Source organism: Astatotilapia calliptera, chromosome 9 (assembly GCF_900246225.1).
Source record: "Astatotilapia calliptera chromosome 9, fAstCal1.2, whole genome shotgun sequence".
NCBI lineage: Eukaryota > Metazoa > Chordata > Actinopteri > Cichliformes > Cichlidae > Astatotilapia > Astatotilapia calliptera.
In genome coordinates, this window is record NC_039310.1 from 10,130,556 (window position 1) to 10,274,734 (window position 144,179).

At 40.7% G+C, this 144,179-nt stretch overlaps 2 protein-coding genes across 8 annotated transcripts; both read right to left on the reverse strand.

Moving 5' to 3' along the window:
- Positions 1–1,015: 1,015 nt before the first annotated feature.
- ntng1a (netrin g1a) lies at positions 1,016–121,130 on the reverse strand. 7 transcript variants are annotated; one of them, XM_026179210.1, is made up of 8 exons: positions 120,003–121,130; positions 108,065–108,736; positions 62,575–63,218; positions 36,240–36,412; positions 21,607–21,633; positions 14,543–14,710; positions 10,884–11,018; positions 1,016–2,791 (listed from the first exon to the last, which is right to left on the reverse strand). In XM_026179210.1, the coding sequence occupies exons 2-8, from the start codon at positions 108,314–108,316 to the stop codon at positions 2,535–2,537; spliced, it is 1,656 nt and encodes a 551-aa protein (XP_026034995.1). In that variant the 5' UTR covers positions 108,317–108,736; positions 120,003–121,130; the 3' UTR covers positions 1,016–2,534. The 7 variants fall into 7 exon arrangements, with proteins under 7 accessions (XP_026034995.1, XP_026034998.1, XP_026034997.1 ...); XM_026179213.1 differs by lacking the exons at positions 10,884–11,018; positions 14,543–14,710 and adding exons at positions 16,301–16,357; positions 17,321–17,365 and having other exon boundaries at positions 120,003–121,128; XM_026179212.1 differs by lacking the exons at positions 10,884–11,018; positions 14,543–14,710 and adding exons at positions 16,301–16,360; positions 17,321–17,365 and having other exon boundaries at positions 120,003–121,128.
- A 12,003-nt stretch (positions 121,131–133,133) lies between these two features.
- Positions 133,134–135,341, reverse strand: prmt6 (protein arginine methyltransferase 6). Its single transcript, XM_026180811.1, has one exon. The coding sequence runs from the start codon at positions 135,015–135,017 to the stop codon at positions 133,962–133,964; it is 1,056 nt and encodes a 351-aa protein (XP_026036596.1). The 5' UTR covers positions 135,018–135,341; the 3' UTR covers positions 133,134–133,961.
- Positions 135,342–144,179: the final 8,838 nt, after the last annotated feature.

Below are 144,179 nucleotides of genomic sequence, written 5' to 3' on the forward strand. Positions count from 1 at the left end.
GCTCTCCGGGACACATCGATAGTTGTAAATATTTAATTTGGTGCCTCCGACAATGCATGCCCACTGAAACAAATCTTTACCAGATTGAATTCAAGATAAATAGCACGGAAATATCGCAAAAGCTGATACACAGACTTTTATGCTATCATTTTGTCAGGTTTGCCTCTTTGGGGCTTTCGCTTCACGTATCGCATATTAATTTATTTGAAGTGTCAGCAATTTTAAGAAGTAACAGAAGCTGCGTGCCCCTTTATACTGCGTGTGCAGTTCTAATTAAGATGGGAATGCATTCATGGACATCATAAACACATATTTCTAGTGGTTAAGTTTGACTTTAAAAAAGGCAGATTAGTGCGAGACTGTGAATGCATGGATTATAAAAGCAGCCATTATAAAGTACATGAAAGCTTTAAGTGAAAGGCATGATCTATTGTCATGATATCTTTTTGGATTATAAGGCATTTGTGCATGAATAGGTTCTAATCGAACAGCTGCTTTTGTGAAAAAGCAGAACTACACAATATTACTATGTATGCTATATGTACACATCCACACAAACATGTCTCTGTGCAGATTATTATACAGTTATTCTATGCAGGCTGTGCTCTCTTGCAGTCTGGACTGAAATGACTTTACTGCATTTTATTGAAATGTTAATGTAGTCTCAGTATGATTTTTCCAGCTATAATAGAAATTGTGTTTTCTAAAGACCTTCTTTTTAATATATACAGACATCATTTATAGCGAAAAAATAAGAAAACTTGCATATTCCATTTGTCACTTTGATAAAGTCATTAAAGCTAAAATTGTTGTGTTTGTTTGCCGATATTTCTACAATGTGGTTAATTGTCATTATTTCAATTTCCAAACAGCTACTAAATTTGAATGGATGATTTCTGCAGCGATGCTCTTATGATGTGGAAAAAAACAGCGATCGCATCTTTTCTTTCTTAGCATGAACAAAAGATCAACACGGGCTTAATTTTTTAACCTTTTATTCATTTAAATTCTCAAGTGTTAAAGCAAGAACAAAACATTTATAATGTCCTTTGGTGGGATTTTATTACACTTTATTAATACTGTATATGTAAACTGATATTCTTTGATGCCAGCACGTTGCCAATACAAAGGAAAATCAACTGCACAACGAAAAGTAATAAACAGAAAAGGTGAAAAAGGAAGTGAAAATAAAAGAGAAAGAGAGAGAAAAAACAACCCAACTGCTTCTGCATTTGAATGACTTAAATAGATACAGGTTGCCTTTTTTTCAATCACAGTTCGGCAAAGATACAAAAGGACTACATGACTCTCTTTTTTTGTTGTTTTTTTGTTGTTTTGTTTGATCTGTCGAGAAAAGAACTTGCAAATACACTGATGGTTTTCTATGCACTTCTCGTCTGCTCAGGTGAATACTATCCCCTGACCATGACAGTAGGGAGAGTGGTGGCTCTAAGATAGAAAAAGAATCAGACAGCTTCACTGGAGTATCTTTTCGGAAGAGAGGAAAGGGGGACGAGGGATGGGACGGGGGATTCTTACATGTGCATCACTAACATTGGACAAAAGAATCTTTCAACCAACAAGGGTTTTACAGAGTAACGTTCACGAAAGCACAGGTCAGTGGCGGCGTCTGGGGGTGGAACTAGGATCGGAGGGAAGGGAGGGGGATGAACGAGAGGATGAGGCCGAGCTCGAAGGAGAGACAGAAAGATAGAGACAGAGAGGGATCAACGTGGGCAAGGTTTTGTGTCACAATGTGGCAGTCCGGACAGATTTCCTTCTATCCACAATGCACTGACAGCAAAGAATGCGTCCTGGGGTTTTTCACCTCTTTCTGTTTGTTATCACGCTGAAGTGTAACGGGTTTGTTTCTGAGGCCAGTCTTTGCCATTCAGCGGGGACAAGTTTGCTTTTTTTTGTTGTTGTTGTTTGTTTTTTTTTCTTCGGCATCAGTCCAGCCAACATTAACAACGCACAGAAGCATCCCAAAGGGGTCGGCGGCCACCGTCGGCTTGTGCGAGAGCTGATTGGTCGCAGCTGTTGTTGCCGTGGCAATATGAGAAGAAGTGAACGAGTCTGTCATCTTTAGTTATCTCCTCTCAAAATCGAAGGGGGCTCGTGTACTGTACCTGGTATGGCTTTTGGGGGGAGGGAGAGAGGTAGGGTAGGGGTCGGGGTGGGACTCACCATTCTCTGCTCATTTTACTTTTGTTAGGCAAACCCTCAGTTACTCATATTTCTAATAATATCTGTATTTTTTTTTAGAAGTATAGTTTTTCTTTTTAATTATTTCTATATATTCTTTGAAATTAAATGAAAAGCTTCTGCACTCATTTGACTGGCACATTCCCTTTATTGTCAGTGCGAGTGTCCATTGAGTCTGGAGGCGGAGAAGCTCAGAACATTACAGTCCAGAAAGCTCATGGTTGTTCTTTTTTAAATGGTTGTTGATTATCTGAAAGGGGAGGGGGATGAGCTTGGGTTAAGGTGGAGAAGGTGGGAAGTGTGCGACTCCCACCAGGTAATGGGTCACTTTAGAGCACAGCGGGCCAGCAGGAGACCCCTCTCAGCAGAACCGAGCCTAGCAGCAGGAGCAGCAGCAGCCTGGAGGTGGATGGAGGTGTCAGGTGAGCCTGGCCTGAATCTGGGCCCCCACAGCCTCCCAGCTCTGACTCGCAGCGGCGCTTCTCACACAGCAAACCCGTATAGCCCGTTGGACAGTTGCAGCGGACGTTGCTGATACACGTCCCACCATTTTGGCAGCGCAGGAGTTCGTTGTCACACACCCGGGCTGCGGTGGAAGCAATGTAAAGACAGGAAAGACGTGTGAGAATTTAACACACAAACACGTGTTTGGGTGACACTTTACTTGAAGTGTGTTCTGGTGCATGAAGGAGATTCTCTTCTCATTAGCTCCCATTATCAAACATCACAGCAGAAGCTTTAAAGATGGCCAATTATGGAATCAAAGACTGACAAAAAGTGTTCTTCAAGTAAAGCGTTGCCACATTTTATTCCATTTTTGATGTCTATGAAATCTTAAATTTGAAAATATGCTTATTTATGGTCTTGATAGTTACAGTACAGTAAATATGGAGACAAGGCTTAGCCCAAAGACTGGGAATTGGGTTATACTGTCCTAATTGTGTAGTCTATAATTTCATGGGTGGTTATTTGCCCATAATCTATACACCAACACATGCTGCCATTAAATTACAGTAAAGTAAATGTAGTTAGATTCGGTAGCCTAAAACCATTAATCTTCCATGTAGCTAGCGTGATCTACAACAGTGTACCTATATGAAACTGCATTCCTCATGAGGGGCTTGGTCTTTATAGCCTCACATATCTAACCCACATTTAAGTTCTTGTTTTATACGGGAACGCTGCCGTATTAAGCATTTTGAGAACCATGCTAGCTGCTGTGCTGGTGGCTACTGCACGGCTAAAACTCATCACTGTTCTTGACAACAAAAACAAGTCTAAAAGCAACCTAACAGAATTTACAATCAGTACACTGCTGAATTAATCACTAACTCATCAACATCCCCTCAAGTCTTTGCATAAGAGAAACTACTGACAATCTGTGCAACCAAATAGTTTTTAAGCTAACTGCGTACTAAATGAAGTAGGGCAACATAACTTCCCTTAATGAATTGTGGGTCGACTCAAGCAAAAGAGTCAGATTTCTTCCACTATGGCCACTCAGACACTAAACATCTCTCACAATGGCCTCCATCTACATTTGCATGTACCAAATCCTGACACTACATGACCCCACACTGGCAAAGCGTGTAGTTTTAGGGAAATGGCTTCTATAACAACTGAAATGCATAATAATTTTAAGTTGTAACATCACCCCTTAATAAGTAAGTTTCATGGGTGCTGGTGGGCAATGCTCTTTGTCTTTGAAACCTTTGAGCACATTCAGATTAGCTGGCACAGCCTGGTTTTGATCTATTTAATGTGCAGAGGCTTAGATCTCTTAATAAACTCAAGAAATCAAATAAGCATATTTTCCAACATGTTCAAGTATTGCTTCAACATTTGGCACATTTTGGATTGTAAAATGCATGAAATATAGATTATATGTCATATCTAATAATTAAATCTAGTAAAATTATAAAATTAAATTAAAGTATTAAATGAAATTGACTATTTTATATAGGAAAAAAATTAAATGTGATGTAAAATTTGAACAAAACACGTTTGTAAGACAGCGAAAATGTTGTGTAATGTTGTTGCTTCGAGCTGTGGTAAAGATGTACTGTACACAGAGGCTGAGATTAATCTTAGGCGCTATACAAGTGCTATTAAACTCTAATGAATATATACACATGTAATTAAAAGGTGGTGAACACTGGCTTTATCTTTTAATCACCTCTTAAAGAGTATAATGCCACTCGAAATTAATTTCACAGTCTTTTTTCATCATTATTACTTAAATGACTCTGAAACATTTCATATATTCCCCATCAGTTTAACTTTACAGCCTCTAATCTTTAAATAACACCAAATTTCAGATTTCAGGACATTTTTTCAGCATCTAAAAAGACGCGTCTATTTGTTTAATACCAAAACCTTATTCAAGCCCCATCAAATCAGCTACGTTACAGCACAGAAATCCACACTTTCCTCAAAGCCTGCGAGGCTTTCCCCAAACACCACTGACTTTAGACAAACTGAACGTCAGGTGAAAATTGGTGTATATTTAGAGCTGGGACACCGAGGCCACTCTATTCCCAGCGGAGGCAAGCTGTCAAACAAGCTGGAGGCAAACAAAGCTGCGCTGCACAAACTAATAAACCAACAGAGACAAATAAACACTGATAAACACAGGGGCCACTTCTGCCCATTTCAGTCCTTTATAGGAGTGGAAAACAATGCGGTGAGCAATCTATGAACTCTATGGGACATAAATATCACAAACAAATATAAGACCTCTCTCCTAATAATCAGGATTGGATGCATGCTGTCTCACAGGAATAGCCAAATAGAGCTTTGATGGGAGCCTTGTTAAGAAACATTGACTGTGCGAATCCTATTTGTGTTTCGTGGGAGAAAAGAGAGCTGCTGTTTGGCTCAGTAAGTTTCGCTCCAGGCCACAGCTCACCAATTACCATGCACAACTACATCCAAATAAGACATCTGAACTCTATCTTTGTTCCCCCTGTTTTGTTTTTTTCATCTGACATATCAATTGCATGACCACCTCAACCACTCAGGAGAAACTACAGTAATGAGTCAATATGAGACTGCAAAACAGACTCTATGGAAAGCCTTTGTTCACTTTGATTGCTCTCTGTGATGAGGCAGCGGCTAAACTTGGTAATTAGATTGTCTCCTCGAGATGACAAGGAAGAGCGATCAAATGTATTAATTAAAGAATCATGAGGCCTTGATATGATCAGTACACAGGAGAGACTCCTTTAATTAGACAATAACCTTTCGTCTCGTCTATCTTATCCTTCCTTGCTGTCACAATAGAATGATAACGTGAATTTCTAAGAATATTCAGACTGGCTTTTATTCAGAATGTGCTCTAAATTGATTAGAAAAATAATTGGAAAAAAGACGTCGGACACGGTTGTGAATGCCCACTTTTTTGGACTAAAAATCTCAAACTATCCTAGTCTGATAAGATATGATCACATCTTTAAAAAGGCACATCTTTAAGGCCAAATCAGACTTGCTATTTGATATAAGCAACGTCGGATTTAGTCTATGTTCAGGAAAGTAATCCATACTTACAGACAACCACTTCCTAACTTGTTGATTAAAGCTTGGAACATTTTGAAGGTGAGATTCGATTAATTTGTCTAAATTTGAGGTAAAAACTACATTTTCAGCAATTTGATTGGTTGTTGATAGGTTAGGCTTCAGTCACACTGGACTTTAGACTAGTCAGTGACCCCCATTGGAAAAATGTGTATCCCTGCTCCAATCAACATGTTTGAAAACATACAGCGTTTACTTACTAAGACAAATAGTCTCTGATTTCACTGTTTCAATTCAGTGTAATTCAGTTGTATTTTTATAGCTTCAAATCACAACAGCAGTTACCTCAAGGTGCTTTATATTGTAAGGAAAAGACCCTATCACCATATAGAGAAAGCCCCCAAAATCAGATGATCGCCCATGAGCAAGGTGACAGTGGGAAGGAAACATTCCCAGGCTCAAGGATGGGAAGTCATCTGCAGCTGCCAGCTGGGGGTGAATGGAAAGGAGGACAGCAGAAAGACTGCTTAGCAAGAAGCTGGCAAGTGTTTGCAGACACCTTTCTCACTCATGTGTTAATAGACCTCTCTGCATTGAATTGTACTTGTTATTAATCTCTGGCTCTCTTCCACAGCTTGTCTTTATCCTGTCTCATGTCTTCCTTCTCTCACCCCAACCGGTTGCGGCAGATGGCCCCACCCCTTCCTGAGCCTGGTTCTTCTGGAGGTTTCTTCCTGTTAAAAGGGAGTTTTTCCTTCCCACTGTCGCCAAAGTGCTTGCTCATAGGGGGTCATGTGATTGGATTGTTGTTTTTTTCTCTGGATGCATTATTGTAGATTCTACCTTACAATATAAAGCGCTTTGAGGCGACTGTTGTTGTGATTGAAAAATTGAATCCAAAACTGAAAATATCATATAGAAGTGCAGCACTGTATACCTCTTTGTGACTGATTTGCGACAGCCAGCAACCTCCCTCACCAACAGGCTGACAAATACATATTGTTGCCTAGCAACCAGCTGGGTACAGAGGGGGAGGCCTGCCTGAATGGGGTTTTTTACAGCAACTACCACCAACCTCCAGCAACCACAAATTTCTCCATAGTGACTGGTGGTTGCTAAGTGTTTTTTTTCTTATTTTCAGAATAATCCCATTAAAATAATTTTAAGAATCTTTCTGTTCAAAGGAAATTTTAGTTCATTCTAAAGGAAATTTTAGGTCATGGCTATTCCCTGGAAGCAGAGTGATTCATCAGCTGAAGGGACTATAAAGACAAATAGATAGTGATGACTTAAAAAAAAAACAAAAAAAGGAAAAAAGATCAATAAAATCATCAAGATATAAAAAAAATAATGACAAACAAGAACGATCACGTTCAGTGTTGTAAGATTGAAAACACAGCAGAAGTAGGAACTTCTTGTCCCGCACCTTTATCTGATTTCATTTTCTCACATTAACCATTTTGCATTACTGCACATAAACAGAGCCGGCACAGGCAGTAAAAGACAAGATTTGTTGTGTTTGCTTTTGATATGAGTGATAATATTTAGAGAAGGGGCCGCTGAACTAGGTGTGCCTGTCTGGGAAAGTGATGTGTTTGACGAGAGATTTAAGTTTTAATTGCATTTTTTCCCCCGCTCTGCATGCAGACAGCGTCTCGTCAACGCACAGAACTCCTGCAGCAGCAGCGGGGATGCAGAAGAAGGTCGAGTTTTCCCATTTCAGCCATAGAATCACTCAGTGGTTTTGGACTGACATTATTCTGGGGGTTTCTCGTTCTCTTTCCTACTTTAGAGGACATTTTGTGAAGTGAAAGCACTGCTATGGGTGCTTTTGTGGCTCATTTGTTGTTGGGGCGATGAATCAAACTCCAGTGAAAAACTTCACATTTGTGTTACTGCCAGAGCAGCAGAGCCTGGAATTTTTTTCAGTGACCAAACAAACAAACAAACAAACAAACAAACAAACAAACAAACAAACAAACAAACAAACAAACAAACAAACAAACAAACAAACAAACAAACAAACAAACAACCCAAAAAAGAAGAAGAAGAAAAATCAATCTCTAGGGGAAAAAATCTGTAGTCAGGAATATAGCAATACTATGCTATTCTTTTTCTCGATATGAGCATACTAATACAGCCTCTATGACATTTACAGCTAAAAGATCCCCCTTCTTTGGATGTTGCATTCTTTGAAATGCCACCAATACTTTGATCAATGTAGAAAAGTCAGTGCACAAGCAGTAAATTACAACCTCAATACAAAGGAACCTCTTTGCCTTTTATTTGTAGGTAAAAGATATTAAAGCAATCAAAGTATGTTTGTGCTGAAAACATTGAGATATTTGACCTTTTCGGAGACTGTCTTCAAATTCATGTGATGAGAATGTCTCTGAGCTGTTGTTTGAGTGATGTAGGAGAAATTTTATACCAAGTAGTTAAATCTTAAAGACCAAAAAATATTTACATGTTAAGACATTCTGGATTTTTTTGTGTTACTATTTTAATCAGGGAGAAGGTGTAGATGTAATTGAACTTCTTTTCAGACCCACATTACTATGCAAATCCCAGTATTATACCTTTCATCGTGTCTGGAGCGGATCTTTAACTTTAGCAGCTTTTTAAGTGAAGTATTACTCAGACCTCTTGGATATAGAGTTTGAAGTTTTGAGAGCATACAAACACTTCAAACAGTAATGTTTGTGGATTTTCTGATCACTGCTTCATCTGACAAATACAAACTGATCTGCTCCGTGCTCACTCCCGCTGTGTGTGGCTTCCCATCTGTTTACCTTGGCGCCGCCTCTCTACGAAAAACATTCTTTCGCCGTTTTAAACATTTTCACGTTAATTGCTTTTTTCTGCTTTTGTACCACTCAGCGTTCTCGGTACATCATTAGGTTCGGGTTGTGCGCCTCACGTTGCAGGTCATGCTAGGACGCCTGTCTCTCACCTTTTGTTTGAAGCAGATTTTTTCATGCTGACAGTGCCTTTGCGCTGTACACACAGAATATATTAGTACAGTCACAAAAAACAGCGAATTTTAATGAATGTCTTTCTGTGTCGAGAACTACTAAAAAAAGCAAGTGACTCATTTTACACTGAATTTAAATCACAATGCAGCAGACTTTAAAGCATTCGTTTTCTTAAGTTGGACGCTAACAAACACAGTATAAGCAGCGGGGGTGTCGCTAATTCGCTGTATACTCAATGGGAAACGCTTCTATCTGCTCGTGTTGTATTGATACAGTTCGCATAATGAAATCGTGAAACTTAGTGCATCTCAGAAAGTCGTGACGAGTGCTGTAAGTGGCTCCTTCGGTGAAGCCCTTTACTTTAACCAATCTCATCTCCGTCCACAGCACCACAGATAAAACAGAACATACTGAGCGCACATTGCCTGCCTTGCATGTTGAGTTTGCTGTTGTGAAAAAAGTGATACTTTTCCTTATATGGAATCGATTTTTCTCTGTGCTGTTTCAGTTACTCTAACAATATTGTAGGGTCTTTACTTTACAATATGAAGCACCTTGAGGTAACTGTTGTTGTAATGTGAATATTAAGCCATGTGTTTAAAACATGTTCACAATGATATACCTTCTTTTGTTTTTTCACAAAGTTTACACTGTTTATTTATTGGGTGTTTCCCAATAAATTCACTAATTGATAACACGAGATTACACTCTACTTATGCCGATGATCACTTAATATCCACATGAAGAAGCACAGGAATCAGCTTCAGGTCATAAATGTTTTTTTTCTCTGCACTTTAATGTTTTAGAATGATATATATTCAGAGATTGACACTTAAACTTTCTAAAATAGTGAAACTATAGTTTCTTATATTTTTCTCTCCAGTCAGTAAAACTCAGACATCAGCCAATCCTAGTCCAAATATTTCGGATACACGAGAATGATGTTGAAACCTGAAGCAAACAGTGGCAATGTAATTCACAGAATTAATATCTAGCGATCAAACTTGTCTAAAAAAGAAAGCTAGAATAAATTACACTACCAAAAATTAATTCTTTAAATTAAAATTTTCCCTTTTTTTGGCTTTTCTGTAGGATGTAATAAAAGTGTGGAGTCGCTGTTTAATCTCAAAATCACGTCCTCGTACTCTATTGAAGTGCCTCGTTTAGGACGCCTTTGTTAGTCGGGACAGAGATTAATGTTGAGCTGCAGGAGGCGGGCAAATAGATGTCACTGTCGTGTTGAAAAGGCCTATTAATCTGAGGTAACTTGATACAAAGATGGGTCGCGGTGGGTGAGCGCCAAATAGAAGCAATTATCACCTGTTCTGACAAAAAAAATTGACGCGAGCCTTTTTAAACCAGCGCTCGACTAGTCAGATAGATCCAAAGAGGCCTAGTAATGCGTGCCTGGAGCATAAACAGTGTTAGCAATGATGTTTTCAGTCTTTAAAGTTCTTTGTCAGAGAGTTAAAATCCATCATCCTGAAGTGTTTACTCTATTTTGTCTACCTCTTGCAGGTTTGTCACTGAGATTTGACTTGAAGGAAACTATGAAAAATTGGTGACATTTGAAAAAAAATAAAAATACATAGGGCATGCACTGCAAAATGAGCAGGGGAAATATAAAGTGTAGACAGTAATAAATGGGCTGGAACTCAAAACGACCTGCATTCCCCTTTAAAAGAAAATGTTGATGTTGGATGACATTGTCCTGTTGTGGACTGTGAAGGGGTGATGGCTACTCAAACAGATCACAGGCAGCCTGTCAAGCAGTCAATATTGACTCAGCTGTTGTGTTGCTGGTGTGCGACACGCCTGAATAACTGAGTTACCGAGCAGCATGCATCCCGTCATTCCACTGCTTTCTCTCTATTTGAGCCATAAACGGCGCCTGCTGATTCGACGCTGGTAATGCAGCCACAGCGAGTGTGAAATGCAGGTACAGGCTATGAAAGGAATGGCTTCGTATATATCGGGTTAGGTGGTGTTATGTGTTAGCTCTGTGTTTGTCAAGGCAGCTGGGCAGTCTTGCACGTGTGCAGTGTTTTTTTTTTTGTTTCTTTTTCTTCCAGCCAAAGCTTCAGGAATCACGCAGAGAGAAAAGACATCAGAGAGAGAATAGAAGAGAAAGACACAGCTGAGGGGGAGAACAGTCAGGAGCTGCACGGGGAGGGTTACGGTTCTACTTACATTTGCAGCCATTGTCCCACAAATAGCCGGGCAGACACTCCTGACACTTGGGCCCTGTAGTGCCCTCCTTACATATACAAAATCCTGTGCCATTACAGCGATCATTGACTGAGCCATAGGGATTACAATTACATTCTGGAAAAACAAAACACACATACACACACAGGCTGGAGAAAAAAAGGGTAGTGCTTTGACTTCCCAGCACAAGTCTAGGATTTTCACAGCGTGGTCTGCGGTCCTCGAGCTCTAGCTTAAGAAGGTGCTTGATTATTATAACTGGTAAAAGAATGGGAATAGATTTAAAGACTCATACAGGGAAAAATGCTACCATTTCAACTGTAATGGAGACAGAATGAGTGAGAATGAAGCTGGCTCTAGATACATGAACATTTTCTATTCATTACAACATACTTGTAATTAATATAGCATTAATTTGGCTGTTTTAAAGAACACAGCGTGCAATGAGCAGATATGCAAAGCACTATCAGTAGCTTTGATTTTTTCTTTTTAGATGGACAAAGTGAGCCTATCTGAACATGCTCTTCCAAAATCTGAGTCATTCAAACAGGTAGAGGTAGCAAAAGATGGCAAGAGAAGACAGGAAATGTGATGAGAAGGTAGAGATGGATAATGATATGAAACAAAGATAAAGACTGAATGTTCCAGAGGAATGAGAGAGTACATTGAAATGGGCATTGTAGTAATATGTTCTTTAATTCCCTCTAATTTTTAAATGGCTCTGTAGACTTATTGTTATCCTTTGATAAGAATTTGGCTTCATCTTTAATTGCCTATTACAAACAGAAGACAGCGGTGCTCTGGCTGCAATTTGAACATAAAGCGCTTCATGAAAGCAACACGCCCAGTCTCTAGTGCCTCACACTCAACTGACCTTCCCACTTTTCAGAGCACCTGGAACACTCTGCAGTCAAAGTGACACTTATTTTGACAGTCCCTGACCATCACATTGCACCTTCTGTGTCTGTGCTGGCTGCACGCGGCTGCGCCTGAGTGACATCCAAGGGTCAGGCAAGAGGAGAGAGGTGACAGCAAGTGACAAAGTGGGGGGTCAGCGAGAGAGAGGCAGGGTGACGGCGAGTTTGGCACGCAGTAACGCCTCGGCGACTTTTAATGCCTTGTGACAGGTTTCAGCTGCTGCTCCTGAGGCCATTTCATGTATATGACATATGCACTTGTGTGGCACCTCTGACTGGTGGTGTGACTTCGCTGCAACATTTCTCTCAGAACTCTTGTTGCTTGTCAGAATCCCCCCTCAGGACTCACAAATGCACCTGGCACTGAGCGCTGTGAATTCACACTACATGTGCTAGCTAAAAAATTCAACGGGGAACCGAGATACTGCCCTAGGAACCGTAGGAAACGCAATTTTTACACATAGACAAAGTAGATAATGCATTTTATGAATGCCTGCGTAAAAGTCATGAACAAAATAACAGGAACACCAAGTGGAAATGGCCTTTTACCTCAGACATAACCATAAAGGTGGCATTTGCTTCACCAGCAAGTATTTTGGCAATACTGAATACATTTGCTTGTAAGTTCCACCACCAATTTTATGTAGCCTACAGTACTGTGCGAAAGTCACAAGTCACCTCCAAATTTTTTTAATATTTTGCTAGGAAAATGGAGAATAGGTGCAGTGATTATTCAAACATGTAATCATACATGGGAATGAGTATATGGTATAACCATCTTTATTCTTCAACACAGCCTGAACTCTGTTCAGCAATAGTTCTCCAGACTTCCTGAAGGAAATTCAAAGCTCTTCTTTGGAAGTTTGCTAACTTCTATTTCCTTCTCTGTCAAGATGATCCCACGCTGCTTCAATAATGTTGACGTCCGGGGAGGCCAATCCATGACTGATAGCCTCCCACTGCGTGCTTTTTCTATCCAGGCATGCTGTCAGTGTGTTTGGGATCATTGTCATGCTGGAAATTCTTTCTTTCCAGATGCTATTGCATGATGGATCAAAATCTGCTGGAACTTTTCTGCAATTTTTTCAAGATCCCAAACACCACTGGCTGAAATGCAGCTCCAAACCACGACAGAGCTTCTACCATGTTCACAGATGGCTGTAGACATTCAATTTTGTACCACACTCCTGGCCTCCTTCATACATATTGATGATGTCCAAAATTTTTAATTTGGATTCAAGACTGCATCCAACCTGTAGCCACTGATTTTCCGTCCAGTTCTTGTATAATTTGGCAGAACCTCAGCTCCCCCCTTATTATTTACCTTGCTTGATAATGACTTGTTGACAGCCACTTTTCGACTAAGACAAGTTGCGGGTTTGGTCATCAGCAGATCAACTAAAGAGCCAAATCTATCTCTCAGGTCCTGTGTCAGGTGTTTGCTGGAATTGTTTCTTATTTCCTAAGGACATGACTTTCAGATACTGTTCATCTGCTGCAAATAGTTTTTTTGTAAGTTCTGCCGCTTCTTATATTGTCCTGCTTTCCTAAGATTTTATAAGGGTACACATGATGCACAGACATGCCAAGCTTTTAGCTAATAGCTCTTTGAGAATCTACCTGTTGGTGCAAAAATACTATTTGATATCTGTTAAATTATGTTGTCCTTGGCATTTTATTTTATTTTTTTGTAGATTCCACAACTGGCATCTACTAAGAAAGTGCCTAAAACACAATTTAAATTTGGTTCTTTCCCATTTGTCTGTAATGTTGGACACAACAGTGATTCATCCCGTAGGTTAGGTGCCTTTGAGTGATTCACATGTGTTAAGTGGCTTAACAAAAAAACACTCCTGTGTTTTGCTCACTATTGCTCAAGACCACTTTAAACATAAGAAAATCTGACTCCTGGGAAGCAAAATATTAAAAAATGAGGGGTCACTCAACACTTTGTGGTCTATATGTCATGTCATACAAGGTTTCGAAGGTTACCTTTGGACAAAGCAAGACTAAATGTTATCCTTAATCTATAATGTCCTAAGCTAAGGCAACATGCTTCTGTCTGTACCTTAATAATAAACATAAAGACATAACAGTGCTCTCAGTTTTCTTATCTAACTCAGCTATATCCTAACATTTGAACTGTTTCTCCTTAATGACAGAATTTGTACAGAAAATTGTGACAAGGCACAAACCTGCTAACGTTTCAGATGTAGCTGTTGTGACCATTTCACACTAACCAATTTCTAATCACCATGCAGCTATTCAGGAGGACATTTATTCCTCAAATTATAGTTTTCTCACCTCGCCCACATGCTAAACCTTGAGAATAGGATCATTTTGGCTTCAATATACACCTTTCAAATAAAACCTAGCTAGCAGCAAGAGATTACAATAAAACACAATATATGAGAGCTAGTAGGTAAAAATAAAGGTATATTTAATAAATGGTAAACTGCTAATTTTAATATGATGCTAAAGACTCCCTTAAGCATCACCTGCTAACACCCAGGCTAACAAGGAGATTTATGAGCAACAACCTTGTGTGAAAGCAGAAGAAGCAAAAGAGGAAGATGACTGGACATGGAAACAGGAGAGTGTATGAGTGATGACGTGTTGGGGATGAAACTGACAATTTCTCTAATGAGGAGTCAGAGACAGGAGGTGAGGTGAAGAGAGTGTGAAAGCGTGGTGGTGGTGAAGGGGCCCGGATGGGGGACTGACCTATGCACACATTTTCATCGTCCAGTTCTGCTGAGGCATTGCGGTAGTAGCCCAGCTTGCATAGCTGGCAGTGCTGGCCCCTAGTGTTGTGCTTACAGCTCACGCAAATGACGGTGTTTAGCAGCTCGATATAGCTGCATCGGTTGGAGTGGCCGAAGCATTCGCAGTCTTGCAAAGAGAGAGCAAGTGTGAAGTGAGGAGAGGGGAGGAGGAGAGAAAAGAAGGAGAAAGAGACGCGGGCGAGAGCGTTGGAATTGTTGCTTTTGCAGCGAGTGCTACGGCGGTGGGGTTAGCAAGTCTGATGGAGGCTCCGTGGCATGCGAGGTTAAAAATGGAGATGGTTTGAGGAGAAGATGTTGGGGGGAATGACAGGTAAGGTTGGTCGTGATTAGTCTCGCATGGGCATGGCCAGAGTTAGAAAAAAACAGAAGTTTCACATAAAACACCACGGCGTTAGTAGAGAGGTCACATCACTTCAAGCACACCACAGCACGAGGCGACAAAGGCTCTGAAATGACAGCACAGAGACACGATCACATCAGGAGCACCGCGCAGCATGAGGCAGGTCAAACCATGAATGAAATGGATGTCTCAGCCGCTGAGAATGGCGTGTGAGGGAATTTAGAGGTTTTTGTGTAAGTCTTAATGTCAGCGGTTATCTGGTCTGAAGAGAGGATGAGATGAAACCTTTGTGTTTTCTTTTAAAACCCTTTGCAATGACTGATGTATTACTTATCTTTAAAACCCTTAATTCATCCAACAAACATTTCTTTAGTTGTTTTTTAGTCCGACCCAACTGAGTTTTCAACAAGCAATCAGCGAGGCAAGTGAGTGTGTGGTGAATTGTAGCTGGGTGGGAAAGTGACATTGCCTACTATGCAGTCATGCTTAATTAGATAAAGCTATATTGAGTCGAAGCTGCTACAATCCATGATACTCACTGGCAGTCCTGCCCTAAGGCTTGCAGGATGGGGCGTGTCCGGCCCCAGCTCTGTTCCAGTGAGGATCAGCCCATCACTCCGAGTGACCACTGACACCATGTGTCACAGCACAGACAGATGTGACCCTTAAGCCACACTGGCAGCTGCTTGGACAGAATGCCCACTCACAGCTCCACGATAAAGTGGTTAGTGCAGGAGGCTTTCGTCCAAGGGATTGTGTTTATTAAGAATCTGTATTGAGGTCAGTTCTCTCTGTCCAGACACTAATAAACTCGGCACGTCTCGGAAACGAAGGTACAGCAAGTCCAGTTCACACTACCTTTCACCTAAATCAGCAAGTCTTATCCAAATGTAAGCTAAGGTCCTCTACGTTAGATGCCTCCCTCTTGCAGGCATACTCTCAGAAGACAAATAATCTCTCCTTTCTAGAAATAGGCTAAGGTTATAAATCATGCACGGCGCGCACAGGGAATAAAAAGTCTCAGGTACATGTTCCCCCCCAAAATAGTTGTGGCCTCAAACACCCACTTTATTTTCAGTGAAAAAAGAAATGATTCCAAGGGACTTTTATAGTGTTTAGAATACGATTCCATAGATGAATGAGTCGTCCAGTGAAAGCCATCAGTCTAGCTCTGAGCTGGAGATACGGATACAGAGTGCTCTAGCACTGGGGTAGTGTCACAAGGGTTGGGGAGGGTTGGCGGGGGGGGGGGGGGGTAGCTCACAGGTTAACAGAAACATCAGTTCATACAGGAAGAAGGCTTTGGGTGTCATCTGGGATTGGGTGGGGACAATGTGGGAATTCCAGAGCTCCTACCTCGCTTGCTGTTTGCAACGTGGACAGAAGGGGCAGTGGACAATGCAACTTGAGGAGCTACTAGACAAATTAAAAGAAACAAACAAACAAACAAACAAAAAAAACCCCATGATATTGCAATTCAACATAACACATGTAATGCCAGAGAATTAAGGATACCAAGCATCACGCCTAATAAAAATATAACAATAAAAAAAAAGAAAAGAAAGGAAACATACGCAATAAAGATGAATGATGGCATTGAGAAATAAGGAGTGACATTGCCAAGTGAAGCTGGCTGCGTGTAGCAGCATCTGTTACAAATGCCTTCGATTCAACAATTCAAATATTATGGACCCTCTTTTACGCTTCATTTCATTAACAAGTGCTTAGTATAATTCAAAACTGTCTGTGTATGTTTCCCCAGACAGAAACTATACCCTGACAAACTACTCTCCACCTCGGTGGAGGCCAGCCAAGAATTTTCACACTATAAATTTGTGCACAGCTGCGTGGGTAAGGAAACTGGCTAGCAGTGAACACATCAATCCCTCCATTCTTTTACGGCTATAAAGCAAACAGTGGGGAAAAGGAAATAATGGGCCCGGCCTCTGCCATTGTACCAGGTGACATAAGCCCTTGCCACATACATTGTGAGCGCTTGGCTGCAGTCATGGAAACACAGAGCTGAGCGGTTGTGCGCTAGTTGTGAGGTGGATTAAGCTAAGTTGAGCCCAACACTTTCAAAAAAAGACAAAAGTGAAACCTCTCCTGCTTTTCTATCTAATGAGCTAACACGGTGCTGAGAGCTGAGCACCTAACTGAAACAGTGTTAATGTATAAATCAGAGCTGCAGCAACCTCTTGAGCCTCCAGGGTGCGACAGGCTGACTTATAATGTTTTTGGGCTTTTCAAGAAGCCAGGAAAAAGGGAAGGATAGTTTGGGCTACCAAAGAGTCATTTTTGACAACTATACAAACACCTGAAGTAAATGAATCTGCAAAACAAAAACATAATTGTTGCATAATCTTAGATGCCTACCTTCTTTTCGGTTAGCGACACCTAGGGATGACACATTCGGCCGAACTGCGTGCAATTGAGAGAAATCAGGAGTTAATGATGTGTCCTCGTGGGATGCACTTTACAGATCATCTAAAGAGGGGAGACTATGTGGTAGTGGACACAGACAACTGGAGATATGAACATGTCCAGCATGACTCAGATCTGTAAATCAGGAAACAGCACGATGGGGCAGGGCTGACATGGACGGGCAGAGAATGCATCCAAAGAGCCATTAAAAGGACGTCGGAGAGACGTTGTATGTAATTTGTGTGACGTCCATTACCTTGCTGTGCAACTGTATGTTTATGGCAATGGCAATGATGAGTGGGAAAAAAAACTGAAGACAAAAGATCAAGAAAAAAACCCAAACTCAGTTAAACTTAGTATTTAGCTCATGATTTATGCAAGGGACTCTATGTATAGCAAATGAAGACGTTAGGGGGCATTTTGTTTAATTCATCACATTGACTGAGTAATCAATATCTAATTACAGTGTATTTCTGGTGGAGGAATAACAATGAATAAATAATGGCAGGTGTTGGGACTTGGAATGACGGACTGCTGTGGGTAGCATAACCTCATAATTACATACAAGTCAGTATTTCCGTGTCAGGGAAATACTTTGCGGTTGGAAATGGAGAGGACTCAAGCAAAGGGAGGAATACGGATAAGTTTCCTCATCGTGCCCCTTCATCTCTTCACTTGATCTTTCTGTCCTTTCGCTATTGACTCCATGAATCATGCAATCTTGGGTAATTAACATCCAGCGGTGTCTTGGCAAGAAGCCACTTACTCTAACTATGTGTGAATAGAGAACATGACTGCTGTTCACCAAGTGCAATCTTTTAAATAATGACTTTTTTCCCTTGTGAAATAATGGTTTCGAATCTTTTTTCTTTTTTTTTGTAAGTGGGCTGGATTTCAATAAAACATTAGTTTTGAGGTTTGTATGTCTTTACAGAGTGACAGTCGCTTTAAATACCCTCAGTGCTGATTTCAAAACTGCTCGAACAAAAGAAGAATTTGATTCTTCGTGGGGATTCTGGCATCGGTGATGACTTTGACGTCTCCGCTGGGTCTGAGTCACACGAGTCACAGAATGAAATGCTGTTTGAAAATGAGATATTAACAAATAAAGAGCTTTTAAAAAAAAGCTCTTTTTTGAAATCTACTTTGAAATACTTTGTTCGTGTGATAATCACTTAGCAGTGAAACCGTTTGGTCAAAACAGCTGCAAAAAAAAGGCTCTGCCAGGAACATTTGGAGGGGAAAAAAGGTGAGAACGCTGCACTGTCTAGATCTGTCGAACAGCTGATCTAATTGCTAAAGTATGATGATATTTAATCACAACCTGTTTCCAAAAAAGTTGTGGTGCTGTGTGAAATGTGTTTCAACATAAAGCACAATCCTTGTCAAATCGTTTACCTGAAAACGGCACAAAGACATTAAAAAAAAATCCAGGTTTGATCATTTTAAATTTGCTGCCAGCATCAAGTAAAGAAGGCTGAGTAAACAAAAGCCTGGAACCTGTGTAGCATCAAAAATAAAACAAAGTAAGACAAAAATATTAAACAACTGTTGAAACATCTCCTAACTAATTGGTTATATTAGCATAAGGTCAGTAACACGACCGATTATCAAAAAGAGCAAGAAAGCCTCTCAGAGGTAGCGATGGAGAGGCGTCTGCTCCTCTGTGTATTACTGGGTGTGCAAACAGTTCAACAACGATTCTCTGTGCTAAATTTGAAAGGGATTTAATAATACACGGTACATAATATCATCAGTAGATTCAGAGAATATTGAGACATCTCTTTACATAATGAACAAGGCTGCGATCTTCTTGGGCCTTCGAACGGCACATTTGGTTCTGGAAATCACTGCATGAGCTCAGGAACACTCAGCAAACACAGTTCAAAGCTGCAAATACAAAAGAGCCACGCTAAAGGAGAAGACAACAAGAAGTAAAGAAAACTGCCCTTTTCTGAACCTGAGCTCATTTAAGATGAGCTGCGGTCAGGCATTTAATGTTATCTGTGCACAGTCCAAAATCCAGCCTTCATGCTGGTAAATGGCTGCTTTGGTGTACACTGGGTACTTTGCAAATTTATAAAGTAATGCTATAAATGTTAAACAATACATATAGGTTCTTAAGCAACAATGCTGGCATTTTTTTTTCTTTAGAGAAGGTTTTGCTCATTTCATGAAGGTAATACAGCTGCAGAAAGTCTCAATGTATTGTCTTTGTACCACTTTCAGTGAAATACAGTTTCAAATCATAACAATAATTTTATTTTCATTTTACACATTTCCCAAACTTGCATTCTTTTGGAAACAGGGTTTCTGTGTTGGCAACTGATGGGATGTAATGCACATCTAGGTTCCATTAATTATTTTGTTATGGGGAATATTCAGGAGTGAAATGAGTGGTGACGGATTTTAATCAATGCCATACTTATAATGAAATGCAATCTTGCAGAGCCAGAATTGTTTTTTAAAATATTAATTTCACTTTAATGGTCTGCATTAGGCAATTCTGCCTGGCTTAATAAACTTGAAATAGAATTGAGGAAAGTCAATAAGGAATTCAATTACCTTCAAAAAACAACATAAAAAGTGCAGGGCTTTGTTTTTTCTCCCCCAAACAGTAGCTTTGTTTCCAATCCTTAAAAAAACAAACCTCAAGGACATCATAACCTTTTCCCCCCTTAGCCTGTTCTTACTTTATTAATAATGCGACTTAACGTTGGTTTGTGTTTGCGCTGAAAATGGCCTCATCCTCTTCAGTGTGCTTAAAAAATAAGACAGTCAGCATGTTTCATTTTTTTGTGTTTTGTTGGTTCTGTGGAAGGCTGCTGCAACAAGACAGCCACTCGTGAGAAATCTAAATCCCCGTGGGCCAATCTGGATGAGAAACGAAGACTTTGGTTTGTCAGAGTGTCCTTTCTACATCGCCCATCCTCCCTCCCCAAAACACACACACGTACACACACACGCACTTATCAGCATGCACACCCGCCCTGTAAAGGATTTGAGGACAGCCGTTGGACATGGTCTGGCCTGGCATTTTGGAAGGGACGGAGAGGATGGATGTGCAGCAGTGAATATGTACGTGTACACAGCATGTATGAAGAGCATGCCCACACACACTAAGCACTAATAATGCCGTGCATGAAGACGAAGCACAATTCGGAGGCAAGCAGTGGAAGACTGTAGTTGGGTTAGGGGGGGGGTGAAATTGGTCGTCTTGGCCACATGTCCATTTCTGACTCATGACGTCATAGCATCAGACTTTATAACAAGTGTTCACTTACTGAGTAAGCTACCACACTAAAGCCTGATTAATAACCACCCGGGAACAATCCCTACGTCGCTCGCAGCACGTTTTAGGAAACTTGCCCAGAAGTCGTCTTAGCCTTTAAATGATAAAAACAAGACAAGCATGCATGTGTCCTTTGGGGAACCTTGGGTTGGCTTGAGCACACAATTGGATATTAAATGAAAACAATTTACTACTGAGCTTAAAAAGAGCTCACAAATAATTGGAAATATTGAAAAATGCTGTTGATCTTAATTTAACAGGTAACTTCATCAGGAGGAAGCAATTTATTAATCGATCCACTGCCCCGGGAATAGAGGATACTCATGAAGAACAGGGCGATGGGGAAAAAAAAGAAAAAAGATTAAGGCGAACTGAGCCAGGCTGTGAATGCACTTTGACTTGTTCAATACAGTCCTATGTTTCCTGCATCACACAGCCTTCCAGGCAGCGGTAACTTGAGACATGGCACCTCTCTTCCTCCTCCTCCTCCTCCTGAGGGGCTACTGTTTGACGAAGATAATACCAGCCGAGGCGCTTGCGGCTTATATTAAAATGACCTCCTGTGACATTACACTGTCAGAGAGGTCTTGGCACTTTAATAAAGTCTAGATGCCATTTATTTATAATGCATGGGAGAGAAGGAGGGGGGAAAAAAAACAAATGACATTTGCCATGCAGAGCCAGGCAAGTATTATCTGGTCGAGTTGAATCAGGATAAAGTAAATTAATATGCCCACATTATGACAATATAGCCCCCAGCTATGGCTTATCCCTCCCCCTAACCAAAAAAAAAAGGTTAGTCGACAATTGCTGAGTGATTTTTCATAAGATTGGAATCAGAAATGAACACCTGGCAATGGGTTTAGGGGTGTACGGTGAAGAGTGGGACAGTAGGCAAAGCAAAGCATCAAGCAGTCATATTGTTTACTTGTAACTGTTTACTTACTAACTGGACCAATGTTACTAGGAATACCTGCAAGAGAGGAAGAGAAAACAACAATGAATATTAAGGCACATAACACAGACATTAGAAAAAGTTACTTTTGCCATCCGTCCTCACGGGGGACTGACTTCCAGCAGCAACATCCGTGATTCATGCTGCTGAACTCTACCCCTGAAACCACGACATCTAAAGCAATGCCAGCAGTGTGCACCGTGATTTAACGGCATTGCCCGTACCCGTTTATCCTTACGTCTGCTTGGTGTCTCGTGGTTTTCCTCTGTTATTTGTCTTTTGATGTCTTCTGCTGTTGGCAGTGTCAGATAAGGTCACTGCTGCCCTCTCCCACAGCTAAAGGTGCACACCCCTAAATGTCACAAAAATCACTGGAAAACTCATGTCAGGCTCATGACAGTCATGGGATACTTTTGTGATTAGTGAACAGTGCCTGTTTTCATGAGAATTAAGTTGTCAGCACGTATTCCAACACACGCAAATATCAAATGGCATCAACTCAGTCTCTGACACCAAAGGAGGACATATCTTATCCTGTTGCCTAACCGCCCATCCCTCCGCCGAGCAATCTCTTGAGCCAGGCGGCCGCTGAGCAGATAATACAGTCTGTCTCATGCCCACGGTGACCAGATCTCTCCCACACCAGGACACTGGCTGGCTGTGGATCTGAGCACGCTAAGACGTTCACAGGCTTCTTCCGCCGAACCAGCCGCTATCATCTTGGTTTGGGTTTTAATTAGGACCTCAGGACCGAGTGACGCACATTTGTGGCCGCATCAGACAGCACGAAGCAAAGATGATGTCAGACAAAGTGCCGAGGACTCTGCCACGTTTCTCAGTTTGCATCGGTATTCCTCAAAGGCACGTGAATGCACCGGCTGTGTATTTTTGGTCAGCGTTTGTCTTCAGAGGAATTTGCTCTCAACTCTACTTTTTCTAATCATCCCTTTAAGGCGAGGCCCTCCCTCCCATTCGCTCTACCCCCTGCCCTCATTAAGGCAGTCTACCCACCAAAACAAACAACCTGCTCGCCATGAAAAGAGAAGCATGCTGTGCAAGAGTACCCATACTTCTTCTAAACAGTAGAAACAGAAATGAAATAAGAAGAGATCTCACTCTCCCTCCAGCTCACATCTCTCCTATCATTCGCTCGCTATCACACCTGCTGCTGAAGAAGCTGAGAAGGCACATGTGCAGGATTTTTGGTGGGGTCTTTCATCTAATGGAGCCGTCACGAAATATCTCCAAGTACTCAGGGGAAACGAGGGTTTCCCGAGTGTGTGTGTTTGTGTTCGTGCACTTTGATCAAACTGCTGTCATTCAATCACTCTTCCTCTGATCTCTGCCTGCCGGTTGTATTTAGGAGCCAAAGCTATGACCTGCTTGATAACCGTGAAGTACAAAAGTCTATGCTGACACATGGAGACAGAGTGTAATGGGTGTCAGACCTCAAGGGGGTGGACAGATGCTAACCCTGAGACAGGAAGGATGAGGCAGAAACCATCAGGATCCCAGTCATTTTCATTGTCACACTCGGATTTGGGAAGTTGGGCTGGATATAATCATTTGCAAATGAAAGCTGCCACCTCACAAAACACAGTGCAACAGAAAAAAATAGTTTTTTTTTGTTTTTGTTTTTGTTTTTCCTAAATAGAGGCCAACAAGTTTGAAAAAATTGTTGGGAGACGGGCATGCCAGAGGCAGTGTTTCATTAGTCTTCTTTTCACACAGGTCCTGGTTGATCGCTAATCAAAGCCACAGAGAGCAACAGATATGCTGCACATATGTTCATGTTAAATACCTAATGTGCAGTGCATGAACAGAGAGCATCACAATGAAGTTATCATATTTTTTTGTACATAGAGATATCCATTAAAATCCACTGCCCCTGTGAAATAAATGTGCATGTAATGAAACCGGATATTCACGAAGAATTTTAGGTCCTTAACTGAACTGTAAAAAAAAAAAAAAAGGGGGGGGGGGGGGGCTGGTTAAGTAGCTGACAGAGCAATAATACACAAACGTTATCTGCATCTAGTGTGAAAGATTAGCAGGGGGACCCACTATGTTTAATGGAAAAGGATATAAATAAAGAAGCAGAGCTGGTGTGTGTGTGTGTGTGTGTGTGTGTGTGTGTGTGTGTGTGTGTGTGTGTGTGTGTGTGTGTGTGTGTGTGTGTGTGTGAGAGAGAGATCACTAGGTCTTGTTATTACTGTACAGACTTTCATTAGAGTGCACCACAGAAAGTTTACAATTTAAGTAGAGATATTCTTCATAACAGAGAAAATATTCACTATGAGCTCCACTGTACCAGCTACACAAATGCCAAACAGATCACAGTGGTCTAAAAGCCATGTGTTCATTATGCAGCGTGGTCTGTCCTCCACCCATCCTCAGGTTAAATGTATCTATAAAAACTGTATAAATCATGTTTCGTACAAAGACGTGGTTCACAGTGATCACTCATTTGACAAATTACACTTTGCCACTTCACTGGGCTCAAGGCCATAGAACTTTTTCTCTCAGGTCATAATCTCAGACACCAGTGGCCCGTCATTACAACTATTCAGTGCTTTAGGCACAGCCTGTGGGGTCCTAGCAGATCCATGGATCTGAAGTCAGGTCACTGAAATGATTTTTAACCGCCATCGTTTCCAATTCCCCTTCACCTGCCCGGCCTCGCCATTATGGGCCACTGGCTCCAATCTAATTTTGTCTTATCGCACAGGAAGAGCATTAGGAGCCGCATTTGTTGACTCCATTGATTTTTATGTGTTGCGCAGAGATCGCAGTTCTGAGCTGCTAGGCTGGTGAACATGATCTCCTCGGGCCGTGTGATTCACCGCACATTTGGGGTCAGCACATATGACGCATGTGCAGATCGGTGCATTACAATACAGTGCAGGCCGACTCATGTGGGGCATCAACCGATTTGCAACAAATCTCACTTCACAGTGTGGTTAGAAGTCTCATTGCTTGATGTTTACTCTATCGGATGGTTTCCAGCTATGCTGTCAAGCATCCAAGATCTCACTAATGGATTATCAGAAACCCATAATAAAATGTTCTCCCATGGATATTCAGCCTTTAAATCTTTGGCATGCATTCTGTTGCATCACTGAACTGGCTCGTCTGTCATTTATTCAGTGTGTCTGCACATGTGCAGAAAGGGCACTCATCTTAGGAAAATTTCTGCATGCTTTCTAGATTTTACTGTCAAGAGCGTTCGTTAGCATGGGGCTCAGCTGGTGTGTGCTTGTGCGTGTATGACCGTGCGTGTCGCTGTGTTGTTTCTGTCTGTATCACTTCTGTTCTGACCTTCAATGTGTCTCACCTGTTTGCTTTGGCAATACCTGGACTTCCCTGGAAAGGCGCTTATCAGCTGAATTTCCACCGCAGGCAAAGTTGGTAATTACTTTCCGAGGCTGCCATCGTTTTATAGCAATCCATCATCATCTAGAGCTCTTTGGCTATATAGAGCTCAGTGGTGGTGACAGGCATTGCTAACTGGTTAGCAGCGGAAAGACTGCCAAAACACAAGCATACAGCATGCAAGCTGATTGAATTCTTCAGGAGCAAAATTACGTCTTGCTCGGCTTCCCTGCTACGTCTTAAAGCCTTGAAGTCCCCAAGAGCCAAGATGGACAAAGCACAGTTAAGATTTCAGGGATGGAACGAGGTGTGCATCAGTGGCAGCACGAAAAGTGAGAAGGAGGGGGGGAAATCTGGAGATGGAAGAAACAAATATTTGAAAGAAAGATTACCGTCACAGCTGCACAGAGCCGAGATGTGGAAAAGACAGAGTAAACAAGCTTGGTCTCTGGGGTGGTTGGGGGTGTTGTGGGGGAGAAAAAGAAAGAGAGGGAGAAAGACAGAGTGAGCATGAAACAAAAGAAAGAGATGGAGCGAGCACAGGCAGAGGCAAGAAGAAGAAGGAGGAGAGAAAAAGGTAGCGGGGAAGATGGGCAGCAGGAGAAGCAGAATGACAGGATGCAAAACAACAGCCAATAAGTTTTATAGAGAACAAAGAAGGAGAATGGGGGTAAAATGAAAATTCAAATGAGTGGGTGTTATACATGAGAGCAAAGCTCCTGAATGAATGTGTGTAGATGCATAAACATATGACACTAATTGAAATCACAGTAGAGCTCAGAGATGATGAAAAACCCACATTTAAAACATTTATTGGACCTCACTTAAATTCAAAAGGAAATGACAGACCTTCCTTTTTATCGAGCCACGAAGCTAAACAAAAGAAGAAAACACTAAGCGCTAATTTTCTTTAAATGATATCTTTAACCAATGTACTGTGTGGATTGGTTAGTAAAGCACAGTCTTACTACTGCAGTTGGTAAAACATCACACAGGATTCATTTTAATGCTTTTTGCAAAAGAACCATTTTTTAAGACGGGTGTTTATATCTGCCCAAATCTGCCCAAGTACAGTAATTGTAAGAAAGAGTGAGCTTTATTCCACGGTGGCACCATCAGTTCCTGAGGGATTTGGTCTTGCTGCTGAAACACATAAATCTCACAAAAGGAGGAAGATCGATCAGGCAACCTAAATATGTGTGTGCGCGTGTGTGTGTTTGTTCACATTCCTATGATCAGCTCCCTCAAGTTGGCACTCATTATAGAAAAACCACACAAGGAAAAAATTAACATGCTATGTGTAAGTCCAATGAAATAATACTTGATATTGTCATTGCCGGCTCCAGATATCACAGCGCTTCTCATCATGCTAATGTGGAACGTGGGAGAGGCAAGGTGTTCTGCGTGAGTGGGATGCTGAGGGTTGGGGGTGGATCTTCTCTTCCAGCTGGGGGTGGGGAATGAATCCTGCTGGAGAAATCCACTGCATGTTCGCGCCTTTCACTGCTTTGATCAAAGGGGATCCATAAACTCCGAGGCTGGCTTTAGCTAAATCTGAACAAGTGCCTCTTAATCCTTCTCTGATAAGCCAATCTATTCATTTTATCAAGATGCAGAATGAACAAATCGGGACTTAATTAATCTGAACGTTAGGCGTCGTTGGATGAAAATGACATTCTCTGAGTGCAAGGAAGTTGCAAAAGTTTAAAAGAAAAGAAGAAAAACTATATCATTTCCTCCTTAATACGGCCATTAAAATGTCTAGACACTCGCACCAAAGACTTTCAATTAGCAGTGTCAGTCAAACACATCACACGATGAAAAACCTGCACGCCGGCCCCTCGATAAACCAAAGCATACATGTGTGCCGTGCAACAGTGTGATCGTCATAAAAAGGTAATAGCTACAGGTGACTGGTAGGATATGTTATTATGGCTGCCATAACAGCTATCATCAAACTCAATGACTGAACTTTTACAAGGCTGTCACAGTGCAGCAGAGCCATGCTCCCCTCATAACTTCACTGCTTACATCCCCGTGCTGACACTGGTCACAACCTTCAAAAGCCTTTCTCTTTCCTGTCCCACCAGCTTGTCTTTCACTGGTGATGTTCATCGTTTCTTCCATCTGCATTCGATGAAGACAGAATACACCTATACATGCATGAGTGCATATACTGTAAGGAGATATGAAAGCAATTTGAAATGGATTTGAAGGCAGTGTGAGTAGTGACGCACAAGTACAAAGCTGGTCTTATTTTAAATCTTAAGGAAATTCATATTTGTTTGTGCGACTTCACAGACTACCCGCTTCCTATTGTTCTACTTCCCCATGCTGTCTGCAACAGCTCATTCACTGCTGAACATGTAGCAGCTAAGGATGTATGCTTTTATTTTTAAAAGTGGTTTAGTAATATCCTAAAACAGGTCAGCACTGCAGCCTATCCCAGCTCGTATGTTGTTTCTCTCCAAGTTAAAACTGAGATTAAAACATCTCTTTTTCCAAGCGTGACCTGACCAAGAGAGCAGAAAATATTTTTTTACAGATACAGACACAAACAATATAAGGAGACAAATACAAAACTCACAGCTGCCAGAACTTCCTTCCTGTTAAAAGGGAGTTTTTCCTTCCCACATTCACCATGTGCTTGCTCATAGAGGGTCGTGTTACTGTTGGGGCTTTAACTTAGAATAGAAAATTTGGCGCTATATAAATAAAAATGAATTGAACTGATTTGGAGTATAAATGAGTGTTTAGGTGTTAGTTTAGCTACTGAGAAGAAAATATTGATCACTAAACATATTAACTCAGTTTCTCTTAACTTTCTTTTCACACATGCACAGCTTTGTTTTAATCTAACAACATATATGGATATGTGAGCTTCATGTTAGTTACTTTTAAAAAGTCAGGTCAACAAGCAGTCTTACTAGGTTGGACCTACAGCATGCAGAGTGCACCCAGCCCCATTAGGGTAGACAGAAGGTGACTACTGCACATTTCTCTCATGTGTCTTTGTGAGTTGCTTAGCTCACCGAAAGGGACGGATGTACTGAAGAAATTGCTCAATTATGCATTTTTGCAAATGAGATCGCTCCTTCTCTCCCACTTTGTGCCTATGTGTGATGGGTGGGGGCAGCTGTCTTTCTCACCGTGCAGCACACTTGCACACAGAGAAGCCGTGCTCTTAGCGACATCGGTAGAGTGAACTAAATGTTCAAAAGTGCGATTACACTTCGCTAAAGCTGACGTGCAAGAAGTGCTTTACACATATGGTAAAAGTCACATGTGCACCATGGATCTCTCCATCACTGCTGTGGGTGCGTCTGAATGAAGTGCTGAGGAGCATTAACTGAAAAGTGAGTTACATCAGAATAACAGACTGCTGCCACTTTAACAGACTGATGAAGTCAGGAATGTTACCTACAGATGACCCTGAAACCCTGAAAGTATTTTTTAAACAGAGCAAGGCATTTTCAACATAGAAGTTCTAAACATGCCAATTTCCTTTAGAGATCATAAATCATATCATAAAATTCGCACACAATAACAGAATAATAAAAAAAATTGACCAGGTTCGATGTTATTAGCCTACTGAAAACAGATCTTTTTGTAGACCGATAGCACAAACCAGTGCTGTGAAAACATGTGTTTTAACTTTGTAATGCTTGAAGCTGGTAAAACTGAGGGTTATCTTCCCATTTACATACAGTACAAAAACTTAAGCAGGGGTTTGAGCTGACACTGTCACTGAGAAAGCATTATGCCAATAACTAAAGTTGGGAATTGTAGTCTCATAGAAGACAGTCACTGGGACCCTGCACGGGAATGAACTGCGAGGTTGCAGACCAAGAAAAACTTCACCTCTGCAGAAAAGTTGCCTTCAAGCCAGACTCAAGCAAGCTAATGACAACCTGCAGACAGATTATGCATACTGAGATGAAACCGTTTGGAGAAAGAAGGGAGAGGCATACAACCCAAAGAACAACATACCCACAGTGAAGCATGGTGGTGGGAGTATTTTGCTGTGGGGATGCTTCAGTATATCTGGAACTGGGAATCATCAAGACCGAAGAAATTACAAAAAAGAATATGTGAAGATTTTGAAAGGAAACCTCAAGCACTCAACAGCAAAATGGTTCTGTCTCATCACTTCCAATGCGACAGCGACCCAAAACATAGATCGGTCCTGGCAAAGTACTACCTTCAGAAGACCAAAGCAAACATTATTGACTGGCCTCCCAAAACCCTGACTTGAATCACAATGAAAATCTTTGGGGTGAACTGTAGGCCAAGATCCAAGCCAGAAGACCATCAAATCTGAGGGAGATTAAGAGATTTGCCAGAGAAGAAAGGGCTGAGGTTGCTCAGGAGACGTGTGTGAGACTTACCGAAGTCTGCAACAATGACTGCAGGCTGCTATCCAGCAAACAGGATACACAGTTTACTATTAACATCAGGGAGGCTAATAATTCTATCCATCTGTATTCCATGTGTGAAAAGAAGTTATCAGGTTTATGTGTTTCTTTCAAAAAAAATTCGAAAAACTTGTATTTTTGACTTCTCAAGTTTATCTTAGATGCATGTACTTTCTCACTGTTTCCCAATATTGTACATACTCTGTATCATACGTTCTCTAAATCAAGAGATCCAGTCTGTAAAGTGACAACAAAATGTGAAGTTTTGAAGAAGATGATGCTTCATGAGCATAGAACCATATCACCCCATGAGAGCACTTCGCTCTCACATGCACTAAAGCATATAGTTAGGGCTGGATCAGGTGACCCTGAATCCTCCCTTAGTTATGCTGCAATAGGTGTAGGCTGCTGGGCGATTGCCATGATGCATTGAGTTTTTCCTTTTCAGTCACCTTTCTCACTCACTATGTGTTAATAGACCTCTGCACTGAATCACACGCTCTCTTCCACAGCATGTGTTTATCCTGTCTTCCTTCTCAAACCCCAGCCAGTCTTGGCAGATGGCCCCGTCCCTTCCTGATCCTGGTTCTGCCGGAGGTTTCTTCCTGTTTAAAGAGAGCTTTTCCTTCCCACTGTTGCCAAAGTGCTTCCTCATAGGGGGGTCATGTGATTGTTGGGTTTTTCTCTGTATGTATTATTGTAGGCTCTACCTTACAATATAAAGCGCTCTGAGGCAACTGTTGTTGTGATTTGGCGCTGTATCATTTTTTTTTATTGAACCGAATTGAAATTGAATGAATGGATCTTTGCATACTGACATCATACACATGCAGTACTTGAACTAACTCATTTCTTTAGCACACAAACTGCACAGAGAAACATGGGTTCTCTAAATCAAGTCATCCATTTGAAGTGCATACACAGATTCTGGGTTTAATATAACACAGAGGATATATTTTTACAATCTGAATTCAACTTTTCAGAGGCCACCAGTTTTCTGCCCCCTCCACCGCCAGCTTCTATTTCCCTCAGTGTCCTCAGCCCTACAGTGAAATGAACTGCCATGGTTAATTCTCCAACTGATCTCTCTCCTTCTGTCTCCACAGAGGAAGGAAGCAAGAATGAGTGAGGATGAGAGAAGCATGGGTGGGGTGGCTGGGTGGGTGGGTGTGTGTGAGGGGCTGAGGGGGTGAGAGACGCAGATGAAAAGAGCGAGAAAGACAGAGCCACCCCAGAAGGCTGAGTTAGCTGTGACAGAGAGCGATGCCCACTTCCCCTCCTTCTATCCTTGCCATTCCTTTTTTCATCACTTTCTAAATCCCGCTCTTCTTCTGCGCTCTCAACACAGAGCCATTGTAAGACGACATATCAACGACCCCCCAACCCCACCACCCACACACACACTGCACCCCTTCCCACACCCAGACTCCACACCCTCTCTGAATGATGATTCATCGAGCTCCTTATCGCATCAGACTACTTGATGGGCATAGTAAAAAGAAATTAAATCTTAATTAAATTTTCATCTTTGACAAATTTGTCTCTGCAGAGCTGCCATATGCTCGCTGGGTTTGGGGGAAAACATTGAGAGGGAAGGAGACTTTTGGAATTGGTGTTGAATGGGCTTGAAAATTACAAAACAGCACAAGGTGCATTTTTCTGTCAGCCTTGAGCATTTTCTTTTCTATTCAGGAGGGATAACCTTGCATTCCTATAGATTTTTCACAGCGTTATTACATTATGGATTTTTCTTCCTCCAAGACAAAGTATAATAACGCACTTTATACTCGGACTGTTTTTCATCACTTGCAGGGCAAAGGGAGCATGTGTGCGTGAGTGTGTCCTTGTGTAGTTATGAATGTGTGTATGTTTGTGTGCATGCAGGCCTGGATGATCACCTGTGTGTGTGTGAGTGTCACCTTTTTTAATAATGTGCTGTCAATCTGGGCTCTGGGAATGGGCATTTCACTAACCCTCCCTAAGTCTCATAACGTGGATCCTCTGGGAGGTAGAATAAGTCATCAGTGGCCGGCGGCCGGGAGCCCTCGAGCGCCGCAGAGAAAGGCAGAAATCACAGCGGATGCAATAAGGAGACAGGGTGGAATAAAAGTTGGGCTTTCATATTAATGCCACGGCACTCAAAGTTATAGCCCTGCTGCTCATCACTCTTTCTGGAAATGATGTAAGGGAGTAGTAGTGGCTGCTCTGGAGCCTGTGTTCACGAGGGGCAGTTGATACTCACTGTTTTTGTGCTAATTGTTTTGTTAAATACACTCACAGATCCATCGCCTATTTACACACTGAAGTCTGCTAACAGCAGAAAGTCTAAAGGTGAGACGCAGTACCCGGATCATCTCCCAGCCCCTCATTTCAATGACACTAAACTGCTGTATGAACAGAGTACTTCCCATATTGTGTGTGTACCCCAGGAAGAACACACATTCCTGCCTTTCAGTTTAGGAACAAAATAAACAGCGAGCAGTAAAAGTCTGGGGGGAAAGAGGCCATGAAATGATAATATATTCCATATTTCTCAAGCTCATAGACTGCTGTATTTCTCCTTCTTGGCAAGGGAAGTTTTACTGTAAATTCCAATATTACAAACAGTTGCCTTCATGCAGTTGTATACTTCTTTCCCTGAGGTTTGCTCAGGGCTGCAAGTGAGATTCAACAAACTTTCTTAAACTCACATTTTTAAAATCAATTAATTATGATTAATGTGATGAAGGTGATGATGATCATTTGGCTGCTGGGGGGCAGCGGGAGCAAGCTGAGAACAAAGCATTTTCATTTCATCACCTTACACAGCAAGGAGAGCTTTCAAATGAAGTCATGACTCTGGCCACCTGGTGAACCCAGGACTCATTTTCACTCCTCATTGTTATTTTGTTCCCTTGTCTGCACTGTGGTTTGTTACCAACTGCCGAGGTTTGATGTCAGTTCACTAGTTGAACTCTCTCTGCTTGGTTCATCCACAAAACTGCATTTGAAAAGCAAAACAAAAAGTATTCAAAAGTGTAAAACAAAGAATTCCTTGTTGTCCTTGCATTAAGTCAGATATAAAACATGGGTCCACACCAGCAAATGTTCTTCAGGCTCTGTGAGAAGAAGATGTGATGTGACGTCATGCCAACGCATTAGACAAAAGGAGGTTGGCCCACTTACTTCAGCTCGAGCAGGAGTAATTGCCTCTGTTCTACATTAGCATCGCAGCTGCAGCTTAACAACATTATTTATTAACTGTAATCTGTGTTGTTTATTAGTGGAAAGCTCGAGCCCACTTCAAAATATAACAATATGAGATTATGCAGTCTGGATGCACAATTTCCCCATTGGCGACATTTGTTAGCATTCTACTTTTTAATTGTGACATTCCTTTGTGTTTCCGAAAACACCTCGGGATCAAAAGTAGAGAAGCCTTCTGCTAAATGCGCATTTCAAAATCGCAGAGAGCCGCCCCAACCTTCGTCCCCCTGACCAACGCCTCCAGCGCTTCCGGTGGATAGCGAGGTTTTCCCAACCCGTTTGAGAGTCACAGTCTCTCCAGCGTATCCTCAGTCTGCTCAAAACATCTCACCTTTGAGACGCCCAGGAGGCATCCCTAGCGAGACGCATTAAAAGTAGCCAGTGGCTACCCCATTGGCTACTTTTAATGCAGAGCAGCAGCGGCTTTACTCTGAGCTCCCCATGAATGACTAAGCTCCTCATCCAATCTCCAAAAATTCCTACCTTACAATGGTGAAGAGGTCTGTATGCCTGAGTGATCCCAGGAGCTGTGCTGTCAGGTCCAACTGGGCCCTACAGTCCTGGTTAAAGGGCCAAACTAATGCGGTCCTACTGACCACTATGAACTCCTTGCATCTTTTGAGCAGGACTGAACAACACAATGCAGCCAAGATGTAATTTTTCAAAAGCATGAAAAAGTAAAGGAGCACACGTGTGTGTTGGTTTGTATTTAGCCTAACGTTACATAACTTTGTAAGCAGCCTGTTCTATTGCAACTTCTCGAAATTCCTGTTTAGTAGAAATAAAAGTTTATAACTAATAAAGTTGTAATGCAGTTTAGAATTTTAAGCAAAATAATCATGTGGTTGCTGAACCTCCCACAGGTTTATATAATCAAGAAAAATCAATTTTGCCTGAAGGATGGAAAGAAGTATGAAAAAGGGCACACACTGTTAACGGGAAAACTACAGGCCCGTAAGTCTGACATCTACAGAGGCGATGCAAAACCTCATCAGTACCTTTATTGTTGACAATGCGCCACGTAGAATTTCATCAGCGAGCAGGTGCATTTAGTTTCTTAGGTACACCTGTTTACCTGACAGTAAATCTCTAATTAGCCAATCACATGGTAGCGATTGAGTGCAAGCAGACATGGTCAAATATCAAACTGAGCGTTGGGAATATTGAAGAAAGGTGATTTAAGTGTCTCTGAAAGTGACAGGTTTTTTACTTACCGCCCTGGGCTGGTTGCTAGTTTAGTTTCGTTCTTAAATTAAAGCAAAAAAAGTGATAGAAAACGAGTTTACACAAGAGCTACTAAACTAATCCAAGTGTCAAAGGGCTGTCACCTGTGGACAGGTTAAGAAAGGTTCACAGATACCAGATGATACCACAGTTAAACCTGTGATCCTCTTTTGGAACAACATAGAAGATTTAACATCCTTTAAATAAATTCCACTAATGTTGTCCAGTAGTACTTAATAATATGGCCCACGACTAAGAGTGCTGTAATTACATGAAATTTCAATGTATTTTATTGGAAATTACATTGTAATTAATTTACGCGTGGATAGTTAAAGGTAGGCACACTAGAATAAGGAGATAATAAGAAATAATTGCACTGTTAATATTTTATTAGTAATTTTAGGTAGTGCATGAGTAGTTTTAAGTACTGGAACTTCAAGTTTTTTGGGGGGGTTGTTTTTTTGTTTTGTTTTGTTTTTGTTTTTGTTTTTTACAAAAAAGGAGACACAAATTACTCTATAAGTAATTTTAAGTGCTGCATAATTTGTTTGGAGTGACTTAACTTTGCTTAAACTTCCAGGTATTTTACAGGAAAGCAGACAATACTTCCCTCAACACTGCTTTTCAAAGTTATGCTTGGACAGTGATGATAAAAGACAACAAAGTTGACTCCATCATTTAAAGATCACACAGTCCTGCAAAGTCTGTTTGTTGTTGCTTTCTTTTTCTTGTAAGTTAGTAAGGGAAAACGGCCCTTATCACATTTATGTGGTAAAATACAAGTTAAATAATAGAGCACCATCATGCATAATGAATATTATATAAAGATGTATACATATTCAAAAAACATACTTGTTAAGTGTTGAGTGTGCTTGCAATATAAGCTGGAGAAATACTGTTTGTTTCTCTGCAAAATTACCAAGAAACTACACAGTACTTCAATTTACTTAAGCAGTAGTTAAACAGTATTATTTGTGTCTCCTGTGAAGCTGGCAGAATTATTGGAACAAGTCTGCCAGAGATCAGTAATATCTTCCCCACTCGCTGTCTGAGGAGGGTGCACAGTATCCTGCGGGACCAACATCACCCTGCGCGCCACCTTTTCCATCTGCTGCCCTCAGGGAGAAGGTACAGGTCTATACAGGCCAGAACATCCAGACTGGCCAACAGCCTGTATCCACAGGCTGTGAGGCTCCTGAACTCTCTGCCCCCCTCTCACGGACAATAACCATATCCAACTTCTTAATAGCAATGAACTGGTCTGCATTGGTGCATCATATCTTTATTCTCTTCCCCCTCCTGCCCCCCCCCCCCCCTTTCTTAAATAGATAACTATCATATCTGATATCATATCTCACAGTACAATAATATTGAATGGGTTGCATTGTTGTATTTTGTCATGTTTCTCAGGTCTTTGTCTGAATTTCTACGAACATTATTGCTAAGGATTGTCTTATTGCATTGGAGTCACACTGGGTTAAATATGTACACTTGGGTTTTAAGGGGTATTTATTATTTTCTTCTTTTTTTTGGGTTGTATGGAAGCCCCAAACGCAATTTCATTGTTCTTGACAATGACAATAAATAAATAAATACTTAAATACTTAAATACTCCTTTCCTGTAAAATACCTAAAGTTACACACTACTTATATTTACCTACAGTATAATTATTTCTTTGTTTCCTGTAAAAACCTGACTTATTATTCCCTTGTTCTAATGTACCTAGCTTTAAATATCTGTAGGCAACTAAAATTACATTGTAATTTCAAGTGTTAATTACAGGGGACTTACACTAGTTTGCTAAAGTGCTACCCACGTTTCTCTAAAAAAAGGGAGAAAAATGATTCTTTTTTTGCACAGGCTGCATCAGCGTATAACGAGCTTCCAGAGGACGTAGTGCAGGTTCTTTCACTTCACTCTAATTAGAGTGGTCGAGAAAAGGACATTTTCTAGAATACAGAGCTGTAGAAGAGAGAACAACATCCTATTTACACTGTGGTCTTTTAACTAGACTGCACTCTGGTCTGGAAACATTTGCTTCAACATAACATCACTAATCATACACACATCTTTTTTGCATGCTGTTAATTGCTTCACTTTGCTTTGAAACGCCACAGCTCAGCATCTCTGAATGCAACAACCGTCTGAACTCTCTAAAAGGACACACAGGATACTGATAATTAGGACTGGACTTTTATCACTTGTCGCTGTAGATGCATTTTTTTTAAAAACAAATTCAACAAATTTTCCATTATTTTGTTGAGATCTATAAGACCTCCTGAAAGTCCTACACTGCCATGTCATCCATCTTTTTAATTAGCCAACACGTCAGAGGTGTGCTTGTGTTCGAGTGTGCGTGTACTCACAGATATTTGCGGTGCCCTTGGGTATGGGCAGGTATGAGCCAGCACTCCACGCTCGCCCCTGGTAGTTCCTCTTACAGCGGCCGCAGTCGGGCCCAGTGGTGTTGTGTTCACACTCACAGCTCAACTTCTCTTTGTCATATACGCAGCTGTTGGCGTGAAGATTGCACTTGCACCTGTCAAAGCAGAGGAGGGGCAGGGTTGAAAGAGGACAGGCACGTCAACATGAGTGAATTTTCCGGTGCTGAATAGAGAACAGACGGCTTTTATTTTGTTGGACAATGCTGCTGAAGGGCAGCGTGTCCTTGAATAGCAGTGGCACTGGAACACAGGCAGAGCTGCTAAAACAGTCGCCTTCTCAACTTCAAGAACTGCTAGTTCAAAGAAGGCAGGCGACTGCACGAATGAATCCGGCATCATTATTTCCTCCGCTTTTTTTCTCCCCCTCTCCACTCGGGAAGGTAGCTCGGTTTTAATTGTCCCACTGGAGGATGCGTAATTGTTGTAAGGTCACAGCTGATGGACACGAGAAGATCGAGAGGGAGAGGGGGACAAAGAGGTGCAGGGAGGGCCGAGGAAAACAAGCTAAGTTAAACTGCGAAACAAGCACTTGGAGATTGAAGACGTCGAAAGGCTCACAGCTCCGAAAGATGACGAATACCGAGGAGTTAGCCAGAGGGCGGCGTGGAGCAACAGTATGACTACCTTCTCCATGACAAATTAATATGAGATGAGATCTCAGAAGCACATTTTCAGTTTGGAAAGAGGGACTCCCTCAAGGTGCACTAAATCCTCACTCACATCCTGCTCACTAGAACATCCATTTAACAATAAACTCAGCAGATTCATTTTCTGCTGTGGCTAGATGAGTATTGGGGGGGGGGGGGGGGGGGGGTGTATCTGTTAATTTAATTTATGAGCTTCAGTCAAGCACTTTGAATTTTTAGACCTTTGCTGCAGACAACAACATGACTGAATGTTTCCACATTTCTCAGAGATGAGCTGTGAAAATTTGGTGACAATGCATTCTAACATAGTCTGATTTAAACATGAAGTAGGAGTAGGAGAATATTCCCTGCCCACAAGTAGATTACAGGATTAAAAAAAATCTTTTATACTCAATGGCTGTCTACATTTCTACTTTCAGGTTCCGCCAGTGTTATGTCGGTTGTTTTGTTATTTTGTCCATTTTCTTTATAGAATCACTACTTTTATTTTGACAGCTAATGCTGAAAAAGGTGGCGCGACACACTCCCCAAAATCATCACCGTCAAGCATAACCGTGTTGTTTTTAAAGAGTACCTGCCATGATCCCGAGCCACTGCCTGCACTGGCTGAAACAGGCATGACTCACCATAGATTAATGGTGTTGTATTTGTTTAGTTTGAGAGAGGAGGAAAAATGCTGAGAGTCAGGTAAAATGCCACTGTTCAAGCCTGTCTCAATCATTTTAAAGTGCAGTTTCATTCAGCATACTGGGAGTGCCTTACAAATGTCTTTTCTTTCTTCTTAAATCAAAGGAAATGTACACAAAAAGAAAGAAAATTTGTGTTTGGTCGATTATTCCTTTGTTGTAAGAACGCTTCTTGGTAATCAATCTTTTACTGTTGGAAAGCCTATTTATTGCTGTGAATGACCACAGCAGACCCGGTGACATCAACATGCTTTGCAGCATTCTTTATTAGCACACACGGTTGCTGTTCACAATGCACACAGTGCTGCAGCTCTCCCGCTGCTCAACATTACCACAACAACCCCAACCACAGGAGACAGTACAATATTTAAGTCGACGGGGCGTGATTGCAGATGCCGTACAGGTGCGTCCGCCTTCCCTGCACGGTACCGCAGGCCCTGCCCGACACAATTGCACTTTACATGTTATCACATTTGTAAGGAAAATGCATTTGTGGGTTGAGCAACAGAGTTGAGTCGATGAGTTGTACCCATGAAAAACTTGCAAAATCTTCTCTGTCAATGCCAAACAACTTATTCTGATGTAGATGCTTGTTTGGTGTCATTTATTGGATGTCTGGATGATTGAAAGCTGATGAAACAGAGTGGCAGTTTAACAGCTTACTCATTTAATAAAGAGGGGCCTCAGTAACATGTGGAAGAACCACTAAATGCCCACAACAGCCTGGCGCCTCCTCTGCATGCTGGTCACACATTGCTGTGCGGTGGCCAGTGTTGGGAAGGTTACTTTTAAAATGTATTCCATTACAGATTACAGAATATATGCCCCAAAATGTATTCTGTAACGTATTCCGTTACGTTACTCAATGACAGTAACGTATTCTGAATACTTTGGATTACTTAATATATTATCATGCTTTTTACAACAACGTGAATGTACTATTGCTGTGATTTATTAGTATTACTGAAGGTCCGCGACTCCGAACTGTAGTAAAGGGACCTCTGACTAATACGGCGGGGTCCCTGTCGGCTCGTAGTCGAAAAATAGCTTTACTTTGTTGTGTGGGTCAACTTTTCTTGCGAGAGACAGAGAGAGGCGTTGAAAGGCTGCTCCAACGGAACTTATTGTTTTCGGAGGAAAACACGAACACGGTGTACAGTCGAGTTTTAATAGCTTACTTACAACTGGGCTCGTCAGGCTCTCTTCTTGGCTGCAGTGGTTATTATTATATTTACATGCTTCCAGCTCCCGTTTTTCCTCGATGACAACTCGTACCTTTCCACTCCACTCCACCTTTTTAAATGGTAACTGTAACGGAATACAGTTATTCATATTTTGTATTTTAAATACATAACGGCGGTACATGTATTCTGTTACTCCCCAACACTGGCGGTGGCATTACATTCTTCAACCAGCATTTGTTGCAAGTGATGTGGTTGTGTTGGTCACACAATAAGCTGTTTGGCATTGGCAGAGAAGATCTAGCATGTTTTTTAATGGGTACCACTCATCGACTCAACTCTGCTGCTCAACATACTAAAACATTTTCCTTACAAATGTGGCAAAATTTAAGGGGAAATAAACTGGCCTTTTATCTGTTAGTGAGAAACGTCAGTACCAGCTGGCCTCTCTCACCCTGCCCATCCTGCTTTGCCACATCATGACTCATAAATAAACACAATAACTCCTAAAAGTTTTAAATCACACACTGTCTCTGACCCTGGAAATACACCAACCTGCTGTTCACACCCCTAAATGAAATGCTGCAGAGCTAATGAAGGTATTTAAGACAAACTGCCAAGAACCCCGCGTTTCACTTATAAATGTCACCAGCTGCAAATTATATCATTTACAGGTAATTACCATGAAGTCTGTAAATAATAAGCCAGCATTGTTATTTGGCTATTTTGTTTTTTTGGGGGTTTTTTGTGGCTAGCTCGCTTCACTTTTTAACACCATTCCAAGAACACGAGGAGCACACTGTGTGCTTTTGTAATTTAGCAACACTAGCGTAGTCACATTCATTTCAAATATTCCATGCATATCGTATCATTTTAAATCACACAAAAGTTCTGATGTGGGACATCTGTTGTTTTGAGCAAGTGGCACAGAAACTAAAAGGTGTGAAAAAGCTTTCTCGATAAGTAATGCTACGGCTTTTATTTCTCGTGATGTCAGGCATATTTTTAATAAGCCGCTGCTACCTTATGCTGGTTGTCTCATTTTCAGGTTACACTGTAGCAAAAGGCTGTGCATAATAATTAGGCTGACACCTACAACTTTAGTGTTTCTAAGACAACAAAAGCTTATTTCATGGATCTCCCTATACTTTTTTTTAAACTACAAATGTGAAAGCTCATCCAAAATGGATATGATTAACTGGAAGCATTCAGATCTGACATGCATTACAACCACGTGAAATGAGTCTATTTATTTCCGCCTGATAAATGGGTGCACAATACTATTAATGCTATTAACCCAGGAGTCACCCCTACTGGTGTGCCTAATATAAACCTTCTCGACTTTACTTTCAATCCAGAGGAGTGGTGGCTTCATTCTGACCTTTTCTGGAAAAACTAAGCTCCTCATCATGTCTCCAAAATCATGACCACACAATGATGGAGGTGAAAGGACTATCGAGTCAGGAAAAAGTAAATAAGATATCCAGCTAACTCACCACGAGCAGTGATACCAAACTCCTCAATGCATTTAGAGCCCCAGTGGGGAATAAGCTGCATGAGGAACAGTGGGGGTCTATTGCTTTGTGGACTGGGAAACAATGGCTTGGTGTTGGCACGCTTTTCTTAGTTTTTGTGATATTTTCCTGAATTTTTACTCATGCAATGCATCTGTCAGAAAGCTTTCTGTTGTCTCGGTTCTGTGTTACAGATTAAAAAAGCGTTAAAAAAGAAATAAGAGCAGAAACTCTGTCATTTCACAGTCACCATGTGAGGCCCGTCTAAGAGTCCACTTTGAGCTTTGAGCTTGACTGGGAAATTCTTTTGTTACACTGGCTTAAACGTATCACAGCGTTACCCGGTCGACACTGAGACGTAGCAAAATTGATTGAGAAAAAGTGCCTCGAGTTGAGTTGACGTGCACGCGCAGCTAAAAATCAAGACAAGATCAGAATCGGGTCCCACGGAGTGTCGCTCAGCGCAGCTGCTCCCCACTCTGTTATAAAAATCTGATTTTTACAGTGCGTGTATGTGGAGTGGATAGGCAATGTGGTGTGAAATGACTTCACACAGAGCCCTTTGCGGTTTAACCTTCAGCTTCTTTTAACATCTGCAACATTTTAATCAGCGTCCAGAAGTGATAGTGCCGTCGGCATAATGATGGAGGCCGCCAGTGAGGCCCGCAGGGCCTCATACCCGCCAGTGCTGTTGTGCTTCCAATCAACATCGGCTCCTGAATGCGAACACCAGGGGACTCTCCCTCACTGCTGCACTAGCAACAACATCTTCAGAGAAAGAGCCAAGTAAAATTGTATTTAACAGCAATTTAATAGCAAATCTCCTCCAGGGTTTCCCACGAGTTCGATGTTGTGTCTTCGTTTCCTGTTGGCCCCGCTTTACTTTGAAAGCTCTGTGGCATGTTTTCTCCTACCTTATCATTCTCCTCATTTCTCTCTCCTCCCTCCACCTATTAGTCTGTCATTTTTTTACTTAGCTCCAGTCTCCCCCAATAATAAATATTCATGGACCTAAGGCATCTTTGTTTTTGTGTGGTGCTCTCAAAGTGATATTGCTCAAGGCATTATTGAGTGTACCAGCCACCTGTGAGCTAAAGGTCCTGATATGTATTCACGAAATAACCCATGAGGCTGTGAGCTCAAATTGCTGGACTGGCAAAAAAGAAGAAGAAAAAAAAAACAGGATGGAAAAAAACTTTGAAGTTTTGATTCCATTTTGTCCAAGAGAAAGGAGCGAGCATATTCTATCTGAGCAGGGTTTAAAGTTTTCCTTGAAATGTTGGAAATAGAAGATACTGTTGGGCACAAATGTATTTTTTCCCCTTTATTCCGGTGCAGCAGAGCAGCCCGCTGAGACTTAACTTACCTGCAGCAGCTTGTCCATGACCTCTGCAGTAATGGGATTCTGATTGACACTGGGGGTGCCGACGACATATTGGAGCCTTTCCATTGATGACAGCAGCAACAACAAACATAAACAAGGCAACACAAAGCTGTTGTTTTCAGGAAAAACACCCTTATCCCTTCCATTGGTTCAGCCACTATCCGCGTAATTCCTTTTAGCCGAGTTCATTCCCAGCCATCGCTCCATTTTGCTCGTTGCGGCATCAAAGCCAAAAGTATCAGCCACTAATTAATAGTAATTATCCACAATCCAAGCAACAACATCCCTGATGCACAAAGCTGCTGATCCCAACAAATTGAGCAGACTAAACTCAACACGGCCCTTAAGTGGGTTAACTAAGTGAAGCAATTAAATTTCAATCAAACGACCAGGTGTTTTCATACTCAAGCCAACTGGGTCAAATGCTCGGTTAATAAATGCTTCTTTTAGCGCGTCTGCATTCAGTGTCTGCTGTACATGAGCGACAACACACCAGGGGTCGTAGGGGGGCAGTCGATAGGGTGAGGGGCAGCTGGATCAGAGAACAGTACAGCTTAATGATGTGTGATCAGAATGGAATTGAAAAACAGGAATGGCTGGGAGAAAAGGTCTTGGGGTGTGTGCTTAAGTGTGATTGGTAAATTGTACAATATATTTGTCCCGCATGATCTCATCCCACACACACACACACACACACACACACACACACACACACACACACACACACACACACACACACACACACACACACACACGTGCATCTATCGTAATATCCTGCATTGACATGTAAGCTTGCAGCTGCTGTCTGTAGTAAGTTAAAATGGATCAGCCTGCCTGCTAACGTGTTACCTGCTAATTGCCTCTTCTACCTCTTGCCCCCCTGTTCCCGGCCTGCGGTGCATTGTGGGAAGTGGAAGAAGTGAGATTTCAGCAACAGCTCTCCTGGGATGGACCTCAGCCCCCAACCTCCCCCCTAATTATATCCGCCTTCCCCATCGCTCCCTCTCTTCTCACTAGAAAGCAGACGGTTAGAGAAAAGTGCAGGCTGTGAGAAAAATCACGGCAGATTCACCGAACTCCTCGCCTCTTTCGGGTTTAACTTGCACGAGAGAATACATTTACACAGCCGATGAACGAGCAGACCTTACAGATCTGTTAAGTGAATACGTTCGCAGTTTAACCTTACAGGAGCGATGCTGAACATAAAATGCCTTCACACGTCGATTTGAATTCCTCAACACAATACCCAGCTTTAAACAACCCGAGTGCTTGTGACCTCCACCTTTCGATTTGGTGGAAATCTTTTTATTCTTATTTTCTAACATATTAAACATTTATTTCTGTTACCTTCTAGTCTGCTTTTAATTTATTCGCACAGCTGGCAGCAGGAGAGAGCAGGAGACAAAATATCAGTTTCAGAAAATGATGTGAGGCCAGAACGGTCAGTGCAAGCTACAGTCATAACAGCGAGTTGCACTGGCTGGCTGCGCGCCTTACGATAATAAATACTGGACAAGTGATACGCTTAAGGAGGCAATTAAGTCTTGAAGTGGCACACACAGTGGGGAGCCTGTGAACTTAAAATTTGCAGGACTTTTAATTATTTCAGTGCTTGTTTTGGTGAGTGGATGAGCAACTCTTGCTTTCTGTTGCGTAATACTCTCAACATTATTCACTCTAAATATGAAAAAAACAACAAGATCTTGCCAGACTAACATAACCTTGACAATAAATACTTCTTTAAACCACTCAATCTATTACAATCCATATGACGCCTAGAAAACTTTACAGTATATTTTACAATTGCTGTGCAAACGTGGTTCTCCTTTTGTCTCATCCACTGAAAATGCAGAAAAGTGTAAATGCGGAGCCTGCCTACATCAATCAGCCCGAGTCATCCATCTATCGAATCCTCAGCATTACTAATGTATGGGGTTGGACATGCTATCCAAGCAGGAGTCAATCAAGAGGTCTTTACTGCCTGTGACACGCCAGGCCAGTTCAATAGAATCGACATGCTGGGCCTCAGTGATACTGCGCTCAGCTAAAGACTACTGGCTGTGGACCCAGCGACAGCAAACGCACCGCAGAGGCATGAGAAAGCTCCATCATAGGGAAGACACACAGTTTGAGGTGAGGCCAGGTGGAGAAGCGACATTAGCTGATCCTATCATTTCATTGGAGACATTGAAGCCCTGGACAGAAGTAACTCCCTAAAGACGCTGCAGCATTGATCAGTTTGGGTCCGCAGACTGCGAGGGGTGACTGCTTTTGTTTGTGTGTGTGTGTGTGTCAGAGAGAGAGAAAGAGAGAGACAGAGAGGAAGCAAGCATTTGTAACGATGATTTGTAGTGATATAGAGTCAATCTGCAACCATACAACTAAAAAAAAAAGCATCAAAAAATAATAAAACACCCCACTTTTCCTTGTTTAGTCTTATCTCACTGCTTTCTTCTAACATCACTATCCATTAAACTTTGGCAACACTCTTCTTTGTTATTTAATCCCGGTGTCTGGAGCAGACACTTCACACGGCTACACCCACTAGGGGCCATAATCTGAAACCAGGGTAAGACCCAAAGAGCAGGTGTAATTACAGAAAATGTTGACAGTTTTCCAGAGGGGTTAAGTCTTAGTACACTTTGCTCCTTATCCGGGGTGAGGGTCATTAGTAGCTCAGGTGGTTACTATGTTCGCTTCTTAAAAAAGAAAATCCCCTGAAAGACCTGTAGCGCAATCATCTACAGTGAGCGAAATGAGGGATCGCAGGGCTTCCCGAATGAGCCGGAAGTATAAGAACAAAGTGGGTGTGAGGAGGAGATAATTTGAGCCATACATCAAAATATAACTATCTGACTGACTCTGCTTTGTGATTGCAAATCTACACACAAGGACACTGTATTAGAAGGTATTTCTAGATAAAACTAAAAAAGAAATGAAAGTAGAAAGGGACATTTTTACAAACAACAGCTGAACAGCACAAGCAAAATGCTATTAGGATCACTTTATGGGAGCTGTCCGTTCAGCACCACAGACACACAACCAATGACAACATGAGCTGAAATCTGTAATCGCTCTTTGGTCAGTGGAAATCATGCCAAAGTCGGACTCGAAAAAAATACTCAGAATATTCACAAAAATCTTGCACAATATTATTGTTATAACTATTAGTATTTATTTATTTATTTAGGATTTTTTTTTCTGATAATAATTAATTTACATGGAAAAAATGTGCAGAAATGTATAAAATTAGATCCAAAAGTAAAAAAACAACAACACCTTTTTTTTTGTCATTTTGCCTCTGTACATTGCACTTGGAATTGTGAGCTGTTTCTCTCCTTCTCCATACTTTATTCTTTCCATCATTCCCATCAACCAGGTTCATCTAGGTTTCATATGTCCAAAGAATCTTTCTCAGAGCTGTGGAGGCTCTTTTAGGTGTCGAACCTTGAGTGTAACCACTGGTCTCCACCTTGTTGTAAACCATCTGTACAGTATTTACATTCATGAAGAAATCGCTTGATACACCTACCACATGAAGGACGTTGATTGCATTGGTGTGGTCTGACCTTCTTTTTTATTTGGGAGGCATGGTGTGGCTAGTACACCTTCCCACTGTGTGCTGTCCACACTTCCATGTGTGTGCGTGCAGAGTTGGAAGTGGGGAAAGCAGCCACAAACCCCAGCACGGAACAGATTCGGCACCAGTGACAATAGATAGGGCATCTATTAAGCCAGACATGATTGAAAAAGCTAGAATGGAAGTGGGTTGCAAAGTGGCTTGTAGATGTGTTGACACTGTGGGCAGTCTAATGTAGCTTAAACAGCTATTGGTTTGCCAATGGTGTACTTGCTGGTGTGGGCTGGCACTGATATAAGAGACCTGCTGGGACTTGGACTACTTGAACTATCTATTAACTACAGTAGCAATCTTGGTTTTCTTTAATTCTGTTATATTTGAAATCTATAAATGGTTTTCACATTCAGATATCCAATCAACCAGTTCTTAAACACACACAATAAATACAGTATATGTTTATAACTTTAAACAGCATATTGCAAAGTGTTAATTATTATTCATTTCCAAATTATCTCAACTGCTCTAAAAGCGAAATCATTTACCAGAGATAAAAGAATATTTATGCTGCCATGGTGGTAATCAGCTGAGAAATAAAATATAAAATATGCTTTGTCTCTAACCCCCATCACCTAACATCACAGTCACCTTCAATCACAGCTGTTAGCCCAAACCATCACTCAGTCATTACCTTGCAAAAAGTTACAGTACCTTCCTAAAGAACTGAAATCTGGAACTTTCCATATGACACTTTTTCTTTGTTTGAATGCATTCTCCTCCTCCTTTGTTAGTTGCAGCTCTATTGTGCATTCCCATTCTGCTTGAAGGCTAAAGCACCATCAGATGGCAATACATAATGAGCACCTACATTCACTGGCCTCCGCAAAAGATAACTCGCTCAGAATGGCTTTTCATGTTTCAATGATCCCATTATCAGGCAGTTTTTATTCATCACTCCCTGTCGTCTTCAGATCAGAATCAAATATCTTGCTCGGGGAGGTTTTGGATCTTACCACAGAAATGCACATGCCGCTGTTGCTGTGTGTATTTATTTGCGATCGAGGTGATTTTGACAAACAGAAACAGTATGACGACGCTGTCAACAGTTCTCCCTCTGTTAGAAATGCTGTATCTGCTCCAGCTTGTGAGGGGGAAATACAGCCATATGGTGTTTTCTTCACTGACGAGGCTCTCTTCTCATGTCGCCTATGCCGATATGGCTAGCTCGGTGGGAGGTCTGACTGATAAAATGAAGCAAAACTCTTTTTGCTATTTCAGATTATGTACCACTGTAGAACTAATCATCACATTCTTTCAATGAGGTCATAATGAGCGTCTCAGTCGCCTTTAAGTTCTTAGTTTATTAGCATGTTTGTTGCAAAGTCTCACATTTGCTATTTTCAAGTCAGAAAGTCATTATAACAATAACTCTGAGAGACTATTTGGGACTGTCATGTAGCTGTAAGTAGGCGCTGTCTTACAATGATGTGTGGATACTGTTTAAAAGTGCTGCTTTGTGAGCCAACCCTACCAGACAAAACAGTATCTTAGTCCATCCACTTACACCCTGAAAAAAATGTTTTTTGAAATACTTTATTTTTTTAATGTCTTCTGGAAGGATTTTAAAATTCAATACATGCTGCCACTGCATGCATGCGGCATCCCTGCTGCTTGGCCAATCACGCACTAAACATTACTGTTGAGCAGCAACTCAGGTAACGCATCGAGTCGACATGAATGTATTTCCTAGAGATATGGGGATAAACTGAGATGGGGACGGGGATAAATGGAAACAGGGTGAATTTAATTCAGTGCCAATGAAATTAATTTTTGCAGAGTCGCTTGCAGATAGTGGGAGGAATGGCATAAAAAATAACCTCTAACACATTCACGTTAAAGCAACACAGTGAGTGTTACGAAGCACAAACGGTCAAGGGCTGTGGTTTTAAGTTTTAGACTTGATGGCCCAGCACAGGCCTTTATAACACATAAAATCTGGTCACATCAAATCTAAATTAATTTTTTAAACCATCTAACACAACTACATTTTCTGCACATGCCTGCATGATGATTTACAGTTAAACACAGAAGTGTATTTAAACTTGCCCTTTATTTTTTTCCGAATGTTTTTCCTGATGCAAGTGTCAATAACTGCCCTGTCAATAGCTTCAAAGCGGTTACTGAATCATCAGTGTGGTGGAGGTGGCTGCGAGTGAACGAGAGGTCAATGAGCAGATTAGTCATGAAACCCCGACAGGAGGGCCGATTATGAGGACGACTGCAGCCGAAGAAGAAGGGGAGGAGACATGGTGAAAAAGGCTCTCTCCATTAATGAAATGGGTCACCGCATGAATGTTGAATGCGCTCGGTGGACGGTGTGGAAGAGAAAAATGTCTCTGATATGCCTGGTTTCTGCACTAAGATCCCTTTTCTAGGAAAAAAAACCTGGCTTGAGGATAAGATGGTTTTATGAGAAATCAGATTGAAAAATGTCTGACTGCACACTCAATGACAGTGTCGAGATTTTAATGTAACGCCCGTAAACCCTTTGAGTTTATCATCTGTATGGGAGTATTTATATTTATTCATCAGGCTGGAATTAAAAAATGACTGCATTATCTCTCTTGATATGTGTGCGTGTGTGTATGTGTGCGAATTAGGTAAAATTCCCATTGAACTAGATTTGGATTTACGCAGAACAATAACGGAGAGCTATTGCCTGGCACATTTGCTCACACACAAATGCACACGCATATGTATGAAAGACACACCTGGTCTTAATAGTAGAAATCCTGCAAGTGCTGCAATATAAAGAGTACACTATTTGTAAAGACATATATTTTTCAGTCAAAAAAAATCAGTTTTATATATACGCACGGAAATTAACACACGATCCATTTTGTATGACGTGTTAATGTCATCTTTCAAAGTAAAAAAATGAATGTGGCTGCATCCCTGAGAACGAGAAAAGGATTTGTCGAGGCGAGGTGCCTCCTGTCCTCTGTTCTGCTGATATAATCTTTCATGTCACTTGTCGCTTTGCTCCTCATATCTGTGGACTTGGTTGATTTCTCTGGCCTGTGATAAAAAGAACGGATTGGCTCGTGCACCTTCTGTGGGTTCAGTGTCAGTGAAACGGTGGCTTAGCTCTTGATTTTTTTGTGCAAGAAGCTTTGAGTGTACTTCATCCTGTAGTTGGACAGAACTGTGCTCTGCTATTAAATCCGTTGTTTCTACAATTTGTTTTGGTATGCATATAGTAAATATGAGCATCAGCTGTTTTTAGTAAGAAAGAGAATATGTTGATATACACTCACGGGACAATTCATTAAGTGCACCATGCTAAAAGGGGATGGACCCCCTTTTGCTTCATGGCAAACAGATTGAACAAAGTCCTGGAAACAATGAGAGATTTTGGTCCATACTGACTGAAATGAGCACAGAGGTTGCACTGATCATGTCTACATGACTAAATGAACTGACTTGCTGCCATGTGATTGGCTGGTAAGAAATTCATATTAATGAGTGGTCGGACACGTGTACCTAATGAAGTGGTCATTGTGCATATGTTCTAATTCTGACCACTGTGGAAGCTAAATAAGCTAAAAGCTGACTTGACTAAAATGAAATATAATTATCATAAGAAACTGTTTTGCAAAAGTAATGCACTCCCCATGACTGTTCAGAGGTTTGAATGATGTCCTTTGTAGTTTGTTTAAAACCTGAATTACATTTTATGCTTGTGTATTTTATGTATGTCACTACCAGCTGACCCGGGAAAGATTTTTTCATTATAGCAATCCGCTTCAAACATCAGCAATAATTTGAAAGCACTATCTCAAAAGCAAAGATTGCACTTTCACCTGACTGACTCTCCTCACACAAACTACACCTACAGAGATTTCTATAGGCTGCCCTCTTTTTAAATTCTGCTTAAGCTGCAACAACTTCAGATGGGGAACAACAGAAGGCAAACACTTTGCTGTTTGTGTTATTAAAAAAATAAAATAAAAAAGGGGTCTTATGAAAGTCCAGTACAATAGGTTTAAGCTGGATTGTCTTTGGAAAGGGGCTATTCAGCAAACAGAGACTAAGCAGTCAAAATCCATCCTTCTTTCATCCAGTTATTTGTATGTGCAAGTGGTAGGCACTGAAGGGAGAAGACAGAGGAGGTTTGAAAGGGAGTGAAAAGAAGCTGTACTTGGTAAAAGACACTTTACACGTGGAAATGTTGTGGTCCCACCTGTGCTCCTGATGTCCCAGTGTTTCTGCGGTTTTACCTTTCACTGTGTTTCTTCTCGGTCGCCCGTTTGTCCGCTCTCTCACGGCCCCCCATTTCTCTCCTGCTCCCGACTCACCTGCACACCTGTGACTCATCTACCAGTCAGGCTCCTGCAGTACATATATCACAACTCCACACTCTATTTTCCACCCCATTGTTCAATCGTCCACGTGTTCCTAATGGCCAAACTGTGACTTTTGTTCAGTCTCGCCTCAGATTGTTTAAGCTATGCTGTGCTTACATGTGCTGTATGCCCAGTCTCCCAGTGTTCCCCGTGTCCTGTCTCAACCTGTGAGCTCTAGGCTTCCCCATACCACCCTCCTTTCATTCACAAACAAAACTGTATTAAAGTGTTTTCAAATTTTGCCCGAATGCTGCTTTTAACCCCAAAAGTGTACATACACACAATAGATACAGTTTTTCCTTTTTTCACTTTTCAAGGTCTTTGTAACTGATGTGATTTTTCTGGACTAAGGGATCCAGCAAAAAAAAAAAAAAAATATATATATATATAGAAAGAAAACCAGTAACTGCTTCAGTAAGGTGATGTGGTGGTATTCAGGGTGGGGCATCTTACTAGCATGGTTTAAAGGAATGACAGCTGTAAATCATTAGAAAGATCACCTTTTTGGAGGACGACAAAGCCCCTGTCCTCAGGGCACTGAATGGTTTGATGAGTATGAAAATTATATGGATATGGCCTTCATACTCACCATCGGTCCCTGGGTGGACAGCTCAAACACTTGGTGCCTGCATAATGTAAAACCTTACTGCTCGGTGTGTTTATCAGAGTGTGTGGAGCCTGTGCCAGTGTTGATCCTTTTTTAAATCTAGTGTTTCATTGGAGGACTGTATTCGTGATTTGATCTCTTTGTTACTCAAATAGTAAATCTGGTGATCTGTGTTGTTGTTGAGTTTTTCCTCCCTGTGTGCTTTGACATTGGTCTGCAGTCTAATCCTCAGTCTGTCCTCTCCTGAGGGGTGTAGCATGAGCTTTAGTGAGAGATACTGAGTCTAAGAGTGTGCAGTGTTATAAAGGTGCCCCCTCATTTTTAATTTGTAATTTTTAAGTTGGATGGAAGAGTCATCTTTTCACTTCGCTGTCATCTTTATTTACAGCCCACTTCAAGTTCACCATTTAGGAAATTTGTATGAACCAAATCTATATAAACATATCTAGGTTTATCTAGGTAACTTATTAAGCTGTACATCAGCTCTAAAATTACAACAGCATAAAATGCATGTAGTGCATTGTCACTGGAATTTGCACTCAGCTGATTGTGTAAGAAATGTAAAAATGTCATCTTGCTTATTTCTAATCTGCTTTAAATACTTTTTTTTCACACTGCTGGTATTGCAGCTACATGGACACAGATTAGAAAATTGATCAGCTACATTTCTCTGCTATTTATCACTGAGAATACCTCGTCAATCAATAAAATTAATTCCACTTTGATCTCGTGACAACCTAAAGCGATTCCCGCGCCTCCTTCGTTACTCTGTGGGGCAGTGTCAGAGCTGAACATTGTGTCTAACCTTTAACATATCAGGACAAGGATACAGGGCTGTGTGCACCTGTCATGTTAGAAATGCACTGAAATAAATCTGTGAATATGAGTTAGGGTATTTATTTTTCTCCTTTTGAAGGCAGACTCTCAAGATTCGGTGGTCAGTTGAATCATTTTGTGCTGAAAGAAAAGACTCAAAAGATGTCAAATCCCCCCTTTTGCGTAAGTGTGCAGTGATCCTGCAGCAGAAAGCCCGAGTTCACAGGAAGTTAATAACCACTGTTTTGATACCTGTTATCTCAGAATTGGGGGTTTCGGTGGTTTTAGGTTACATCCTAAACGTCTTAAATAGGTGAATATGAATGGAATGAGCATGTAATGCTAAAGGTTTTATTCATGGGAAAAATGACTGCTTTGGTAGAGACAAGGTGTTTCATTAAATGCTGCGCTATAGTTCAGATAACATGACATTACTCTCATTAGAAAAATGTATTTTTTAATAATTACATTTACCTTGTAACTGTTATATTGTTACACTTGTTACATTGTAACTGACGTCTTTATTGTAAAGGCAGCAGCTTCCTTTGTCGCCTCCAGAGTTCTGTGACTTGCAGTAATCATCCATCCTTGCTCTCACTAACAGTAACTACAGGTGTCAACAAATCAACCAGGAATGAATTCCTTAAAAAAAACTGAAAATAAGTTAAAATAAAAAAGAATAAAAATGAAAAATGTACCAAGTGCCTTTTATAGCAGTTAATTAAGGCAGCCTTGATTGACGGGGTACATTACTGCTCACAACACTTTGGTCTCACCATCCAAGAATAATCTCCATTTTTGTCCACTGTCACAGAGAACACAGATGTGGTGACACTTTGCCACTAGCTGTATACAGATGACTTCACACAGCTGTGGCCTCTAAATACGATGCACTATGCTCTGCTGTTGCTGCCGCGATATGTTTTCTTCCTGTGGCCTGTGCACTGCCGAATCCTTCAAACTTGCTCTTTCCCTTCTCTGTTTTACCTTCACGGTTCATATGTGTAGTGTTTGGGCAAGTTTTTGCATTTGGGAATATCAGATTAATTGGATGGGAGGTAACTTTCTATATTAATAGTGCTCACAGGGGAACACACCAACGACAGCTGGCTTCAGACTGGTACATGTTAGGTACTGGACCGTCAATACTAAATGCTCCACTCAAGTAGTATTGCTTTCATTACTGACGTTAACAAGAGGTTTAAAAATGGAGATGTCACAGCATGAGCTGCAAGAGAAGAAGACGAGGAATCTGTTGAGTTTTTAAATACTTTACAGGGACAGGTGGCGCTAATAAATCATACCAGGATTTAGTTTGTGCAGGCGTATGTGAGTGTTTGCCTGCTTGCCTCCACCTCTCTGCAGCTGCAGGTTGGTACCAAAGACTCAGATGCTCTTGTCCAAACAACCTTACATCTAGTATGCACAATTTTCAAAGCTCTTACAGCCTTCTGAAGCAGATTCTTCCAGCACAGTAAAGTTTCTGCTCCAACTGATAAAAATTTCTTTTGAGCTCCTCAACCTGGCAATCTCAAGCTGGGAGGGTGTCAGCTAGAGATGAACTAAAGGAGGAGGATCAAAGACACGGAGGTAAAGAAATGGCTAAGACATGAAGTCTGGAGCAACAGGTGATTTGGTGTTGATGGACGGAGGAAGCGAGAGACATAAAGAGGCAACGGCGGCTGTGTGGTAGCTAGCTGAGGGAACACAGATGCGAGATAATAATGTGAGCGAAAGAGGCTTTCTGAGATAAATGAAGGCCCATCAAAAGCATAGCATTTCCTCATGGCTGTCAACCAAGATGTCAATATCTATTTTCCTTTAAGCTATGAAGTGGATCTCAGTCCTCACACCAGAAGTAAACTCGTTGTACTGTAGAGCCATTTAAAGCAGGCTAAAGCTGGGCCAAATAGAAAAAACAAAAACGTCTCCAGAGTGGTGACTATGAACTATCGAGAAGAGGTATGAGTTCATCTGAAAACTTGGGGTCAGTAGGTCAATATTTTACTAGTTACTTTTCAGATTATTTCGACCCCTTAACTCTGTTAAAATAAACCATCTCATAAGTCATTACTTTTTTGTGCTGTCTCCTCCCTTCACCCTCAGCCAGTTGCATCTGGTTTTGTCAGAGGTTTCTTCCTGGTAAAAGGGAGTTTTTTCCTTCCCACTGTCACCAAGTGCTTGCTTAAAGGTCATCTGATTGTTGGGGTTTTCTCCATATTATTGTACCGTCTCTAACTTACATATAAAGCACCTTGAGGTGACTGTTGTTGTGATATGTTGTTTGATAAATCAAACCTAATTTAACTGAATTCTATTGAACTTTTCCTATAATGTGTTTATTCATCATATAAGGAATTCGCCAGTGTGTGGGATAAAAAAATCTGTGGCATGCTTGGTTTCCTAGCAACATGTATCTGTTATACACATTTTTATTATGTAGTGTGCCACAGCTAGGGAGGTGCGATTGGTAGATGAATATATAGGAGACTGCAGTTAGATAAAAAAATGAATAATTACTGCAGGGCTGAGTGGGTCATGGATGGATGTTGTGGGTCAGGGTGGGTCAGTGTGTGATGGAAGGTGTGGAGAACTGGCGTGTTGCTGGCTGTGTTGTTGGCACAGGAAGTGTAGCTGAACTGAACACAGAGTCCAGAGTGTGGTGAACAAATAAAGAGTGAAATCTGGAGCAGAGTAGCCAGATTTTACAGTATTTCAGGCGTGAGGAGCAGAGGAGGTGGAGGGCTGGAGACTGAGGCAGGGCAGTGTGGACGGTGGATGAGAGAGACTGCAGGTCTTCTACAATAATTAAATTATTACAATGCGTTGTGCTCTCTTGTATCGTTCTACCCATTGTTTATTAGTGTATTTTAAAATATATTTTACCTTTACAATGAACAATGAAAATATCTAAGTTATTTGTAGGACTAATAAAACCACTAATGCCTCATCTTTAATGCTTACTTTGTTAAATCTTTCTTTCAAAATGCCCCCAACTATTAAAGATTTTTTTTTTCTGATAAAAAAATATTTTTCTCTCATGCCTTGATGAAGGTCAATAGGACATGTTTGTTGTTAACATGGTTGCAATAAATTGATGAACCTGAGATGTGTCAATTTTTTCTGAATGTGTTTTTTGTGTGCTATTTATTTACTTTTGTGTATTTAACAATAAAAATGAGACTTCTTCCAAAAACTCTTCTTCTTTGTTTCCTTTATTCTGCTTCTTTTTTATTTCAGATTAAATCGAAACACCTCAAATGTATCTTGTGAGTACAACACTGTATATGAAACAGTTAAACTGAGCCGCATCCCAAGCTGCTGCAAGAGTCTGCATTAATATGCTGCAGATTAGTTGAAAATAAAAATAATCAATAGCTTGGAATGAATGAGATGGGCCTATATGTGGAAATAATTTAAATTTAGACACCACAGTATCTTGTAAATCTAACTGAATTGGGTCTATGATTACACTATTTTCTCAGCTCTGGCCTTTGAGTGACAGCCACATCATACTTCCTTTGTCTCTCTTTGATGAGTCTCCCTCCACCGTCATGGACAGAGACATACTCGTACACTAGATATTTTGTCTTACAGCCTCATTACCTCTTGAAATGGCTCACTTAACACATCGTTCTCAACCAACAAAAGGCCGTTGGGTCATTTGATTGCAGCCATCAAACTAACATGTGGTGTGATTTTTTAACAGATGGTGCAAAGTTATCTGGTCCAGTCTCTTGGCCTGTCCTACAAACATGGCATTCTCCCACACAGTGACTAATGTAGAATGCTGGTAAAAAAAAAAAATGGATGAAATGCAGAGCACAGCTAGATGTAAATAGATGCTCATGGTGGCAGAGAGTGAGGAAAAGAGACAGAGAGAGACTAAAGAGGGTAGACAAGTGAAATGACTTATTTAAGGGGGAAGTGGGCAGTAAGAAACATGAAATTAGCACAAATAGATTATCTGTCGACTACAGGCAGGCCTAAGAGCAAGCCAAGCACTGTGGAGGGAGAAGGAGCGAGAGAGAGAGCGAAAAAAAAAAAAGCAGATCGACTTCTTGTTTATTCCTGCCTCAGGGGAGTTTCGATGGAGCCATCACTCACCAAATTGCTGATCTGTAGTTGGAACAGCTGTATCCATAGCACACACGGGCTGAACTATACTGCAATTATAATGCAGCAATAGTGCGACCTATGGTCTGTAGGAGAGATGAAGTGTTTAATCCCTTACAGATGGTGTGTTTCTGCATTCCACAGATGAAAAGCTTTCCTTTCATTGCCATTTTTTTTGTAGTATTGTGGATTTGAGCCAAAAAGATAATACAGTAATGACACCGCTATAGCAGCGACAACTCACTCTAAGTGATGTACAATTATTGCAAAACGTGCAGCAATGCAGATTTACAGTGGTTTCAAAGCAATTCATCAAACACAAACAATGCCAAACACACACACATATTCCTTTGGGTGGGTGGGAATGAAGACTAAATTGTGAAGGCATGATGACGTGATTATATTCTGTGGGCAGTGAGAATGGGCACAGTAATACGATTGCTACAGATCAATTTCATGCCAGTTTTGTTAAAAAAAAAAATCAATTTTCAGATATGATTTAATATAAGATCAGAAATGATTATAATCCAAATTTTCTTTATTTGGAGTGGAGTGTATTCTTTGCTTATTAATGTAAACTTAAGAATGAACAACCTATTTTTTTAACCCAGGTAAATGAAATGAGAAAATAGCACAAGTGTAAAGGACACAGTATACATTAGCCTAATGACTCATACACAGAGCTGAAATGAGACTGTGCTGTTATTTTACAAAGTTTGGATCTGTAATTAATGTCGGCAGACACCCAAAACAATAATATCAATATTGTGTTGAAGCTAAAAGTTGGATCATTGCATCACAAGAAATAATCTTTATCAAAAATATCTTCAGTAGACTTAGTTTATGCAGTATTTGTTTTGAATAGCACTATGTAAATTAGTATACTCACTTACTTATTCACTGATTGTTTACTTGTTACCTTTATTACATGGTGACAGTGTAAGATGGCAGGTGAATTTCAAACTGCAGCATGTATTTGATGTGGTCATGTGGTTTGTTCATCAACAGTACCGCACGGCTATCAGTTTGCTCGTTGTAGTGATTTATTCAAATTGAATGACTCACTGCAGTAAAATCTAACTATTTCCCAAGTGCTGCTTAATTTTGGAGAGAGAAGAGAGAGAAGGATCTACTCCGGCTTCCTCCCACAGTCCAAAGACATGCAGTTAGTGGGGATAGGGTAATTGGTTACTCTAAATTGCCCATAGGTGTGAATGTGAGTGTGAATGGTTGCCTGTCTCTATGTATTAGCCCTGCGGCAGACTGGCGACCTGTCCAGGGTGTACTCTGCCTAATCGCCCTAAGACAGCTGGGATAGGCTAAAGCCCCCCCGCATCCCTGACAAGGATAAGTGGAAGAGAATGGATGGATGGATGTTTAATTTTGGACACCGAAACCAAATGTTGGTTGTCCAAACTATTGGTCCGTCCCCTGAGCAATCCCACCCAATTCTTCCCAGGTGAATCTCTCAAGGTCTTTCAGAGTTGATGATCTTCTGGCGTGAAATCCTGGTCCTCAGTTCACTTCACAGAATTTCATTGTGATTTAAGTGAGGGCTCCGTGCAGGTCAGTCATGTTTGGTCTTTTGGAGGTAGTTCTTCACCAGGAATGATGTGTGTTTTGGTTCGCTGTAGTGTTGGGAGACTCAGGATGACCTGGATCCAGTGTTGTTGCTGACTGCTTGAGGTTTACTTTTAATATCTTCCCATATCCTTCTTCCTTTGGTGATTCCTTCCATCTTGACGAGATTCCCAGTTCCAGACGTCATGAAGCATAATACTCCCACCACCATGTTTTACGAGGCGGTGTTTTCTGGGTTGTATGCCTCTCCTGTGTCTCTCCAAACAGCATCTCTGTGGCTATAGAGTTTTAGTTTAGTCTCATCTATTCTATGGATGCACTTCCCTCACCATACCTCACTGTGGCCTGAAGTCATGTCTTCTGCAGAAGAGGAGTTTTTCTTGTTCCACAGCCCGGCAGTCCATTCCTGTGCAGACTTCTGGGCCTGTCATCTTTGAGACTACAGTTCTAGACTTGGATAAGCCATTCATTCGTGTCTTGGCAGTTGTTCAGTGGTCATTAGACACACCTCTCACTAATTTATTTTTAAAGTCTTTTGCTTTCTACCACTGTCAGATTTGTTCTGGACGGTGGTGCTCTCTTTATAATTCTTGATAATACTTCAGTCCTGTTGATGACACTGTGACATCTGAAAAGCTGTAATAAATTTATATATCCATGTCCTGCTTTATGAGCATCAAAACTGATTTCTTTAGTTTTTAGCTTGATCCCTTCTTAAGTGACAACTCAAAGCCTAAGCCAATTTATTTATAGTGTGTAAATTAGAAGATAAACCTCACTTTTGGTGCGATTTTACAAGCTTTGAACAAGTTAAAGCAGGTCATTGCACAGGAGTGGTTTGTGCTATGGGTCACTGAAAAATATCAGATTTTCAGTAAGCTAATAATATTGACCCCGCGTTTTTTTTTCCTTAATTAATTCTGAATAATGAATGATTTGTAAAGAAAACTAAACTAATATGTTTAAAAATTCAAGGTTCTACTGTTAAAAAATCCTTTTGTCCTTATTTTAACTGAACATATTCATCAATAAGTGTACAATGAAAATGATTTTTAGGTAATTCATAGTTTAGGGTCATATGTTAAATGGTTTAAAAAGTAAAAACAAATATATTAAAAATGTAAAAAATCCAATGATCCATGATATTTCCATTTCTGCACATATATGCCAGGGCTCTAGACTAACTTTTTGACATGGGCGCACCGGTACGCCTAACTTTAAAAATTTAGGCATACCGGCACAAAAGTTAGGCGCACTCAAATTTTTCAACCGCATCGCTTAACACCGCAGTTTTACATGTGCACTTTCTTTGGGGGGGGGAAGTCCATACAGACAATATTAATTTCTAAATTATTAACTAACAAACTTGTGCTTAAAGTGCTTTGTCAATATTGTAGAAAATGTTAAAAACGTAATCATCATCTTGGCCTCCTCTGACGACCTGTTTGCTGCTGTCTGCTGCTGAAAGGCCGTGGGGAGAGGGGACACTTGGGCAGTGCATTTACTGCAGCATATAATGTGTTTTCTGGATACACTGTGCTTTTTCAGCATTCAAATATTGATGGCACCGTGTCAGAGCACTGGCTATGAATTTCAGACAGATCAGGCCTTAACTTAACAAAAAAGTTATCAATAGTTCTTTTCATCTTTTCTTATTACCCACAGCTACAGTACATCCACTTCTCTCAGGCCTAGGCTGCTCACTAGGGCTGAGTATCATCACTGATTTCTATAATCCATTCAATTCCGGTTCTCAAAGTCCTGATTTGATTCAATTTAGCCTCAGACAGTCAGAAATATTATAATTCTGATCATTTATCAGTACTGATACACATGAGACTTCATCAGAATTGTGAAAATCACAGCAGATGCCTTTGTGTGAAAGTAACTGAGAATAAAACACAGGAAAACATGAAGGAGATTTTCCTGGTCTGGCTTTTTATAGCAGATAACCTTAAAAATATTCTGCAATTTTGCATAATTTTAAGAAATTTAAATTTCTTCAGTATTGAACAGCAGAAATTAGGCTTTCTTGTCCGAGGTCATTTAAGTGAAAAAAGAAAAAGCGCTGTAAACAACGCTAGACTGGTGGGTAATAAGCGAATGAATAATGCAGAAAACAGATTTGAGACGGGAAACTGTTCCTGAAGTACAGAGAGAGAGAGAGAGAGAGCTGTGCAGGAAGTGTGATTTTTATCGTGGTGGAAGCAAAACAGCAAAAGTCAGAGGGAATTCATGACGACATTGATCAAATGTGAAGCGCAGTTTGCTGCTTCTTTTGCTGCAGGCTCGGTGAATTTTGGTTGGAGAGAGGCAAAACCTGCAGCTCAGAATCAGCGCAAAAAGACGTAAACACAGCGCGGACCCGAAGAATCGCTAAGCTCCGACAGCGTGTCCGTGTTCAGGCCGTCGGGTGAGAAAGCCGAGAAAGACGAAGCTGATTCTGATGTGTTGGGTCCGCTCCGTGTTTAGGTCTTTGTGTGGAATCCGTTAATGAATTGATATCGCTTTATTCAAGCTACTCACCTCTCTCTTCCACCTGCACTTTCAACTGGACCACGGCCAATCAGAGAGGTCCCGCCCCTGACTATCTCTGATTGGTTTAGTCCACGATAGGGGCATAATGTGTGTCTGTTGTTGACCACACGGAGAGTTACAGAGATTTTTTTTTTGTTACCGGAACAGTTGGTCGCACCTGTGTGACCAAATATTTATTTTTAGTCGCACCACTGAAAAATTTGGTCGCATTTGCGACCAAATTGGTCGCACTCTAGAGCCCTGTATGCTCTGGAAATTGAATCACAACTTCCAGGCAGAGGGATAAATTGTTAAAACAAACTTTCTCTTCACTTATCAAATCATTTGCTTAACACAAGCAGGTTGGAAACAGGCTGGAAAAGTAGTTCATGATGGTTCTTAAATGATATTTTATGCACTGACAGTGGGAAAAAGGTTTGTAACAATCTGTTGCCAGATTGGGAGGTTATTTAAATCTCTGGCCTAAAAGGATTGTCCTGGTAGATTTTGGCAATTAAAAACCGTGACGGTGATTAAAAAGAGAAGTGCCAGAAATCCCACCTACAGTTCTTCCTATTAGCTGTATTTTTCTTGATTTGATAGTGGGAAGTGCTTTTGTGGGTATGTGATTGGCACACACACACAAACACACACAAATATATATAAAACTGTTTGATGTATACAGGCCTGAAACAGAAAAACCGATAGCCAGAAAGAGATCTTTTAGTAGCCTGAATCTTCTCCAGCTTTAATTACACTATATTGATCAGAAGCAGGAGGAAGGAAAAGGAAGGGGAGATCGAGTGAAGAGAGGGAGACAGTTGGTGAAACTGTCTCTCTGGCTACAGCTGTAGTTACTGTAAAGCTTGTAAAAAAAGGAGGGGGGCAGGGTGTTTGAGCAATTACTCCAAAGTCATACAGTAGATAATTAGAAAATTCCCCCTAACCCACCACAGTGTCTCTCTGCATACATCCATTTAGCTTAGCTGATACAATGAAACAGTGAGGGTGTCAAATTCATTTAAGTCACCAGCCAAAATGCATTGTTCACATCCATCTCGCAGCTTCATGCTTGGTTTGATTTGAAATTCTCAGCATTGATTTTTCGGTCCCTTGTGCCTTTGGTCTGTTTCTTTCTTGTAATCAGCTATAATAGAATGGTCATGCATGACACTCCTGGCTTCCCTGTACCAACTTTAGCTATATGTTAAAGATGCAAAGAGGACTGCTTCTGCAAAACTGCGCTTCTTCTCTCATTTTTAGGTTGACCTACTTTGGCAAAGAGCTTAGGTTCCTTCCTTTGTTTCTCGCACTGTTGTGGCAAGGGCAGAAAATCTGCAAACTCTCCTACTGTATTTTCCTCCACACCCACTCCTGCTTCTGATCCAGGCGGATGGTAGATGAGTCCAGCACAGTAAAATATGCCAGATTCAACCTCACTGCCCCAGCGAAAACTTTCCTGGCGCGTCTCACAGAACTGTATTCTGGGGGTTAAGGAGCTTATGTCTAGTATACGGCGCATGGAGAAAGGAGCTAAGCAGTGATTCGCCATGGGGGGGGGGGGGGCGAGCAGAGTGAAGCCTCTCTGTGTAGAGTGTATCTCATTATGGCTGAACTGTGTGTTACCTTTGGTAAACAGTGGGGAATATTTCTTAGTCGAGCGTCACTCTAAAAGCAGCAGGCTGGTAAACGACCACGGCCCAACGGTGCCGCAATGCCATTGCTCAAATATACAGCCCCATAGCGATGTATGAGTTCGGTCATGATTAGTCAGATAGAATAAATAATCTGCTCTTATGACAGCCCTCTTCATTTCACCGTGTGTTAAATGGATGCCACGTCCAACTCTTTTGTGTTAGTAAATTCCCTCCAGTTATTTTTGCTGAATGACCTTCTCAATCACGAGAAAAGTCAAAAATTCAATTTCTGAGAGAAGCATTCATTATCATAGCCTTTGTGCTGAAGGGTACCTGCCCATTTACTGTGCATTAGAGCGATCCATAGTATATTTGTAGGCAATTTCAATAGCATATTAAGCAAATCAACAAATTAGAGAATCATAAGGCATTTGGCAATATAACGTGAATACTATCAGAGCCACACAAACATGCAATGCCATGAGTATGATGAGAATGACGCCATTTCTAAATTCCTATCAAGTGTTGATGCTCATATTCAGAACTTTTGATTTACTTTTCCCCAACAACTACACTGGCTCAAACAATTATTTGATGAGACTGAACAGGACACTGCTGATGTTTATATTTCTAGTCCTCTTTCCAAGTCTGTCTTGAGGCTGAGAAAAGCTGCAACACACGCACTGCTGTGTGCCAGCCCGACTTCAACACTTCCACATATTTCCTCGAATTGTTGTGACGTTCTGCACACTGTGCTTCTGTACAGCTGAGTCTCTCACATGTGAAGAGCAAAACATGAGTAATTAAATCTTCATTCCTCCACCCACACTACCGCATTCACGTCTGTTAAATTGAAAAACTACACGGTGTAAAACAGATCCACTTAAGTCGACGCCTCACTGACTCTTGTAGTATAGCGTCACGAAGCGGGGGAAGCTTTCGTTAACCTTTGCGCTAACACTACAGCGGAGTCTTGTTTTGATGTTATATGACCCTCCAGAGACTTTGTAAATCAAACACTAATTACAGCGTACAGTGACCTGATGGCTGAAATGTTACATCTGATGTGCTCCGTGGGCTAAAAGACAGCTGAGTGAATTCTTGTCTAAAGTAGAGTGCTTCAGCAAACTGTAAGCTGCTTGGTTAATTAAGACATGCTGACAACTGGTGAACTCTGCACAACATTATAGATCCACTGCCTAATTGGAAAGAATGGACAACAGTCAACACATTTTCTTCACTTCTTGGCAGCTGCACTGTAGTTGTAATAATGAATATAGAAAATATAGAAAAAAAATGAAACAGTCGATTCTAAAAGGATCCTTACAATGAATGAGTCAACTCATTGTTAGATTAACCTATATGGGCACCTTTTTTGTTACGCCCCTGCTGGCCGATAACTGATTCACTGCCAATTTATATGAAAATTTGAACTGACTCACTTATCAAAGTTAAGACAAACACTGGACCTAGCTTTTTTAAAGTCCCTTGCAGTCTGAGGCTCATGGGTTGGAACCCCCTTTTCGTTTTTGGTAATCCAGCCTTGAGTCCATCAAACAGTATTTGTACAGATTATTTTATGTCTTACCTGCCCTGAACTTTGATGTCAGAAATGGCATAGAAGTATCTGGACAGGTTGTTCTCGTCCACCATCGTTGCTCCTGTGGCAGGCCGGAGCAGGCGGATTCTCAGATCAGTAATGGTAAAGAAGTCCCTCAGCTTCTTGGTCGTGTCTAGCTGGCCGTAAAGTGAGGCCATGTTGTGGAGCCGGGGTCCAGCAAACAGTGCAAATCGGTCCTTGATCTCAAAGCGTACAGTTTTGTCGTTCTTCCACACGTACCCTCGTGAGTAGTCCTCGGTGCAGATAATGTCCAGCAGGGTATGCTGAGTTAGGTCTTGTACTGTCTTGGGCTCCATGGTGAAGGCGTCCAAGCAATCAGTGGCGTAGAACTGGTAGGGCTGCCAGGTTTTTCCATAATCTAGTGATTTTTCTAGGACCATCTGTTCGGGTCGGCCTGACTCAAAGGTGAGGACAATGTCTTCAGTCAGCTCAATGGTTTTGTTCCAAGATAGAGTGATGTTGACCAGTAGGGGTTTTGGGTACTTCTTCCAGGAGGTGGACTGCCAGAAGGTTGTGGGGTTGCGGCCCTCAGTGTCGAACATCAGCCCTGGGGGGTGGGCGAGCTCTTCAGTGGTGGCGTCACATTCATTGTTACACATGTAAGGGTTTTCCTACATAAGGGGAACAGAGGAAACAAAGAGCAGAAGAGAAAGCAATAAAAATGTTGCTCACAACAACAACTAACAAGAACAAATCAGGCCATTGTCAGAGTTGATTATTCAGAAAACTTTATATAATAGTTGAATTGTAAATGTCATGCAACACCAAGATATTTGGCGATTTTTGAAGACATGAGCTATTCATGAAAGGCAAGCAGGAAAAGAGTGAGGTTGTCTCAGTAGTGGGCATACAATTAGAAGCAGTCAAAGACACACTGATTTGTGTTGCACATTTATCATTTAAGAGTCTGCCAACAACCTATTGCCAGGTGGAACAAAGAGGTGGCCACTAAAATTTGATCACTTGGCAAACCAAATTGTGAAGCTTGTGTAAATAATTAGGTGCATCAAGTAACTACTATTTTTCTCACTGAACCCTTACTATGGCCATTGTTCCCACACAAATATTTAAACATTAAAAAAACACATCCCTTTAATGACATTATGGGCAAAAACAAAAACTATAGCAAGGATTCTAGACTATTTTCCTCAAATAAGGATTTAAGTCCCTGAAGCATGCTTATCAGGGGTTAAAGCAACCCGATATCATGCAAAGTGTATAACAGGCACGCTGGTCCACCGTGTCCATCACGCTATGCCTCTACAAAACGTGAAATGTCCCGCTTGCAGAAGTTGCAGTAAGGTGCAGTAACAGCAGAGGGAAATATTTTAATTCAAGCCAACACGAAAATAATCAAAGGAAAGCATTTAAACAGACATTACATGTATATATATGTATATATTAGGGGTGCAACGATATTCGTATCGATATTGAACCGTTCGATACAGTGCTTTCGGTTCGGTACGCATATGTATCGAACAATACAAAATTTGTAATTTATTTTATCAACTTTCCTTCTGACGATGCTGTCTGTGTTGAGCGCTCAGTGAATCTGCGTTCGACTACTCCGCCTAGGCTGCACTGTCGAGCGCAGATCCACTGAGCGCTCAACACAGACAGCATAGTCAGAAGGAAGAGCGCAGGGCAAGCTAGCGAGACAGAAGTTAAGCTCTCCTTGCAACATGGCAAATTGAACCTCCCCCACCCTCATTCAGATGTGGCGTTTGGAACTATTTTGGTTTTCATGTGACGTATGACCCTGAAGGTAAGCGCGTCATGGACAAAAGTAAAACAGTATGTTGGATGTGCCACGCAATGCTCAATTACATGGGTGGGAACTAGTGTGTTAGCGCAGTTAGATCGTTAACGTGTTGGCCGTCTAGCCCCATGCACGGGGCGATCAGGGGTAGCTCGTTAATGGAGATTTGCCGTGTTGTGGCGCTAAGGTCATTTCAACGAGATTAACCTGAAAGCACTAGTGGGAACACAACGAATATGACTGCACATTTACGCCGACATCATCCTAGTGCAAAGACAAGTGGAAGCAGACAAATGGTAAAAATGGTAAATGGCCTGTATTTATATAGCGCCTTACTAGTCCCTAAGGACCCCAAAGCGCTTTACATATCCAGTCATCCACCCATTCACACACACAATCACACACTGATGATGGCAAGCTACATTGTAGCCACAGCCACCCTGGGGCGCACTGACAGAGGCGAGGCTGCCGAACACTGGCGCCACCGGGCCCTCTGACCACCACCAGTAGGCAACGGGTGAAGTGTCTTGCCCAAGGACACAACGACCGAGACTGTCCAAGCCGGGGCTCGAACCAGCAACCTTCCGATTACAAGGCGAACTCCCAACTCTTGAGCCACGATCAAAAACGACAAGCATGCTACAAACTTTACCCGAGTCATTTAGACAGCCGTTAGCACATGATTCTCCTTATGGGGACCTGATATGTTTAATATGCTGCTGAGAATATAGCCCAGAAGAAGCATATAGTATAGCTTTTATTTTGGAAAGAGACATTTCTCTGTAATAAACTCTCTTTTCCAAAGATGAGTGATTCCTCAATCAGATACAGGGCTCGCAATATCGCTAGCCCGACGTCCTGGGGATAGCGATTTTTCCAGTCAGGCTACCAAAATCTATCTCTGCCCTGCCCTTCGGGCTATTGTAGGAAGGAAAAACATATGTCAATGCTTTTGCATTCTTTCGGAAATGTAGCTGGGTAATTATGTAATTGGCATCGGTGAGCCACTGTCAATATGTGGCATATTGAAATCGCGTTTGAATTTGCGCTTGTTTTTTGCTTTCACTTTGCAATCGCGCGAACTGTGTATAGAGAGCGACAGCACTGATTGGTGAGTGATGATAATTTGCGCACCAATTCCTCTGACATCGTCTTATCAATCGTTAGCTTACTATGCAAACATGACAAGTGAAATCTCCCGCAGCAAGCTTAAACATGTAAGAGGATGCAGAGAATCGCTGAGCGTTATGTGAGTGCGTGTGTAAAAGCAGCAGGATATATATTTGACTACGATGACCTGGATGACTGAGAACCTTCACAGACAGATATATATTTTTGTTCTGCTGAGCCAAATAAGACGGGTCAGGGTGAAGAAGTGACAGCCAAAGAAAAGCTTACCACAAAACGGAGAAGTTATGACAAATCAGACTATAAGGCAAAAAGAAAGTGCAGCTTTATGGTTTCATGGACAAAAGAATTTCTGTGGCTGCAATATGACGAGCTAAATAACCAGGGCTGCACATAAGTGGTCCGCAGGTGCGCATTCGCTGTCAAAATAAAAAACACGCACAAGGGTTAGGGTTAAATTTAAAAACTGTACTTTTGAGTTAAAATATATATTTATAATTTTAATAAATGACAAATTAAAAAGGCATGAACATTTTTTTGTATCGAAAAAATATCGAACCGTGACACCAAAGTATCGAACCGAACCGTGAATTTTGTGTATCGTTGCACCCCTAGTATATATATATATATATATATATATATATATATATATATATATATATATATATATATATATATATATATATATGCCTAGCCTGCCTAGCTTAATCGTTTCCAGCAATTAAGGACCCTGCAATGTATTTCATACATTTTCTGCACTTCAGCTTCTTGGCTTTAAATATATTATCTCCTTCTGCCGGTAATGCAACTTCTGCATGGGTGTACATTTCAAATTTTGAATAGCCAAATGGACAAGTGACATGAACACGGTGGACTGGCGTGTCTATACACATCTGTACACAGTATGTTGTGATACTGGGTTGGTTAATGTGGACCAGAATTATCCAGAACAGCACCTTTGATTAATTGGTAACAAAATTTCATTAAGCTAGCTAACCTAGCTTAATACATAGTACTGTAAAGAGAGTTCATTTTTTGAGTGCTGCTGTCTGGCATTGTTTCCAGTTGATGTCATGGAGATACTTGCATAGTACTAAGTATGACAACCCATGCTTTTCTTTTGTTTTTGTTTTTTTTGTCACTATGATTTCATGATTTCATGTCAATAAAGTTGTACTTGTGGAACTTTGTCCTTTAGCTGAGGGCTTTGGCTAACACTAGATCAGCAAGCATATCTGAGAAACATTTAAATTGGCAGGTAACTATAAATTTTTCAAACAACTCAACAAATACTTCTAAACACCAAATGTTTCTGTGCAGTCTGGACCACAGTGTGTCTGCAAACACTGTATTTCCCAGGGAGAAAACAAAATAACAATGTGTGATCAGTTCAGTCTAAGAGATGGAGAAAGACGTCAGTAAGAGAGGACAGGAGAGGAAGAAGAGATTATTTTCAAAGATAAAAACAGCACAGTGACATTTGATAAGTCAGACAGCGTCTATGATGTTTTGCAGAAGTTATATTTTTTTACATTCTGAAAAAACTTGAAAGATAAATTGAAGGGTCCTTGAGTACTCCTTGATGGAGGCTAAATTAATTCGTTTGCAGTACTGTGTAAGGTTTACAATGCTGGGTTGGAGTGGTGCAGAGCAGGCTGTGGTGTTCATGGTCAATGTTATGTTATATTGAAAGCAGCAGACATTTAAGTTTGATCTGATTGGGCTGCTTATATATGTCAGTTAATTCAATTAAATCTACAAGAAGCAGGAGACTTTAGAGCAGCAGCATCCAAGGTCAGCTGATCACATCCTGTATGCAAAGAAAACAAATCTACTTGGAGTTCACTATGCAAATTTGCATTTTTATTCCCTATGTGATTCTTTTCCCTGTGCTGCACCACCACATGGCTATAGCAGATCTTAGGATTCTCCCTGGCAAATGCCACTTTAACCCCTGCTTATATATGGCAGCCATGCCTGGATAAGCTAATGATAAGCTGGGCCATGAAAAATTATTCTTCAGTCTGTAGTGATATGTGGGGAAAATGATCTTGTTCTGTTTTTAACATATAAGAGTTTATGTAAAGATAACAAAATTATATGATAAAAGAAATATCTCCTAAAAAGTGACTTTCTTTTCAGTTTCCTTTGGCCTTCATATTTGTCTGACTTTATTTTTCATTTTCTTTAAAAGATTCATTAAAATCTTGTGGGCAGTTGAATCACTTTTATCAACTTCATTCAAAAAAAAAAAATTATGCACACATAACATATAATTTTCACATCAGAAATTTCTCTTGAGGTTTCCAGAGTTTCTTCACATTCTTTAAATTCATCAAGCTCCTTGCTTGAAAGAGGTCTCTCCAAAAACATTTGTCCGATTTACCACAAATCATTACCAGGCAATGTTCTCTCTCCTTGCTCCCTGGGGGCTCGATCTAGCTGTCAGGGGGAGGAGGCACTCTTCCAAGAGGACCTTTCAAGTGTTACAAGCTCCAATTTATCAGGACAAGATAATCCACTACTTGATTAGGTGGGAGATGTCACCCTGTGTGTGTGAGTGCGTGTGGAAGTGAGTGTGGCGATGTGGTGAGGAAACAGGGACAGGAGCGGGTCTCTGATGTAAGACAGTCTAATGAAGCGGCGAGGCAGAGATCGAGTAAGTTAGAGTGAGAAACAGCTCTATTCACCTAATAAGCTTTGCAAGTTTTTCCTCGTCCTCCAAGGCAAGGTGACAATGAAACAGGGCTCTGTCAGGCCTTCTGACTTTTGGAGGGACCCATTAATATCCTGTCTGGGCTATCCCCTACAGGCTTCTCCCAGTACTGGACAGCGGTGACAGAGGAAGGCAGGCTGGCAGTGGAAAATTCCACTTGGGTTTTATTATACCGACTTAATGGCGGAAGGTTAGGTGTGGCATTAACTGCAGCATCTGGTGCACCGTGCAGCCACAGACAGATGTGTAATAAGTCACATGTGACAGTTATGCATGATTAGGGGGTGGGGGAAGTCTCTAAAAACATACTTGGCATGCAGAATAGTTGTGTTTCTATGGCTTGTTGGGAATGTGTATTTATTGAGAGAGACCTAAAACTGAGCTCATATAAGATTCAAGAAGGAAGAAAATTTGGATTTATTGTTGTAGATTTTCCCGCTGTTTCTAACATAGCAACTAAACTATTTATGCTATTTCCTATTAAATTATGTTTTTAGTTATAATGAATGCTGCTGTTGACATCATACTATGCATTCTTACACTGAGTCATTATCTACTTGCTTTCCTGCAGAATTTAGTTTTGTAATTAGCTCATTGTAGTAAATAGACTCCATCAGACGTGAATGTCATTCTGAACCGAATTCAACACATCAGTCAAGTAAAGACATATTATCAGCAGGATTTTGTACTGAATCTCATCCACGCTACGTCACTTTTTAAACCTTTCACATTGACATTACCTTATAGCCAATCCTTTCTCCTTTTTTCCAAGTGCTCACATAAATAATAATGAATTAATTTGAATTGAATCTATGTAGATATGAGGGTGAAGTGTTCAGCACGGTGGATCTCCAGACACTATGGTGGTCTGGACACTAGAAAAGACCTGAGCATAGACTTCTTGGATGGTCTGTTAGCAAAATTAAGTATGAAGCAAGCCATCATGACTAATCAGTGACTCAAGTCAACTTAGATGAATTGTGTGGCTCATTGCGACCACCCAGTAACAATGGTTATATTTGAGTGTTAGTGGAGATCAAACAGCTATAGAGACCAAAAATGCTGGTTGGCTGTGAATTTGTCCATTTCTGGCATCTGCTCAGTAATGAACTCTGGCTTTGGCACTTTTACATTGGAGTTTGAGGTTTTTGGGGGTGTTTTTCAGCCCCAAAGCTGCCAGTTGATCTTCCCTAGTGTACCAAAATGGCTAGAGCAGGATTTGGCTTTAATACGTCTGAAGAAGCAAATTTCTCATGAATGCCCATCAGCTTATAGTATGCCATGCTATACAAAGTTGAAAGGCACTTGTTTTGGGGTCACATCTGTGACTTACTTGCTTAGGCCAGTGGCTGAAGTAAACAGTCTTAGGATGTCTCTGTGGGAGCAACTATATCATCTCTGAGGTCAACCCTGTTTATTCCTTTAAGTCTAAATAATGCTGATCCAATGATCAGCTATTACTGTAACATCCAAACACACACACACCCAGGCTACTCACACAAAGTGCCGGTACATCACAGTAATCAGACAAAGATGTATCCCTATCGATCCCTGTGGCCGTGCAGCTGAAAATCTGCTGCATGTAGCACCTTGCAGCCCTGACCAGTGGTCCTGCGATCCCCTGAACACGCAGGTTAAAAACCTTTCATTACTGTCTCCTCCGCTTCTCGCCTAACGACAAAATACTGCCTTTATGAAGATCAATAACCACACTGGTCTGCCAGAGAAGAGCAAGGAGATAAAATGCTGAGTATACGCCTTTATGAAGATCAATACTAGATTTCTGTGTTTTACTGTGGGGTAGTGCTAAGGCCTTTACTAGTGAATTAATGGTTTGGCACGCGTTTAACCATCTGACAGGACCCGGCACGACAACAGCAGCATTTTTGTAATTACAAAAGATGTTTCTATTAATCCCAGTGTGATGATAAGTGGCCAAGATGGGGGGCAGCCAGCGGAGATTACAAAGCCAGCGCTGAGATAGCAAGAGCGGAAAGGTCATGCCAAATTGGCACTAATAGAGATGCAGTCAACCCACCCAAAACACACTGGATTATTAGCACTGTGATGCAGTGATATAGTGTGAGAGAGCAGTGGTGTGCATGTGAGTGTGTTTGTGTTTGCAGGTGGGTGTTCATATACCACCAAGTATGTGGTTGTGGGTGGATAATATCAGGAAGCTGCTCTAAATTCCTTTGGTGTTGTCCCCATTATAGTCAAACTGTTCAGGCTAATTTAACCAACCGGCTAGAGGAATAAAAATCAGCAGTGCTGCAACACAGTGGGTAATGAATTAGACTCATCTCATTCAGCTGCACTCAACAGACCAGCGTTATTTGTAGCGTTTAGGTCACAGGGAAGTGTTTGCCTATTTGTTTACAGGCTAAAGGCTTTTAGATATGTTTAAGCAATTTGCCTGTTGTACTCACAGAAGTAACACAAGACACCATTTTGGCTTCAAATTACAGATCCTGGATCTTTTATTGTGACTCGGTAACTGCTACGATTTAGTGAACAATCATCAGGAATTTAAGCAGCTGCAGTTAAAACGTCCTATTAAACTTAACAAAACCAATTATCCTAGAAAAAATAAATATATTCTTACTTTTATGCAAATTCTCCATGTGTATCTATGCTGTACTATAGTGGAAAAAACAGCATGCTGTTATGATCTCCTGTTAGCATTTTCTCATCACCTGTACAACAAAGGGTCGCATTAACCTTATTTCAAAGGGATCTTTGACCCAAACAGTTGGATACGGAGGCTTCAGCGGATGCATGATGAGCAGACGGGCGAATTCATACACAAAAGAAGAGAAGAGCAGATAAGTTACTGAGGTTTAAAATAAGATATGACCATGCTGGCTGACAGCCTTGGCCTGGCCACACAGTAACCACTGATGGAGGATGGGACCTGAGGGAATATAAATTTACTAACTGCAGACAAGCCATCTTGATAGATGGGCTCACACCAATCAAACCAATCCGCTTGTGTGACAGATGTCTTGGACGTGGAACCCAGATAGCAAATTGAATTCACACTCCATCGATTCGTCTTTCTAACTCGCTCCCTTTTTCTTTTGCTTCCTGTTCTTTGTTTCATGTTCTAAGAAATCTCATTTCAGAGTGGGATCAGTGTTTAAATATAAGAGAAATAAATCAATTTTAATATGTGGCCTGATCTTTTTTTTCTTACTCTTTTAAGAGGAACTTACTGGAGCAGGACCTGTACTACTTCATTAGAAGTAGTACAGAAAAATAAAGCATATTAAATCGATGGGGGGACTTTTCATCAGGTGATCACTGCATATCAGTGTTATTAATCAGTGAATATCTTACAGTTTAGGCGGTACACCTCCAGTGACCTTGCTGATGAAATCACTCCACTCTGAAACCATGCTCTGGTGTGGATACTGTGTCACAGACTTCACGCATCATATCAGTGTAATATCCATGTGTAATTTAGTGTTATAGATGATGGCAGATATGGCAGACATCTATCTAACCAAAACACACGAGCAATCCTTCCTTGCGGGTTCTTGTAACAAACAACAGAGACAAAGACAGATGATGAGTGGCTGCAGTTTATCACTAAGCACACATCAATACCACATCTTCAGAACGCCTGTTTATTTCACTGACCCGCCCTCCAGCCTCTGCAGATTTGATCAAAGGAACCAAAAATGATTTGAAACATTTCTGGACATTAACCATCCATCTGTGGTTTGTATTAGAAAACAGGATATTATATAGCAACGGGATAGTCAAAAACAGTATTGGTGTGGTTGTACTGCCATTTTTCAAGGAATCTAAACATTGTTCTTCTGCATATTCTGCAAAAAATCATGCGGAAATGGAAAAGATGCACCATCATTCTGTATGTGGCAATAAATCTACAATAAAACAAGTAGAGTGGGGCATCAGTTTTACATGAATCAAGAAGCTCCTGTGATTTCTGTGTTAAATGTCTCTAACTTTGTACCATTTGTGGAAATCTTTTTTTTTTTGTTGACAGTGTAGAATTCCTCCCACCTCCGCTGCAGAAATCTATAATCCCTTCCTTATATATATATAAATCTATTTCTCTTCCATGTTTGTACCTCTCTCTCCTCAGCCAGGTGTGTGTATAAGTGTGTATGTACATGTGTGTAGGATGTGGGGGTTGGGGGTTAAAGCTATCCCTGCTGCATTAATGAGACCTTGTGTTCCACAATAGATTTCTTCACCCCAACCCAGTGGCTTGATTGAAGCATTGCTCTCTCAATTTCAGTCTCTTTCGCTCGCTCTCTCTCGCTTTCTCTCGCTCTCTCTAGTCATGCCAACACCTTCAGTGGATCCCTCCTCTCCCTCTCCCCGTCTCCCATGGTGATGGGTGGTGCAGACAGAAAGAGGAGCTTAACCTGGACGTGGAATGAATATTGGATGCCAGTGTGACAGATTACAGTGGTAATAGACACCCTGGTCAAATCCTCACAAGGATTACAATCATATTTTCAAATGGCTCAGGGTCGGCCGGAGGTCGTCCAGCCTGGACTGTGGTCAACAACCCAGAGGGAGCCCTAAAATCCCACACTTACACATGCTGAGACAGGTTCCTCTGCCAATTGTGTGTGTAAAGCATGGTTTTGCATATAATGTTAGCTCTGATGTTAATATAAACACTTTTTACTAAACCAGTGCAGCTACTGGTCATTAATCATGCAAAACAAGGAAGATGAAGGCCTTAAACTCTGGAACAATTAAGGAAAATAAAATAATACATCATAAAGTTTTAGAATAATATATCAAAGCAATAATAGTCAATACACTTCTCGCTTATTTGCTCTTTTTGCTGAGACACTTTTTGGAGTTGGAGCTAGCCGCCGGTTAGCTAAGTTGACCGTAAAGACTGTCAAAATGTGTCTATATGAACCACTAACCTGTATGTGACTATCATATACAACCATCATATACCAGCATACTGAGCTTAGACTCAGCATGAAATGTGCTGAAGCCCTACACAAGCACTGACTGCAGACCACCAGCTCAAAGGGTCCGATAGATGAAATGTGCTGTTTTGTAGCACCACTGGGGGAAATCCAATAGTGATCCAAAAGGCAGTGAGCTGCACCATTCAGCCACCTTAAGCACCACAGCATGGGCCGTCCAGTCGACTGTGGAGGGGTTATGAGGTGAGACGATGTGTAAATGTTCTCCTGTTTCATTCATCGTGATCACTGGCAGCGATTTAGAAGATTCATGAGCCTTAAAACAATAGCGGGGAAAGCCTTCAGCATGCGGCCTCTGCACATTCAGAGGATATAAAAACAATTTTATATTCCATTATCTTTTATATGGCAATGCGGTCCCTACAGGGTGCCACTGCGATATGGTTTGGAGGACAGGACAACACCTCCTGCTTAAAAGATGTTATATTTGTGAGAGCGAGGTAAGTACACCCATTGAGAGCAAGAGCCAAGGAGTGTTTGATGGCTGTAGGTGTACCTTTAACAGAGACAGGTTAATGGCCCGCTACAGTATATTGGCATTGTATTCTGGCACATTTAACACCAAATTAAGAAAATTTATTCATGCAGCACATGAATGTATAGTTCACTGCTTCCTTCCTGTACAGTGAACATGCATTTGAGGAAATTAAGAAGTTGTGCAACATGCAAAAACCAGTTTGCATGTTGCAAAGACAGTTTGTCTCCAGTGCACACGAGGTTACCCCAGGAGTAGCCAACAGTTGCTCCAGCAGGAAACCACTTATGTAGAAGACTTTTAGAATAATTACATATCTGTGAGGTCTTTTCAAAGAGGACCCAGTGGTAACGGCTGTGTGCTGAAATGTAAAAAGAAAAAAGTATGCATCATTTCAAAGCCTAAGCCTTTCCCCCCCAAGTCTATAAAGTGTAATGGAGCATTAATAATGCACAAGTAACTTAACCAAAAATAAGTTTCAAACTTTTTCTGTTTAACTTCTGTCTGGAGCTGGTTAGATTTTATAGATTATATATTATTCCTGGCATATCAAAGTGTGGCTCATGGAGGGAAAACTCTATACAGTGCTGTAGATTTGGTTCTTTTGTAGTAAAAAACTACTAAAAAAATGTTTTGGATGACTGCATTGCTGCCTGCACCAAATCGCAAATGGAGGAAGGTTATTTTTCACTGTCATTCTCGTCTCTTCTTTCATTAAGATGACATTTCTGCAGTGAACTAATACACGAGGGTATAATCGATCCGCTGGCTGCTGCAGTGCTACATCTCTCAATCAAACTGTCTTGTCAGATAAAACGAAGACTTTGGAATTTTTCACGACACATTAGGACCAGAAACCTGTAGACATGATCACCCCTTAACTTCTAGCTGTGAAATCCCTCACGGCTTGACAACACGAAGCTGAGGCTACATCAAAAGCTGTCTACCCCACTCCATCGCCTGTCGCCATTCTTTCTCTCTTGCCATCTCTCAATCTACTGGTATTTTTAGTGTTATAATAGTGCTACACATCCTACATGGAGGCCCTCCAGAGAGACATGGATCACTGTCACCTTGACCAAGCTAAGAGTCTAAAGCCCAGCACAGGGAGCTGCCCTGGCTTCCTCCCCGTGGACACGAACCCTGCCTGACTGCAACAATAAGCCTACCTTACAAATTAATTCCAGATCATTTGCCAAAGGCGAATGAGTGGAAAACACAAAGGAATATTTGAGCTATATAGAAAGGCACTGACGTCAGTTACTATTGGTATGGCAAAGAAAAGCATGGGAATTTAGTTTTTGCATCAGCAAATTGTATCACAATGTGTGCTTTAAGTGCATTATTTTAAAGTACACAGAGCTTTTACAGCCATGGAGAAAGTTTAGTAGGATGTGCTACGACGTGATAAGATGAAGTAATTCTTTCATCTTATCGATAAATTGTAGCAGAATTTAGACAACAAACAGAGCACATATAGGTAAAATCCACTCAGAACCAGGAGGTTAAAGAGACGTAAAGCCTCACATCAGGGCCTCGTGTGCACAGTGCGGCCAATTCAATTAACTGACGCGCCACGACAGGAAATAAAAACCTCACGCAAGCTCTGATCTTCCTCCACCACTGCTGCTGTGGCGCTCCTGCTCAGTCCCCGGTCGAGGTGTGTTGCGTGGGTTGCAGCTTAATGCTGTTGCTTTGTTTGCCCATCCAGATTGCAGACTTTTAAATACATTTCAGACCAATGCTTTCCGCCTGCTCCCCTGCTGCTCTGTTAATATGCCCTCAGAGGAAGCTTAAAGGTACAGAAGCTGGTGGGTGACATTGCTGTTTGAAGCAAGTTTCCTGCTGGAGATAATCACTGTGTAATTTCGGAACAGTCCCTGCCAAGCCAGAACACTCACACAAGATTGTGTGAGCGTTTGGGGCTCTCAAGGTATCCTCTTTACGAGAGTTGACTTAATATTGTTAGAAAAAAATGTGACAACCGTAGCCGGTCCTTTTATGGAAGAGATTTCCTTTGCTGCTTTGTTAGCCTGTCATTCAGTTTTCTCTCAGTTTTATTGTGCTACATAGTGTTTTTGTCGCTACTCCCACGTTACTCTTTGACACTAAGTTGGTTGCGTCTGTAATTCTTAATTACTGTGTAATTACTAACCGGGAGGTGCTATTTACACAATATCATTGTAATCTACTGTAGTTCTTGTTTTCAGTTCACTTTCAGTACAATTCTCGATGTTTTTCGTTCATATATTTTACTTCTGTCCTTTAAGTTTTTTTCATGTAGACAATTTATGGTTTCATTTCCCTTTTTTAACATCAAATTAAGTGAAGCGTTACGCTTGTTTGGTTTCTCTTGCCTGTGTTGGGGGAACCCTCCTGTGTGTTTTTGTGTGGTTGCTTGGTTGATTGTAAGACCTGCAAAACGACCTGGTCAAGCCCTTTTGCCAGCAAAGTCGCACAATTATTAGCAATAAAATGGAGCAGAAAAAAGGTTACCAGAGCAATACGATCACAGTTGTGGTCAGAAGTTTACATACACTCATCATGGAGATGAATGTCACTGTAATTTGGGGCTTTTAATTAATTCTTTGTTCTTTTGTAAGGTGGGATGATTGCACAGGATACATCTTTAACAGCTACTTCACAAGTTAATCTTTTAATAAGTAGTGCTTAAGGTTCTATAATGTGTTTTAAATTGACAAGACTCAACTTATGAACTTCTCAGTCATGATCATGATCAACTGGTACATATAGGATTTGTCTGATAGCACGCATTGGATTGATCAGTACTTAAAAATTGAAAAAGTGCAATATCGCTTTAAGCTTCTGGAATGACCTTCCTGACCTCAACCCTGTTGAGAACTTGTGGTCTATGTTTAAAAGGCCGGTTTGTGATAAGATAACAAGAAATTTAAATAAACTTTGTCTGTTTTGTCAAGAAAAGTGGTCAAATACTGTATCCACCCAGAATCATGCCAGAATCTTGTTGATGGATATCAAAATGTGTGGTCGAAGTGCAAATCTGCTAAAAGACATTTAAGAAAACAATAGTGGGGTGTATATATACATATCTGAGCCATTAGAGAAAATTAACCAAATTCTTGCTTTTTAAAGCCATTAAAGAAGTTTGCTGTACAGTCATTCTTCAATAAAAAAATTCAAAGAAATTATTAAAAGCCCAAAATCACGGTGACATCACGCTGATAACAAGGTATGAAAACTTCTGACCACAGCGTGTGCTTGTGCTTTTTTCTCCCATTGAGTATAAATGTTGTAGAACAAATGTTTACTGTTCTATCATGTGATTAAAAATGACCAGGCTATTGTGTTTACATCGCTATATTTATTTTACCTTTATAGTTCATTCATGCTATCACTGATTTCTACCACTTTAGTCCAGCATAAAATATTTCCACAACTCCTAAATGAAAGGTCACGACACTGTGGCCAGTTGTGACCTTCATATGATGATGGATGCCTAATGGCTATAGGCCGATCTCTGACTTTTGCATCCAGCATCACTATTTATTTTCTTTCACTTATCCAGTAAAAATATGTCCACCTCGACTAGACAGACTGCTACAAACATACATTTGCAGTTACTAGATTATGAATTTGGAGCAGCCCATGTTTTCCTCTGGTGACATTTGAGTCAATGACCTTTGGAAAATTTTGTACCGACACAGATGTGCATGTCAGGATAACCTTTTTGATCTCTGCTTTGAAAATTTGTGTTTACTGTTTCACCGTATTTGTGCAAGGAAATATTTAAGCATAACATATACAGTTGTGGTCAAAAGTTTACATACACTTGTAAAGAATGGCTCTATAATGGCTCTACCGAGTGTCCCGTTATTTCTAAAACTCTAATTTTTCTCTGATAGAGTGATTGGAACAGATACTTCTTTGTCACAAAAAACATTCATGAAGTTTGGTTCTTTTATGACTTTATTATGGGTTAACAGAAAAAAGTGATCACATCTGCTGGGTCAAAAATATACATACAGCAGTGCTAATATTTGGTTACATGTCCCTTAGCCATTTTCACTTCAATTAGGCGCTTTTGGTAGCCATCCACAAGCTTCTGGTTGAATCTTTGACCACTCCTCTTGACAGAATTAGTGCAGTTCAGTTAAATTTGATGGCTTTCTGACATGGACTTGTTTCTTCAGCATTGTCCACGTTTTCAATGGGGTTTAAGTCAGGACTTTGGGAAGGCCATTCTAAAACCCTTATTCTAGCCTGACTTAGCCATTCCTTTACCACTTTTGATGTGTGTTTGGGATCATTGTCCTGTTGGAACACCCAACTGTGCCCAAGACCCAACCTTCATGCTGATGATTTTAGGTTATGTTGAAGAATGTGAAGGTAATCCTCCTTCTTCATTGTCCCATTTACTCTCTGTAAAGCACCAGTTCCATTGGCAGCAAAACAGCCCCACAGCATAATACTCCCACCAACATGCTTTATTGTAGGCATGGTGTTCTTGGGGTCAAAGGCCTCACCTTTTCTCCTCCAAACATATCGCTGGGCATTGTGGCCAAAAAGCTCGATTTTTGTTTCGTCTGACCACAGAACTTTCCTCCAGAAGGTCTTATCTTTGTCCATGTGATCAGCAGCAAACTTCAGTCGAACCTTAAGGTGCCGCTTTTGGAGCAAGGGCTTCCTTCTTGCACGGCAGCCTCTCAGTCCATGGAGATGCAAAACACGTATGACTGTGGACAATAACACCTGTGTTCCAGCAGCTTCTAATTCTTGGCAGATCTGCTTTTTGGTGATTCTTGGTTGACTCTTCACCCTCCTGACCAATTTTCTCTCAGCAGCAGGTGATAGCTTGCGTTTTCTTCCTGATCTTGGCAGTGACGAAACAGTGCCATGCACTTTATACTTACAAACAATTGTTTGCACTGTTGCTCTTGGGACATGCAGCTGCTTTGAAATGGCGCCAAGTGACTTTCCTGACTTGTTCAAGTTAATAATTCGCTTTTTCAGATCCATGCTAAGCTCCTTTGACTTTCCCATTGTAGCGTTTGTGGGCGTTTGTATCCAATGAGCCCTATTTAACTGGCCTAAGAGAAGTCAGCAGCTGTAGTCACTCATAATCACTCACAAGAAGTTAAGAGGCCATGCTATGAAGCTCAGTTCACTGACAACTTTGTAAGTCACCAAAATTGCTAATTCATGTTGCTGTATGTATATTTTTGACCCAGCAAATGTGATCACTTTTTTCTGTTAACCCATAATAAAGTCATTAAAGAACCAAACTTCATGAATGTTTTTTGTGACAAAGAAGTATCTGTTCCAATCACTCTATCAGAGAAAAATCAGAGTTTTAGAAATAACGGGACACTCGGTAGAGCCATTATATTATATTCTTTACAAGTGTATGTAAACTTTTGACCACAACTGTACATACCATAGCACATTGGTATATATTTGGTGAGAGTATTTCCTTATATTTTTCTTGTCACGGCGTGTGACTTGCTTCCAGATGTGGCAAATGGAGAGGTAGAATTTTAACGTGAAGTGTTTACATGATGTTACATACACATGCTTCTTAATATTTCTGAGCTGACTCAACCAGTAATACAGAGTCGTGTGAACCTTACAGTAAGCTAAGCTAATTTATTAAAGAGTTACTGAGAATAAGTCATTTGTTGTAACGACCTGCCCCTTGGCTGTACCGACTAATTTACGAGGCTTTAACAAGGTTAAAATCATGGCTATCTGATAGATCATGATTGTTTACACAAAAGCTACCAACATATTTTAGCAAATCATTGGGCAGTTCATAATCGTCTCTAATGGAATTAATAGCTCACTGTTTAATGAGTGCAGATAAACTCTGATCCAAACACTGAGTGACACAAATCAGTAACTTCTAATCAATTACTGATTACTTACCCTGTAGTTGCTTTCCCTTTAACTTTAGGATCACGTCACCATTCACTACTGCGTCTGTGTCCAATCAAGTAAAGTAAACCATCAAAACCGCTATTTGCTCAGTAGCTCCTTTTAAGCATATTGATACTTTGCTATTGCTTACCATTAATAATGTCCTGGATGAGTAATTATTAGTTTCTGATAAATGACTCATTAACTGTTCGGCTGCTTCTGATTTATTTTACATTAATTTTCTATTAGCCAAGCAAGTCCCTGTGTCTGTAAGTGTAAGGTATTGTAAAGTCACATTGGTTATGGATAGAAATAAGTTATGATAATGTAAATGATATGAGTTATTAACATGTTAGCATTGTTTTTAGTCTATTAAGAGGTTTGGAGTCTTGTGTGGCATACAGAGGTTTTTCACTGACACACCTCGTGACGTTGGGTTAAAAGACTGTAAGAAAATCAGGGTTTGGAGTGTTTTCAATTAATTGATATTTGATTCCCCTGCAAATGGCTGCTCTGACCCTCAGACCAAAAACGAGATATTGGCTCTTGGATATATGCCAGAGTCCCCCCCCCCAGTTCTGTTTTGGAAGTGTTGAAAAAAAAACATTTTCTCCTTATAAAGCTCAAAAACACGAGCGGTGATGAAAACGAACACTGTCAGGGGAAATAGCTTCGCGTCTGGCTTGCTGCCATCGAAGAATAAGCAGAGCAGCGTATTGTCCGTCACATGATTTTTGCTCTGAAAGCTCTTACAGTCGTATAAGTGCCATCACATTTCACTTCTAGTGGAGGCTTTTCAATCAAGCTTCACCCCTCATTAGTGGCTCTACAGACAGCCACGAGAACGTCAAGAATCTATTCCCCTTAATGAGCACTTCTGTGACTCGGTCAGCAGCGGCCAGAGCAGGAGGTAAATTTAGATCCTTATAATTATCTCAAAAGTGGTCTGAGAATGTTCGAGATGTCAAAAATATTTCAATCAGTCATCATCTTACGGATTCACAAGATCTCTTTTCCATTTCTTTCTTTTTTTGCTCAGGCCTTTAGGGTCTCCTATTTTATTTATTTCTTAAAAGTCTGAGCTTTTAAAAGGATGATTAAAATCAATAGCGTGGTAAAGCTCAGCATTCCCAGCGCGGATATTTAACTGTGCAGAGCAGAGCGTAGTTGGGATGCAGCTCCAGGCCTGTGTGTCAGATCACTGAAGGTCTATTTAGTCATTCTACGGGGATACTTTCTTCTTTTTCTTTTCCCCCTTTATTCTCCTTTCTCAGTCTCTTACCCTTCCCGCCATTTTTTTTCTTACCGCAGAATCTCAGAAAATGATTGGCAGATGACTCTTGGGAAAAAGAACTTGGGCCTTTTCCTCTCTCACGGCTCACAGGATCACGACACTCAAACGCACTGACAGGCAAAGTGCGTACACACACACACATGCGCGCGCACACACACAAACGCGCTCTTTTTGAAGGCAAGTCACACAGAACATTGCAGAAAAAAGTAGTGACACACATAAGCACACAGTGGAATTGATTTGGCACTATTCCTATGATCTTTGACAGCTTAGGATATTTGCAAATATGAAAGAAAGTCTTACACTAGACTAAGAATTAATATTTCTGGACAAATCATTTTCATCCTTAATCACAAATTAGTGTGAGCAGTTGTAACCACTAAAAATGTCCGTGCCCCTTTGTAGTCAGCACTTTCAACTTTTGCCATGGGGCTGTTTTTGTAGATGTGGTCTCAGTAGTATGCTATCATGACAAATTCCTCTTTCACAACTATAGAAAACAGCTGTGAACTGTCAACAATAAAAAAGACAGCCACCAGAAACCCCATAAATAACAAATCAAACACCAAAACATGTAGTTGTCCATCATCATACATCATTAAAACAAAATTAAAAGAACCCTTCAGTACTACAAGCAGCAGTGCACCCATGCAAAAGGATCAAGTCTCTAGAAACTTTGCCATACAGAAGTATGGCTCCCTCATCACCATATGAGCTAATAAAAGGCAGCAGTCCATAAAATAAATACATTTAAAAAGTTGAAGGAGAAATGTGAAGGCGTGCAGCCAGCAACAATGAAACACGAGTGTATCCACTTAATTCCACGACCGCAACTTCAAGCACCCATCGCCATTGTAATCACAACCATCAAAAAGGAGTCAAGGGTGCTCTGCCTGCTGATTGTCTCTGAGCTCCTGATGAGCTGCCATTATAAAAGATGAGAGAGACGCTGCAGTGGGTGGAGGGTAGCAGGGTAAGAAAAAAAATCAGAAAAGGAAATCAAAAACTTGACAGGGCCAGAGGGAAATACTACACTAATCAACTCCACTCTGCTGAAATTATAGATGAATTAAGCTCTCTACTAGTGATTAATTAAACCAAGAGATTCAAACTAATGAGACCATACAGAGATATGGGTGTGCTGCATGCATGCTTGTGTGTCTGTAACTGGTGGTATGGCTGGGTGAGGGGGGTGGCCTGTTAAATTTTCTTGTGTACATTTCTGGTACCAAACACTGCAGAAGCACACAGGTTTCAGGCTGCAACCCACTTTGAAGAGGGATTAGCTGCAGTGGCTGATCTTGTGATCGCTGCACACAGGGTGTGCTCATTAAGTAGCCAAAAAACAGGCTTAGAAATATCTGAGAGAAAGGGATATCTGCAAGTAGTGTTTGGGCTTCAGGGAGGAGAAACTCTTTGTTTACACTCAGAGGACATTAAAATGTAAATCTGCTGTATTTTAACAAAAGATTCCTCATAAACGCAAATATTTACTGTTCATGTTGTCCCTAAAAAAGGAAAGAGATTTGATTGAAGAGTAAATTATGTGGTTAGCAGAAGGGGCAATTTCATTTTTTTATGTGAATTGATGGGAAAGCTTTTATATTGATGGCATTTCTTGCATTACATGATAAAAATGTTAAATACTAAACGCACATTTGGGGTGTAATGCAATCCTTCTAGTGGTTAAGTAAATTTAGCAATTATGCATAAACTTATGCGACAGTATCTAACTTCAGCTCATTAGTTTCTCATTTGCTGTCAAGTCCTAGATTAAGGGAGGATAAGTAAATGGAAAAAAAAACACCTTTGCAAAACAGCTCAGGCTTAAACCCCCGCTGCCCATCAAATCAATGATCCATAATGACCTCCACAAAAGTCTGAGTGTTAAATTTAATGGTTTTTTTCTGATCTCTCGTCTAAAAAAATGTAAAAATCGGAAAAAAACTTTACCATCTGTAGGTGTTGATGTCCAAATAACGTATTCGTATTCATTTAAATATCAAAAAGTTAAAACTGAACATTGACAGGCGTTTTGCTTCTGCTTCTTCTGAGGTGCTTTTTTAAACTTAGCACAAGTGGAGTATAAGCAGCTTCTCCGCTAATGAGCTGCTTCTCTGATTGGCAGCCCTACAGGGGAAGAGTCACACTAAGTTAGAGCTGATTGGTAGACTTCAGACAAGTCTACTGTCTGACAGATGCTAGAACAAAGTCAAAGTATGTGTATTTATTTAGTACGTGTGTGTGTCTGTCTGTGTGTGCATGTGTTTTAATATAATCCCTAACTCTGTGGGAATTGTGTAACAAACACCATTCAGATTTTCACTAACTGTCCTGGGAATCTGTCACCATCAGCTTTTAGTCCATTTCTTTAGCTCTTTTAAATACAGTAACTACTAAATTCTTACAGTGTACAATCTGATCTGGGACATAGAATAAAGTAATCTCCCCCAGCTCTACCGTTCCTTGTTTGTAAAGGTGTTAGAAGCAGGTTTTTGTAGACTGGGGTTGTAATATGAAAGAACAGTGCTGACTGCAGGCTCCCATGCCCTATTTTGGTCCTTGACTATTTATGAAATCCTACAGAAATGTAAGCAATCAAAACTGCATTTGTGCAACCACAGACAGATTTCAACGTATATTTTTAAACTCTGAGGATGCCCATTAAAGAAGATGCCGAGGAAATATTTGTGCTGGAGGAATATTTCTTTACTTGGGTTAGAAACACATATGTTGATGTTAAGAAGTTGGATTCCTACATGCACAATATGGCATTTTACCCAAAGCACCACACGTGTGCATTTGCAAGTGACTCATAAATTACTAGGTACAGCCACAAAGAGGGTCATTAATTAATGAAATCAAGCGTATGTGAATGACAGCCTCGAACCTCACATATAATTCATGTGCGCAATTACTTCTAGCATGGGCTTTGATTTATACATTTCTCCTGTGCGTCACAATGTGTGTACACCAACAAACCCTGGTGGTGCACAGGTGTAATCACAGGTAACACAGAACACCCCAAACCCTTTCTCTCCAAACAAAATAAGCCCTCGATTAACTGCATAACTGAACACCTGTAGCTACAAGTAAAAGATCAAGAGGATCTGTAAATGACTTTCAAATTCTAATAAAGGTTCATTGTATTGTTCTGTCGAGTTAAGTCACACACGAATATTTTGCTATGCTTAATTAAAAAGCTAATTTGTATTTTATGAGCTACACTTGACAGATTGTGTGCCCGGTGTCTATGACTTGACTGTCACTAGAATGAAATCCCAATACAGTGATGATCTCCAGGTCTCAGCTACTGACCATATATTACCATCTGTGGTGTTCTATGTGTAAATGAGGCTGTCTGTGTAGAATAACATGGATGGTGAGATGAACAGGTGAGGTTTATTTTGATAAATACTACAAAACTATCAAATATAGGCGTGCTTCAATGCTGAAATCCTCTTGCTCATCATGGGGAGAAGTAGATTTTCAGAATCAATGTTCTACTTCAGCCCACAGGCTCTATGCTTCCTTATTTTTCTCTGTTCTCCAAAGAAGCCAGGATGGAGACAAATATATGTGGTCTTTGTGGGAACCGACTGCAAGGCATTCTAGTTGGGGGATTTTTCTCCTTTTGAGCAATAAGGGCTAACAAAGTCCTTTTCCTCTGTTTTTGCTGTTTACCTGTTTTAACAATAACTGTGCATTTCCAGCACACAGACAGCAAACTTTTGTAACACACCTCAGTGGTCTGCTATTTTCATTCAGGACAGTATCTATAAACACCGTGGTTGTTTAATTCCCATGCACTTAACGCACAACCACCGTTTCCCTTCTCAGTGTGCTTTTCCTGTTTATTCTCACCCTTGGATTCCTGTTCAGGTATTCTGCACTTCCCTCCACGTCCACACACACCCGGGGCACAAGTAAGATTTTATTTTATTTTTTGCTTGTGACTGACAACAATAATAATACATAGTGAAACTGGGGTGCAGTGTTTTCATCGCCAGCATCTCCTCGCTAAGCAGAAAAATATCCTGCTCTGACTCCTCTATGTGCCTCCTCCCTTTCCCTCCTCCACCACCTCTTCTTTTACCTCTCTCCTCTCTGAAAGTTGATTTCATCTGACGTGACAGAGTTGTGGAAGCCATGGGCGGAGGTGTTACAAATGCTCTGTCACAACGCTAAACATGGCAGGAAGCGAACGCCTCGACAGCTCTCGGATGCAACTTGGGAAACAAGCGACGATGCTCTGCCTTGCCACCGCCTGTTTGACTTCAGCCTTTATCTCTCATTTCAACTACACCGGCAAACTGCTCTGTGCCTACTCTCTTCGGCTGGCCTAGTTTTGTTACTGGCGAGGGAGAACATGCTGGCAGGGAAGAGGTGGCAATGAAAAAGGCAATGGATGCCGAAGGGAAAAATTCCTAGTTCAAATGATGCATACAAGAAGTAAACATAGTTTACTATTAGGCTGAACAGACTATTTGAATGTTTGAAACAATGTTTGTACTAAAACACCATCGACAATTAAGACACATTATCGGATGCAGTGTGCAGAGCAAAGCAAATAACAGCAGATTTTTTATGAGAGAGGGGGGATTGACAGTGTCAACACCACTCAACCTGGCATTTCTTTCAACATAAACAAGGTGTCAGTGGTGCAGTGCAAAACAGAAGATAATGTATATCACGAAGGAAGATCAAACTTCAAGCTTTCCTCTGACTCAACAGTATTGATGGGAATGAGCGCTGGCTGTAATTCAGCCTTCCCTATGGATTTAATCTCTTGGGCGCTGTCATCCCACTGCCTGGATGTGTGGGTTTGTAGATTTGGTGTACTGTGTGTACTCACATCAATAATGAGTCAGATTTGGTGATACTGATGATGATATGTAAGTTCCTATTATATCACATTATCATCAGCTGGGGCTAGTGTAAAACCTTTACACACATTTGTATGTGGACATATGATGTTAATGTCCATATGGTCATATATATATATGGAGAAATCTTTTGGCTGGATTTACTAAACAGGGCAAATTAGCATGTGGGTACAATCTTGCTGATTACAGGTGACTAACAAATATTTTGCTGTTTTTTAAACAAAGGTGCAGTCAGTTCATTTCAATGTCACGAGTCCAACCTGCCAACAGTTATGCAATTTTGAGCAAGGTCACAGAGTAAGCGGTGGTGCCTCCAGAATTTTTTCATATGGGTGGCCATATGGGAACTACTGAAAATATTGGGGTGACACACCAACAGAACAAAAACAGAATTTTTTCTTTTATTGTGCTGTTGTCAAATATAGATTACTTGAAAAATATGTCAAAAAGAAAGAGAGAAAAGAATTATATGTCTAAATAATTCCCTGCTAGTTAATATCACTGAAAATAGGTACATATGAAAACCAAATACATTTTGAAATCCATAATAATCTGTTTTAAGCAGGAATAAATATCAAGTTTGTGTTTCAACTCGATGCCTTCCACAGTCTTGTGCTCACATCTATTTGGATTATTTCCAACATAGGACAGTCTTGTTGGGGGGAGGGCCAGAGGGCCAGTGCCCCCTCTGGCCCTCCCCTTGGTGGAATATCAAAGATGATATTCAGCTGTTGTTTTTTTAAGGTATGCTAACAGGATAGGCACAGTGTGAATTATAATTAGAAAAGCATAAAAATGTAGGCCATAGATGTATATGTTAAATGTAGTCCTGTGGCAGTGACAGACAGAGTAGTTATAATGAAAACAGGCTTCAGTAATTAACAGCCTCTGATCTACGTCTGACTGTGAACCATGCAGAGTCTGTAGCAGTCTTGTATTAAGACAACTATATCCCTTTAAGGGGAAAAAACAGAAACAAAACATACATGCCTGATTGACAAAAGTTTATTTCTACACTCTGCGGCTGGTGGTGTTAACAGTGTGTGTGTGTGTGTGTGTGTGTGTGTGTGTGTGTGTGTGTGTGTGTGTGTGTGTGTGTGTGTGATCTAACATACTGCATGCAGCTGAATATGTGTAGGTCCACCAGTTGAAACCTGCACAACTCATGGCATCACAATGAAACCCACATGCTCTGTCCATGGTCCTGAAACTATAACAGTCTAATTAGTTCAATATTTCACAGTTAATTTGAGTGTAATAGAATGTTATGAAGGAAAAAAATATGCACTCAACTATAAGAAAGCCTTTTTTTTCTTCTTTCAACCAGACAGTGACACTCTGCTCAAAGTAAGGGCCACAAAGGCATTTCTCTCCAGTGGAGAATCATCTGGCAGAGTTAGGCCTAAAGGTCTGATCACATATCAGACCTTTAGGCCTATCACATGTGATGCTCTGTTCTGATCCGCACAACCCTGCATGCAAGCTGACAGGTTGCTGCTTTGCAGTAGGATAATGTGACATATTTTTGGACAGTGTGTTTCACTATTCCCACAGGCACGCTAATAAAATCTCCTCAGTCAAACATGAACAAAGGTAACCTGTGGCCTTCAAACCTACAGGGGCAAACTGAACACTCAGTGAAATAATAATAATAATACTAATAAAAATAAAAAATGTTTCATTTCAATTTTCTTAGGGAAGTTTACACACATCAAAATACTTTGAGCATTTGGTGACATTTACATAGAAGCTTCCAAAGCCAACACCCAGACCTTCTCATTTTAGGCACGTTATCATTGCCAACAGGTTTTCAGTATTATGTAAACTCAGTGACTGTGGAGCACAAAATCAAATTTGTCTTGTAGCATTTGGATGAAGATACAAAATAACAAAAAACAAATCACTGACAGCTAGCAGAAATCTTGGTGTTTTCATATATTACTTAATCCACAAAAAGAAGCCACAGCACACAAGGCTACTTGCACTGACACGCACACTGAAAGCTGTTTCGTTTCACTGGCTCTGCACTGTGTTTCAGTGTGTGTGTCTGCCTGCAGTTCCAGACTGAAACCCTTGGAGAGAGTCTGTTGGCAGCTAGAATGAACGGCCAAGCCAAACCTCCTCCCAAATTTAACTTCTTAATAGGAACGTGGCAGCCAATCTATGTGAATTAATAAATCTCCCAAATATCAAGAAAGTCTTGAAAATTAGCCGTGGCACGTGGAAAGAAATGAAAACTGAACTGTTCATGTTCTGGCAGGGGACGTCAACGCATACTGTAGGATCTCCAAGTGGGCAACACAGTTTTCCATAGATCCAACTTTCTCCCAACAATGAAACCCTTTATTTACACTGAATGACCAAAGAATTATCAAATAAAAACATACAAATTTCAAGTCTGATATTTTTGGATTGTAAACTTTCAAAAACTCAAACACTTGGTGACGTTTTTACACTTTACAGGTTCATGAATTGGATGTTTTAAGTGTAAGAGTTTATTCTGATGCTTAACAGACTAGAAGATAGAAAACTATGCTGAGCTGTGCAGAAGCATAGAAAGCAGGCATGCAAAGGATGCTCTATAGAAGTGGTGTGCAGTCCATATATAATACACAGTCAGTGCCATTTACAAAAAGCTTAATGTGCAGTCTCCACACAGATCTATGTGTATGCTAAGTGCTGCCTTTTTTGTTGGATTTTTGTGTATTTTCAGATTAGAAACAAGCTTTTTTTAATAAACCAAAATCAAAGACAATTGGGAAACACACTTTTTTCATTTGCAGGACGTGTAATACACATTTATTGCCACAAAAATAAATCTAAAATCTAATCCTAAAATATGATCAGTTTAATGACAAGACATACAGTTAGCAATGCAGACAATGCATATGACAATACAAAATGTTGATAATTTTGTTCTTTCTTTTTGTTTTCCTCAGTGATGCTGACACAAGCTGGAGAGACCGGACAGATGGCCTGATTCTTAACCCTCGCTCTCCTGCGAGGGATGCTGAGTTATTCATCCAGATATTCAGATGTGGAGTAAAAAAAGAAAGACTTGTGGCTTTATTTTGTGAATTCTGTTACTAAAGGTTTGCAGTTTGTACATCACAGCCTTGATTCAGACATATGTGAGGCTGCATTAAATGAGCTGGAAGCATAGACTCCATTGTAAATCAGGTAAGGAAGAGAAAAAAATGTTTTGTAAAGCAGATGTTTGCAAGAAAAAAGAAAAAGATTAAAATTGTATATAAAATCAAAAGAGTCTAACAGCTTTATTAAGGAAAGACGAACCAGTGAACAAAAACGACACAGTGAAAGAGAGCGACGAAGAGGAGCGCTACAGAGAAATCCTGGTGTTTTTACCCAAACCTGTAGCTCCTCACAGCAGGATCTCTCTACCAGGGGAGTAGGAAGGGTGTGATCAGCAGCCAGGCTGGCTGTCAATAATTCAGGGTAGTCTGCTCCTCACCTCAGCGTGCTTCACACGAGCCAACTCACATCCAGATCTCAGCTTTAGATCTCTACCTTCAAGAGACTCTGTGAAATTGAGTACATCTATTTAGCCCTCAGCACAGGACCTCTGCACACATCCAAAACACAGGTCACGAACACTGGTTCATCTCCTGCAGGTATGGTCTATGGCTAATGGGAGAGTCCAGTGTTTACAGGTTGGTCTGCCTCAGCCCTCCACGTCTTTCAGCAGAATAAAATATTACTGTTTGTCTGTTTCAGAACATTAGCTGATAACTCCACAGGCTCCACTTACGCTGCGTTTTATGGCCAACAATGAGCCTAAATCACTGCCGTAATGCTGGTGTGATTTAACATAATGATTCTTTTGCTATTTTGCATGCAGCTGAGGTCTACAAGCGTTTTGATGCTTAACAGAAATTGATATGACACCCAGCAGCTATGCTGACAGCTCAACTAAGTCCAAATTACTGCATAGTTGTCTTCGCCTTTTTTTAAACTCTGAATGCAAAACCACACCTGTTAGTCATTTAAATGACTGCAAAGCTACAAATCAAACTTTCCTTTGTTAGATATTTCACTGAGCTGTCAAACGGTTCAAAAATATAACTTTATCTGGAGTGTTTTTTCAAAGTTTTTGTCCCCTGTACTCATCTAGCTTGTCCTGACTACTAAGTGGGCAGTGCTTATGCGGGAGATCAAGGCTTCATCATTTCTATAATGAAGAAGATTAAAGCACATATGGTAGAAGACAGTTTGCACCATATACAGTACAAAAGAAAGAGATTAAGCACTGTTCATACGCAGCAAATCCAAACCGAAATACTCAGAACTTTGTTAATGGTGGCAGTAAACTGCTGCAAATGTCAAATCAAACTGCCTGTCAATTTTCAGCAACGCGAACACAACTCGCGCCATGCCTGGCTGCATTCCCTCAGGGTGTACTTTTTTCTTTTTCAGCAGAGGAAAAACAAAGACCATTGTGAGAATATCCACTCGCTAATTTAAAAAGCGAACTAAACAGTGAACATGGCTGACTTGATGACAGCTGTCAGCACGACAAGAGGTATTATCAGGTGGGATTTAAATTGTTGTGCTGGAGGCAGCCAGGCGGTGTCCAGAAGGGATTTGTTTGGGGTGTTTAGTGGCTGTCACTCAAACCTATATCATACTTCTACTAGCCCTTCAAGTAAAAGTTTCTCTTCTGAATATTCATAAAAAAATTATTTTATCATCCATCAAAACTGCTAAAGAAAACACAAAAACCATGCTACAACAAAGTCAACACTGGATTGGTGAAAACTAGCCAAAAATAGAGTAAAGTTTAGTTTTCATGTGTACTGTAATTCTTTCAGGTAGCATTCATGGTGGTCACAGAGGGTTAACTAGATTTGTTATGTTAGTTTAACATGTTAAAGTGTAAAGGCGACAACTGGGATCCTCTACCCATAGCACCAAAAAGTGTTGTTTTTAAGTGGAACTAGCAGTTAGAAAGGTGTGCTGTAGCAACATTTGGACAAAGTGATGAAAAATAAAAACCACTAAGGAGTATGTGAGTAGCTGCGGGGCTGCTGCACACTGCTGGAGTAGCTTCAGTGTGCTGGCAGTGAGTCTAAGGCTCTCCTGGTTGAGACATCATGCCGCCAAAACAACATTCCCTTATTTGGTGTTTTGATGATGGTTGTGAAGAGCTCTGGAAACCCCAGCATATGGGTTACATCATTTTCACACTTCATAATTCAGCGACTCCTCAAGTCTTAAATATACAACATAAGACAGTCCCACTGTAGGGGTCAAGGGCTCAGATTTTTCCTTTAATAGAAAAAAATAAAAACATTTATAAATTTTTTCCTTTACGTTGTCACTGTTCCATTTTTAATCAGCATGTTCTGTGTTGGCTTTCTTCACAAAGTTGCAGTAGTACATTCTCAACCATTGGCTGCTGCTTAAGCTTCCCAAATATAAAAGACACATAAAAGTTAGCAACTCGGATGCAAGCATGGAACAAAACTATTTTTTCTGGAATCTTTCATATCATATTTAAAACAAAGCGCTCTGTGTTTAAATGTGTTTTTAATGTTTTCTCTTTACCTTCTTTCACCCTGAGTAGGTCTTATCAGCAAATTATTGCTCATTCACACAACAGTAAGAAAACAAGGTGATTGCACAGTTCACCTGGTGGGAGGCAACCTGTCTGCAAACAATTGCAGCTGGACTTAGAGTGACTGCAATCACTCTCACACAGATGAGTGAAGTTTGTAAATAACTCCTGTCTAATTTATAAATGCAGACAGACTGCCAACATGGAGTCAGATGGAGTTGGTCTGTGCAGAAGAGCGAAATTCATTTATGATACGCTTCTTTGTAACAGGATACTTGACTCAAATGGTTTTCAATTGATTATATCCTGCCTATATTCCCACATAAAGGCAAGGTCATTTTGCACTTCAATCGCCGTCGTGTAGCAACACACTTCAAAGCGTGTCAAAATGAAGATAGCAGCTGATTGCAGGTGGTCACAGCACAGGTCCCCATCTTCTATAAAAGTGAAGACAACAAAATAAGGATTTTGAAAGCTAAGGCAGACACAACTTCCCTCTCCATAGCCAGTGAAATGTACACCTTCAAATGCACAAATGAAGAGTAAATAGGTCCACAAAAAGGTCAAGATTTAGCCTTGATTAAGAGTCTGATCTTGTAGCAGTGCAAAGGCAAAGACACCAAAACGCAGACAAGACTGCACTAAATCACATAAAGGCAACATTTCCTGTTAACCAATCACCCCTTTTCTTCAATTAGACAGCTCCTCCTTTTCTCCAGCTATATCCAGATACACCCATTAATCCAGCTGGTAACCCTTAATATAGAAGAAGTCTATATTTAGCAAATGAAAGATTAGTCTAAAAATATTGGAATTAATTGCTGGATAATTTTGGTAAATGACTGGCATGACACTGCGTGCTCACTGACCCTGCTGCCTAACAATATAAGAACCTGAAAATTATCTCAGTTCTGCACACACGAAACAAGCTAAAAAGGCGGCCTAACAAGGGTAAGCACTGGTGAGCACCATCAACCATATGCCAGCTTCCACCTCCACTTCCCAGCAGGCACTCCCCTCTTGTTGCCGACCCATTTGCTGACTGCTGCCAACATTTCACTGGCAGAAATCTTCTGCAAGGCATGCATCCAGTCAGCACAACAGTCTAACACCTTTACTTCAGGAGCCAGTCTCCCCCTTTTTTCCCCTCTCTGTACTGATCTAAAATAACAGATTAAACAGTATCTATCACACGGCCGAGCTGGAATGAAATAAGGTGCTTAGGTTTAAAGTACTTTCATAATTAAAACAATTAGACCTACCTATTACACGCTAATATCCCAAACCGCCATGTGAAGCTGTCCTCGATGCACAATGATTTAACAACCCTACCATTTCTTGCCATGGCAGGATTTAACTGCTTTTTTAACTGCTCTCAAGTGCTTTGTCATTGATAATGTATTTCAAATAGCTTCTTGCGCTGAACATATACAGTACATAAAGTCAATATGGCACTCTGCAAGAACTGTCACATTAGAAATAGAGCAGCCCTACAACTTCCAACAAAGAAGATTCAGAGGTGAAATCCAGTAGGCTGGCGCAGCGAGCAGCTTACCCTGTGTTCTTATCTCTTGGCAGAGCAAAGCCGAGTCGCTCAGTGCCACATGGCACCCGGATACACAGTGAGACGCAGCCACACACATCAACAAACACACAAACACACGTTGGCTTTTATGATCTATTCCCCCAAAGCACTTCCGCAGGTTCAAAAGCATCGCTAGCAATAAATCAGGAGCTTGAGCCAGGTTTTGCTTAGTTATATCATTAACATGAGGAGAAAAGCTGTAAATATGGATGTCTTGGTTTTTTGTTTCACCATCAGTTGTGCTTCTTCTTTGTGAGGATCATTTTGATACGTCCTCAACTTAATCATTATTCTATTTCTAGCTCAGACTTAAGACAATGAAGTACTATGATGGATTTAATTTCTCACGACAGCTGCTAAAATTTGGCAACAATAATGCTGCAGAAGAATTCTTGGGCAAAGCTCAAAATACAGGAACCCATACTCACAGCCAATCTTCCATACACTGCCTGATACCGATCCTGATTATAAATCAAATGTTTGCTGTTTAGGAAATTTGGCATCTAAAATCTAAAATGTAAGCAATATTCTCCTAAGGGTTAACGGCTATTAATACCTTGTCTCCAATAATCAAGCAAAAACTGCTTGGTCTTAAACTGGTTTGGGTTAGACTACTTAAGGATGATAAAATACCAACAACAGAATGTAAAATCCTGTATGGTTATCATGTAATATTTGCTAGTTATTGATAAGCACAAAGTCTGGTGGAATTACATGTATTTGCATGTATTTTTCCAGAAACCAAAAATACTGATAAAGTTTTTTTTAAAACTAAAAGATCAATACACTCTTTCAGTTTTTCATTATGGACCTGAATAGATGCACCACATTATCCACAAATTAATATAGTAGTTATAGTATTAGTAGTATATAGAAGAGAATTAAGTCACAACCACAAACCTCCAAATCGCATGGTGGCACCAGATCACAGGTACGGCCTGCAGAACATGCATGCCAGAGGGGCGAGTTAGGCTGCCCACCGTTTGGCAGTGCAAAATGTGAAAAGTAATTATTATTACTAAATCTGGATACATTTTTATAATCATACAATGTAAGTTGTTTACTTATAAAAATGTTACATTTGCTGTTTGTCAAAATTGCAAGATATCTCATGCTGTTCATCATCTGGTTTGTAAACAGGTTAAATTAAATGCTACTTTTCACACAGTTTATTACACCATAGATTTACTGGTCCAGCCTGTCTGAGATCAATTTGAGCTGTACGTCTCCCATGAGCTATGAGTTTCACAACTCTGCACAACACAAGAAGTCAAAGGTTCACCAATATCACTTTCCTCTGCTGCAAACTATTGTGGTGCAGCTCTAACTCAAGGCAATCCATCAAGGCAAACTAAAGTCACACAGCATTTCTGCAAGTGCATATTTACTGTTCACAAACATAATATAATAATAAACGGTAAAACTATATCTCATTTTGTGAGGTAAAATAAGGTTATAAAGTTCTTATTGTGCTAAATACGAGTTTCAACAGCAACACTTTTACCTCTTGTAGTGGCTGAAACTCTTCATCAGGCAGACAGATTAGAGGTAGTGGCTGAATAGGTTCCAACCTCAATTGCACACCAGAGGGAGTGTTTAGAGGAGTGTGTAGGGTGGGCGGGGGTACATTAGGGGAGCTAATTAGGATTATTAGCACGGACGTATTTTATTCAGCTGGGACTAAAACAAATTGCTCAGTCGTTGCAGAGCTAAATTGAAAATGACTTCAGAATTACTGACAGCCAAAGTGCACACTCAATTTTTAGAAAAAGAAGGGGGAAAAGCCACAGTGTGAGACACAATGTTGCTACACGCCTGACATGGTGGGAATCGGTGACACTAGCGATGCCATGTGTTAGTCAAAGTGACTGTTATGAAGTCTAGTCAGCAGCTCTAACATGAAAAACAATGATCTTCCAATGAATAAAACATTTTGTGGGACTCCACTAGTGTCGCCCTTATTTAACTTAAACTGACCTCACAATTCATCCACCATCTGAAATGAGCTGTTGTAACTCCTCTCCCTTTCCAAGTCCAGTTTCTACTGACCGGTTTCCAGTTTTTAAGCTAAGCTAAGCTAACCTATGTAGAGCTGTGGAAGTTAAGCACACAGATATGGGAGGTTTCATTCTTATCTATCATGAAATGTAGAGTTTAATCAAAGTTGTCATTTGGCTCAAGCAGTTTATGAAGACATTGTTCAATTAAAATTCTCTAGGATCAGAAAAGGCAAATATGCATGTATGCTAACTCAGTGACGCTAGAGTTAGCATACAGTCAGCAATGCAGTAACGTAAGAAGGAAAACAGATCTTGTAACTACATAGAAAAAAAATATTAATGTACTGAAAACTAATTTGTAATTGTCTACTTCTCAGTATCTTTTTACTCTCTAAAGTGACAATGGTGATGGCAAGCCAGAAAGCCAGCTAATAATACAGGTAGAAGAAAACCCTTGATGAAATCCAAGGGAATTCAGGCAAGGAGGGGTACTGCAGTCATATCAAACACCAATGCGCCCCGCCACTGTGTTTGCAGCTTGGCGTATTGCCCTCGTGTTTACGGTGGGGGAATAATCTGAAGCGGCGCTGACTGTCGTTGAAAGAGAGCCTTCAATGTGACAACAATGTGTGTCCCAGAGTAACAGTTAATGGCTGGCACCTCTAACTGAATAATTTCATTTAGAGCGTCTGATGTGCAGACAGAGGGGATGTAAAATGCATTTCCATGCCAGCCACTCAATCGCTCACTATCCTTGTGAACATAATGAACAGATTACCGTTTGCACCCTTGTCACATCATGCCTCTGTGACAAGTGTCTGACACCTTGAGGGAGATGCTTTGAATGCATGTCCTCGCAATGCAGATGGCAAGGCCTGAAAAAAAAAAAGTCAGGAAACTAGTTTGGTAGCCACAGGAAATAAAACAACTTGCTAATTAGAGGAGCAATGGACTGAGGCAGACGGTATTGCCTGAGTTTGAGATGGCTTGGGAGATGGATAGGGTGAAATACCAAGTGTCTATATCCCAGCACCCTTAGGCCAAAGTCCTAGAGACAGCGCAAGTCTACACCCAATTTACCACTTGCTCTCTCTGTCCTGACTCGGGTTAATAAAATGCTAACCATCTCAATATCCGTGACGACATTTTGCTAACTACGTCCCCTCTAGTTAAATTCAGCCTCTCTTGTCCTTTTCTCTCCCACAGAAATATACTCCTGCCTGGGCTTAATCAGGAGGATTGCTTATTAAGGAAAAGCTCTCGGGTACTTCCTAAATTGGGGAGAGAACAGTCTCGCCAGTGCGATAACTGCAGATTTATGTCAGAATTAGGTGTAAATAGCTGCACTGGTTATTCCCCTTCTTTAATTAAGCAAGCACATTTTCCAGGTCTTTGTCTTGTGCGCTGACCACTCCAGTTCCCTCTGCGGGGCAGATGCTAGCTTACAAAGCAACTCGGTCATGTGTAGGAGAGTGCACAGACAAGCCATTATAATGTGCTCCCAAAAGTTCAAATGGCTAAAAACTCCATGACAGCTCATATAGTTTCTTTTTTGGTATTTTTTTTATCATTCTTATATATGTGCTTTTATGGGTCTGATAAGAGAGTTCATAGCCCAGTCGTCACTTCATGTTTCTTACTTTGTTCTCTGTCGTGGTTTCGAACTAGTACTCCAGCCTGATTGAAACTACCAACGGGTAGTTATCCAAAATGATACATGGCGGTAACTGTCAAATTACTTTTCGGAGTCAGATCAAGCTGAGTGCACAAGAAAATAAGGTGAGTGGAATAACACTTTAAAAGACTGCCGACTCTGTACTTTGAAAACAATTCCATCCATTGCTGCTCATCTCTCTGAGTTCTATCTTTATGCTCCACTCTTAATATATGTTCCAACAACCTTTACACTTTCTCTTAGCTGCGACTGTGCTCACATCTGCCAGGGAGAAATATAACTGAGACGAGCACTGGAAAAATGCTCTTATGCAGTTCATGAGGGGGTACTCATCGTTCAGATTCCGCATTCAATTTCCATCACTGATAGTGTTGCTATTGATCTAGAGTTTGCCCTGTGCTCAGTGCGGGCCAGACATAACAGATTTTATGGTTTGGGATCTGTCACTCAATGTAATCCAGGGGTCTTTTTCAAAGCCTGTCCAGGGTGAAGTGCACCGACTAACATTTCCCTCGAACAAGGAGAATGACACTGTTGGCCTAAAAGCTGTCTGAGAAGAGAGAAGTGTTTCATAGGGCGAGTCTAAACAAGCAAGTAGAACTTTGAAAGTGCATAAAATATATCCCCCTTCTTTTTTCTGAGTTAAACAATAACGAATTCTCTTTAATGCATTTTGACTAGATGATGTTATATCAGCCCCTTGTGTTAGCAGATGACTCGGCTTCAATATGCTTTACAACTCCTTATTGCATGTGTTTATACTATAGCTACACTTTGCATGGTTTCTATTCCCATCCATCCATCCATCCATCCATCCATCCATCCATCCATCCATTTCCTTCTTGTATCATAAGGAAATTATTGAGAGTTAAGTTTTCAGAATGAATGAGTGACCTGTATTATTTCAGATGTGCATCTCTTATATTACATTTCCATTAAAATAAACCGTGACACCAAATACAGGACATTGCACCTCAATTTCATTTTTGTGTTAACACAGCGAGAAAACGTTAATCCCCATCTTTTCACCAGTCATTAGTCCAATTAAGAATGAAACAGTGTGGTTTACTAAGGTGTGGTGACAGTATGCCCTCCATCAACTCCATCCACCTCCAAATGACTCTGAGACATGTCCTAATACACAGTAGTGCATTATAGAAAAGACATTACAAGCCAATAAAGGTTAAATAAACACCTACATAACTGAGGATATAACTTTTAGATTGTGCAACTAAACTACAATCAGTGTTGCTATGATGATGCTAATGGTGTTAGTGCAATGATAGCATAGGAATTTGGCTGAGGGACAAAATTATGTTGCATATAGGTGGAAATTAATCATTTCTGACATGTTGCAGACATGTTGTGCTGCTTTTTTAAAACACATATCACTTTGCATTAGTATAGTATACAGCAGCATACATCCCAAAATAGATAGAAAAGCCTTCTGAAATAGTACAATGTGAACTGCAGTTCAAAATTTAGCAAAGTGTGTCTGTACGTACAGACACAAATAGAAGCAAAGTGGCACACACACACATACACTAGTCACACAACACAAGGTATTCATTGTGCTGATAAGGGATGGGAGGCCCTGCTGCTTTGAAATGCTGAGTAGAGGAGGGAGAGCGTCTGCCACAACTGTAGGAAGATCTGACCCCCCACGACGGGTAAAAATGAGGGATGGGATCACTGGGACTGCTCTATTCAGAACACACCCCCTTATCTGCTGCAATTAACATTAAAACCCCCCCGAACACAGCTAAATGAAAACATGAGTGCCTCAAAATATGAATGCTACCATATGCCATGCTCGGGGCTCTGTAAACTTCTCTCTATCGGCCTGTGCTCATGAATGCCATTTGTTATTCAGTTCCCAAAGAGGGAAGGGGGATATTTAGAAAATCAGTGTTCAACCAAGTGAGCTCCGAGGGGAAAGCCACACTAGAGGGTCAAAGAGTCATTTAAAGTCAACGGATCTCTGCAGAAGCCAACCACTGTATCTCCATATATATTCTCCAACCCCTCGCGCACAAAGGAGGAGGAAGAACAGGGACGGCTATAGGACAGGAGGGGGTGTGTGGGTGTTCCAGACCATAATTTTCCTCAACTGATGAACTGTGAAATGCAACAAAAGCCCCCATTACCACAAGAGGGATTTTGAGTCCATGGAGCTATAGGAGAGAAAAGAGGGTTAAAAAAAATGCCTTTGTTAAATAAAATACACGGAGAAAGAAAAGAAAAACGTTCCCGTGTAGCAGAAATCAGACTGTGAGGGCCAACATGGTTGGTATATATTATTTGTGAGGTCTCCGGTCCCTAGAGTATGGTGACCACTTAACTGTGAGAAAACGTGATATTTCTGGGTGACTTGTAGTCAATAGCAAGAACTTTTAAAGATATTCAGAGGCTAAATCTGAGCTATGAGAGATCATCCCTTCCTTGACTTATATTCAATAGCAATTTTCTCGGAATATATCATTTCAGTATCTGGAAACCAAAGCTGAACGAGAGGGAAATATAATGTTTTTGCTTCCCGGGATGAAACGTTAGCCCTTTTCCTATTGACTTTGTTTTATACATGTAAGGGAATATGTTCTGATTTGCTCTTTCACAGTCCAACATGTGAGTTCACATTTAAACAAATTAACGATCCTTCAGCTTCTCCGAGGTTCCTTGCCATAGTTTATGGTGAAGGAGGAAATGTTCTGCTTCAAATTTAAAATAAAAAAATCTACAGAAAACCCTGTGGGAGGCTGGAGCCGAGGGGGCCCCCCGTCATCCTGTGATGGCAGTGTAAATGGTGAAGCAACACCGAATGCCTTGATGGAGCCCAGATTTACAAGTCATACACTCACACAGCACAACATCACAGAGCAACACCTGATGTTTTCTGCATACCAACTTTTCGCTAACTTCACTTTGCCAAACTTTTTTCCCCCCTCTCTGGGAGTAGACATTTCCTCCTCTTCACACTTTCAAAAAGTCCTCCCATTTCATTCATGTACAACCAAAAGAAACAAAAACAAAAATAAACAATGACACATTGTAATGATAGGAGGTGGTGTAATATGCCATTGCTCACATTGATCACTAAACCACACCCCCTCAAGTGTTGCTACATCTGCAAAGTTTTCCATTTTCCCATGACACATGCTCAGTTTGTAATAATATTTGCAGCTCTGCTACTTAAAATTCTTGGTAAACAAAACAAAGTCTTTCATTTATTGCGGGTGGCCGTTGTTATGCCTGCTGAAAGTAAAAATATTTTCCGCATACCATGAGGTGGTTTACAACGCAGTATCCAGCGGACTCATTAAAAGGAAAAAAAAATCATTATTTTCTGTCACATGAATTATTCTGCAGTAGTAGACGCTCATAGTAAACATCGCAAAAGTTTTTGAGTAATGGGTGCGTGTACGTGCAATCCAAACGCTCTGGCTTCTGTTTGCTCTAAATACTCAGTTTCAAATAGCTTTTTTTTTATACTCTTGGCTTTGATGATGTCAACAAGAGCAGATCTCCCTATTATGGTCATGTCATGCTCACAGCTCTGGCTGTGAGCTCAGGAGCCTTGCCCACCTGCTGTCCCCACCTTCTGTTCGTTAGAGGCAGCCAATCAGAAAAATGTGGGCTTAGAGGGAGGAGGAAGAAGCTTATTTTAGATGGAGGATGAACTGAGCAGCTGCACTGAGGGCCAGGATTATTTTCAAGTGTGAATCATGCAAAGCTCCTCTAGCAGAGCTCCAGATCAAAAATATGTTAGTAGAAATGAGGATAATAGGTCCCATTTAATATTTCCAAGTGAATGACTGTGAAACAATTTGAGAGTCTGATCAAAGACTGTATCCATAATCAAACCTGGTGCACCTTCCATTGTGTTTTAGTGTCTGCTAGAAAGTACATGAAAATATTCACAATGAAAGAATATATAATAACTATAATAACTTAAAACTAGGTTTGAAAACTCCAAAGATGTTTTTCCATAGCAACTCTGAATTTCTGCTATCAACAGTATCTCCCATTTCAAACATGTCAACTCAGTTTGCAGAACGGCTGGAAATGCACCTCTTCAGGGAATTACAGCATAATAAAATCAACGCTAATCCAATTGATTTGGAAATATTACAGAAGGTACTGTTTGTGTTGTATGTGCGGTTTCACTTGGCAACAAACTCAAACAAATGCATAGCACAACAAAGTAAGTGAATTTAGGCTCTGTATCCAGTGTGAATACAAGGTTCGCACTGCGGTTAACTGGTTACATCAGAAAATTAGCTGTTCTTATTCTTTTGCTAGCCTGCTGTTTCCTGACTCTAGTAATTGCTACCTACATGAGAGGAAACACACTTTGCTGTTGTGTCTTTGTGTCTGGATCCTTGATCATAGCACAAAGATGATGTGGCAACCATACACTCAAAACTCCATGAATTCATATCAGAAACTGAAATTTAAAACAAAAGTACTGCTATACAAGGCTGAGCCACAACATGCCCATAACAGGAAGTGGGATTTTCTGCCAACACCTGTTTAATGGACTTTTCTTGAGCCTGGTCTGGGCTGGCTGACAAGCCCATGTTCATATTGGTGCTCGAAGGCTCGGGAGAAGGAGCGCTTGGAAATAAGAAAATGATAAAAATTCAGCCGGTGCCCGACGCTCATGCAAAGTTTATAGCACAGGATGTGTCGGACAGAATATGATGAGATCCTCCCCTCACTGCGGTATCTGTAACCTTCACACTGGTCAGCTACAGTGTGGGTGTCTAACAGTTATCTGCTGTCTTAGACAATATTAGATCTATTCTCGCCGTGCCGGCAGTTGAATTCATCAAGCTACAAAATTAAAGATTGAAAGGTTCATATTTGGAGAACACGGGGGAAAAGTGTGCAGGCTGTAGGTTTCAACTCATTAAATATGAATGTTAACACTACATGACTGACATTATAGAAACCCATCTGTTAGTCTGTATAATAACTAAACAGTTCTGTTTACTTAATATCACCCTTTGTAAATAAGGAAGCAGCCAAAAGCAGCTTCTTCATTAGTAAATCCAATTTGTATTTTTCATTATTTATTTATTTTTTTTTTAATTATTGTTGCCAGAGAGTCTGGACCGTGCAGCGATTTTGCACTCTGGTCACAGTGGCGGCTCAAATCCTTAAAAAAGGAAAACAAAATAATTTTCTCACAAAAATAAAATACAGTAAAATTTAAAATTTCCTGATTTCTCTGCATAATTGGAGAAATTAGCAACTTTGTCTTTTTCTATGCTCAGACAATGTGAAATCACACAAAGCAGAGATGCTGACAGTCCAAAAGCTTTAAGAAGGGAACAAAAAGTAGGGAACTAAACAAACAAATGTATTTAACACAGTAGTAGCTTGATGGTTTGTTTGAGTTATTCTGGGTTTGACAGTTTCAATATACAATGTATGAAATTATATATTCAAATAAATATGTGTTTTGTTAAACACATGTCTGCCAAAGAGTAATCAAGCTGTGTCATTAAAGTTACAGTGTTAAACAGTAGCCCGGTGTTGTTAAAATCAGTGTGCATGACATTATGTTGCTGATAGAATAATTCAGTTTTTTTTAAATAATGAATGACCTCATGTTATGAGTGTAAAATATTTTTATAGTAACTTTTGGAAGCCTGGCCCACTTGTTATGGAGGATATATCGAATACATACTTACATACATAAGTATTACTTTACCTACTGATTATATAGAGAATTTCATCTATTTTTTTAGTTGCAGATAAAACAAAAAACTAAATTGAAAAAATATCGAATCTGGTGATTTTCAGTTTGCAATGCATCAGTTCATCATATTTCATTAAAGCAATAAATCTAAGCATCAAAATTGATGCAAATGGACTAATTAAAGCACAGTGTATTTAGCAGGCATGTCTGTGGGAATGTGGCTTCAGCTTGTAGCTTGTTGAAACAATAAAGTAAATTTTATGGCTCTTATGTGATGAAAACCGCTCTGCCCATAAAGGAGAGTGTTTGAAGTGTGTCACGTTAAGAAAAAAAATGAATATGCACTATACTGAGTACAACCTTCGCCTCAACTTGTTTGCTGAGGGTTGATTAGGCTAATTAAATCACAGAAAAGAGACAGAATTCCCTTGAGCGCAGATTAAAATCAGCTGTGAAAAATTCTGCTTAAACATCGCCTGCTGGGTAATTATACAAAAATAATAACTCTTTGTTTGCCACTCCAGATAGCTATCAGTAATCAAACAATGAAACAAAAAGCTATGCTGAAAGAATCTGTGGATTATCCACAGATTTTTTTTTACTCCTATTAGCTTGTTTTGGCAAAAAATTCAAAAAATGCAATAAATGTTTGCCCCTGTTTGGCAAAGATGAAAGACAATACATAAAGTGGATCACACTGATTTAGTCCTCCAGTGTTAAACAGTTCTACTGAATAGAAAATGTTTTTTTATTGGTGTTTAATTGTAACAATGTTCCTGATATCTGACCTTTTTTATACCAATCAGTGCATCTGAAATTCCATCTTTGTGCTTGTTTTTGCAATCTCACCTCACAAAAAAATCCAATATAAACTGTTTATGAGACAGACACAGACAACACTGTAGCCCTGTGAAAAAGCAGCTGTCTCTTTTCTCTCGATATCATCCTCCTCTAACCCTTGCATTGAGCGTTGCAGTATGAAATGAGACATATTGCTGCTGACAGCGCACTCGTTTTCTCAAGGAAATGTCAACGTGGAGCCCGTTGGCGGAGTGGGATGGTTGAGGCATGGGAGAGTTAAAACGCTTTGGCTGTCTCAAACCTTTAATCGGGATCAGCTTAGGAAGAGGGGAGATTTGTATACCTCTGAGTAAATCTATGGGGGCTCACAACAACCTTGCCTCCCATTCACTGGTTAATACATCTAGAAAACCTCATCTAAAAGGATGACCAAGATGCAACATCGAATAGCAGGTTATAATGGGAAAAAAAGAGTCGTTGTTACAGAAAAATGAAAAAAGATTTAAAAAAAAACATCAATCCTGGCAAGGTTCAAGGAAAACATCTTAAATCTGTAGTAAAATCAAGCAAGAGATGCACGGTTCATCTCAGCCAGAGGTTAACTGGAATGTACCATCTTGTCTGGTAAGCACAGGGGTGCAGGTGCTCACAGTCTGCACACTGAAAAATAAAAAGGAACACTATGTCTGTGTTAGGGAGTAACATACCTTAATGACCAAATAATGGAACTATTACCAGTGGAAAAAACACTTTAGTAAATTAAAGTTGCAAATGAAAATGTTGACAATTACAAACAAGGCTACATCTAGATATTATTTTCTGTATAAAGACGTTATGTAGTATATAACTCATATTATATTTCTCATGTTGTTGCTTCCTTCTCTACTTGTGCATTCCAAAGCCTTCCTAGTACTGGCTATAAGCACAAACAAATACTCCTAAGCAGGTTTTGTTCAAGATAACAAATCAATAAGTATAAAAGCACCAACTACTGACCAATCAATTCTCTTGGAAATTGGCAGCGCCATTTGTAGAAGATGTTGCAACGCTCGGTGTTCGGATCATGAGGGTCTCTTAGGAGGGCAAGAGTGTTCAGAGAAGGTCTAAACCCTCTGGCTTTCCCTGATGAGCATCAATAAGAGAGCTATAGATTCTCAGCAGAGGGAATTGCCTTTTCATTGTTCTGTAGGTCTTTGTATAGCAATATAATCCTACAACAGAGACTGATTAAAGTACTAGTAAAGTCTTGTATTTTATGTCCTTGAGAGTAAGCCTACTAACCGGGTTGAATTATGTGTTTATATATGCTCTTTTTTTTACTGGGATTTAAACATGTACACAATAAGTCAAACTTTGATTAAAAAAAATAAATATATATCTTGCATATTTGCAGCTTAAGGGGGAAAAAATAAAATACGACATGCTATGAAAAGCTTGATATGGGTATGTTTGCAGGCTTAGAAATGGCAATGGTTAACAAAGTTCACATTTTAAAGCCTATATCAGTTTCTAATGAATTATCCAAATTAGTTACAACGCCATGTGTGGTATACTGTCCTCTGACACAGCATTACAGTCCTTTGATTGAGGCTGAAATGGGGTAAAAAGGCACACACTGCACCACCTCCTAACAATCCCCATAGCTTCCTCATTTAGATGTGATTGGCTATGAAATGTACTGGCCTGCAGGACTCAGGTTTCAGCATTCATCAGCACTTCCTGGTTGTAAATTGATGGCACCGAGAGAAGCATCCAGTACTTGCACGGGAATGCAGAAGGACATCAATGCATGCAAGAGCATGGTTTCCAAACACAGTTTAATTTATATATCCACACCTACTGAGTAGACTCATTTATGTTTAATGCCACGTGCATCAAAGAAGAACAAAACTGTGCGTTACGCTGAACGATCATTTTATAGCCCAAAAAGCTCTGCGGCGAGGTAAATGAAACGCTGATAATTCCCTTGAGTGCTCTTGACTGTGATGCGGCGGCTAGACATAGAGGAAACGCAGCTACTTCTCGGTTTAATCAACCTGTACTGGGAAACAAAGACGTGTCTAAATGCAACATAATTACTTCCATTGGTTTTATAAATATGCAGCTTTTTTATGTTTTTAAGGTTTTCCAAATACGCAATCATCAAAGTTAATTGTTTTGCACAAGAACTGGCTTTTTTGGAGATTGCACATTAATTTTGTATGAGCTCAAAGATGCCCTCATGAACGCTGCACAAACCCGACCATCAGGCTGAGGCTGTGGGAGCCGTCCAGGCTTTTAAAGGCCAGTCTGAGTCTAACTGGAGGGGACCGTGAAAACTCATATGATGGCAGATTCATGTGCCGGAGTTCAGTGAATGCCAGCTTATTGCTAAGGAAAAGGTCACTGGGCTAGAAGGAGAATTAAAAAGTCTTTACTGGGGAGGGTGGTGTGTGTGATGTTGTCTTCCCTTATCTGTGACCCTGGGATGAAGGCCGCAACCCGAGATAACCACGCTCATATAAGCAGCACGCCCTCAAGCTACTGCATCTCTTTCCGTCTCGGTCTCCTCTCGTCAGGCTTCGGTGTCTGTTACCTTCAGCACTCCAGGAAGCAGACACAACGCTTTAAAATACACCCGCCTCTACGAGCGCAAAATCAATTACCAGAGAGATGGAATTCTCCGATAATGCAGCATAATGATAATTGCCCTGGATCTGCCGTGATTTGACTTATGATACAAACCACTATTGGCATTGTAGCAGCGTATTGGCAGCCAGAGTAGCTGAAATATCAATGATAATTGTTCCAATGTTGATTCGGAGCCACGTTACTGCCTGGGGTAAACATAAACCAATTGCACAGAATTGGACTCCATGGTAAGCAGCAGGGGTCATATTTCATTGATGTTTGTGTGATTTGCGATCAGCACAGTGCAGCAAGAGAGAGGAAATGGTTATGTGGGAGCTAACCGCTGCCTGTTTAATTGAAGCACTCCTATCACATCGACTGCCGGAGACACGAGGGCGACAGCGCGGCACAAACTCGCGCTAATTCAATAAGCAATAATCACACTGTTGTTAAGAGGCTGGCATTAATAATCACAAACTCCCTCTCAGTGAGTCTAGAAATAGAACATAGATCAAAAACGGATGGCTGCTCGTCCAGGATTCAGCCAGTTTATCCACAGCATAGCCGCGGCAGGCCGCACAGATACTACGACGCGCTTCAGACTCAGATGTGGATCGCTCGGAGGTCAGGGAGTCACCCGGAGGGGAAAGAAAAGCAGAGGGTGGCTGCATTTTGACAATGACCTCGCAGATATGGAATCCCATGCCCTCTAACTCACTTTGCCTTCAACCAACCTTGGAGTCAGCCAATCACAGGAGTCAGCATTTTTCAAAAGTGCCTCAGAGATGTCGGGCTGAATAATGTGTCCTATGAATAAAACACATTAGCTACAAAACATGCTGAATTATTCACATTTCAGAGCCTCCTTGCCTCCCTACACTCGAGATATTAGTTCTTCAGTCATCATATGCTTCGCACACGGTCCTCGGAGTCTCTGTCTCCCTCACGTTCACTCCTTCTCACTTCTCCGTTGATCATTCTCACTGCCTTTGTCATCTGTGTTTTGTTAATCCCTCTCTGTTTCTCTGTCTCTCCCCTCAGCTGACGTTCTGCTGATGGCGAGTGTCTATTTATACTCCCAAAGTTACTACTTTTCCTGGAACATCTCACTATTTATCTAAAGAGCTCTTGAAGCCGTTGAGGAGTACATTTGTTCTGAGAGAATCTTTGATGATTTGGTAACACACGGTGGCCCAAAATGGATTCCTCATTCAGCGCTAATCTGAGGCGACCAGCTGTGAGCTTCAGAGCTAAAAGGACCTGAAATAAGGAGGAGGGTGTTTTGCTAATTAAATACTTGACCTAATATGCATCTTTTGCTCATTTCACTTTCAGCTCCATCAGGAATTTGTAATTTTCATGATTGCGATATAATTTGCAGAATCAACACCATCGCTGACACTTGAAAGGGTAAACCAATCAACCAGTCGCTGCTTTGAATTTTGCTTTTTTAAATCAGTCTGATCCCGCAAAACATCCCCATCATTTGCTGGGTAGTTCCCTGTTGAATTTGTTGTGATATTAAATGCTCGTTGGATAATTTTCTAAAATGTGTTTAATTATTTTATTTATTCCAACTCCACTTTAAAGTGTTTTTTGATCATAAAACTGAAAATAAATACAGTAAGAAATCCTGCTGATGCGTACAGTTTGGCCCTGCAGGTCACAGCATTAAAATGTTTATATATGAGAAAACATTTTCCTCACAGAAGAACATCTAACATCTTTTTTCAGAGCTTCCCAAAAAAATAACAAAAGAATAATAAGGAATGCTGTGTGACTGATTAATATGTCTGAACACTGCATGGGTAAAAACATTGTGCATATACCATCATGCACCACACTGTTATATTTTTAGTCCACCTGTGCACTATTTCACCCACCCAGAAACTGTTTGAATTTTTAAGCCACTCACTCATCCACAAACATGGGTGCAACAGCAAAGCTGTGCTGGGACGTCTCTTTACTCTGAAAGCAGAACGACTGAGGAAGCTGTATTTCTATATGAGGCTTTTGTGTGTGCAGAGAAAGAGGTGAGCGCTTGTGTTTTCATTGAAAAGTCACATTATACTGTGTTTTCTGCCGTGTCAACAGCACATCAGACAGTGTTTGCAGTGCACACCAAGAAGCAGCTCTCTAAACAGCAGAACATGACGTCAATGGGCACAAGCCTCTATTTCTTCAGCCACAGTAAGGTATCTGAGTCACACAGGCTTTTGAAAGTGTCTGTCATGGCTGTGGGGTTGAACAAGCCGAGAAGCAACTTGATACACAGGAACAGATAAGAAAGACGCCTTAGGTTGTCTTTTTTTCCCCTACTAGGTGTACAACTTAAAAAAAAAAGTTTCACTTTTCAGCGTACTCACCAGGGCACAGTACGTCTCTGGAGGGTCTCCACAAGTGATGTTGGGAGGATCTAGAGTCACCTTTAGGTACTGGGTCATATCTGCTGCCTCGGGTTGGCAGGCCATGTAGTCCCAGGTTAAGCCTTCATCTGAATAAACCTGGGACTTGCACACATCGTAATGTCCCCATGCTGCAGCAGGGTAGTGCTGCATGGCTGCCTGGCAAACACCAGTCCACAGTGCCTGCAGCGTCAGCGCAAAGTGGAAACGCATGACTGGCCCTTTCTCAGCTCCTTGTTAAGGAGCCGTATCTCCTTCTGAAGGGTGTACAAACAAGGGATCGCTCTTCGACTTCCACTTACTAAACTTCACTCAAGAAGAGTGAGGAGGCATGCCAAACTCCCTTTCGGTGGAGCACGGGTTGCTTTACGAGTGTTTTTCAGTACAATTTCTGTCTCTTTCAGGTTTTCGAGGGGCGGTGGATGATTTGAGGGATGGTGAGGCTACCAGCCCATTGAGAAGATAAGACAGGACAGAGGGAGGGAGGAGGATGGTGGAGGAGAGAAGGAAGAGGAAGAGGGGGGAGGCAAGACGGAGATAGCCCTCTGACACGCTGATAGGAAGATGAGTGACGGGTCTCCTCAGCTTGCCTGGCTGTCAATCATGGTACTCGTCCTGCGTGACGATCTGGCACTGCAGAGAAACAGGAGAAGGAGAAGAAGAGGCGGGGTGAATATACCTCACTTATGGGAATAGAATTTGACAGTGAGAGAACATTAGCTGGGGCCACGTCATGAGTAAAAGGTGTACGTGTGAAAAGAAAGTTGGATGGGTGCGAGAAAAAGGTGCCGTGCTGGTGTTGGTTGTCGATCAAAACACAGAAAATCAGTAAGCGAGGCCACCGGGGTAAACTGGATCCTGCTGCTTTCACGCCAAACCCTCATCACACTCAGCGGTATTAAGCCTACAGTGTTACAGCTTTCCCACAACCACACTCACCTTACACCTCAGTCAACTCAAACACCATACAATACATGGGAAAAAAGGACAAATAGCATGCAGAACATAACAAAATTTCATGTGTTGTTCATTCATGGAAACCATTCACCTCAGTGCTGCTTTAATCATAAATACTGGACAGTACTCTAAATGGCTGCTTAATGGTTTAAGCTAAATGCAAATTTCAGCTTCTCTTTTTGGTTAGCGCCACTTTGTATCAGTGCTTTATGGGATAATACAGCAAAAAATCAAGTTACAGCAGGGAAAATGTGCAAAAACCTCACATCTATAAAACACAGACATGCGTGTGCACTTTTGTATTGGTGCATATACATGTGCAAACACACCAAAGTTCATATGAAAACAAAAATACCAATAAGTACCAATCGGTTCAGTGTATTGATGCTAAATTTGATCTTACAGATAAAACATTTTGTCCGAGGTATCAAGGACTTGTACTGTGTCAGCTGCACAGGGGGATGGAAAAAATGATATTGTACAGTTGAAATCAATTGTGTAGTGAAAAACCCTGAAGTAGTTCAAAAATAAAAGTTGGCAACATCGGGAGTATTATGATACTTTAACAGCTATCATGAGCACTGGAGTCGATGATCCAACAGGGAGTCATGGGAGGCTTTTATGTCCGTGTTGTCATTAATAATATATAAATATTGTTTTTTTCCAGTTCAAGTTTAAGTTCTTGATTAAATGTACTCAAACAGAGATTGATTGATTTTTTTTCACTTGCAGGCAATGGTAAGACACATTTTGACTCCCTGATAAAGCTGATGTAACATTTGTAGAAACTGTGAAGGGTGTGAAGGACACAGAGAATAAAGAGGTAATATTATTTATTATCTACCTGATTAATGAAAATCCATTAAAGAAAAAACAAAGAGCCCCATCAAATGCTCCATTAAATGCTCCACTATCTTCACCTGGGAGAGCTCTCCTAGTTGTTACAATCGAGCATAGCATCCGGGGGTCCATAAAAAGCTAGCTCGTCCGGCCCACCATCCATCACTATTCAAAGGTTAGTGTAATGTGTGAAGTACGTGGGAACATTTTCTTGACAATAGCTGGCTGCACTGCACAAACGAATGAGAATTAAAAATCCACTGAAAAAAGGTAAAAGTGACCTTGACCTTGAGCACAATTTGGATGAAGACCCATTGTGTGTAACTTTGATTAAATTCTGATTGGAGCAGCAATTCTTTCAAATTATGGAGAGATGGGCAGACGACAGACATCTCACCACCCTGTAAGCTCATCTGACTGATGCAGCAGAGTTAGAGGTAAAACGGTACGCTTTCTAGCTAGTGCTAAGTCTAAGTATACTACTGTATATGTAAGAATTCTGGGTAATTTGTACGCAGAACATTGCACTCTCTGTTACTACGTTTTTTGTTTGTGGAAGTTTGTTAGCAGATATACCAACTTGTGACCGATCATTAGAAGCCACCGCAATACAAAAACACTATAGGAAGTTAAAATGTTCTCAGTAAAGGTGCAGCCCCTGTGTGTGTGATCCAATAATTCCAAACATCCTATGGCAAGAATAAAGAGACAAAACTGTTTTCAACATTACAGGTTAGTAATTAATGATGACTGGATAATGAGTCATGGAGCTCCAAAATACTGTATTCATGACATATCACACTTAATCAAGACAACATCCTCAGCCAGGTAGTAGAGGCTTTGACCCAGAAACAGGGTTGCTAAATCTTTATGTAACAAGTGCACAGATGAAAAGATGAGATGAAGAGATACTCATGAGATTTGTGAGAATGAATCAAAGCAGTGAAATCAAGACAATGAGCGGAAAGACAGTGAAATACTCATGTGTACTCCAAATTCCTTCATGGGTTTGTCTATGCAACCAGAATATTACAAATAAATGTAACAGTTATCTGATCCATACTGATATAAACCAAGTGATTAAAGCTGCCTTAAATGAAGGACGGAGTGAACCGTACTCCACAAAAATGAAGTGGCCACTTTTGAGATTGTCCCACATTTCAGCATTACTAGTTCATGACTGTTCACAAGTTTTAAAGGAGTCTCGCAGATGGTGGATTGTCCATTGCAGGAGCCACAGTCCTATATCACATACAGTGATTTACTTCATAGCGTCTATAGGATCCATTTATAACTGCCAACCATTGTGGGCTATGGCCTCGTTTTTTCTTCTGTCTTCAGCCTTCTCTTATTTATTTTTTTCCACATACGCTTTTTATTCCAGTTTTTGTGAATTTAGGTTTCTTTTTTACTTATTTAAAACATCTTTGAAGTAAAGATGTCTCCGACCCACATTTATCTTTATATTTCAAAAAGCAAGCCAGATGACCAAGGTCGTAGGTTATGTGAACATTTCCTGCTTCCTGCCTTCAAGCAGCAGCCCAACTGAGAGTGATTGATGGAGAGCAGACTTGGAGACTGAAGGCTCCTTCTCTGGTCTCTGTTGTGCTGCTTTTTTGCAGTATGTGTGCAGCAACAAAACACAGTTTGTAGTCATGCCTGATCACTTTCACCTAACAGACACTAAATTAGGTCTAAGCGATCTCTGATGTTCACTGATGGTGTAGTATTGTTTTAATTGCTAACTTTAATTGCAATTAATTGCAATTAACACAGCCATGTTTAATAAACCCTAAGGGCAATACTATGGGTAAAATTGGATCATGTTATCATACTACAGACACACACACACACATATAGATACACATATATATTTATTTATTTAAGGAGAAGTTGAATAAAAACTAAAGCTCAGAATTATCAAAATGTGCTAAGAAGCAGCTGAGCACAAGCTGTGACAGGATTATAAAAGGAAGTGTAGTGTGAGAGTGTGAGAAAGTCAGTATGTGGAAAGAAATAATACACTTCTATAGAAGCTGAAGTCACATTTAATGGTCTACCTGAAGCCTAAAGATGTGTTCAAATGAGTAGATGAGCATAAGCATAATAGAGACGGAGATGAATGCCCAGATGAAGGGAGTCCACTAAGGACAATGTAAAGACATATTTAGTTCTATTTCACATGCAAATGTAGCAATAAGGCTATTTTTATTTGCCTCTTAAAATGTAAATTGGACGCATTGTACCAAAGTAGGGTAGATATGTGATGCTTCTGTGTTTCACACTGTGGCATTTGGAGTCATTTCAATCCGACTGAATGTAAATCATAATTTTTAGAAACAGTCAAGGTCAGGGGCAAAGACTCAGTAGCATATAAATACACTGTGCAAAGCAGCAGAGGCACAAAGTGGGAAAACATCCATTAATAATGTTGGAAGCCAGATGATATAAGCAGAAATGCAAGGTACCTAAAAACAGGGCAAGATAAGATGAAAAAAATAACTCCAATTGATCACTAAAGCACATATCCCGAGCTTTAGCATTCATTCTAAAAAAAAAAAAAAAATCCATTCAAGAATCCAAGAATTAGTGGAAAGAATTTAATTTTGCAGGTAAAATAAGCGAGAAATACAATGTGAAATATAGAGTAAAGTATTGCAGGTCAGTGGGCAGAGGAGGGAGGAAGAGATTTGGGGGCAGGGGGGGGGGGGCAGAACTGAAGCACCTTAAATGTAAAATGTAAGAATGTCAATGGGGGAGATGTCAGCAGGTGAGGAAGCAGCCAATTATCCAGACGAACTCTTGGCACAGAGCTCCCTGTTCCCATTAAGAGACATAATATTACCGTGTTAAGAAGGAGACTAAAGAGATGGCTGGAAAGTGTCCGTGTGTGTAATAGCGTGTGTGTAATAGCGTGTGTGTAATAGCGTGTGCGCACGCCTCACGTGCAACCTCTGGATAAAAAGTGGTTCGAGTCATGGGTAATGAGACAACAAGCACGGGCGAGGGCTTCGATAACAAGCAATAGAGATCACAAAAGCTGGGTCATTATTACTCCACTAGCCTGGACACAGCAGCCCCTTCCTCTCATTACTCCCTGCTTATAACCCTCTGTCGCTCCAAGCAGACGAGGTGAGAGCGAGAAAAGGAGAGCAGATGGAAGAAGTGTGGATGTGCATCTTAAGTGAGAAAATGGTTTATTTTAGGGCAGGCTGCTTCCTCCAACCATCGATCAAGGTCTAAGGACATCAGAGGAGGTGCGCTCGGAGGAAGCCTGAAAATTCTTCCACGTATAGGAATATATACTGCATCGTATGCACACGGCAAGTAACAGTGGGAGGTCGCTGAATATGAGAGAGGAGCGGACGTAGAAAAAAAAAGTATTATTTTAAAACTCTTTAAAAAATAGCTTTTCTCTTTCAACAGAACTGCATATTGCTCAATTGCCTAGTCATTCAGAAATATGGGATTTAACTACTTTTTAAAAATGTTATTACACTGATGTATTAAGTTGTAATGTACGTTAAAAAAACAATCAAGTCATTAGAAAAAGTTTAAATAGGTCACAAGACCTGTCCCAGTTGATGAAAAAATATATTCAGTATGATAAAGAAAAGCCCCACAGCATTTCTTCTGTTAGACGTGGAAACACAAACAGATATGTTATAAATGAGGCTATAACTAATAAAAGTTTGGATCTCACATCTTTATCCTGTTAACAAATGTCTGAAACAATGATCATTTTTAAGGTTTTCAGTCATTAATCGTTACTTTTTATTTTCAGTCACAAAAAATACAGTCATGGAAATATAAATTCCTATGATCTCATATTGGGAAGAAAGAGTTGCTTTAATTTTTTATTGATTTAATTATGATATTTCTAATTATTAGAGTATTATAAAACCTTTAAATGCAGCTTCATGGAAAAATGGTAAGAACTACAGCTCCATTTCTGTGGGTGCCCCTCAGGTTGCTATGGTATTTATGGGTATGCCTATTTTTATATTATTATCTTTGACATGTATTTTATGTCTATTCTGTGTCATAAAAACAAATATCATATTTTCTATTCAAAAATGTCAAGTGGATGCTGATGTTTACCAAAATAAGATAAAAAAATCTCCACAGTCTGCGATGGGAGTTTACAAACAAAAAATCAACTGAAAAGATAAAAAGGGAAAGATTACAACCAAAAAAATGGAATAACAGGCACTTCAGGTAAGTTTGGACAAGTACTGAAAATAAACCAGTGCACACTGGCTGTAGGGATACAAAGCTACCAACAGAGCACCTTCACACGCTGTAGATGTGCGACACCAAATATGTGCATCATGTTCTTTTCTAGGCTTGAGAGGCAATGCTGAATTCACAGAGTGAATTGGTTTTGGAGTTTTAAACATTTAAACAATCGCACTAATTAGCTTTACCTCCAGATCCTTGACTCTGGCATTGTTGTGACTGAAGGCAAATCGGATTTGTTTCTCAGATCAGGTCTTAAGGGCAGACTGCTGACTTTCGTATTTGCCAGTGATCGGATCAGATTTGCGTATCCAGACAGTACCAGAACCAATCTGCATGAGCTGCTGCGGTAACAACACAAGTGTCAGTAACTGCATTGCTCCACTTGTGACGCAGCTTTCTAAGAAGCCTTCCCTAACAAAGTAGCAGCATATAATTTGCTTTGGCATCTGTTATTCTCCATGTTGCTCTCTATAGCGCTCTGCAAGTGGCAGCATGAATTACACTCAAACTTACATTTCTCATAATTTTTTTTATTTTTTTCCACAATTCCTAAAATCAATCCAAATAAAATAAAATCTCGATATGGCGAGAAACAGATTTGGGCTGACAAGTCTGACAGTTACGTAGTTGCACATACTTGTATCGCACATTTCTTTTTTTCGTCTAGATTTGTGTCACATTATCATTTTAAACACATTATTAGCTGATCGGAATACAATTCTACGCAAACCCAAACTCCATCTACATCTCTCATTATTTCTTTCTGCTCTGGAAAACCTTTTTTTTAGAATGTATTGTCCTTTCATCGTTCTGGTCATTAAGAGCATACATTTTTAAAACTTTAATCATAGGAAACCATATTTCCACGAGTGCTTTTGCTTTTTTAAAGTTAAGAAACCCTGCCACTGTAGCCTCGCACTTTTCATCAGTGTGAAAGAATTGATCAAATTCCAGCATCAACATAAATGGGTTAAACCGAGTTGAAATGAGCATAAAGAAACTTTCAAAAGGTAAAAATATAAACAGCACACACACACACACACGCACTGTGAAATATACTGAAGGCCAAACATCCTAGTAAAGCAGTGACAAATGGAGCACGTTTTGAATAGCAGTAAGCTTAAAAACATGAACATTAGATTGAGAAATTGAATTATTAAGATTTTTACACATACAGCCATACATTATTTTGCTTCTGCTCTGTTTTGTTAAGTTAAAATAACTGTTTCTTTGTTTCTTCAGCAGGGACGTTGTTTCGATATGACTGTATGTGCAAAAGACCTACTGTGTGGGTCGGAGTGGAGTTGCCATTTAGACTGAAGGTAGACTTTTTAGTGAACATGAGGGGTTTAGGGCAGACCGTGCAAAATAATAAGTCTCAAAAATCTTACATAAGGATTTAAAGAAGTTTTCATTTTCTGAAAAGCAGATTTGTACGGGAGAATGACGCAAAGACCCCAGTAGACTGGAGAGCACAAGTCTGGGAGCTGAACAGATCTTAATTTGCATGCTGAAGAAAAACCCTTTATGACTGTGCAGTTAGTCAAGAAGGTACTCCAGCATGTGTGTGCACAGGTTGCAGTGTCAACAATCAAGAGAAGACTTCTTGCAGATGCTCAGAGGACCTGCTGCAAGATGCAAAACCACGGTAAGCCTCAAAAGCAGAAAGGCCACCTGCAGCTCACATAAACATCCAAAAAGAAAGTTTTGGAGCACAAGCGTATGAAATGAGGGAGCAAGTTTTGTCTAAACGTAGAAAGAAGAAAGACAGGAAAACTAAAAAAATAAGCAGCTCCACCCAGAGCATCAAACATGGAAGTTGCAGCTATTTTGTCTTAAAATGCTTCCGGTGGAACTGATTGTTTCACACATGACACGATGCAGAGGTGCACAAATTCAACTGATGGGTTAAACCTAACTGGAAAATTTGTCATCATCCAGCAAGACTGTTTTCCTAAACAACCAAAGAACATTTTAGAGTAAAGACGAGGTATTTCCTCCACTGGCTGAGAGCAGACACCCCACAGAACCCACGAGCTCAAGGAGATTACAGTGAAGCCCGGAGAGAGCATCAAGCATCTGCTGCTATCTGCGAGACAAAGACTTCAGGCCATCATTTACTGCAAAAGTTTTCACCAAAATGTTATATGTGAGGATTTGCTTTGTCCAAATGAATCCCTGCGCTGTGTCTCCACTCAGTTGTTTCCATAATGACACAAACCCGATGAAATTAAACATATTTAAGGTGTTGGTGCTTTAATGCACAGTTACTATATGTCAACCTGAATGGGTTGAACACAGAGCCTGGAGAACAACAGATGCTTACTACTGGATTGTAAAGAAAAATTACTTCAAGACGTTAAAGCAGTGATTTTAAGGTGGGGCAGAGGAAATAAAAAGCAGCTTTAACTTCTATTAAAGGTCTTTACAGAAGTGTGAGTGTGATTAAAAAAAAATCTTAGAAACAAAAAGTGTTAGTCACTCCGGGGAAAATAGCAAAGTATTCAAGAGCCTTGTTCAGGCAGTGTCATAAACCACATACAGTAGAGCAGTTCCTCACAGCCTGTCTGAAACATCAGGGGACTGTAGACATCAACCCGCCAGGCTGCAACCTGCAAGCTTTTATATTTAGACACATGAATCTTTCACAAGGCCCCGTAGAACTGGGATGGGGTTGTTCGGTTGGTGAGGTCACCACCCATCAAAAGCAGCCTTTTCACCCAACTGAACACCTCTCTCTGGGGCTGAGAAACGGCCCTCTGCGTCCTCTTCCATTTCATCCCAGAGGAGCACACGAGCACTGACTGTTTATCCTCATCACAAGGAAAAAGTTACGTGCATGTCCCCAGAGCTGCACTTCACTACTAGTGGGAGTAACTTGTAAACCATGCACATTGTCAAATAAACTAATGAAAGGACGACTCCTTATCAGTTTGTAGTTCTTCCTTTTTTCTCACTCTAGCCCTAAATGTGTACGTCTGAATCTAAATCCAGTGCTTTTGTCCCACTTTAATTCCCCATTCTTCCGCTTTCTAATTTCTGTTTATATTGAAAATTCATTTCTGTTGACCAGTGGTTTGTGTGGGTTCAGCATTTTCTCCTGCGATTGACTGCCAACATTCTCCACTGCTTCGGACAGCATTTCTTTTATTTTTTTTAGTCCGCCTGTGAACAAAAGAGGCCATTTTGTCACCCAACCAAAAAGAACTATCAGGTCATAATCGCTTCCAAACCATCTACAATGGCCCACAGGGGGCAGTACTTACACACCTGCCACATTATAAAGCAATTTGATGAGTAATAATGTCCCAAAATGTAAAAAGTGTCCACTTTAGCTCTAAAGGGTGCACTCAGGACAAGGTGCGGTGGAAAAATTACGAGCTTACAGCTGATATTTGAGCTATTTTCCTGCCTTTCATTTTTAATTTCACACATTTTATGCACTTTCAAGGGCAATTTCTGACCCTGCTTCTGTCCTGTCGCTACCTGCTTTCATCTTTTCTGACTCCACCTGTTTCATATTCCCTACCAGTGCCTTACTATAAGAGAAACAAGAACGCAGGAGTGAGAAGGGGAGAAAGACAGGATGGCAGACAGTCGGAAACAGATGAAAGATAGATAAAGATAGAAGCTGGCTAGGCTTCAGGAAAGAAAAAACCCTCCTGCCTGCTCTCTGCGCGCCGCTCACCAGATTTCTCTGCCTGCTTTTTTTCAGAATCCCTAATCTTGCCTGTTAACAACCTGCCAATAGGGCCGCTGTCCTCATGAATAAACATACGGAGAGTGGAGCATGGCCCTGAAAACATGACAACCAGCGCTCATGTGAGCACGCCTATAATGCGAGTGAGCTTGCCTGCGACTCAGTCCATCACTTAGCACTTTTTTTCCACTTCTGAAAATGTCGCCACCTTCAATTGGCAGGCTTATGATCTTTTAATAATGATGACAGGTAGCAAATGGGTGGAGTGCTGAAAGCTATGAAGAGACTGTGTGGTGGAGATGAGTGGGCTGACTCACAAGAGCTCAGAGTTAAAGCTCCGCTGCGGGGTTAGACAAATAATTTGCCTGTTTTTGTTAACTGGGCTTGCACTGGCCCTTGTTTTCCTCTCCTGGTGTGATAAATGTCTGACGGAACCAGATGCAATAAAAGAACAGAGCCACGAGTTCTGTCAACCTGATGTTCATTCGTTAAGAATTTCAGTTGCTCTTCTCCGAGAAGCTTTCCCACCCTCAGGATAAAAAAAGTGAAAAATGGACAAGATAATAGGCAGTGAAAACTGGATAGTGCTGGCTATCAAAAAGCCATGCTGGAACTCTAAGGTAATCATTCCTTAAACAGGATGTGGCTGCAGTCTGTCTTTGAATCAAGCATCTACTGGAGCCAGACAGGTCAGGCCTCTGAAGGCGCACAAATCCCTGACGGCCAAAGAAGACGTGCTTCACTTGCCTCCACCAGCTGTATCCGCCACCGTCCTCCATCACTCCCTCTTTCCATCCACCCCCACCCCTTCCTCTGAGCTGCTCAAGCTGCCTTGTGTGCTCTGTGTGTGCGGGAGCAGCACTTTTGACAGGGTGACTGTGGCGATGCTGACCCAAGTCGAGCTGAACGCCCTCGGGCGTCAGTTACTCCAGCTGCACATATAGAGCAGCGCGTGGGGCACCCGATGAGACAGTGAGACAAGATCACTCCTACTTGCTCCCTCCCTCCCTCCTCCTTTTCTCTGCTTCCCCTCGCCACCGAGCATGCTTCTCTTTGCGACACAGGAACACCTTATGCATTATTAAAGACACTTTTCCTAAAAAGGCTGCTAGCACATTATTCTGCAACCACAGTGACATGTCTCGATGCTCAAAATGTCCACTTTAGCTCTGAAGAATGTGCTCACCCAGGTAGCTCTCTCAAGCTGACAGTATTGTGAAAAGGTTGGAATAGTCACACAGTTTAAAGCGACAGACGCTTGGAGCACACAAATGATGGCTCAGTGTTACCTACGAGTTTTTGATAGCATTAGATATAAATGACAAAGCACATAAAGCACAAAGTGACTTCAAATCTGATATCAGTCACTCATTTATGCCAAAAACAAGTGTAGCTGATGCTGTGTATGAAGTGTAAACTAAATCCAGAAACCCTCCAATGCACACTGTGATCCTCCAGTCAGAATTTGGATGGAGCCTGAACCAAAGAGCGCTCATGTTTAATGATAATGGTTAAAGGCATCTGCTTAAAACAGCAAGGGTTTTTTTTAGACTAATTCAAGGTGAAGCCATTCTAGTCTTGAAGATTATAACTATTATTTAAAAAAAAATAGCATAACTGTACTGCCACATACTGCTTTGTGACAGACCTGGTGTCACTCATTGGGCTAGGAAGCATCTTTAAATCACACCAGGAGCTACCAAATGTGCAAAAGTGACCAACACCTAAACCAAATATACCAAAAAAGCTTCTAAATGCAAGAGACAACACAAGGATGCATTAAAGGTGGAGTAACTGCTTGCAGCGTGACACTAATATAATTATACATGGCAGTGAAGCAAGGACGTTGTAATAAGTTCCACAAGGGGGCGCCTCTAAAAAATGACCTGAGGAAATTGTGTCATGTTTTTGGATGAATTCAAGGGCACCTTATTTCTACATGTTAACACGTCTTCTTTGCTTTAAACTTTGTCAAGCTGTCCAGAAACCAAAGCCCAACAGCTGCCTGCCCCATCCTTAGCTGTTTATTGCTGGAGATAAATGCATATAAACCAGACTCACCAACTTCCAGCAATGTTAGAATTTATTAACCGGAGTGTAAAAATTATTCCTCAACGCACAAAAGAAAAAGTAAACTTCACAAGCAAATGGAAAACTCACATTTCTTTGAGTGCCTCTCTGGGAGTCCCGCTGCTCTTTAACGCCGCTCAACAAGTTCAGAGCAGCAGAATGAACATGAACGAAGAATGAAGCTCTTTAAGACGCGCTCCTTAACGGGAACGTGATGAGTACGCACGTCAGTCTCCGAGGAATCGCTGCGCGCACCATCTCTCGCTCTTGTTTCAATCAAGAGGAGGATTTTCCTGCCACTTCAAAACAAATGACTGATCACCGTCCTGAGGGCTCGGTCAGCACCGCGCCTGCTGGAAACGCGGGGGATCTCTGAGCAAGACTCCGGTGCCAAAGTGTCCATCATCCTCTTTTCTGGTGTCATTCCATCACGGTGTCAAACCTGAAGCACAATGATGTCCACGGAAAAGGGAACCCCCCACCCCATCCCATACACACAAACGCACACACACGCAGTACCGCGAAAGAAACTTTGACCTGCTGGCGCGCTTTCCTCCTCTCTGCGATCTGCTTCCTATATTTCCAAAGACTGCTGAGAGCGGATCTCTGCGCGGATCCCGTCCCCACTCTCCCCTTTCTCTCCTTCTCCCTGGCTATGAATAGGTTTCAGCCACTCAACAGGGACATGAATCACAGACAATTAGTCTCGGCTGCTGAGAATATCCGCTCGCATCAACGCATCTTCTCCTGGCCGTTTCCCCAGCAAGGCGCAGCACCAACCGCACAGACGGAGATGACGGGGAAGATAATGCGTTCCGAGGCTCTATTAGATGAGACGCACACTCAGCGTGTTTCCCCCCCACACACACGCATACCTATGGTTTTTCTCCACACCCCTCCAGCCCTTCTCCACTTCGACATACTCCTCCACCCCCCACCCACACCCCTTCTTCACAGACATCAACACGCACAATCCTCTTTCGGGACCCGTTAGAAACTCAGAAGGGAGGGGGATTGTCTGTAGTTGAACCTTGTTTGGTTGAGTTCACACGAGTCGGCTGATCGAGTTAAATTATCCAACAAATGTGGGCGTGAATATAGTCTCAAAGGAATGATTGCATCCGGGCAAAATAGAGGGGGGGATCATACTCTTGGTGATTACTACTTAACAGCCATCCGAGCATGTGAGAGGAAAAAAATAGAAGAAAAAAACAATATTTGTGCTTTTGATTTCACATGCAAAGCCATTGTGAAGTGTGAACGTGTTGAAATGCCAGGATCTTATTTATAATTAGATTTATTAGCTATAGTTCTAGTAAAGCGAATTTAATGTGTGTTGTAACTATTCAAAATGGTGCGTAATTGCTCCAAAATCCCTCTGACGCAAATAAAAACAGTGGTACCATACGTTCACTGGTCCCGCCTCGTTAAACGGGCTGTTTTAATTCCAAATACGTGTAAATTGGGACAGATTAGCATAATATAACCAAGACTGAAAAAAAATGGAAATGAACAAATAAGGGCGAAGGCTCCACTGAAAGTGTCTATTTTAAAATTTTAAAACTCAGTTACTGTGGGTGAATACGTCCGCGGGATTACTTAGATATAAATAATACAAAAATCTGTTTATCAGAGTTTAACATTCGAAGTTTAACACCTGTGGGTGAAGAAGCAACGTTGTTTATATTAATTTAAGGATCTCATAACCTACTTTTTAAAAAAAATTATAATAATAATAATTATTATTTAGTTAGCGCCCAGTGTGTTCTGTATTATCACCCCTTAACACAAGGAGCAAGAGAAGACGGGATGTTAAGGAGTCAGGTCATGACACTTGGCGCGCAGGTTAACCTCACAGTAGCTTGACAGCCTTACAGTTGAACGAGTGTCTACAGTCTATCTAGTCTCTAAAGGCCAAGACAGGCCCCTAGTCACCCCCTACCCGAAACCAACCTGTGTTAAGGCTGGTGATGTTCAAGGATGTGGTTAAAAGGAAAGAACAGACACACAGACTTCATAGAAAACGTTCGTTGGGCTTTTTTCTTCTTTTTTAAAATATCGATCAAAGAGCCTGAGAGAAAAAAAAAAGTATTTGATGACAAGTGTCTGCCAAGCGTTATTGTAATTTTTAGTTTGACTTTAAAGTGGGAATATCGGCACGCAGCAGTGCTGATTCGTTTCGAGTTAGACGTGGAAATGCTTCCTGCTTTGGTTCTGTGCACCTACAGCGCATCCACGTGTCCTTTAAACAACGTATACAAGTGATTTGGAGCAAGATTTTAAGATAAATCTTTCTGTTCAAAGAAAGTGTGAAACAGCACTTTCTTAGTAGGACAGCGGCATTCAGGCTACACCTGATCTCATACTGGATGTACCACAGAAAAGGTACCGCTTTTTATTAGAGCATCTCTCCGCACGGGAGAGTGTGGTGCCGAATGAAAGCACAGCAAAGAGAACCTGAAAGGTAAAAAAAAAAATAGCATGTGATCTCAAAATAGTCGCCTTACTTTCTCTTATCACGACGCACCTTTTGGTTGCCCACTTGGCGCGCGTCGTAGCGAAGCTTCAAAAGTTTATGCGCCCCTCCATCCAGCTGGACATCAATTAAAGAAATAAATCGGCTGCCTGAGCCTCTCACCTTGGGCTTCGGTGGTTCATTCCGTCGGTAGCAGCCGGTAATGTAGCCTGTTGCAGACAAATAAATCCGCTTTAAAACGGGACATCTTAGCACGGCGCGAGAACGGCACACTCCGCGACCCGCTTGTCTCTGCCGCTCCCGGGGAATGGAGAGGAGCTCCCTGCACCGACGCAACGTCACTTAGACCTGGACACACAGGTGGAGATTTTTCCAGGAGAAAATCCCACAAAGTAATTGTATCTTTAAATCGTTTGGTTATTAAAAAAAAGAAAAAGAAAGAAAGAAAGATTTAAAAAAAAAAAAAGGAGAGACACAGAGATACCTCGAGTGGCCCCTTAAAAAAAGAAAGAAAAAAAAAGAAGATCCTCGGAGACGGCAGAGTGGCCAGACCCACTGCTCTCAGACACAATGAGGTGGTGAGGCTTTGACAACTGGCTTTCACCTGAAGTTTAATTCTACTGAGTGCAACCATGAACAGAAATATACATATTCTTTAATTTTTAATTTTCTTTTAAATTTTTTTTTTTTTTTTTACAATTATATGGCTTTAAGTAGGAAATGCACTGTCTAAATATGTGACAGCATTAAAACTTTGGAAACAGGAGCATCGCTACTGAGTGGGAAAAGAAAAAAGCTCTATGGAAAAACGGCTGGCAGTAATTCTGTTAGTCTTCATTTCGAGCAGCTGCTTCCAGAGAGGTGTTTTGTTTGCTTAAAGTCACGTTGTTAAAAGTCAAAGGTGTACCGTCTGAGTAGACAAACATGTAAAACTTATACTGCTATGCAAAGAGCTGGAACAATGGATTATATAAGCTGTGAATGACAACATATTGCAACACTAGAGGGGTTAAGCAAGTCAATCAACTGATAAATCAAACAGAAGCATGCCGTGAAACAACTCTTGCCTGATTTGTTTTTTTTACTTTTCAAATTGGAGAATATTACATTATTTGCTCACTTGTCTTGCATCTTTAGCAGTTACAGCTGAGGGAGTGGGCTTCCAAGGCAGCATATGAGTCAGAAACAGAGTTTTCAAGGCTAGAAATCTCAACAATAAGTCAGTTGAGTCACTAATCAATAAACCCTATCAAATCCAGTACTCTAACATGGCCCACGAAACATTTTGTTTCATGGGACCGTTCCAGTGTCAATTAATTCATCTCTCACTTTACTCGTGTCACTATGGAAAGGTTAAGGATACAGTGTTGACCATCTGACCTGAGAAGACAGCTCTTCATGCAGCTGCCTCTCTCTTTTTCCCTCTCTTCTGTGAGCCCAAGGGCAACTTGCCTGACATGAACCTCTTTTTCTAATTCACTCAGCGACAAGAAAGAGGAGAGCGCAGAGGAAAGCTACCAAAGAGCACATTAAATTCCCACTTATTGACTCAATACAAAGACACCATATAAAATGTGGACTCACAATACATTTCTGAAGCTCATCTACAGACTGTTAAGCCCTATTCTGTCTTTTATTCAAGGCCTAAAAACACTAAGCTCACGCAGACTGGGTTTGAACAGGGATTCTGTAAATGAAGCCATTCGCCAATAAAAGGCTAAAGTACCTGAATACTAAGAGATAACCCCGTGTATGTTAACATGTTAAGGTAAGGCTGTGACGAACAAGACGCACTAAAGGTCAGCAAGGGAAATGAAAGGAGGGTGTGTTTGAATGTGGAGGAGTATTATTATTCAAGGACAAAATGACCATGTGCCATCAAATCCATCAGTGGGTTCAATAGATGGCTCTTTACTTAAGAGACCAATAATCACGAGGCCCACTCTTCCAGTATCTCACCACTTCACTTATGTGCTGTTAAGTTTTGTTTTCCTTTTCCTCTTCTTCTTCTTCATGATGGTTATTAGTAAATTGATGAGTTACGCTGTTTTTGCACATCCCTGTCTGGCGGATGCCAGGAACGGATGTATTGAATTTTTTGCACCTGTTGAATGGACGGTAATGTTGCCGGTATCCAGAAGAGTCTGTCCGTTAGTCAACGGGGTGGAAGGAGGAGAGGAAGGCAGGTTATTAATACAGGAATAGTGCAAGTAATAGTAAAAGTTAAAGAGAGGGCATGCTAGGGCAGAAAGTAAACCAAAGGGTTAAATAATCAGTAACCCAGAAGCACAAGGAGATCACAGAGGGTATGCACAGGGAGGCCAAACAGAAACATAACAATGCAGCTGACAAACAGTCTGACAAGGACAAAGAGGAAGAAGGGACTATTTAAACACACTGGGCAGGTTGGGAGCACAAAAGAGGGGGGAATGAGACACAGGTGCAATGAAATTACACACAGGTGAAAACAATCAGGATAATCACACAGCAGCAAGTAAAACTAACACAAGATGTGAAAGAAATCACACCTTCAAAGTAAAACAGGAAACAAACCAAATGCAAATGGTTAACACAGAAGCAAAAAGACTTGCGCTACATATGACAGAGACAGTGGAACAATGCTAACAGATGAGACAGAGCAGACACATAAAACTGCAACTAATAAAAACAAGACTAAAAATTAATTTAGAATACAAAATCCTCAAAATGACACAAACCAGTCAAATTGTGTCAGAAAGATAGTGGCAGAAGTATTCTGAACATGAACAAGAATGAAAACATCTTACACACTTTTCTGCAATTCATACTTACAGACACTGAAAGCGCTGTCGTAGATTGTGCCACTGACAAATACATGAGGCGCTACAATGTTTTTAAATGCAATAACGGCAGTGGGTAAAGTACCAAAGCTGATTAATGTTTAACTCAACACAACACTGTTGCATTGCTTTAAATATCACAAATCTCCACATTCCTCCAGAGTTGTGTGGAGACTGGGTGAGTTCATATTGTTTGGTTATAAAACATTCAAAAAGTTGAGGAAGGAAATTTAGGGAATCTCATTTTAATCACTATTATTCAAGTTTTAATCACCTTTTAGTGATGACAGGGAGTCATAGCTTGCTATGTAAAGCATCTATGTGTCTCTTTGGAGGTGAGACAGTGAGTAAGTGTCAGGACCAACACAGGGCTCACGTCACCGGGTGGGATGCGTTTGGAAAAGACTGAATCAGGTCAGCCTCACCACTATTATGCACCTGCTCCATTCGGACTTTGTGTCAAACGTTTATCGTGCTCCTTTCAGTCGGGCACTAACCCTCCGCTCCAATCTGCTGCCTGCAGACCTCTGCTGCTTATCCAATCCTGCACGGTGTCCTAAACCCATAACCCAACTCACCCAAATTGAAATATCATATTAAGTTATAAAACAATACCTGAGAAGAATTACAGAAAAGCATAATCCAAAAAGTGCATGATTGAAAACGGATTAGTGGGGAACAAGAGGGGGAGGAGGATGTGGCCACACAGTTTGGTGGATTTGTACTTTGCTCACAGGCAAAGAGCCGCCTGCCTCGGGCTGATTGTGAATCAGGGCCATCCCGTTCAGATTTACGTGCCCCTGCGAGTGATTTGGGATTTACTTTCTTAACAGGCGCCATCCAGATCTGTCCTTGTTGTGCGGTGTGTGTCCGTCCATGAAGTCATGCCTCAGTGCCTACAGCTGGATGCTTTTCTGATAGGCAGTCGCTTTCTCTGCTGAGATTTGCAGCTCAGGGGCAGAATAAATACTGTTACTCATTTAAATAAGTCTACGGTTTTATTACTGTTGAGGAAAAAAATATGTGGACGTGGAACAGCACAGTTATTTTGGGGTTTAGCAGTAGGCACATGGGTCAACGACCCCAGAAAAATGTGGCAGGGGATCAATCACATTACCAACTACAGAAGCAATAACCAGGCAACATCTAGGACTGATGCCTCACTGGCTGAGGATCTAAACCGTTTCTTCGCCCGCTTTGAGACGACCAAGCCCTCAGCTGCCACACCACTTCCACCCGCCCCCAGCACTGGCACACTAACACTTAGGGAGCACCAAGTGAGGTGTGTTCTAAGGTCAGTGAATCCCAGGAAGGCGGCAGGTCCTGATGGAATACATGGAAAGGTTCTCAGAGCATGTGCTGACGAACTGACCGGAGTCTTCACTAAAATCTTCAACCTTTCTTTGTCATCAAACACCGTCCCGCCCTGCCTCAAAACCTCCACCATCATCCCCATCGCCAAGAAGACAGCTGTGGCCAGCCCAAATGACTACAGGCCTGTTGCACTTACGCCTGTAGTGATGAAGTGCTTTGAGAGACTGGTCTGTCAGCACATCAGGGCCGGTCTGCCTCCCACTCTGGACCCCCACCAATTTGCCTACAGGACAAATCGTTCCACCGAGGACGCTATCACCATAGCGCTCCACACTGCGCTGAGTCACCTGGAGCACCGAGGAAGCTATGTGAGAATGCTCTTTCTGGACTTCAGCTCAGCATTCAATCATATCATCCCGGAGATCCTGGTCCAGAAACTGTCTCACCTGGGACTCTCCACCCCCATCTGCCTCTGGATCAAGGACTTCCTGACAAATAGACCACAGTCTGTCAGACTCGGCCCCCACCGGTCCAGCACCATCACACTCAGTCTCCACAAGGATGTGTTTTGAGTCCCCTCCTGTTTACGCTCTACACATCCGACTGCTCCCCTACCCATCTCTCAAACACCATCATAAAGTTCGCGGATGACACCACAGTGGTTGGACTCATCTCAAGGGGGGATGAGTCGGACTACAGAGATGAGGTCAACAGACTGACTGAGTGGTGTTCAGTTAACAACCTCCAACTGAACACCACGAAAACTAAAGAACTTATCTTGGACTTCAGGAAGGGCAGAGCAGACCCGGCCCCACTTTACATTCACGGGAGCTGTGTGGAGAGGGTACACTCCATGAGGTTTCTGGGCGTGCAGATATCTGATGACCTCTCCTGGACTGCAAATACTACAGCGGTGGTTAAAAAGGCCCAGCAGCGTCTCCACTTTCTGAGAGTGCTCAGGAGGAACAACCTGGAGGAGAGGCTGCTGGTGACATTTTACAGAGCCACCATAGAGAGCATCCTAACGTACGGCATAACAACATGGTATGCAGGGTGCTCAGCTGCAGACAGGAAAGTACTGCAGAGGGTCATCAACACAGCCCAGAAGATCACTGGCTGCTCTCTGCCCAGCCTGGAGGTCACTGCAAACTCTCGGTACCTCAGCAGAGCTGGCAATATCATCAAGGACCACTCTCACCCCAGCAACCAACTGTTTGAACTATTACCGTCAGGCCGACGGTACAGGTCACATAAAACCAGGACAAACAGATTCAGGGATAGCTTCTTTCCCAGAGCTATCACCGTAGTAAATAAGCACAAAAACAATTGAACCTATTCCATACCGTCACTGTCATTATATTATGCTGCTATTCATACTGTCATTATATTAATGCTGCTATCCTGTATATATTGTACATACTATTGTTTGAGTACTTACGATTGTTTTTTTTGTACTTTTTATATTTTACATTTATATTTATTATTGAAACTTGCACCAAGGGAGTGGCACTCCAATTTCATTGTACTCTGTACAATGACAATAAAGGCTATTCTATTCTATTCTATTCTATTCTATTCTATTCTATTCAGTTCCTGTTGCTAATGATAATGATGACAAATGGTCTGGCCTGCTGGGCCCCAGAGAAATGAAGTCCACCACTCTGAGGGCTCTTGCACCAAATTAGCTTTTGTCAATACCATGCTCCCAATTTGTCCTCACAGGATATGCTGACAGAAATATTGGTTACAGTAACCGACTGTGGGAATTGAATCCCATTGGCTTATTCACGGTGTCATTAGCATATCAGGATGAATGAGCAGCTACAATAAGATATCGTGTGCCACCAGAATCCAGCTCTGAAATACACAGTCAGTGATTTTCCACTTTTTATAGGATTAAATGTAGGATCCACGCTGAACTATAAAGAGTGTTTTGATATGCATGTTAATCTGATCATTAAAAACATCAACAGGGAAAAATTACTTTCTTCCAACACTGACAATTATCTCGAATCAAACCAGATTACTTTACGCAGATTTACATTTTTCTATTTAAGTTTCAAAATGCATAATTCATACTTGTTGATCTCTCAGAGTCGCAGTGAAATGTTGAATATGGAGGTGAGCTATTGCCTAGCTTAAGATCCATCACATTTCGAATAGTATTTTATAAAGTGTGAACTGGTTTTACAGATTTCCATTGCGGGTTCTGGTGAAAAGCCTTTTTTTATCAAAGTTATTCTGTACGGTTAGGTTAGGTTTCTTTCTTCAGCTGGATTGCTGTTAATACAGATGTCAAACAAAATATATTAATTTTCAGGGTAATAAGAGCATTGTAAACTGAGCTGAGTGGCTCAGATGTGAGGAACTGTACACTGTGTTCTTTCTACAGGCTGACAACTCAAGGACAAAGCCACCATATCACCATAATAACATGTAACATGAAAACCCGTTATATATAATGGGTTCATATATATATATATATATATATATATATATATATATATATATATATATATATATATATATATATATATATATATATATATATAGCCTACTATGCTCTCTTCTACCTCTATATATTTTAAACTTACAATCTAGCAGGGTAGTTTTGCATGATTCACTGTTCAAAAATGTAATAATGCATCATGTGTTGGACCTTAGTGGAACCTCAGTTTATTGCCTCTCCCTTTAAGGTTACAGCTCCAAATAGGTCCATTTTTGTGCGATTGGCTGCCCCTCACAAACAGCTGGTCCGAGGGCCTGCTGAGCTCACAACCACAACTCTGTACCTGAGGACCATCGTAAAGGATATCCTCTCTGTATGACATCAGAAAGAGGCAAAGATAGAAAAAAACAACAACTTTAGAACTTGAATTTTTAAAGCAGTCTGAAGCCTGAGATTTTGGCACTGTTAGACAGTAGAAAGGCATAATAGTTCCACTTATACAAGATGGTATACTGCATGAGTGCTCTGCATCATGAATCAATTCATGACATGTCCTCAACGGTAGTGGCTACTGGAGTCTATTAAAAAGTATTACTAGTTTAAAGGTGTTTAAATCATCAAATATTTCCAGAATTCCCTTTTTGATGATGCACTATATATGTTTTTAACTAATATCATACATTTGTTGCACTAATTACAGAGTATAAGTCTAATTGTACGTCCTTTCCCCGTCTCTTTCTACCCTCACCCCCAAACTATAGAGACATTTGAAAACTGTATATTCATAGTCTGTAGGAACACAGTTGGCTTTGACATTAATACACTGAGGGTTTCTTTGCAAACTGTAGACACAGTCAGGAAAGATTCAATAAAGGACCATTTGCTGACAACAGTCAGAGTTTGTTAAAAGGCAGATAGAGGAAACACAATTTTCATCTAATTTTATGGAGAGATGAAATCAAAAATAGACTTGCAAGTTTCAGTGTCGGCGGCATCATAGCACGACACAGGACAGCTCTTTGGCATGAACTGGGAGAGTTTTGGCAACAGAGGAAAGAAGGAACTGAAGCTGCTGGAGAATGCCAAAAAGCTCAGACTGGGTGTTAGAACACGACCTGGGGCATAGAGGCCGGCCAAATCAGCTTTGGAAAAGCTACAAAACAAGAATGAGGATATCTTGCTTGAATCATACAGAAAGATTAGCCGTGATAAATTGTTGTTGATCACAGATGTTTTCTGTCCAACTTAAAGAGGCTCGAGCCAATCCAATTGCAGGGTTGGGAGAAAATCCCAAAATTTCTAATCTGTGTGCCAAACTATTAAATTTGGCTTCTAATAGAGCCAGTGAGTTAATAAAATATATTTCTGGTCTTTTTTGAATCCATATGTAAAAGGCTGTGAGCGTTCTTACAGTTTTGTGTTGGGACATTTTGTTTAAAGCAGTACATTTCAATATTATGACCTCACTGTTTGAACTCTGCACAGTGATTCAACATGGTTTAAGTCTTTTAGATTAAAATAAAGACAGAATTTTTATACTGTGAAATTTTATTATTACAAGAAATAAATCTGTACTAGATTCCTGCATTTTCATTTGCTCATCTTTACAGTGAATAACTGTATCCTGCATTTTAGTAGTACTGATGATTTTGCTACAAAAGTAAACATTTTCATTTCAACACAAATAATTTTGAATACACAGTAATATAATGCTATACGCTAATAACATCACATTTATAGTTAGATAAAATTAAATCTAAAGATGGCTTCATGTTGTGATTCCAGTTCAGCAAGTCCCACTCTGTCCTGTCTCCGTCTCACTCGCCAGACCTCCAGTGAACAATGAGTCTTGAAATCTGTTAGATTAAGCACATTGTCTATTGATTGGCTCCTAAATTGCTGTGCGATGCAACCCAAATAATCCCATTTCGAGTTTCAACACTTGTTTCTAATGGTTTCCAAATCATTTCAGGCAGGAATGGATCACAATTAGTTTAGCATTTAGCAGCCGAGAGTGGCCGTGCATGCAAGAGTGCGATTCTGGGCTTAACGGCGGCTGCCTGCGCTGCATTTGACATTTCTATTCTCTGGACACCCTCCTTTGTTCTGCCTCAGGGCTTTTTTTTCAGCTACCTGTGGAAGTCAAGAAGAGAGTGAGTCTCTGTGGGTGTGCATTAGGACAGGTGCAAAAGAAGAATTAAATTTGTGTGGAAAGTGTATGGACACAAATGTAGTTTTTGTGCTGCAAAACGACTCACAAAGACCCACCCAGCTCGCTACCTGTGGTAGAACACAGCCCGTCACAGTGGAAACCCCATCTGACATTTGACTACAATGACCTGATGTGGTCATAACTAAGCCCGCATTTTCTGAAACCAATTTAAGTATAAAATATTACATTTTATACTTAAAATTCTATAAATTAACAGAATCAGATTAGGCTGAATTTTAATTTAAAGAGACTATACAAGACAACAAAGTGTACAAACTTGAGATAGTATCCATCCATCCATCTTCTTGAACAATTCTTTTAAAAATTGCACCACTGCCCATCGCATTTCACCGTGTTTTGTTTCTGATTGCAAACAACCCTTTTGTGACCCTTTTATAGCAGTAATATAAAAGTTTGCCAGTAAAGCAAATGACTGATAAAAGAGCTTAACCAGGTTTGGCCCAGCTCCTATCCACAGACATCAATTTACAACTACAGTATAAAAACTATTTCTTTGCCTGGTTCTGCTTGTAAAGCACATTTGGCAGTAAATACAAATATTAATTCTAATTCTGGATATCTATTTATTAAAGTGCCGTTGCACACTTCATCTTTAGACTTTAACTGACGCGGCTTGTTTTTATAAAGCTCGTACATCTAACTGACCATAAGCTCAGTATGTTACCTTAGTTACATTTCAAGCTGCTCATATCAGTAACTGGATATTATAAATGATGTTTCTGCATCTGCTTCTCCTTTTGTAAAACACACTAAGCAATCGATTGGAGAAATGATTGAATGTCAGTAAGTTGTCAGACAGAAGATTTTTCCATTGTTATAAAACTGCATATAAGTTTGGCCCAAAATGGGTTGCAAAGAAGAACTGCATATAGCAATATATACAAGATATTAAAATATAAATACAAAAGGACAGCAGGTATTTAGCTACAGCGATTCGGCCTTTTCACTTCTTTTTGAATTGATACACAATGGGATTGATTTGCAGACACTACAGCTCATGATTAATTTTACATACGCTCATTAGACAATGGGTAATGTTTGTATTGATGATGCAGAAACACATGAATGCCAGGTGATAATAGGGCCTGAAAGAACAATCATCAGTGAACACTGTCAGGAATCTGTATTTAACTGTTGCATCAGAGAGGCTGCATGCTCTTACTCCACAAGCTTTGGCTTTAAGTCTTTACAAAAGGTTTAATCAACACATTGTCTCTGATTCAAAGCACCTACAGAAACAGCAGCTCGCCTTTCCAATAATGAGTAGGTGTCATTCCTGCTCCTTGGGCACAGAACCTCTGCCTGTGTCCACTGGTGTCTGGCATGGAGCAGTCTGCATTCATTTGGGAACTTTGGGATATGGATGCAACATGTCCCAGCATCTCCTGTAGAGTTCTGATCGGATGGGGATACGGGAGGTTTAAAAGTCAAGCCAATGCTTTGGGGTCTTTGTCGTGTCTCGCGAGGAGGTATTTTTTCTCTTTAGCACAGCAGCGGGGCACTTTGTTCTGCTGAAGGGAGCTACCCCATTCTGGAGTGTCGTTGCTAAGAACTGCCGTTGTTCAGCAGTGTTAAGGTGAGTGGTGTGTGTCGTGATTGAATGCAATAAAGTTTTTGAAAAAGGACTGAGACCCACAAATTAAGAACAAATGAATCTTTTCTCTAAATCTGATTCTGGCCCACTAATCAAAGTTTTGCATTATACCTGAAAACAAGCACTGCAAACTCCGACATAAACAGATGACTTTTTTCTTTCTTCAGTCAATAAATAAGTTACTTTTTGAAACTCCTGCCTGGTAAAGTTTATAAAACTATCATTTCAAACTGTTCAAAAACAGGTATACTGGCAAGATATCTTGTGCTTTTTTATGTAGAATGCTTTAGTAGAATTATAAGTTTTTATTAGGCTGGTGTTTTCTATCAACAGATGACAGTGCAGCCTAGTTTTAAACCAAAATAATGAGCCAATTTGGTACTTCATTAAAAAGTAACTGAACAGCAGCCAAAGTCATGTAGGATGCAGCCTCCTGCCTGACTGCAGCTAGTCCAAGTCAATATATTGGTCTGATGCTCATTTGAATGCAGAATTTTGATGAGATTCCACACAATATAAATGGCCGAGTTTATCAGAATATCAGATGCCTGCAGCATGGTGTTGAATTTATTTAACATTTTATAAACCTGCCTCAGAGCGACTGATTACAAGCAGCTACAAATTCACCTCAAACTCTTCTTTTAGCCAGACTTTCTGAAGGTTTCTTCCTAGTACACACTGATGTATCAAAACTTTTAAATCATCTTAAACATATTGATAAACAACTAATTTTTGAAGGTGTTTTCTACTAAGACAAGAAAAACAAGACATTTGAAGATGTGGGCATAAACAGGCTGTTTTCCTTTTGTATTTCAGGGGCTATTTCATGAATGATTCAATCAATTAATGAATTGTAAAAGAACTAATCAAACATACAAAATTAAAACCCAAACACTAAATAAAGAAAATGTGCTTTTACTTTTTAGACATGCACATGCACAAAAAGGCCAATCTTTATTCTGTGTCTTAATCTGCAGCTGTCCATTCATTTGCTGGGGAGGCCTACTGTGATATTATATTTTTGCCAATATATTATAAAGTGACACCACTGCCTCATTTTCCCAGGAATTTTAAGATCCATGGATAACCATGACACAATAAGAGGACTCGGGCATACAGGTGTGACACATGGTGAATGAAGTGCATTTTGGTGTTGATGGCACGCTATGGCTGAGCCTCAGAGCTCCAATCAGGGATGGAAAAAGTCTTGGACTGTCGCTTCTGCTCTCCTATAGAGTAGTCCACGTGGATACATATATGCCTGGCGTTTTCCTCTGAGGGATACATTCTAACTTCTCCAGTAATCGGTGTGTCCTGCACCACTTCCACCGGAGCGTCCAGGTACAGCACCGCTTGCTTCCAGTGTGTCTCTGGTTTGCACGGAGACGTGGAGAGAACGAGGGGAGCCGTGCTATCCGGGCACGGGAAAGTCACCGTGAAATAAACACAGAATGCGTTCACTGCCGACGAGCCGAACGACTCGCACCTGAACTGGCCCTTCACGGACCGCAGCTCCTCCGGGGTGACCGAGTGCAGGTCGAGCTCGGCGAAGCGGGCCGGGTGGGAGAGTACATCCTCGCAGGTCACAGAGCTAACAGTGATGTCTGAGTTCATGATACATTTCCGGGCGAAGCCGGACATGCAGGACATGTCCACTCCATACTGGTCTTTGACTGTGTACCAGAAGTGCAGGCGGTCCTCCACCACCGGGTCAATAACAGGTGTGATGTAGAGTTCGGCTTTGCTCGGCAGAATGATGCCGCCCGGCTTCAGCCACTTGTCGCGTGCATAGAGGACCGAGTTGAGCATGGACTCGTGCAGAAGGGCATAACCCATCCACTCGCTCACTATCACGTCCACGGTCTCCGGCAGGTCCACCGTCTCCACTGTTCCTCGAATGACTTCAATTCTGTCCTCCATGTTGTTGTGTTTGACTGTTATCTGGGCTTGCTCCGCTATTGAGCAGGCCTCCACGGCGTACACCTTTTTAGCTCCAGCCTGAGCACAGAAGATGCTCAAAACGCCGGTTCCTGCCCCGACGTCCAGAACAACTTTACCCCGAACTGACTCACTGTTCTTCAGTATCGCCGTCCGGTACGTGTTGGTTCGGACGTGGTCTGCTATCATTTCCTCGTGGATAGTCACATCGGAATAGCTGTCAAAATAAAGCCTATCCTGTCGGATTTCGTCCAGTTTTCTCTTTTTAACAACACGCGACATCTTCTCTGCCGTGTTGTGCTGTAGCCTAGCCGTGTTTTGTCTCGCTATTTCCGCCTTAAACAATCTGGGACTTGTAGTTTCGCCTGGCACGTCACAACGAAGGGCTCAAGCAAATCAGACTACAATTCCCACAAGCAAACCTCGGCCATGCCGTGTTGCCTTCGCTGTCAGGTGAAAGGTGGTACACGTGAGCTTCTAAAAACTAAAGTGTCGGAGAGAGAAACAGCGCCTTCTGCACTGTCATATCTGCACGCGTTAGTGATATTTCCATGGCACTGACTAGTATAATAATTATGAGGGTTATCAACATTTTAACCATGTGCAACATACAATTAACTGCTTCATTTTGACTGTATGATTATTTCTGGAGAAAATGTTAGTTTTTCCTTTCTTATAAAGGACAAGATAAAGACATAAGGAATAACTCCAGTCCAGGTGATACCTGACAGTGGATACTTATATAGATGTTGCAGTTTTTTGATAAAACTATTTACTGTGTCAGTTAAAATGTTACTGTTTGGATTATGAAAATGCTTCGATACAGTAAAAGTAACAGTAGTATGACTGTAATACTACATTTCAAATGAAAAAAAAATGCTGCTGATTTCAGTACAACTAATAGTTTAGTTAGATGTATTTGCAGGAGGAGGACGGAGCACTACTGGATGATTTTGTGGAGCGGTCTGGAAGAACTCCTCTGTTTCTTAAAACCAGAGAGATGTTGATCGAGTTGAGAAGGAAGAGGACGGCTACATGCTGAGCTAGGATGTTGATGTGGTGGTGGAGTACAAATACCTGGTTGTCTGCACAGCAGGCTGAATTGAGAGATCAACATACAAGAAGAGGATGGGCAGATTCTCTTTTTTACTAAAGAAGATGGAATACTTCAGTGTGTTTGCAGTTCAATGTTAAACGTTTTCTAGTGGTCATTTGTGAGTGCAGTGTGCTTTGCTGGGTCTGCTGGGGGAGCAGCAGTGTGTTGTGACACCAACAGACTGAATAAAATGAAGGCTGGCTCTGTGATTGGCTGCAGACGGGACACATGTGAAGTTTTGGTGAAGAGAAAGTCACTGAACAAACTGTTATGCATCATGAATAATCCTGACCACCCTCTATACCACTTACCGGACAGGTAGTGGAGCACCTTCTCAAAAAGACTGATTCAGCTCAGCTGTACAAGAACAGAAAGAGGAAATCTTTCATACCAAATACTATATTTTGCTAAACTATTATGTATCTAGTAGAAAGGCCTCTGCCACATATTATTATTATTTCATCATCATTTCAACAGCTGTGACAAAAGAGCCTCCTAAATATGGGATGATAAAGTATTTATCATCTCATCACCATCATCATCACATAAATCATGTGACAAATGACTAGCATTATTCAACACATCATTTGACCGTGCTGTATCAATCTGGACTCTCATGTTCCTGAAACAAAAGTGTAAAATTCTTATAATTTATTTTACACTTTGTCAAATTAAGGGTAGCTTTATTTTGGTACCATCATCATCATGGTGCCTCGGTCAGGATTACAGCAGATAAGTCCTCCTCAGTCTGTTCAGAAATCCTACAAAGGGGTTTGCTTGATGGCAAGCCCCCTTATGATACAGTGGTTTCAGTTAGTATAAGCCACCACATGTTTTCAGTCATAACATAGATGGTTGTTTGTAATTATTAATTACAAGCATTTCTGTTCAGGAAGCTGAAGTCATGTGAAGCCTAGCAATAACCTAATAATTTGGGCTTACCGATACACAAACTACTTTTATGTGTATCAGGCTGTGTAGCTTTAAGGTTAGAGAGACCATATAAACACAGTACGCCGCAAGACGTCTAAGAAGCATGATAACATTCTTTAGGTAGCTTCTTCTCGTCATATTGCCTTTGCAGGGTTTTACAATCAAAGCAATAAATTGCTGGCAGCATTTCACTGTTTATAATTAGTACAGAGCCTAATCTTCTATAGCACATCTACAGTGTCTGCAGAATACAGCGTGGCCATTACCACTTCAGAGCCTTCCCCAAAGTTATGGCAGGCAGAGTATACCTGCTTTTGGCTGAGCTCTTCTCTCTTCTAGACAGTCCTGTGGGACCCTCTCCACTCTGTTTCAGAGATCTTTGGCAAAAAGATGCTGGACAAATGAACAGGAGCTGTATCCCATTTCACAAAGATGAAAAGCAAGAGAAGGAAGCTGTGGTTTGTGCACAGCAAGATGTCGGGTAGTTTGTTGTTTTCAAGACAGCACATTGTAATGCAGGAATGGGGAAATAATAGCGTCGCAACATAAGAAAAAAATACATTATATGGGAATTTGTGTGTGCATGCGTGTGGGTAGATCGGTGGGTGTTTGTGCGTGCAGGCACATTTAAAAGCTTCTTCTAAATTTATATCCAGTGCTGTTTTTAAAGCACAGATGCTCATGGGGAAATGTGTGCATTTAATTATTCAATCTTTTCAAAAGTATATGAAGAATAAATCAAGGAAAGGATTCTACATTAAATTATATGTTTGCAGCTTATATCAAGGGGAAGTAAGACCCATCTTTGGAGTAAACACTGATTTTATATTCAGAGCTGCAGTTCGTCTTCGTGGGTGCCTTTATGATAAATCACAAACAAAATTAACACTAAATATTTACTTGTAGTGTAAGCCTTAACTAATCCAACTATAGAGGCTGGCCTCCCACATCTGACTGGTCAGATTCAAAGTTGGACGAGGCGCAAAGGAGGAATGGCAGTAAACAATAGGATAGATTACTGGACTGTGAAATACAGACTGAAGCATTCAGACTGTGATTCTACATACTTGGCAGGCAAGTTTGCATGCGTTGTCGCGGGTAGACAGAACAGACAGACAAGCAGCTGCTGGATGTGTTCTGCTCTCAAGCTTTAGGTAGAAGCACTGCCAGGTCCAGACACAGCCAACACCTAGCGCCCAAGGAAATGGCTACCGTGGTTTACCTTTATCCTTAAAGTAAGTGTCTATATTGTGCAGGATGTATTCAGGCCCACAGAAGTTTGTTGCCGTCTCAGTATTTGGGTCACAAATGGTAAGGTCGTACTGTGACTGTGTTAGAGCCACCTTGTAAGATCATACACTGTGAGAAACCACATTAATATGTCTTTTTTTTTCCCATCCAGTTTCTGTATTAAGAATATATATGCTTTTTCCATTTCTTTTGCCTACTGCTCTGCTTACTAGTATGTATGTTTTGGGCCTGCAAAAGCATTTAGTTTTAATGAGAAAAAAATAAATACATTTTGATTTACATTTTTTAAACAATCAAATGACACCATATTAAGTAAAGGTAAATCTGGTTAGGAGTCATTTGTATCGGCCAACAAATTGTTTTAATTACAAGCAGGCTTGTTATGTCTTTCATCTATGGTGTGATCATATCCACGGAAGAAAAATCAAAAACTTGAACTGATTTAACTTCTTCCTCACCCTTTAAAGTTATCTCTGGACCTCTACACTGAGATGATTTTTAGATTCTTCCATGCAAGTCCCACTCCATCCCCTTGTGTTGGTGCCTTCTTGATGCATGCTAGATCACCTCCATTGTGTCAAAACAGGGAAAATTGAACGTGAATGTTGGGGAAGCAGACCAAGTTGGAAAAGACAAATCTGGGAAGTAGGGTGGGTGGTGAGCAACAATTATGTTGGTATGCCTGCTGCCTTTTGAATGTGCTGTGTGCAAGCATGCATTTGCACACTGGCATGAGCAGCAGTTTGGCTATTTCTGTTGAATGTTCTCCCTCAGATGCCACAGAGCATTACACTGTAAAACTGACAGTCTGAACTTTACATTCCCAGTGCAAAGACCTTGTGAATGTACAAAGAAATGACCAGCATGCTCCTGGTTGCTTGGTGACAATGTGTAATATAATGCCACCTCCATTATTATTAATACTAGGAAACACCAGGACTGTGGCGCTTTTTCAGCTTCTTTATCCTGTATTTAGTGGTGATATGATAAAAATTCCTTCACTGATACGAATTTTGGTGACTGCGAAGTTATGTACGCACAATGTGGGATGAGCATGACAAGTGAAATAAATACTAATGGAAAATGTAACATCGCATTCACAGGAAGATGAGAAATATGAAAATCAGAAGAATTCAGATTTATAATAAATCTTCTTTCAAAACAGATAAATGTTAATAATCATGGAGCCTTCAGCTCCACATACAACTGTGTATGGGGAGCAATAAAAGGAGATCCACTAAGACTGAGAGGAGGAGAGAAACTAGTATTACTGTAAAAAACATCAATATTCAACAACCTATGACTTTCATGCTGAACTGACAGGAATGAAGAGTTCAGATAATGTATAGGCTATATTAAGAAATACAAATTTGCAAACACATAGACATACACAGGCCAGTCCTACCAGTGGCTGGATGAAGCTGGAGTGGAGGGTGAAGGCAACAGTGTTCCCAGTGCTAATCAGAGCACTGGGGGAGTGGCTGCAGCCTAGGAATATCATCAGAGATCTCTGTCCAGAAGAGCACAGTCCTAGGAACAACAGAGATATTGTGCAGCACCCTCCCAGGCCTCTCTTGAAGGATAAAGATATTAGAGATTAGCCCAAGAACAGTGTGTCGAGAGCTTCATGGAATGGATTTCCACGGCCAAGCAGCTGCATCTGAGCCTTACATCACCAAGCACAATGCAAAGCATCAGAGGCAGTGGTTTAAAGTACTCTAGCTGAAGCTGTCACTCAAGTTCATATGAGTGTGAAGGTAGACGAGCAAATACTTATGGCAACATAGTGAATAAAGATGAAACTGACTGTTTCTGAATAATGTTTGATCTGATACAATTTCTGATAAAGTTATGAAGCACAATTACGGTATGCTGAGTTAAGCATTTTCAGTAGATCTTTATTTCAGAATTTTTCAAAATTTGAAATTTTCAAAGGCTAAAATACCTGGGGTAGCAGCTCAGGAAGTAAAACAGGTATGTTAATTGGAAGGTTGGTGGTTCAATCCCTGGCTGACCCAGTCTGCATCACAAAGTATCCGTGGGCAAATGGGTGAATGAGACGTGTATAAAGCGCTTTTAATGGTCAAGTAGAATAGATGCGCTATATAAGATTCAGTTTATGTATTAATTTTATTTTTTTCATATTATAATGAAAAAGGTCCAGCAAAATGCATTATTACATGAGAACAGCAAAATAAATCCTTTGTAATGTCACTGATTTACATTTTGACAGTAGAATGAAAGTCATGATTTTACAAACCTTGGATTATGTCCACTGTAGACACCTTAAAAAAAATATTGCTTCCCATTAAAGCAATTACAAATTAAATAGCCAAGATGCAACAGTCTGGGTTGATAAATGAAACCAAATAATTACAACAGCAGACTGTTCAGAAAGTCTGTGCATTTTACTCTTCATATATTAGCTAGCAAGCTGGATCACTCTATTACAAACCCTTCACTCTTACCTTAATTCAAACCCAAGTCAAATCTTCTAAATCAAGGCTATTTGTGTCTAACACTGGCAGTCAGTCAAGACGTCAGTCACTCTGTGCAATACAGCCAAACGGTCCATGAATGCAGCTTGATAACGAAGCTTGCTAGCATTAACTGATGAATTAGCAATTTAGCTTTTCATGCAGAAATCTTAATGTCTGGCTCCAAAAACCTGATGCTTCAAAACAAAACCTCACCAATGTTGTATCTCTTCACTGGCTGTAATACACTGTTCATTTGCATTTGACCATTTATGAGTTATACACTTGAAAAACAACTCAAATATGGACACACACTTTCACAGATGCATGTAAACCTTATACTACTGATCAGTTTTAAACTCTAACTATAAAACCATTCTGCCTAGCATTCACTTCTTTTCTCAAATGAGTGCAGCATCCTAAAAACACACATATTTGCAGAGACATGCAACATTATCCTCTTAATTAAACTGGGCCAAGTCCTGTTTGCACACCTAGTCCCACATACAACTGACTGAGCAGGTGTAAGAAAAGGCAGAGCATTTATATTGTATGCACTCTTTGTGACTTAAACATTTTCAGAAAATCCAGGGAGGAGATGCTGGGAAAGACCGAGTTGGTCAAGCATGGTGGTGCCAATGGCAGATCACTTTGGACAATGAGGGGTGTCGTGGAAAAATCAATAACTGGCTTTCTGTCTCCCCTGTTCTTCTCCTTCCTCAGGCTTCAGCTGTGTGTTGTTGTGTGTGGAGAATCACAGAATTCATTGCATGTGTATGAGTGTGTGTCACTTCAGTTTATAGACAGAATGTTTTTACATCAAGAAAAAGCAAACTACCATTTTGCTTTTTAATGAAATTCAAATAAACAATTAGTAAAAGAGTAAGTGAACATATAAATAAAGAAGGATGGAGAGATAAAAGGCGAGGCTCAGTGTGGGCTCTTTGTACTGGAAGCTCATCAGCAGCTGTTCTTTTTCTCGACCAGCTGCTGTCAGCATGCACGGCCTCGTGGGAGTTGCCTGCATCCTGTCACTATTACAGGACCTGTCAGCTTCTGCAGTAAACACACACGTGCAATGAAACAACATGCCACATCCAGGTATGTACACACTCATACACAGAAAGCATAACAAAGCTGCTTTAAAACTATCCCACAGTAAACTTGTACACATGAACACTGAATATATACAAGCATCCACACACAGCCATCAGTTGTGGTGTCATGATCACAGATTTTAGAGGAAGGCAGACTGCTGAGCAACAAATACTAAGGTGCAATGGCTTCATATTGATTGTTCCCAGGAATCAATACCAAGCTACTTTGATATCTCACTCTCAGAGAAAGAGCCCCACCATCTGTAAATGCTGGTGTGTCATAACACATCTCTTCTTCAACTCTTTATTCACCCGTTTCTTACAGCAAACATAATTCATCTCACCCAAAAGACTGTTTCACGCATGAATCCTTCTGGATGCCTTTTCCAAGTGTGTGTTATCTAGTTCCATGCTTTGACATCTCCCTATACGGACACAGTGCGCCAGTACTTATCAGTGGAAAAGTTATAACAGTGGCTAGAGCAAAATTTCCACCCCAGGCATTTTCATTCCTCGTGTTTGTACAGTCCACAAATCATCACACGTACACACACGATTCCCCAGCTTGCCTCCTTTCTATACCTCCAACCAATCACTTTGCAGGACCTCGGCCTGTCAACACAGAACACCGGTAATCAACTCATTAATTACGTCCGTGTTTTGTGGAGACTCACTTCCTTTGTGCCACACTGGTATCAGTTACATTACACTGCAATTATATTGAATTACTAAGCACAATCTGCATGCGACAGCTGTTATGGCTAAATTATGCTGACTCCAAGACAAACCCTCTGTGCAATTTGGAAAATGGAAATATTGTCTGTTTGTTAATGGGGGTTATTTGATAAGAAAATGAGGAAGCACTGCATTAGTCCTGTTAGTACTCTTCAAAACATTCAGAGATTATACCACTTAAAAATATGATTTTTATTTCAATAGTCTACATTAAAAAACTGTGCTGATAGTCAATAGTTCAAGAGTTTGACATTTAGGAAAATGCACTGAAACACTTTGGATGTGTTGGATGTATTATGACTATTAATATATGAAATATAACACAGATCACATGTATGTGTGTTGAATCTACACACACCGGGGAAAAAAGACAAAACTTAGACTAAATGTTACATTTTTATATAACAATAAGACTTACTGACATATCAGTGTCTGGCAAGATAACAGAAAGAACTAAACATCAACATAAAATGTTATGTTTGACAATAAATCAAGAAAATGAATACTTCTATGGATAAATTACAGTAAGAGAGTTAAAAATCTTAATTTCCTTACATGGATACACAGAGTAGGTGGCTGATAATAATGTAAAAACAATGGAAACAGCCAAGTTAGATATATCACCTGCTTCCAGTCTTTATAATAATCTATCATTTGATAGCCAGCTTCACTTTTTCTTTTCAAATTTTTAATCATGTTCATTTTCTATTTTTTGTTTTTAATTTTCTGTAATTTTTTTCATTTAAATTTGTTTTTACATATTTATTCTTCTGTGCAGCTCATTGGTTCATTGTGGTTGTTTTTAAAGTGTTTTACACATTAGGCTGGTATGGTATGCTAACAGTATTACTTCCCAATCTGTGAGTAGATTGGGAGGTAATCTATAGTTTTATAGTCTAGTACTATAAATAGTGCTTGAAAAGCAATATCTTAGAAGCAATTGTGGAATTTTTCATGATTTATCTGCTTTTTCCAGGTTTTAAGACAACTACAGCAACTACCGTGATGCTGCAGTCACTCGTTATAATTGTAAAGATTCTCAATAACTCGTGCATTTAAACAAAGTACAGACAAAAATTTTCACCTGATGGTGTCACGAGAATTATCAGGGAAAATCTGTATGGTTCAGTCATGAAAGCCTGTCATGGCAATTATGCCTCCTTTAAGGACAATAATCAACTGAAGTAAGTTTATAAATTCAGTAGTAACAACAAAAATCTCTGCTCATACAAATCTCCTGAGTCATCACTTTTACAACTTTTTCATTTGAAGTGAATTATAATCCGATATGAGGCCAAAAATAGACAAATGAGACTCTGGTGGGACTAATGCATTCACACAGGTTTGTGGTTAAATGTGGGGCCATTGCTAAACTGCAACTAGTGTTCTGTGAACAGCAGGGTTACCCGATAACCTTGCCTTACACATGAGACGTGGAGTTTGATGTTATACTGCCACAGTAACATCAGGACCAGCACTATAAATCACCACTGATCCCAAACCATATACAAACCACGAAAAATCAATTCAGCCTTCACTCCTTTGCCAAGAAGCCTATAATTCACTTGTGATGCAAAACAAGCACGCGAGGCAAAGGGTAGAGGAAGAGTTGAGAATACTGTTAACTACATGCAAATGCATGCTGCGTTTGCCATGATAGGATCAACCCACTTGGGAAGAGCGGATGACATACTGCATAATGCTAGCTGCTTTCACATGATTACACATGATATGAAAAATTTCAAGTTGTAAAGGCCCTTTGTTGTCACAGTGGTGAGAGCAGACGAAAACACCCAATAGTGTCAAACTCCCAGGGGGATTAACAGTTATGGCTATTAAGAGATTTTTACCAGTA

Coding starts and splice junctions, on each gene's coding strand:
- ntng1a (XM_026179210.1), bottom strand. CDS start 108,316: ATGCGTTTCCACTTTGCGCTGACGCTGCAGGCACTGTGGACTGGTGTT. Junction 11,019..14,542: donor CGATGAAAATGTGTGCATAG/GTCAGTCCCCCA, acceptor TTGTTTTTCCAG/AATGTAATTGTAATCCCTAT. Junction 2,792..10,883: donor GTGGGACAATGGCTGCAAAT/GTAAGTAGAACC, acceptor CTTCCACCGCAG/CCCGGGTGTGTGACAACGAA.
- prmt6 (XM_026180811.1), bottom strand. CDS start 135,017: ATGTCGCGTGTTGTTAAAAAGAGAAAACTGGACGAAATCCGACAGGAT.